Source organism: Callospermophilus lateralis, chromosome 1 (genome assembly GCF_048772815.1).
Source record: "Callospermophilus lateralis isolate mCalLat2 chromosome 1, mCalLat2.hap1, whole genome shotgun sequence".
Classification (NCBI taxonomy): Eukaryota; Metazoa; Chordata; class Mammalia; order Rodentia; family Sciuridae; genus Callospermophilus; species Callospermophilus lateralis.
The window spans coordinates 213603011-213724906 of record NC_135305.1 but is presented as its reverse complement, the minus strand read 5'-3'; the positions used below and the strand labels follow the sequence as shown (position 1 = coordinate 213724906).

Genomic DNA, 121896 nt, shown 5'->3' with positions numbered 1-121896 from the left:
GTGTACAGAATGTTGTAGCTAATTCACTATAGTATGTATATATGGGGGGGGGACAAAGAGAAAGCAAATTTGGCAAAATATTAACTCTTGCTGGAACCAGGAGGGTGGTCTGTGGGTATTCATTTTCTTATTCTGTTTTAAAAAATATTTTTAATCCTAGATGGACCCAATACCTTTATTTTATTGGTTTATTTTTACATGGCACTGAGGATTGAACCCAGTGCCTCACACGTGCAAAGCAAGTGCTCTACCACTGAGCCACACCCACAGCCCCATTTTATTTTATTTTTTAAGTTTGTGACAGGTTTGAAAAATTGCAAAATAACATGGGGGTGGGAAATACCCATATTTCTCTCCCATCCCAGAGGGGACCCTCTGGGGGTTTGGTGTGTATCTTTCCAGTTGTGTGTTTCCTTGAAAATGTGCATTGTTTCAATGGTTGTTCTGTTATAATATCTGAATTATTTTTTCCTCACTCAGCACTTCTTGCTGTGCATTTTAGCATTGCGCCTTGATAATCCACCTATATTGCTAATTTCTGCAGTTCCATTTTTTTTTCTTTTTTGCAGTGCTGGGGATGGGACCCAGGGTCTCATGCATGCTAAACCTGTGCTATCTATAAGCTTCACCTCCAGCCCTCTACTTTCAAAATACTTCTTAAATCCAGCTACTCTGGAGGCTGTGGCAGGAGGATTGCAAATTAGAGGCCAGCCTTGGCAACTTGGTGAGACCTTGTGTCAAAACAAAACAAAACAAAAATTAAATGAAAGGACTGGAGATGTAGCTCAGTGGTAAAGCATCCCTGGCTTCAGTCCTCAGTATCAAAGACAAACAACAAAACAAAACAAAACACCTCTTTAATCCTGCCCTGCGCTCCCCTCACAGCCCTCCTGGGTTCAATTCCATCACCTCCCGCCTGGACCCTGGGCTCCTCCGCAGCCTGTTCCACCCTCAGCAGCCAGGGGGCGCCTGTGAGCACCCGAATCAGATCAGGACCCTCCTCTGCGGAGGGTCCCCCAGCAGGCCGCCTGCCATCCAAGAACAGAAAGGCTCTGTGAGCAGAAGGGTTTCTCCTGGAGTCAAGCTTCGCCCCACAGATGCCCGGCATCGCTTTCCCGGGGAAATTTGGGTCACAAACCGCCCAGGTCCCATCTCACCTCCCAGGGAAAAGCCACCCCAGCCGTGTCCCTTCTGACTCAGACTCTCACAACCGGCTGCTCTTGGTCCTCAGGCAGGGCCTGCCTCAGCAGCTCCCTGACCAGGCCTCTGTCATCTCTGGGCACACCCTGCCCTGCGCACTCTGTTCAAGCCTCCCCAGGGCTGAGGTGGGGGAGGGGAGGGATCCTCATTGGGCCTGGCCGGTTCCACACCCCCATCTGCTTAGGAGGCCCATCCTTGACCCCTGACAAAGCCCTGTGACTCTCCCGTGGGCGCAGGGTCCATCAGGCTCATGGAAGTGCCTTGGTGGGCATAGTGGGCTGAATGCTGCCCTCTTCCCCACCAAAAGGTACGTCCACATCCCAGGACCTGTGGATGCCACATTCTTTGGAATAAGGCTGTTGGCAGGTGCCATTTATTTATTTGTTTGTTTTTACAGCGCTGGGGATAGAACCCAGAGCCTCACCAGGCTGAGCGTATGTTCTGCCACTGAGCTGCAGCCCGGCCTGTGAAGATGCAGTTTAGTGAAGAATCTTGAGACCGTCCAGGATTAGGCTGGGCCTGAAACCCAATGAAAGAAGCCTTTGTAGGAAACAGAGGGAGGAGCACAGAGACACACTGAGGGGAGGGCCATGTGAAGATGTTGGCAGAGAGATGTCTGCAGAAGCCACCAGGCATGCCATGCATGCCCCTTTAGAGTTCCCAGGAGGGTAAGTTTCCTGACACTTTGATTTTGTACTTCTGGACTCCAGAACACGAGGCAATAGATTTCTGTTTTTTAAACCCCTCGGTTTGTGGTTATTTGTGACGGGAGCCACGGGAATCTGGGATCTCCGGGTCCGTGTTTCCCTGGAGACTGTGAGCTTTCTGAGGCGGCTCCAAGATTGCCATTTGTTACCTAAAGGGTCTCCCAGGTCTGGCCTGAGCTGTTTCTCAAGAACTGTGCCCAGTGACTCATCCATGAATCAGGAAGTAGGAGCAGGGTCCCCAGGAAAGAGGGGCTCTCCTTGAGCCAGAAAAAATAACTGGGAATGTGGGACATGGGGGACTCCCGCAGCCCCCGGGGCTGGTCGACTTTCTTCTGCACATTCCTTGACATGAATGATCAGGGGACAAATGTTGTGAGTGCTCTTGTCAGAGTCACTTTGTCACTTAATTACTTAGTGAACCAATGCTCTGAGAGTCAGTTATGGACCAGTCACTCTGGGCATTGGCTATGCAAGCTCATTAGGACATGGTTAGTGACCTCAGGGAAACTCTGGAAGGGGCCCTTCTGAGTGGTGCCCTGAGGTTGTCGCTCCTTCCCTCATGTCAGGGAGATGTGCGTTTGAATAATCAGAGTTTGAGCAGCAGACTTTCGGCCTCTCGGGGATGGAATTAGCCAACCATGAAAGCATTTTTAAGATCTGGGGGAGAAAAAATGAGTACAGGAACTTGAAAGCCTAGATCTAAATAGAAAAGAATCTAGATGTTTATTGTCCGCATTGTGCTGTTTTGAGATGGAATTTTGGTGCAGTGAGTTCTCAAGACATCGATGACCTATCTCAGGGATTTGAAGTCATCGTGTAAAAGGATACACACCCACACTCCTCCTTCAGCCCCTGCTATATGCAAAGGAAAACAAAAGAAACTCAAAATGCTGGCAGACTCTGAACACACTCAGAGTGAAAACCACAGTTTGCTTGGCAGCCCAACAGGCTCTGCATCATCTGCCTGATCACCTCCCTGCCCTCTCCTCCTCCAACTCTCACACCATTCCCTGTGCTCCAACCTCACTGGGCCCTTGACTGGCTCCTTCAACAACTCAAGCATGTCCCAGCCTCAGGGCCTTTGCACAGGCTATTCCCTGTTCTTGGATGTCCTTCCCTCAGTATCCACACAGCTGCTCCCGACTTCCTTTGTCTACTCAAATGTCACTTTTTTGGCAGGCCATTTGCTGTGCTATTTTAAAATGTACCCAACAGTTTCCACCCACTAGTTTTCTATTTCTCCATTATCTAGCACATTGGACATTTTATTTATTTATGCTTATTTTCTTTTTACCCTTACTTACCATCAGCTCCACAGGGATAGGGATTTTATTTTGTGTGTGCTGGGGTGGAACCCAGGGCCTGGCACACACCAAGCTAGCACTCTACCACTGAGCTGCACCTCAGCCCAAGGACAGGAATTTTTAACTTCTGTGTTCCCAGAATCAAGACCTGGCTAACACACAAGAGGTGCTCAATAAAAGCTTATTAAATGGATGAGTACTAAGTGACTGGCATTATCATTAGCAATGAGAACAACAAATATTTAAGATAGGTTTTCTGAAAGGTACTTTAGAAATATTTGCTATTTTTTTCCCACCGCGGGGTGGGGGGCATCCCAGGGTCTTGTGCAGGCTAAGTGCCTGCTGTGCTGCTGGGCTACCCCTCACCCGGGAGCTGTGTTGTCACTGTGCTTCCCTCATGCATCCCCTTGCTAGTTGTTACAGCATCCTTAAAAGACCTGCACCTTCGTTTCTCCCATTTTTGAAAGGAGGCCACTGAGAATCAGATGGTCACTTGCCCAAGGACACACAGCAGCAGAGTGATAGAGCCGGGATCCAAAGCCAGGTCGCTGAGCTCTGGAGCCCAGTGCTCTTCTAATGAGTGGGTTGTCAGGAGAGGCCTCGGGAGGGAGCCTAAGTTTAGGGGCTTCCTCAGGCTGGCTGAGGGTCTCAGCGGCTCACCTGGGATTTGGCTCCTGGAGCTCAGCAGAGCACTGACCCAAATGACTCCAGACTCACCTTCTTTGGGGTTACAAGCTGTGGGTCAAGAACCCTTCACATACCCGAGGAATGATGACAAGAGCTGGGACACAGGGCTCGCTCTAGCCAGTGCCTCCCTGGTGTGCCCATGCCTGTCTGTAGACATGACATTCTACAGACCCAGGAGAGAGGTACTATCTCATGCCCATTTTATAGCTGAAGAAATGAAGGCCAGAGAGGGTAGGTCACTTGCACAAGGTCACCTAGCTAGAAAGTCATCAAGCTGAGGCTCAAACCTGGAAGCAGGAATAATGGCTGCAGAACAATCAGGGGCCACCAAAATGATGGACTGAAACTTCACAGGATATAGGTAGAGTTGACAAGATGGCTCCGTTACCGTGTCGTATCACGTGGGGGGCGGGAGGGGGTGTAGGGTACATAGCATTTGAGTTAAAACAAAAAAACTGCATTCCCTGTGGCACCTCAGGAAAGGTACTTGAGAAAGTGGGAACATTGGGGGTGGAGGTGAACGCCGCGGATGAGGGAGGATTTTACGCCCTGAACCTTTTGCAGTTTTTATTCCTGTTCAGCCACAAAAATCAAACTCAAAAATGAGCAGTTATGCTCGTGCTTATGTAAGCACACCCTTGGATCCACACCAAAAAAGTGTCGCACCACTGCCTGCCTGTCCTGGTGAAGTGGGAAAGGGAGGGTCAGAGCTCAGCTCCACCGATGGACATTTCGAGGGTTATACCATTTGTTTTTGAGGTGCCGGGGTGGAACCCGGAGCCCTGTAGGTGCCCTGCAAGCGCTCTGCTGCTGAGCCACACACCCACCCCTTATTACAAGGAGTTTCCCATCTCCTACCCTCCTCTCCAGGTCACTCAGGCAGCTCAGCCACAGTTTGTGGAAGTTCCTAGACCTTCAGGAACATTGTGGTCACCTGCAGCACTTCAATATGAAATCCACAGGGACCTGTTTCAGAAAGACAACTCTGACCCCCCCCCCCCCCAACTGAGGCCTGGGTCAGTTCTGTAGCAATGTGGCCCAGGGGCCTGGGCTGGTGAACAGCTTTCAATACTTCCTTTTGGCTCCAGTCTCAGGCTCACTTTCTGTCTGGGGGAGCCTCTCCTGGCTCCACGAAGCTGTATTATACTTGGTAAAAAAACCTCTAGACCTGCACCATCCAACAGATGCCACTAGCCACAAACACATGGTGGCTGAACCCTTCATTTGTGATTGGAGCAACTGCAACTATCTTAACCTTCATGCTGTTCCCACTATTGGAGAGTTGCCTTGGGCAGTGCTGTCTAAGACTGTGTCCAGCAATCATTTCAATGGGAAGGGGAAGCTGTTCTTAGCTCCAAGCAGTGTGATTTTTTTTTTTTTTTTTTTTTTAACTTTAAAACACTAAATAGCATCTCCCATCTTGCTCAGTGAGGCAGCAGGGATTAGCATGCAAGAGGCCCTGGTTTTATCCTCCACTATTGCCAAAAACAAAGTACCACTTTGTAGCTAAATAGCATTACATTTTTGTAAGCCTGTATAATTACTTACCTTATAATAAAACCAGTTCCTTAAAAAGTTACAAAGTAAAAGCCTCAGTAGCCAACAAATAAGAGGCAGGAAATGGATCTTCCCAGGGCGGGGTCAGCTCCTGGGAGGCCGGAATTCTAGTTCTGGTTTGGCAGAGCCCGCCAGAAAGCCTGCCCTGGCAGAAAGCCTGACAGGGCATTAGAAATGCAGATCACACCTCTCCTTGGCCCCGGTGACCAGGTCACCAGGCAAAGCCAGAGTCCTCCCTGGAAGACAGGCAAGAACATCTAGGAGCCAGCCCCTACCCCAGCTTTGGCCCTAACCTTCACCAAATGAGCAGCATCCACTGTACTCCAGCCTTGCTGTTTGGATGGGTTAGCGTTCCCTAACCCAGCAAGGCAGACTTATCTTTGCCCTGCAGAGGATTCCCCTCCTGCCTCCTGCCCACCCCGCCCTCTCCCTGACTGTCTTTGGAGGGATGCCCAGGCCCCCACCCCATCCCCAGAACCAGCAGAACCCTCAAACAGAGTCGCAGGACCGCTCCCCTGAGGTTTAGCATCAGTCTTTAATGCTGTCACGCTGCATAATGACAAGTCACACACTTTGGTCTCGTGTCGGCAGTGGCAACTTACAATAAGTCTAAAGGTCTGAGCACCAGACTGGTCTCCAGAAAACAGACATTTTTTTGTTCCAACTCTCCCACTCCCAAGGTTTCTTCCGATTCTTGGCTCTGTACAGAGAGCAGCAGCTGCCGTGGACTATTTTCATTTGAGTGCACACCAACTTTACATGGAATTATAAAAACATATTTACAGACGTTCCACAGTGCTCCTGTAATCAGAAGCAAAGACCCTTTTATCAAAAGGGATTATATCTAGGGCTGTGCAAAATTCAAAGGGATCAGATCCCTTTGAGAAGAGTCCAGAGTCCATTAAACAAAAAAATCACCTGGGCCACTGGTTAAGCCTCAGGTGTGCCAAAGGATTGCTTTATGGACAAAGGAAAAGAGTGTGACCCATAAATCAGCACTTTCAGTGTCACCAGAGCCAGAGGTCAGGAGGACCCCCTGCTCCAGCCAGGCCACCAGGACCTGGGGGGAGAGGTGGGTGCGAGACTCACTCCCTGGAGGCTGGCTCCCTTGGTCCTGCTGGAACGAGGTATTGCTGTGGTGCCAGCCAGGCAGTTCTGCAGAACTGATTTAGGTTCTCAATTTGAGATGGTCAAAGAGAAGAGAGGATTCTTCAGGGGACAAGCAAGGTGTGGGAGACAAATACAGAATAAAACACGAACCGATCATACAACACAAACTGAGGAGTGCACAGGGTCTGGTGACCAAGATGGCAGGTTGACACCATCTAACAGCAGGAAGCAAAGGGACTACAGAGGGATCAAGTCCAGCTGTGGGCCTGTCTCTCGCCCTGGGCAGGGACTGGAGGAGCAGAAGGTGGGCCCATCCCAGGAGGGCTGCAGGAACCAGTAGGGCAGACTGTAATGCCCTTCTCTGCTGTGCCCACCACCTGCCGCTCTATCGCTCGAAAAACCACTTAAGTCTAGTGCACGACTTTGAAAGATTGTAATATATTCTCTGGAAAACATTCAGCAGTACGAAAGCCCTCCCTGGGCCCTCCCGCCTCTCTCTGTCCACAACTGGTGAACGGTCCGGAAATCCTTGAGCTGTGGAAAGGTCCCTGGTTAGTCCTTGGGGAATGCAGGTGACTATATTGGAAGAACCTGCTCAAGTACGGTTCTTGACGTCTGGGGAATCCTTTCTGGGAAGATCACTTCAAACTCGATAACGAGGTCCCCGCGTTTCTCGGGCGTTTTGGGGAGGGGGAGGCCTTCTCCAGGAACTTTTCGCCGCATGCCAGGCCTGATGACATCTTTGAATACGACGGGTATGGTCCTGCCGTCCAGAGTGGGGACGTTTACTGTACAGCCACACAAAGCCTTGGAAAACAAATGGACAGCATTAGATAAAGATAGCTTAGGAAGTTCAACTCTTGCCTACAGGTTTTTTGGTGCAGGGTCAGATCCATTAGGCCTCTGCAGCTAAGACCCTGCCCCAAATCTGCCCATATCACCAGCAGGGAAGCTCAAGCTCTGGTCAGTCTTGCTCTGTGCCCCCCAAGTCCGGCATAAACCACATGCTCAGAAACACTTATAGAACAAAAACTGAATGGCTTTAAAAAGCAGCTGCCTCCCTGCACAGGGCCCCACCTAGTCCCTTACCTCTCGAAGGGTAATCCTGGCAGGATAAATGACGTCAGAACCATCTCTCTTAAAGATATTGTGTGGCTTGTCCTTTAAAACAAAGACAATGTCAGCTGGAATGTTGTTGGAGGTCTGGTCTCCTTCCTTGGGGAAGGTGATTTTGGTCCCTTCTTTCCACCCCCTCTTCACTTCAATGGTCAAAATTTTGTCTTCGTTTCGAATGCTCTTTCCATCGGGGTTCAGCCGCTTGTGTGAGATTTTCATCTTCTTGGTACAGCCGCTGTAAATTTCTTCAAGGGAGACCCTCAGGTCGTGGGTGACAGGGGGATCTTGCTTCTTCCGGGTGGGCTCTTGGGGAGGGCGGGAGCGACCAAAGTTCATGTTGGTGAAGCCACCCATGCCCATGGGAAAACTGGAGAATGGGTCATCGATGTCCATGCCTTCCTCTCCGTTCCGCTGCCCAAAAAAGGTATCAAAGGGATTTCTGCCACCAAAGAATTCAGCAAACATGGCATGAGGGTCTCCATGGAATGTGTAGCTGAAAGAGGTACCGTTAGCACCACCGCTGCTACCGCCACTGGGGCCACCGCCCTTCAGGCCTGAAAAGCAAAATCAGAATCTGTCAGTTGGTTGACCAGGTGCTTCTCTCTAGCTTTCCTTAAGGGAGAAAACAAAAACAAAAACAAAAACAAAAACTTGGGAACCCTGGACCAAGAATTCTTTAAAGACTGTCAAGGAAGAATCCTAAGCTTTACCACTTTCAGCATCAGCAGCAGCAATAAAAAGACCACCCACTCTATTTCACTGTGACAGGTCAGTGGCAAAGGGCTTAAGCTCTGAGTTGGCCACCTCCAGGTGCCACTCAGGTCCTTCCACTTATTGACTGACCCATCCTCCCAGCTGTTACAAGGTTTTACAAAAAAACTCACTAAAAGAAGGGTAAAAAAAAGGCACGATTCAGAGGAGCATTCAGAGGGGCCTACTCTAAACGCCCGAGGGCTGGAGATGTGCAGAGAGTAGGAATCAATGAAGGTTAGCACACCGACAGTTTTCAAGTTCTCTCTGGTATCAATCGCCATCACCCCGAAACACAAAGTCAGTTTATTTCTTAGGCTCAAGCCCAGAGGTCAGTCTGAGTCATCGGCGGCCAGCGGACGACAGGGTCGCGGATCGGCCGCAGGCGCGCCGCCGGCTCCCGCACCTGGACAGCCGCCTCGCGCCCCGCCCCGTACGTGCCTGGCGCGGAGCTGGGTCAGCGTCTCGCAGGGATTACCTCACCCGGCCGCAGGGCCCCGCCGCGCCGCCAGCACCCTCCCCGGCTCCCGCGCCCCGGGCCGCTCGGGGACGTGGGCGGCACCCCGAGAGGGGCGGCCCCAAACCTACTAGAAGCTTCTGAGCGAGCGGCGCGTCCAGGACTCCTCCTCCCACCCGGAGGCCGCCAATCCGAGGGCGGAGGCCGCGCGGCCAGAGGGCGGGGGCCACCCGCCCCGGGCCCGCGAAGTCCCCCCGGGGGCCGGAGAGCATTCGGCGTGCCTCGGTTTCCCCGCCTGTCAAACGGCGGGGGCGCACCCGCACCGCGCGCGCGCACACACACGCACCTTCCTCCCCGTAGCGGTCGAAGATCTCGCGCTTGCGCGGGTCGCTGAGCACGTCGTAGGCCTCGGCGATCTCCTTGAACTTCTCCTCGGCGCCGGGCTCCTTGTTCTTGTCCGGGTGGTAGCGCAGTGCCTGGCGGCGGTAGGCCCGCTTGATCTCCTCGTCCGACGCGCCGCGGGCCAGGCCCAGCGTCTGATAGTAGTCCTTGCCCATGGCCCCCACCTGCGGCCCGCCGCCCAGCTGTCGCCGTCCCCCGGCTCCGCCGCCGCCCCGTCCTGGACTCTATATACCCGTCCGGCGGAAGCTTCCAGAGCCCGCCAGCCCCCTCCAGAACCTTCCGCCCCGCCCCTCGCGCCGCGACGGCCAATCGCCGGTGCTCAGTCCGTGACGCGCGACATCCGGGGCGGGGTCAAGCCGCCAACGGCCGACCGCGCGGGGATACGCCCCTTCCCACTGTGCTTTGGGCAACGCCTCCCAGTGGCGCGCGCACTGGCCGACGGAGTCCTGCCCACCCTCCAGAGAGAGCCAATCGCGATCTTCTTTCCGTATCTCCGCTAACAGGGCCCGTCTTGCGCCCAGTCCCTACCAATAGGTTACGAGGCGTTCCTGAACCTCGGCCGAACGCGCCGATCCGAGAAGGGGCGGGGCCTGAGGCGACCCCACTCCTCGAGGCTGCCCCGCCTCTTCGGAAGGTGACAGTCTGCTGCGCTCTCTCACTGCTGGCAGTGGCTCTGGGCACACTACCCGACCTCTCTGCCCAGGTTCTCCTGCTGTAACACGGGCTAAAAGTACCCTCTCGCCCTCCTCTCCTGGCTGTAGGGATGCAACCGAGAGCCCCAAGACTGTGCCTTGTCCCCGTCAAGCGAGGTGAAGACCCGGGACCAAAGCTCACCTCTCTGAGGAGACCTTCGCAGTCCTGCCCTTCAGGCCTTTCACTTACAGTCTTCTAAAGAGCTAAATCTGAAATTAGCTTGTTCTTGGCTTTCATGCTAAATGTCACCTTTCTCCAGTCTGGGATTGCCACGAGGCAGGCACTGGCCCCCGTGTTGGGTCTCCAGTACCTGCAGTAGGGTCTGGCACAGTTGCAGTGCACACTTCATAAATACACCTAGTGGTTTTTACACACGTGCTTCTTTTCTCTTCCCACTACCTTTATGATCTGGGGATCATCTGTAGGTTACGTGGTGATCTTGTTTGGTTCTGAATATCTGGGGTGCCCCTGGTCAAGGACACCACACTGATGATGAGGGAAAAGAGGCTTAGAAGGGGGCATCACTTGAGAAGGACCTGCAAGGAGTGGTGTAAGCAGTGGTGGTTCCCAAAGGGGAGATGCTCCTGAACGAGAGGGCTGGAAGGTCAAGGCCTCTCTGGAACCAGACAATCCCCTGCTTCCAGCATTCCCTAGCTGCGTGATCTTGGGCTGGTTACTTAGCTGCCACCCTGGGCTCAGCTTCCTCCTCTGTACAGTGGGGATGGAAACTGTACCCACCTCAAGAAGCCTTTGAAGTTTACATGAGTCAATATTTGTAAAGTGCTCAAAACAGGCCTCACACAAAGGAAGCCTTGTCTAAGGGGTGACTGTCTTGTTAGTGGTGGGCTGCTGAGCCACACCCTTCCTGGCAGCTCCACAGTAGAAAGATTCTGGTGACCACTGTTCTTAGCAGGATGGGACTACTGAGAAAGAGGATCATGGCCTTTTCCTGCTGTCCAGCTGGGGAATTCTGGCTCTCCCTACCCACCGAGGAAACAGAATCAGTCAGGACTCTGAACTAGGATGGATGCACACAGGCCCACCGGGACCATGGGGCCAGCTGGGGCTGGGTGCCCAGTAGCCCAGCATAGTAGAAAGGGTCCTGGACCAATCTCAAGGGACAGAGGATGATATTTAAAGTTACATTAATAAAAAGCAAGAGAGTCATCATCATGGGGGAAAACCCAGAGCCTGTGGACTTCCTCATCTGATTACTCCAGTATTTCATAGCACAGCTTTAATTTAGAATTACAGAAAGGGCTCTAGATGGGCCTATCTGGTTGTAGTAAAATTTCCTGTAACACTGGAGGGCAACATCTTACTAAAAGGGATATCCTCATATTTGGGGGCAAACTTAGGGCTGGTACTCCCTTCTCCTTGAGTAAGTCTGGATCATATTTGGGAAATTTCAACTGTTAATTCCCAAGCCTGTGGAAATGTATTCAGTGGGTGAGTATGTATTTATTAGCATGTGCAAGGCCCTGGGTTTGATCCCCAGCACCAAACTACTACCACCACCACTGCCACCACCACTACCAAAACACCAAGCCAACTCAATGACTTTGTTTATGTTTTTTTTTTTTTTAATACCAGGGATTGAGCCCAGGGGAACTTAACCACTGAGCCATACCAAAGCCCTTTTTATTTAATTCTTAAAACTTGAGACAGGGTCCAAGTTGCTGAAAGCCTTGCTAAGTTGCTGAGGCTGGCTTTGAACTTGCAATCCTCCTGCCTCAGGCACCCAAGCCACTGGGATTACAGGCATGTGCCAATGCACTGGCCCTTATGGTGCTTTGACCTGGTAAGAACTGGGCACTTCAGACTGGAAAAATGGCCTTTTCAGAAACTTCAACAAATATGGACTGTCAACTCTGAGAAGTTACGATAGTGCATCAGCCTGGTTAGGCTCTAGAATCTATTCCATTAAACATGAATCTAGTGTTGCTGTGAAGGTAGTTTTGTAGATGTGGTTAGGTTAACACCTATGATCAGTTGACTGTAAGTACAGGAGATGACCCCTGATGATGTGATTGGGCCGTACTCAGTCAAGAGGCCTTAAAAGCAAACATCAGGGGTCCCCACAGAAGAAGCCAACAGCTTCTTTTCAAGAGTTCCCAGCCTGCTGGCTTGCAGATTTCAAACTTGTTTAGTCAGTCTCTACAATCATGCAAGCTAATTCACTGAAATCAATTTCCTTTCTTTTTTTGCAGTGCTGGGGATGGAACCCAGGGCCTTGTTCATGCTAGGGAAGCACTGAGCTACATCTCTAGCTCCTGAAATAAATCTCCTCTCTGCCCTCCCATGACATTTACTCTGTTTCTTTGGTAAAATTCTGATGATATTGGAACTAAGCAGGTGAGTGTGGTGTGACTTGCCTCAGTTCAAACCCTATACCCACTATTTACTTATTCACTGTGTGATATTGCGCAATTGCTTGATCCCTGGTAGGTCTATACTCTAAGAGTAGACTTTAATTGGACATGGTGTCACATACCTGTAATCCCAGAAATTTGTGAGGCTGAGGCAGGAGAATCCCTAGTTCAAAGCCAGCCTTATGGTGAGGTGCTAAGCAACTCAGTGAGACCCTGTCTCTAAATAAAATACAAAATAGGGCTGGGGATGTGGTTCAGTAGTCAAGTGACCCTGAGTTCAATCCCTGGTACGCCCGCCCCCCCCAAAAAAAAGAATAGCTAACACTGGACTGTGATTGTGGCTTAGTGTTAGAGTGCTTGCCTGGCACAATTGAGGCACTGGGTTGGATCCATAGCACCACATAAAAATAAATAATATAGGTATTATATCTCTATACAATTTAAAAATATTTTTAAAAATAGCTAACATTGACATGGCAAAGCTTATTCTAAGTGCTCAACATATATTAACTCTTTTTAATTTTCTTTTTCCGTGGTGCTGGGAATGGCACCCAGGCCTTGTGTATCCTAGGCAAGTGCTCTACCACCGAGCTACACCCCCAGTTCCTAATCTTTCTCTCTCTCTCTCTCTTTTTTTTTTTGGTACCTGGGATTGAACTGAGGCCGGCTCGACCATTGAGCCACAACCCTAGCCCTATTTTGTATTTTATTTGGACACAGAGTCTCACTGAGTTACTTAGCACCTCAATTTTGCTGAGGTTGGTTTTGAACCCATGATCTTCCTATCTTAGCTTTCTGCGCTGCTGGAATCACAGGCCTGCGCCACTGTGCCTGGCTACCCCCAGCTCCTATTAACTCATTTAATCATCACAACAACCCAAAGAGGTTGGACTGTCATTACACATATGTTACAGTCAGGGAAACTGAGGCTCTAAGAAGTCATGTGACTTGCTCAGGGTCACCCAATGAGTAAAATGCTGAAGTGTTTAGCACACTGAGTGTTTATGGTAAACACTCAGCCTGTTCATAACATGACATAAATGATTATGAAGCCTTAATTTAAAAAATACCCTTCTTCAACTCTACCAGAAAAATTACCAAAAAAATCTTCCAAAGCATGATGGCCACCTGAGCCAGCAATTCCACTCCTAGTGGGATACCCTTATGCAATGAAAAGAACTGCCCAGGAAACAAATAGGGCTACATGAGAAATTCCCGACAAACTTAAATGTCCTTCCATGGGTGAATGGATGAACAAACTGTGATCCATCTATACAATGGAATATTATTCAGACATAAAAAGGAGTGAACTATGGACACAGCAAACAATACAGATGCACTTCAAATGCATTATGTTAGTGAAAGAAGCCAGACTCAAAAGGCTGTGTGATTCCATTTTCTGTGACCTTCTGGAAAAGACTAAAGTATTGGAACAGAAAGCAGATTAGTTGTTGCCAGGAGTTGGCAAATGGAGCAGGAGAATTTTTTATGATGGAAATTTTCTATATCTTGATTGTGGGGGACGTTACATAACTGTATATGTTCAGAACTGTACACTAAAAGGGAGGATTTTACTGTGTGTAAATTATAGCTCAATAAAATACAACAAAAAAAAAGAAAGAAAAGAAAAATTAAAAACCCCAAACATGCCAGGTAAGATAGGATAGAGCTTGGGAACCTCATCTGGGGTTCCTGACACAGCGAAAAGTTGCTAACCAGTCCTGGCCTGCCCTGGCTGGCCTCGCCTTCCTTCACAGGCTCAGAACCAGCAGGGGCACACACCCCAAAACAAGCCAAGTCAGGTTCTGGGAAAATCCACATCCTACCTTACCTGCATGCAGGAAACACAGAAAGAGCTTGTGAAACAGACATCACCAAACACATTAGATCCTGGCCATCCGAATGACCCTGGGTTCCCCAAACCTGAGGCTCTGATCAGCCTTCCATGCTAGAGCTTAAGACCTCTCTGTAGTTTCTCTCTTGAAAATCTTTAAGTAGGAATCTTGCTACAACTGGCTAAGCCAACACTAAGCAGGTTCACCAGTTACCATTAGGAATGCATCAGCCACTGTGCTAGGGATGTGAAGACACAATTAGAATCTAACTGTCCCTATGGTCAGGGCCACACAACAGTGTCATCAGGGGTTTGAACAAAGTGGCCAGTCCTCTTTTCTGAGGATGGATTGGATTTCTGCTGACAGACTGGTTACTGGAATCTAGATGAGGCAAACAAGGGGTTCCTCACGCTTGCAACACTCATCAAAAACAGGGGAAGCGTGGCATGGTGGGGGTGCTGAAGCCTCAGCTACTAAGCGGCCGAGCAGGAGGATCACTTGAGCATGGGAGTTCCAGGGGCAGCCTGAGCAACATCTCAAAACCCAAAACAGAGGGGGCACTGGGGCTGCAGCTCAGAGGGAGACTATGTCTTTATACTGTAGAAGGCCCTGGGTTTGTTGCCCAGTACCACATACAGCCCCCACCCCAACCAAAACCAAATAACAACAACAACAACAACAAAAGAATTCTATTTCTCAAGGCTGCTTCTGCCCTTCTATGATATGAGCTTCTTGGGAGCGATGAGGGGGTGGAAATTATTTGTATGCCTAGCTGGCGCCCAGCATGTAGGTGGCACAACAAAGATTTGTTGCCTGCTGAGTAAGTGTGGGGTTCATAAAAGCTGTCACCAAAGGGAATTTCCAGAACATTCTGAGTTCATGGGAATAGGTGTGAAATTTCCACAAAATGACATCTGTTTGAGCACCATAATGCTTTGCCTAACTGGAACCCGGATATACAGACTAACCTACTCAGATCACATCAGAGAAGCAGGGAATTGGCAGAAAAGGGAAGTGGCAAAATGTGGCTCGATTTTAGGGGTTTTGATCCTGCCTCCTTGGCCTTCCACAGTTAAAGCCTTGACTAAGTCAACTTGGTAGGTTTTATCTGGTAACCTTTGAGTAAATTACCCCTCCCTGTCCCCAGAAGGGCTGAGAGAGGCTTTCAGATTGGGACACAAAGGGCCTCAAAATACTGTGGATCCTACCACTGCCAACAGGGGGGAAAAAAAAAGATCTTTGCTTTTGAAAGCACAATTATAAAACAACTTTGTGTTTTTGAAGCCAGATTTAAAATTAGGTAGTCAGTGTAGTTAGGTAAATCGGGTCTAATATCGAGTGAAATCTAAAATGGAGGCCATGCTGAGAATGATTCTGGGAAACGCAGGACAACTCATGGAGTGTTAATGAAGTCCTGAAAAACCCCTAGGCCCAAAGTCCATCCCAAAGGAATGTTAATGGAGCCCAGGAAACAGCCCCCAACAGATTTGGAGATAGCCCATCCCAAAGAAGTGTTAATGAAGTCCTTCCTGCCCAGATTACTTCTTTGGCCCACCTGTGTCCCACCCCTTGGGCCTTCCAACCCACATTCCATCACTGAAAGAACTATAAAAAGGGGAGACAACCGCAATTCCACGGATTCCACCTCTTGGGTCCCCTTCTTCCTCCGGGAGAAGTCTTTTCTGCTGTCCTTTAATAAACTTCTAATTTCTACTCTGACCTTGCCTCGGCGTGCTTCTCTGGTGTTATTCTTCAACATTGGGGAAGCAAGGATTCGTCACCGATCAACAGCGGTAACATTAACATTTTCACCTGTTTTTGACCAGCTAAGCCCAGTGAAAAAATGATGAGTTTTTGAAGACCACAGCGCTGGTTTCCTTTGCTCTGGAGAAGAGAATCCCCAAAGGCTATAGCTTCACAAGTTTCCAGAATGGAATGTGGATGACTAAATTCCAAGCACTGACTCACCCTGGTCCCAACCCCTTCCCCTGTGAATCAGAGATCTACCTGTAAGGACTCCTTGTTGTTCCCCTGATGCCAGGCCTCCGAGTTCTGAAGGGTTGGTTCAACAGTGGATGAAGGCTCAAGGGTAGGATCTGGAGACAGGAGTAAGGAGTAGAAAAGGTGAAGTGAGACAAGTCCTGTTTGCTCCTCAGCCTGTCCTGAAGGTTTCAGTGTGTGCATGAGTCCCGCTGTGTTGGTACTCAATCTCCCTGGTAGCTCCTAACAGCATGATCAAGGGAACAAAAACATGCCATTGGCCCCAGACTAGCAACGCCAGTAGAAAGACTATGAGAAGACCAAACACTAGCTGGTATTTAAAATGCTTGAATAGGAGGATGGGGGTGTTCAGCGGTAGTGCTTGCCTAGTGTGCTCAAGGCCCTGGATTCAATCCAGCACCACAAGATTAAGGGGAAAAAAAGTTAGAATAGGCACATCATTAAAGTAAAAAGAAGTAAGAAAAAGAATTAAAGAATTGGGTGCAATGGCTTATGCTGTAATTTCAGTGACTAGAGAAGCTGAGGCAGGAGAATTGCAAATTTGAGGATGGGCAGTTTAGCAAGACTCTGGCTCAAAAATAGAAAAATAAAAAGGGCTGGAGATGTAGCTCAGGGGTAATGTGTCTCTGGGTTCAGTTCTCAGTTGGGAAGGGGATGCTAGTTTTAAAAAAGTAAAAAGAAACAAGGGGCCTGGCATGGTGGTGGACACCTGTAATCCCAGCAGTTTGGGAATCTGAGGCAGGAGGATCACAAGTTCAAATCCAGTCTCAGCAACTTATCACAACTTAAGGAGGCCCTAAGTAACTCAGTGAGACCCTGTTTCTAAATAAAATACAAAAAACGGCCAAGGATGTGGGTCAGTGGTTCAGCACCCCTGGATTCATTCCCTAGTACCAAAAAAAAAAAAAAAAAAAAGGAATTTAATTTTAATCCATTAAGTCCCAAGTTTTCAATTTTACATAGGACAATGGGACATCATGGGTTACTCATTTATTTTAATCCAGTACAGCAAAAATAATATTACTTCAACCTGTAATCATCATAAAATGTTATGATTTAGTGATGGAAACATTCATAGTTTATTGCTACAGTGGAAATATTTGCATTTTCTCAATTATTTTATTTATTTAATTAATCATTTTTTAAAAAATATTTATTTTTTAGTTGTACACAATACCTTTATTTTGTTTATTTTTATGTGGTGCTGAGGATCGAACCCAGGGCCTTGCACGTGCTAGGCGAGTGCTCTACCGCTGAGCCCCAGCCCCTCATTTATTTTACAGTTAAATATTTTTTACTTGCCCTTTGCCTTCAGTTTAATTTCTTTCAGGATTTTTTTCAGATGTATTTAAATAATGGTATGGCAGTCATTCCGGATGGAAATAAAACCATCTTTTCATTAAACAAAACAGAACAGCCATTAAGAAAAAATTTCTTTACATTCACCCTTTCATCCTGTTTGAAATCTGTATTCTAACATTAACGGCACAATTTGGGAAGGCCACTTTTCAGGAGCTCAGTAGCCAACGTGACCAGTAGTAACCACACTGGACAACTGCGCAGGTAGGGACAAACGTGGGCTTCCTGCTTACAGGACCGAGCAAGGTGGGACAGGGGCTGTTACTGAAAAGGGCAATGAACACAACCCCGCAATGGGGCTGGGGTTCAAGTTGCAGGTTGGGGGACTCGAGGTAGATTTAAGCCCCTCCATTTCTCCTTTCCTTCCTTCCCACTCAGGACAGATGGAATCCCCTCACCACGGCGGCCGTGCCATCCAGGCTCTCCTGCCCGCGCCCTCACTCCCCCAGGCCTCTCCGGAAGCTCCCCAGTACCCCCGGGCCGCCCACCTTGGAATTCACCTAGCTGCGCCGTCCGCCATGTGGACGCTGCCCTCCCTGTCACTCAACTTCTCCCGCCCCCCGCCTAGCCGCAACCGTCGCTTCGCTCGGTTTCCACAGCTACGCCACCAAGGGGCGGGTCAAGGGCGCGCGCGGCGCCGTCACTCTCTTTTGATTGGTGGGTGGCCAAGCCCCTTCTTTTAGCCACTCCTGCCCTTGCTCCGCCCCGCCTCAGTGGGTCCCGCAAGCTGATTGGCCAGGCCTGTGGTACGAGTGTCTGGTTTTCGCTCCGACTGTGGCTGAGAGGTGGGGGCGACAGTGGGCTCCCTCCTCACTGATTGGTGGACAGGGCGCGCGCGGCAGGGAAGGGCGGGGCGGCTGAGGAGCCGCAGTCCCGCGCCGCGGTCGCGAGCGTGTGAGGGGCTGTGTTCTGTGTTTCGCGGAGATAGACAGCCGCATCCGCAGTAGTAGAAGCAGGAGCCACACTGTGAGGGAACCATGAAGCATTATGAGGTAAGAAACGAGGAAACGTACCGAACTGCCCCGTAGACCTATTCTTTTTTCTGCTTTGCGGGACCACGGTATCCCCGCTTTCTTGCCTGGTGCCTCGGAGAGAGCCGGACGGACGCGCAGGCGCAGTGGGCGAGCGCTGCGACCGAGGCTTCTCGTAAAACCCAGAGCGCATGTGCGGGGATGGTATTTATAAATCTGCAACCCAGGCTGTTTTGGGGGTGCCTTCTCTTGGGGTCTCTATAGGGCGTGGGAAAAGCTTCCTTGAAGCTTCGCCAGCGGGCCGAGTTCTAGAGTTTGTCCAGGGAAGAGCGAAGGTGGCGAACCCTTGCTTTCAATCCCGGAGTCTCGCCCAAACCTTGCACCGTGCTACCGCCTGGGGTTCAGGAAGGGGCTCTGCAATCAGTCCTCTCTTGTATGACCTTGGACCCCATCCTTCACCCGGCAAGTTCCCTAAGAGCCTAGGCAGTGAGGGAGATGCAACTCCATGGCCCGTTCCTGCCGAGCAGCAAAGCAGATCGGACTTTCTGGTGACCTAAGAGATCATTTCTGACAATCCCTGCTTGTCACCAAGGAGAAATCTTATGCCCGCAGCCGCTCTTGAAGCCCAAGTCATCTGACTCTTAATTTTAAGTTTCTTTTTCTCTTAAAATGAATCGTCTGATGTGTTTATCGATCTAGCTGATAATATATTAATAATTTATTGCTGACTTAAGTAATTATAAATAATAAACTACAGTATTATGCATCATAGGAAGAATAATTTTGCAAGTGCTTCTTACTCTTGTGCTAGTGAGATTCTGTTACATTGTTCTCATCCTCACAGTCCTATGAGGTAGAAGATCATTTTCCCCACTTATGTAGAAGAAGAAAGTCTCAGAAGTGACTTGTCCAAAGATCTCCAGCTAGTAAATGCAAACAGAAGAAATCAGGAGTTCAGGGTCATAGATCCTTGCTACAAATTGCCATACAAATTGTTAAATGAAGCTGGGGATATAGCTCAGTTAGTAGAGTGCTTGCCTCACATGCACAAGGCCCTGGGTTCAATCCCCAGTACCACCAAAACAAAGGAAAAAAGATGTTTAGTTACAAATTGTTAAATGAAAAGTATCAAATTGAGAGATTTCTTGTTCTCCCTCCTCCTCATGTTAAAATTGTGATAAAATTTACCCTCAACCTTTTTAAGTATACAGTTCAGTGGTATCAAGTACATTCACATTATTGTGCAGCTGCCCCTGTGAGCTATCTCCCAAACTCTTTTTATTTTCAAGATTGAAACTCTGGCTGGGGATGTGGCTCAAGCCGTAGGGAGCTCGCCTGGCATGCATGCAGCCCGAGTTCGATCTCAGCACCACATACAAACAAAGATGTTGTGTCCACTGAAAACTAAAATAAATAAATAAATAAATATTAAAAAAAAAAAAGATTGAAACTCTGTACCCATTAACAATAAGTCCCTATTCCCTGCTCCCCCAGCCTCTGGCACCCACTATTCTTGTCTCTATGAACCTCGAATAAGAAGAAGAGATCTTTTTTTATTGTTGTTTTCTTTTTGCTACCGGGAATTGAACCACTTGACCACTGAGCCACATCCACAGCCTTCTTTGTTTTTGATTTTGAGACAGGGTCTTGCTGGGTTTCTGAGGCTGACTTTGAACTTTTGATCCCCCTACCTCAGTCTCCTGAGTCTCTGGGATTATAGGCATGCTCTATTACATCTGCCCTTTTTGTTTTTTATACAAATTGGATATCACTACCTCTACCCATTCCCTTTATTATTATTTTTGGTAATTTGCCCAGTATCCTTTGGAACCTTTGATTGAAATCCTCATTTTTGACATGATGTCAAGAACAAAGAGGTAGGAGTGGATAATCTCTTATGCCCTATTCATGTTTAGGATTCCAGAATAAAGTTCTTCTCATGTGGGTTCCCCTCTCAAACCCTCTGTCTAACCCAGGAGAAAAAGCCATGTTCAGTAGGAAAAACGCAGATGGGAATCTGCTAAAGCAGGTCTGTCAGGATGCTTGGGCACTTTTTTTCCAGGAAGCTGGGTGCAGCTTGAGCACATAGATTGAACTTGAAAACATGTTAGACTCTACTTAAACTTTCCTCTGCCAGGAGGACCCTTGTTTTCATTCCCCAGCAAAACAAAAATCAGCGACCTGGTGAGGGGCAGTTGTTCTTGTTATCATTCTCTGTCAACATTGCCCAATGCCTACTGAGGTGATAGCTAGACAGGTTTCTGAGGAGCTGCTGTCTTGCAGCCCAGTGTTTCTTCACAGCAATGAAAATAGAGGAGAGGCTTTCACTCATACTTAACAGTTTGAGAAGAGGTTTCAGTTTTCCACGTGAAAGAATATATTTCTGCCTGGGACTAAGTCTGTCCTTCATCCTCCAGCCCACTGACAGGTTGGCCCCTGGAGAGACCTTGGAGAATGTGAAGTGTAATTTATTTTTTACTGTTTGTGGTACTGGGGATGGAACCCCTCGCCTCGTGTGCTGGGCAAGCACTCTACCATTAAGCTACACCTCCGGAGTGCTGTGTACATGTGATAGAAGTGATGCTCAGCAGAGTGCAGGACTCCTTCACTGTCATATAGCTAGTCTGTGTCAGGTTAGGATTTGATGCATGGCAGTTAGTGACTCAACTGGAGGAGAGATTGGTAGCTGGTTTGCTAAATTTCTTCTTTCTTAACCACTCAGCCACATCCCCAGCCTGTTTTTATTTTGAGACAGGGTCTTGCTAAGTTTCTTAAGGCCTCACTAAGTTGCCGAGGTAGGCTTGGGACTTCCCATCCTCCTGCCTCAGCTTCCTGAGTTGCTGGCATTACAGGTGTGCTCACCATACCTGGCTGTTTTGCTAAATTTCGTATCACTGGCCAATCTCATCTAGGAGGGAAAAAAATGTTCCTTGTGTGGCCTAGTTGAGATGAAGCTCGTGGCACAGGTCACCCTTGGGCCTTAGCTGCAGCCAGCTCCTTGGAAAGGCAGAGCCGACCTTGGGATTATTTGGGGTCAGAGCACGGGTGAGAACTGCTTATCCTAGGCTATGGGAATTTTTTTTTTTATTGCTGTTTTTCACCACTACAGGCAAAGATGATCCCAGTAGCAGCTAGAAAAACAGATGTTGCATCTGACAAATGAGCCTATAAATTCCTGGGAAAATCAATCCATCTTTAGCCTGTGGGAGCTCAGGTCACCATCCATTTCCTGCAGCCCAGGACCTGGAGGCTAGGAAGCCCTTATTTAGAATCTTCCATCTCCTGACAAGGGTAGTGCTTTTGGTACCCATCTTGCAAGTCATCCTAGACCAGTTTAATATCTTACCTCAGGCAAGTTCTTGCTTTAATTTTCTCCATGAGAATAAGTATGAAAGTTCTAGAAGCAGAGTTCTGGTCAAGGGGCAATTGTTTGGAGTCAGAAAATTGGGTAGGAAGGTGACAGTTAAGGAGAAAGTAGACAACTTGTACATAATGGTGTCAAAGGTGTGTGCACTTTGGACAGACCTGGGGCTGAATCCTGGCATTGTGTTAATTAGTTATTTGACTCAGATTAATTAACCTCTCTATGCCTTTCTGTGGTTGAAGCTCACTTGATTGTGAAAGCAGCAGCAGAACATTATGAAATGGCTAGACATATGTAATATGTCTATGTATAAAGGTTATGTGTAAAGGAAGAGGTTCATCCATTTCAACTGCTGTGCACATCCATTTTAAGAAGAAAATCCTGAAAGTACACAATCCTTTAATAAATCCCCAAACATCATGTTTTCATGTTGAATGGGAAAAAAGCAAGTCGCAAAAGATCCTATAAATATAAATGTGTGTGTGTGTATATTTGCTGGGGGTTGAATCTAAGACCTCACACGTGCTAGGCAAGTACTCTACCACTGAGATACACACTCAGCCCAAGATCCTGTAAACTTAAAAAATTTAAAATCCCTCGGGGCATGGTGGTGCCTGCCTGTAATCCCAGTGGCTCAGGAGGCTGAGGCAGGAGGATCTCCAGCTCACAAGTCCTGGAGTCCTGGAGTTGAGAGCAGCATTGGGCCTGGAGAGCTGTGATCTGGTGAGCTTTGAACACCCCTCCGATGCTAGCATGCCTCCTACCAGGATCACAGTTTGTTGGGGGGGGGGGTGTCTCAGGCTTTTTAGCTTCTTGTACTGAGCAGATGGTAACTCAGTTGGCAGATTCTCCTGGTTGAGACCTTTCTCTTATTTTTTATTTTTTTGTGGGAAAAAAAAAAAGCGAGGTGCTAAGCAACTCAGTGAGACCCTGTCTCTAAATACAAAATAGGACAGGGGATGTGGCTCAGTGGCCAGGTGCCCTTGAATTCATCCATACCCTCCCCCCAAAATTAAAATCCTACCAAATGAGATTTCTATTCTTTATGGTCATATATAAAAAAAGCATAAATTGTAATAATTTATAAATTCACGGTCATAGCATAGCAGTTAGAGGGGCTGTTGCTTATTTGGGCAGAAAGTAGTGGGGGAGCTTTAACTCATTTGTTTTTTTTAAGGAATCTGAAGTAAAATGTAAATATCTGTTGAGCCCCCCCCCCCCCCCACTACCGGACTGTCCTTTTGTTTTGTTGTTGGCAAATAATATCAAGGACAGATCCCATTGAGTGTGTCTTCTGAGGACCCTGAGATTTAAGTACGCTTTGTTCATAAGGAACCTAAGGCCCAGAAAGGCGAGGAACTTCCCCAAGGTCTCCTCGTGGGATCCGACCAGGTCTGTGTGCCCGGCGGGTAGAAGAGCCTGGGCCACAGAGGGGGAAGAGGTTGCTGTGGTGGCAGCTTGCCGTCCGTGAGCCTGTGAGCACCTGATGAGGTGGAAACCTGCGCTGCTTCTGCTTTACAGATTGCTCCAGGTCACAGTGTCAGGAAGCTGTGGAGCTGAGCCTCCTCTTTGGCTTATCTGGCTCCAGTTTTGTTCCTGTCACTGTCTTCTCTGTGGAGGCTGCACTGAGGTGGCTGGTGGCTGTGCTGCTCCCAAGCTCAGAGCTTCTCTTTTCAGAGGGTGGGGAGTTGTGGGTTGTGGTGGCCTCAATTGGAAGGACTGCCCTGAGTCCTGGAGGTGAGAGCCGTGATCTGGTGAGCTTGAACCCTGGCCCATGCCAGCATGCCTTAGGCCAGGGCCATGTTTGTGGGGAGGGGGTGTCAGGCTTTTCAGCTTCTTGTAATGAGCAGATGGTAACAGTTGGCAGATTCTTTTGGTTAAGACCCTTCTCTTATTTTTTATTTTTATTTTTTGCAGCACTAGGGACTGAATCCAGGGCCTCACACATAGTAGGCCTCACCTCCAGCTGTTTGTATTTTTTATTTTGAGCAGGGTCTCCCTAAGTTCTCAGCTTGGCCTCCCTGAGTAGCTGGAGTTACAGTCCTGTGTGGCTGTGCCAGGTGCACGAGCAGGTCCTTTAACCTCTGGAGCCAGTTTCCTCCTCCCTAAGATGACACACAGGTGTGAGCTGGAGCTGGTGGCTAGCATCAGCACCATGCCAGGAACCACAGAGCAGACCTTTAACAAATACTGCAGACCTGTTCGCTGGCGGGAGGCAGCCAGGCCTCTGGAAGAGGCAGGGCCGAGGTGGAGAAGGAGGGCAGGAGGGGCTGTAAGTGGTGTTTTATTTACTTTTCTCCAGTAGGATTGAGTTCAGGGGCACTCTGCCACTGAGCTATGTCCTCAGCTCTTCAGCCCTTTTTTATTTTGAGACAGGGTGTCACTAAGTTGCTGAGGCTGGCCTCAAACTTGTGATCCTCTTAGGAGTTGCTGGGATTACAGGCATGTGCCACCAAGCTTGGCTGAGAGGTAGGTTTTGGGCATCAGTTGGGTATCATTTCAGCCTAACTGATGAGGAATAGAGACCCTCTGAGCCCAGCAGAGCCTCTTGACTCACTGGCTCCTGAGGAGAAAGAAAGGAAGCTCTGAGCCTGCTTGGAAGGATCTTGGCTCTGATAAAGTTGTTGGGTTTCACCAGCAGGCTTGGCTGGGTAAGAAAGGCCAGAGACCTTGGGCTTGATCAAGGTCAGGCTAGTTCTTTTCTTTTTTTTTGGAACTAGCAATTGAACCCAGGGCCACCTAACCACTGAGCCACATCCCCAGTCCTTTTTTTTACATTTTATTTAGAGACAGGATCTTGCTAAGTTGCTTAAGGCCTTGCTAAGTTGCTGTGGCTGGCTTTGAACTTGCGGTCCTCCTGCCTCAGCCTCCTGAGTTGCTGGGATGATAGGTGTATACCTCATGACCCACCAGACTGGTTGTTTTTTTTTTTTTTTTGTGGTGCTGGGGATTGAACCCAGGGCCTTGTGCATGTGAAGCAAGCACTCTACCAACTGAGCTATGTTCCCTGCCCCAGGCTGTTTCTTAATGCCTTCTTGCTGACATTGACAGTGACAGCTGAGAATGCTTTTATATTTGGGGACATTTTCCCCTGCAGTCAGAGCACAGTAGTAATCATAGTAAAGCTACGGCTAATATAATACTTAATGCTTATCCTAACTGCGTGTGTGTGTGTGTGTGTGTGTGTGTGTGTGTCTGGGTGTGTCTGGCTGTGGGTGGAACCCAGGACTTCATACCTGCTAGGCAAGTCCTCTACCACTGAGCTACACCCCCAGCTCCTTTTTAAGTGCTTTAATCTTTGTAATAAACATATGAAGTAGGTACTGTTCTTATTCCTACTTGACAGGTGGGGAAACTGAGGCAAAGGAAAGTGAAACAACCTGCTCACAGCTAGTAAGTGACAGAGCTGGGATTCTCTCAGCTGCATAGTGGGTTCCCTGTGGGGGGGTCCAGGGGGTCATACACCAAGAAGGAATCAAGGTCGGTGGTGAGGGACTTGGCCTTTGGAGGCCATGTGGCCCATCCTTGGGACAGTTACTAACTTGCTAGAATTTTATCACTTGTGAAACCAGGATAAAGAGACTTTTTTCTGTGGGCCACAAGGTAGTATAAGGTACCCAGCCTGCTTCCTGGAACCCAGTGAAGGTCTGTCATTAGGCAGATAAGGACAGATTGTTATGTGGGTAAGAACAGATCCGCATTCCAGGACACCTGGAATGCTTCGGGAGGACACTCAGTCCCTCTTGAAAGCCTCAAAACTTGTTAGTCCCCAGGGCTCCTTAGCTTCCAAGAGATGGACTCATGCTAGCTAATTAGCCCAGGAGATGGAGGGAGAAGTCCAGATCCATTTTAACGGTTTTGACATACTGTCATTCACCAGGAAGTCACATTTTGGGATGGTCAGCTCTGCTTCCTCATGGGTAGACCCTTGGCAAAGTTGAACCTCACGCGGTGCTGGGGAGGTGGCTCAGTGGCAGAGTTGTGCTTAGCATGCCTGAGGCTCTGGGGTTCATCCCTAGAACTGAAAAAGGGGAAAACAAGCACCCACAATTCACTCAGCTCACTTTTAACTTCTTGTAACAAAGAACCCCCAGGAAGCAGATCCTCGGATTCGACCTGGACCTCGACCTCGATGCCCAGTGCAGCCGCCTCAGCACTGTCCTTGCCCCCCCCAGGCTGTCACCGGCTGCAGCCTAAGGGCCTTTCCCACCAAGTGGGAGGATCTCCGCACTCCCCCACTCAAACCCTCCCTCAGAGGCGTCCTCATCTGTCCCTTGCTGTTCCACTTGACACCACACTGCCATTGTTCAGACACCACAGCGAGGCTCCTGCCCTGGGCACATGCCGTGCTGGGCCTGGATGCTCCGCCCTCAGTTTTCACATGCTGCTCAGCTTCAGTGTCACCCCAGAGGCCTTCCTGACCCTCTGCCTGCAGCATGGACCGCCTTGTCCCAGCAGCTCCCAGTCGTGCCCTCCATGGCCCGTCGTTTGGGGGGTACCTAGTCAGACTGAGCCCGTGAGCACAGGGACCGGGCCTTGTTCTGTGGCTCCCGGTGTTGGCCTGGGACAAGAGCCAGTGCGTTTCCTCCCTGCGTCAGGCTCCCTGGAGCTGCAGGGCAAGTGGGGGCCGCACTAGGGACTGGGTGAGCCCCTGGGTGAGCCCTGTGCCTCGCACCTTGGGCTGTGGCTGCCTGTGGCCAGTCCTTAGCGGTCTTGACAGGGGGCCACATGCTGTGGGCCCACCTTGCCCTGGCTGTGTTGCTCCCTGCTCCTTCCTCTGTGGCCTGCTGACACTGGAGCTGCTGTCACAGCCCTAGGCCACCCCTCACCATACAGGTTTGCTGGCCAGGGTTCTTATCACAGAGCTCTGCCTGTTTGCCAGTCCCATCACTTACCCGTTCCTGGATTCCTTCCACACACTTTTTTTTCTCTACACCAATCATGCAAGGGTTACCAGGACGAGGAACCAGGCCTCTGCCCTCCAGGCTGTTTCATCTAAGCTGAAGGACGAGGTACTTGGGGAAGGGGAGGGAACAGTCTTCTAGGCAGAGGGAACCATGTGGTGTGCACAGAGGTCTGAGAGCCAGGCTTTGTGGGTGTCCCATGTCAAGAGATGAAGCTAGGGGTTGGGGCTGTGGCTCAGCGGTAGAGTGCTTGTCTAGCACGTGTGGGGCCCTGGGTTCCATCCTCAGCACCACATAAAAATAAATAAATAAATAAAGAAAGAAAGAAAGAAAGAAAGAAAGGTATTGTGTCCAACTACAACTGAAAAATAAAAAAAAAAAAAAGATGGGGCTGTGGTTGGGGCTCAGTGGTAGAGCACTTGCCTAGCATGTGTGAGACACTGGGTTTGATTCTCAGCACCACATAAAAATAAATAAAGTCCATTGACAACTAAAAAAAAAAAAAAAATGAAGCTGGCTGGCAGGGCTTTGTAGCTACCCAGAGGACCTAGGTGGGGGGGAAATAAAATCCCTTTTTCTGTTGCTTTGACCTAAAAGTTAAACTATCAGAGGGGGTTGTATTTTTAAATCTGAGAGGAAGGGTACTCGCCTTATAAATTAGTAATAGAAATATAGAGGGCAGTTGTTCCGTATTCTGAGAGGGGCTCTAGATGGTGAGGGGCTCTGTGGGAGGATTGGGACTCCCCTGTCCACAGCTATATGGGCCCTGAGCATTTCCTAGTCCCACTGTGGATAAAGCCCTCAGTAGCTGTGCCAGGCTGGCATACTCCCGTCCCTCCCTGTCTCTGCTCCAACCAGGCCCTTATGTAAGCACAACCCACTGCCATTCAAGACAGCCCTCAAGCCTTCAGGGCTTTGTGCTGGCTCCTGGGGCAGCCTTTTGGGGGGTGCATGGGAATGATGCCTGTCCCCAGGGTGGGCCTGCCAAGTCGAGGGAGGAGGGTGACACAGGTGTTTGGCTTTTGAACACCAGGGAACAGGCTGCAGCTTGGGGGCTCACAGGGCTGGAGCCCCCAGGGCCAGGGGGAGGAGAAACTGCTCACAGGAGGGGAGGAGGAGGTGGGCTGGGTGGGCAGAGCTGCCACATTGGTGCTTCTCGGGAGGAGGGCTGCGGGAACGTGGCCGCTTTTGGGGGCATAAATGTAGTCTAAAAGAGAACTGATGTCCCTTGGTGTCACAGGGGATTGGCTCTAGAACAAGGACACCAAAATCCCTGGCTGCTCAAGGTCTCCCTTCTATAGAGTGACAGCTGTAGTTACAGAGGATCGACATAGTCCTCCCCTAGACTTAGGTCCTCGAGGGCACCATGCAGATGGCTGTCACAGTGTACTGCTGAGGGATCAGTGAAGAGACTGGATGGGTTCAGTACAGATGCGTTTTGTTTTTGTTTTTTTGGTACTGGGGATGGAACTCAAGAGCACTCAACCTCTGAGCCCCATCCCCAGCCCTATTTTGTATTTTATTTAGAGACAGGGTCTCACTGAGCTGCTTAGTGCCTCACCATTGCTGAGGCTGGCTTTGAGCTTGCCATCCTCCTGCCTCAGCCTCCTGAGCCACTCGGATTACAGGTGTGCGCCACCACACCTGGCCAGATATGTGTGTGTGTGTGTTTTAAATATTTTTATTAGTTATTGATGGATCTTTATTTATTTATTTGCTTATATAGGGTGTTGAAAATTGAACCCAGTGCCTCACACATGCAAGGCAAGTGCTTTGCCACTGAGCTACAGCCCCAGCTTCAGATGTGTGTGTATGTTTTTTTTTTTTTTTAAGTTTTCTTTTTAGTTGTAGTTGGACACAATACCTTTATTTTATTTATTTTTATGTGGTGCTGAGGATTGAACACAGTGCCTTGTGTGTGGTAGGCAAGTGCTCTACTGCTGAGCCACAACCCCAGCCTCCTAGATGTGGTTTTCAAAAAGTTTTTTGATCCATGGTTGGTCGACTCTGCAGATGTGGAACCACAGATACAGAGGGCTGCTGTATGTGGTTTGAATACTAATTGTTGCAGAGAATGGAGTTTAACCTGGGTGCCCAGCTGGCAGTGGGCCTGGGTGGGGAGTCCCTGTGCTCAGACACTCTACTGGTGATCTACATCTCCAGACTTTATTTCTCATTTAGAGACAGCAGTTCTCCATATTGCCCAGGCTGGCCTGAGCAATGGTCCTCCGCCTTAGCCTCCCGAGCTCCTGGAATTACTGGTGTGCGCCACCTCACCCTGATTGTCTGGTAATTCTGCCATTAAGTCTCAGCTAGATCTTCACCTTTTCATAAGCTCCCCCTAACCCACGTAAGGCACCCTCTGATGGAGCACTGCAGCCAGGTCCCTGATCAGTCTCAGTGGGTGTTTGTGGAACCGGTGATTGTGTGTCAGTTACAGACCCCTGACTACAGATGAGAACCTGCCAAGCACCGAATGTTCAGGACCTTTGCATATCCCTAAGGAGTCTTGTGCTGGCCCTCATGCCTCAGACATCATTTCCCTTGCACTGCTTTTCCTGACCACCCGCTCTGGGCCATCTACACTTTTTTATGTCTCTTGGAATTTTATTATTATTATTATTATTATTATTATTATTATTATTATTATTATTGGTACTGGGCATTGAACCCAGGGGCATTTAATCACTGAGCCACATCCCCAATCCTTTCTTATATTTTATTTAGAGACAGGGTCTCACTGAGTTGCTTAGGGCCTCACTAATTTGCTGAGGCTGCCTTTGACTTTGTGATCCTCCTGCCTTAGTCTCCCAAGCTGCTGGGATTATAGGTTTGCACCACCGCGCCCGGCTACCTTACTTTCTTCATGGCACTGGGTGTATCCTAGTGGTATGTAATTGGTGCTTTGCCCTTGAGTGTGAGCAAGTTCAGGAGGCAGGGCATGTTGTACTCCCTGTAGTATCCCAGCATCTAAAACACTGCCTGTCATCTTGCAGTCACTCACAGACCTTTTCTGACTGGGGACCAAGTCTTAATTATCGCTGAGCCCAGCACCTAGGACAGATCCAGCACATTGAGGAGCCCAGGGAGTGTTTGCTGAGCACATGAAGAATGAGGACTGCCTAGTTGGTAGAAGAGGCTTTGGCGGTGTGCAGGCACCCTGCACACTGCTGAGTGCTGCGTGGTGTCTGCTGCAGGTGCAGTGCATCTGGGCTCTGTGGAGGAAGCAAGTGGCTTCCTGGGCCCTGAGGGTTTTCCAGCCTTAACCTGCCATCCCCAAGGAGAATTGGAAACTGGGTCATGGCTGGCTGAGCCGCGCAGTGTTGAATACAGTTTGATGGACTTGGTTGGAGCTCCTCTGGGCTACACAGAACCCTGGGGAGGCGATCAGGAGTTGGGACCCAGAAGGGCCACCCTGGCTGGGTAATGCCCACTGTGCTATTTGGCTCTTGGGGACCAGCTAGTGGGTGGTGAGGAAGTGAGCATCCTTTTGCACCTCAGGTGGTGACAAGTCTTAGCTTTCAGAAGAATAGTGGGGGCTGGGGATGTGGCTTAAGCGGTAGCACACTTGCCTGGCATGCGTGCAGCCCGGGTTCGATCCTCAGCACCACAAACGAAGATGTTGTGTCTGCCAAAAACTAAATAATAAATATTAAAAAAAAAAAGAAAAGAAAAAAAAAGAATAATAACAAAATATTTTAAAAAAAATTCTCTTTCTCTCTCTTTAAAAAAAAAAAAAAAAAGAAGAAGAATAGTGGGGGCTGCAGGGCTCATGACCTAGTCAGCTGGAAGATCGGTACAAGCAGAGGAGGTTTGTAGCATTGGATGGTTTTTGCTCTAACAAAACTCATCCTATTTTCCATCTGCTTTTTTATGTGAACACCACTTCTTAGTGTTTATATTAAAAAAGAGAGTAACAGGCTGGGCTGGAGCGGAAGGGAGTGTGCTTACCTCCCATGCGTGGCACCCTGGGGTTGGATCCCAGCACTGCCCGAAGAAACAAACAAATAAATAAAAAATAGAATAATAAAGAAATGGCAGAATAAAAGTGATGCTGAACCCTGTCCCATTCTAGTAATAAGAAATTTTCGTCTCAGGGCTGGGGCTGTAGCTCAGTGGTAGAGTGCTGCCTTGCACGTGTGAGGAACTGGGTTCAATCCTCAGGTAAATAAATTAAGATATTGTGTCCATCTATAACTAAAAAAATATTAAAAAAAAGAAATATTCATTTTAGGGATATTAACTAATGGGGAAAGAAAGGTCCCATTGGGAGAGGTGGTGACTGTAACCTTCTGTTTATGGTTTGATACTCATTAGTATTTGTTATAGATTTATGCTGTTGATTTATGATCTATGCTGATACTGTAGCAATAACTTAAAGGATTTTTCTTTGTACATATAGAGCCCTAGGGCCCTGAAATGTGTTTTAAAAATCAAACTTCAGGGCTGAGGATGGAGCTCAGTGGTAGAGCACTTGCCTAGCATGCAGGAGGCCCTGCGTTCTACCCCCAGCTCCTAAAAAAAAAAAAATTCAATTTTATCAATATGGTAGGAAGACTAGTAACAACTACCTAAGCATGTATTAGGGTTAGATGCTGCGTGGAGGGGGGCAGAATTCAACTTCCAGCAAAAAACGAGCCAGTGTTAGAGTTTGTTCCATGCTCTCCCTCCCTCTCCTGGTCTCTCCCCACCCCTTCTCAGCAGAGTTCCTCTGTTGCCCCTGGCCTTGAACTCCTGGGTTCTAGTGATGCCCCTGCACAGTCTCCTGAGTAGGTGGGACAGGAGACTGTGCCACTGCCTCCAACTGTAGACAGTAGGTCATGCACTTACTGAAGTATTTTAGACTGTAAATAGAGCCCCATAACCTTGATATAAAAGTTTCAGTAATCTACAATAGGTCAGAAATTGCATCATTTAAAACTAACTCTTCATGGGCTGGGGACATGGGGACATAGCTCATTTGGTAGAGTGCTTGCCTCACATGCACAAGGCCTTGGGTTCAATCCCCAGCAGCACCACCAAAAAAAAAAAGCTAACTAATCAAGCTTAGGTAAAAAATATTAGACGCCAGCTTGAAAATGTTGGGGGTCTGGGCTGGGGCTGGGGCTCAGTGGCAGAGCGCTTGCCTTGCACATGTGAAGCACTGGGTTTGATCCTCAGCATGGCATAAAAATAAATAAACAAAAGAACAAACAAAATAAAGATATTGCAACTAAAAAATTAAAAAAGAAGTTGAGGGTCTGCTGTGTTTGGTGGTGAGCTCCTACAGTCTTGTCTACATGGGAGGTTAAGGCAGGAGGATCCCTTGAGCCAGGAGTTTGGAGCCAGCCTGGGCAATAAAGAGACTCTTCGAAAGCCAAAAATAAACAGAACAAGAAATGCTGGGGGAGCTGGGGGAGGGGACCCATGCTTGTAGCCCCGGCTCCTCAGGAGGCTGAAGTAGGAGGATCACTTGAGCCCAGGGGTCCAACACCACCACCACCAAAACCTGCATAACATTTGTGAAATGACAAAGTATGATGCAGAGCATAAGTTGGTCACTTGCAGATGTATCCATGTGATTCAGGTGGAGGGTGGGCCAGGGCCTGACCACTGCGCCTCCTCCCCAGTCTCCCAGACAGCTGGATGGTTAGTGGGCATTTCAGATTTAATATGTCCCAAACTTGACTCCAGACACCCACCTGCATCCAGACACCCATCCTGCCAGCTTAACGGCAGTTCCAGCCCCCCTGTCACCCGTGCCCTAAGCTGTTTAATTGTTTTTTTCTCTTATGTCCCAAAGTCAGCAAATCCCTGGGCTTAGCCTTGAGAACACTTGGAATTGAACCCCTGCTCATCAGCCTCACCCCATCACCAGGCCTAAGCCGGGAAAGGGCCGCCGGTAAGTCTCCAGGCTTTGCAGGTTTTGTGGGCCTGGGACCCGGCAGCTCCTCCTCCACTCTGCCATTGTGGCACAAGACCACCCACGCGCCACCAGGAGCACAGCCACTTTCAATAAGGCTTTGCTTAAGGACACTGACGTGAGATTTCATGTCATTTTCAGGAATCATGAAATGGGATTCCTTGATTTCTTTCCCCACAACCATTTTAACATAGAAAAGCCATGCTTGGGCTGTTTGAAGATAGGAGGAGGACAGAGATGGCCTGGGGCTGGAAGGCATCGACCCCTTTGTCAAAGGTGTCCTTGTCTTTTTGTGCTGGGCGGCTCTACCACTGAGCTCCATCCAGCCCAGGAGCAGTTTTAAGAACATACACATGTATTTGTAAGACTTTAATTGAGATCTAGTCTAAAATCTGTGGGTTTTTTGTTTTTTGAAATGGGGTTCGCGGAGGTCTTGCTGCATTTGCCCAGGCTGTCCTTGAACTTGCAGTTCTCCTGACTCAGCCTCCCAAGTCATGTGTGCCACCATGCCTGCCTCCGTGGGGGATATTTGTGGAGACACACACATACAAAACCAAAACCAAAACAAAACTTAGTACTAGTGCTTCACAACAAAGACAGAATGCCAGCCTTCCAAAGGGGACAAAGGCACCGTGAAAGCCATGGCCACTCTGGGGTTGTTTCCTCAACTTCCAGTTGGGCCCGTTTCCACCCTTATTCCTTTTAGTCCAAGGGAAACCTTTGGGGACTCAAGTCAGGGTGGGAGTGGTGGTGCACACCTGGGATCCCAGGGACTCGCAGGCTCAGGCAGGGGAATCCCAAGTTTGAGGCCATTTGGGCAACTTAATAAGACCCTGTCTCAAAAAAGAAAAAGGTAGGGGGCTGGGGATGTGCCTCAGTGGTAAAGCACCCTGGGTTTAATCCCCAGTCCTGCCAAAAAAAAAAAAAAAAAAAGGAGAAAAAGTCATCAGGCCACATCCTGCGCTGCCCACAGTCTTTCCTGGCTTCCCACCTCACTCAGTGGAAGCTGAAGTCCTCCTCACCTCCCTGTTGGCATCTCCTCCTACCTCCCATTGTGCACTCCCCCCTGCCACATAGGCTGCAGCACACTGACCATGCTATACCTCAGGGCCTTTGCACAGGTTGTTCTCCCTGAGATGCTCTCCCTAGACAACTGACAGGTCTTTCCTTTATTCCTTCAGGCCTTGGCTTCAAGGCCCCTGGGAAGGTCTTTCTTGATTAATTTGTATACAACTGCACCTGTTCTGTGCACCAGCCACTCCCCATCCCCTTTTGTTTTTTTCCCTGTCACATGTCACCTTCTAATATATTGTATAAAAATATTAATTTCATTGTCTAGTCAAATGGCAGCCCCACATATGCAAGAATATGTATATATTTTTAAGTGGTGCTGGGGCCTTGCACATGCTAGGCGAGTGCTCTGCTGCTACGCCACACACCCAGCCCTTGGCAAGGACTTTTGTCTCTCCTTCCACAGCTGAGTCCTCAGAGCCCTTACAGTGCCTGGGTGTTCTTCATCTGCATGAGGCATCAGCAGGTCAGGAGTCAGTGTTAAGGATGGGCCCAGTGGGAGGATAAAGCCTGCTGTGGGGATCCCAGCTGGGGCTAGTGGCACACTGAGCTCGGGGGTGGACTCACCTGCCTGCTGCCCTTGGGCCAGGAGCAGTGGGCACGGCGGGCGTCAGCTGGATGAACTGCTCCTCCGGTCAGCATGTCCGCAGAGCTCAGGGTCTCTGGCCCTCTGCCAGCTTCCTGGCTTAACTGCACCTTCCTGCCCAGAGATGGAGAGAGACCCATGTGTGGTCACCATTGCAACAGGGCAGTAGGGTTCGGGGTGCAGCTCTGGGCTGCCCCCAGGGGCCCGGGGCATGGAAGGAGAGTGACAGGCAGAACGCCGAGGAAGTAGGGGGTGTGCAGACTATAGCTCTCGGGGTGAGCTCTGGCCTGTGCGGTCCTAAGCATTCTGTCCTAAGGAATAAAAGCAGATGGGTTCTGTCCCTTGGAACTTGTAGCCTGTGTGTTCTCGGGCGGGTGACTTGTGTTCCCTGAACCTTGGACTCTTACCTTTAAAGTGGGTTAACAGTGCCAGTCTAATGAGCCTGGTGCCAGTGAGCTGGGTGTCTCACTGGGTGAGAGTGGGCGGAAGGACAGGGAACAAGGATGGCCTGGGGTGGACTGAGGCCCATCAGCAGAGATATGGGCTTTCCCTTCGTCCAAAGGACAGGGACCTCCATCTGTCCCTGGAAACTTTTATTTATTTATTTATTGGTGCTGAGCATGGACGTCCTCAGGCACGCGAAACACACTCTACCCCTGGGCCACACCCCCCATCCTGGGAGCTCTGAAGCCACGCCTCCCACGCCTGCTCCGGGTGTTTGATCTGAGCTCTAGGTCTGGACTGGGTGAGCCTGACAGGCGGCTTAGAGCCATTGACTGGTCACAGCGGTTGTCTCTAATTCCCAAGTATCCCTGAGAGGTAGGAACCCCTGGGGACATTCCCGTTTACCCCAGGGAGGAGCAGAGGCTCAGGCAGGACGCTTGACACTGCCCCCTGCAGCACTGCCTTAGCTGTCTTCGTCTGTGACAGGGAAGCCTGCAGGAAGCATTGTCCCATCCTACCCAGGTCCCTCTGGATGGTGTCAGGAGGTGACAGACCTTCTGCTCTGGGTATGGCCTGATTGTGCCAGGCTGAGTGGGCAGAGGCCGAGGCATGGGGGTTCCTGGTGCCAAGAAGAGAGGCTTAGCCCTCGGGGTCCCCAGCAGTGTCCTCGAACACGTGCAGGTGGTGAGCTGGGGTTGGTGTGTGAGTGGGGTGGGGTTACTTTGAACACATCCAGGGTTTTATTTTGTGTGTGTGTGGTGCTGGGGGTGGACCCCGTGCGTGGTGTGTGCGAGGCAAGCACTCCACCACTCAGAGACACCCGGCCCCTTTTAGATGGGGTCTTCCTGTGATGACCTTGAACCCCTGGGCTCAAGGGATCCTCCTGCCCCAGGCTCCCAAACAGCAGGGTCTGAGGCTGTGCCAGTGAGCCGGCTTCTGGTTGTCTAGGGACTGTCCTTCCCGTGCTCTGCGGGCATTCGGCCCTCTCATCAGGGGAGAGGCAGTGGGCAGCCAGGGGCTGTAGGGGCTGTGGGCCTGTGGGGCGGGCTCAGCGCTGGCACTGCTCACTGCTGGCCTTGGGTTAAGTTGACCTTATTTTCAAGCCCCAGTTTTTCGACCTGCCCAGCGGGTCCCAGTCCTTGACACCAGAGCCGGGGGAGGCGGGGCGAGCCCCACAGGCGCAGCCTTTGCACAGTGCAGGGGCGAAGGTGCTGCCTGGGAGAGTGAGTCTCCGCCGCCGCGCGCCTGGATGAAGCAGCCTGGGCAGAGCTGCCCTGGGTAGGCCAGCACCTCCTGCACCTGGGAATGCCCAGGGGGCTTGTGGCCCAGGGGCCCCCAAGTCCCTGCCATGTCCGTCCAGTGTCTCCCTCCTCTAACATCTCAGTGGTTGCGTCAACCAGCTCAGGAGCTTGTGAGCACTCGGCTGAGCTCCTCTGAGGCAGGTGCTGCCGGCTTGCCAGGTCCTCTGCCAGGTTGGGACAGCAACCCAGTTTCTTCTGGCCCTGGGCCTACTCTGCCTCTGCATCTGGCCCTGGCCCCAGATCTGAGAGCCGCATGGACATGGTCTTTTGGACCCTGGCTCCTCATCTTGCTAGCAGAGGGCAGATGGGAGTGGCTTGGTCAAGGACCAGGTCCACATCTCCACCTTTCCCACCCTGGGTGATGTTCTGTTCCCACATGGCCCCTGGGGGAGGCTGGCACAACCCACTCCCCCACTCCCGCACCATGGAGAAAGGAGGTCACAGCTGAGGCCACTAGGGAAGGAAGTATTTCTGTCCCAGCAGGTGTGGCCTGTTGGCTTCCTGGCCGCTGGGCCCTGGGTCTTTTCAGCCATCCTGGCATCAGGGTTGTGACTTGATATTTCTGGAAAGTAAAAGGGAAGGGAGCCGAAAATGCTGACTGCGTCAGGTGACACCTCCTCTTTGCCTTGGTGATGGGGTGTGTCTGTGCTGCTCAGGCCAGGCCTCCACCCTGGGGCTGGGCAGTGTCCCCAAGGGTGCACCAGCCCTTGTGTCCCATGTGAGGACCTGTTTCCCAGGCTGGTAGGACCTTTTGGACTGTCTGTATACTTGCCTGGGCCCTGGTTGCTCTGAGAGGCTGGCACAGAGCAGGGAGCACACCATCTCGGTCCAGGCAGGTGCTGGCCAGGCTGTCAGGGCCCTAGAGCCTGCTGGAGCTGCCTGTCTGAAGGCTGTGTGTGCTGGGTACTGACCAGCGTCGTGTGGGGCCTCCAGAGGGTAGGCCTGGAGTGTGGGGGCCTTGCACATGAGAATGTCGGGGCTCTGAGGCATTTACTGCCAGGTGACCTGGTTGCGCTCCTCAGCCTTGGACCTTGGCTTCCTTGTCTGTGAAATGGAGCTGATGGCCCCTGTCCTGTTCCCTGGGGCCACCATGGCATGGGTGAGAAGAGTCTGGGAGTCTGCTGTGGTCTGGGCTCAGAGGCAGTCTTGACTGCTGTCCCCACTGCAACCATTGGGTGAGTTTTAGGACACACAGAAGTTCCAGGTTCATGGGCTGGCGGGGGTCCACGACATCACTGGCCCTCAGCCTCTCAGCCTCATGGTGGGGGTCTGGCCTCATGGTGGGGGCTCCTCAGCCAGCAAGGCCACCCCGTCTTGTTTACAGAGGGAGGGGCCTGGGGAGCGCCAGCCCAGCTGTCTGTGAAGAGGACACCCTGGCCCGAGAGGCCTGCCTGCTGGCTGCTGCTGCTGGGGCGGCACATGGTGTCACTCACTCGGCTCTTCAGCCTGGGCCTGGCAGGGCCTGTGCTCCCTGCTGGTGTTGAGTCAGAAACCTCACTCTTTGCACCTCTGTCGCCCTGCCCAGGTGGTTGCTGCCCGCGGTCCTGCGACCCCGCCCTGGCCTCCCAGTGTCTGTCCCACTGCTCCCATTTACTCCTCTGGCAGCAGCCAGCTGTTGACACAAGAGTCAAGCCACCTCTCCTGCTTGAGAACCCTGCCCAGCGCCCCACCCCCCCATGAAGCCAAGGCCCCCTCAAGGCCCATGGCCCTTCTCAGCCTGTTCCCGTCACCTGTCACCTCCCTCCCCTGCGCGCTCTGCTCTGGCTGCTGGCTTCCTTTCACTCCTGATAGGCCCCTTTCCTTTCACTCCCCGGCCCTGCAGCCTCTGCACTGCTGCTCCCTCTGCCTGGACACCCCGGCCCCCAGCTGCACGTGGCGGTTTCCTCCCTTCCCACTGGCCTTTGCTCCGGCACCCTTTCCCAGGGAGGCCTTCCCTGACCACTGTTTAAAATGCCCATCCCCTCGCTCTTGTGCACTCTCTCAGCCTGTTATTCTCCACTATTCTTGGTGACAAAACAAGTCAAGCCACTGTTGTCTGCCTCTGCCCACCTCCCTAACTAGAGTGCAAGCCCCATGAAGGTAGGGAGGGGCTTGGCTTTGTGCACTGCTGTGTCCTAGGACCACGAGCTGTGCCTGAGATATTGGGGACGGAGGGAGGAGCAAATGAGTGCCGGGTGGTGGCTTCCCAAGGTCTCTGGCTGGTCAGTTGCAGAGTCAGGGTTAGAATTCACTCTGTGACATTTTACACTCCAGCCACCTCCTTGATGGCTTTGGGCTGGCTGCAGTGGGTACCTTTCCAGTCATGCCACAAGGGGGCAGTGAAGAGTGCCTCAGCCTCTGCAGGCGGCCACCGCTTAGTCTCTCCCACCCACAGGTGTCCTGTTATTAGGGTTTAGACTGGAGGCCACTAGGTGGGTGGGTCATCATGGTGTAAGCTCTCTGACCTTGGGCCCCCTCACAGCCATGGTCAGGATTTCTGGAGAAAGGGTCTGAGTGCTCAGCCAGGGCCTTGGCTGTTTTTGCAACTGCCACAATTGTTTTGCTAGAACTCATTTATCCATTTATTGTGGCCCTGGGATTGCACCCGGGAGTACTCTACCACCACCCGCTCCCTCAGTCCTTTTCATTTTGAGACAGGGTCTTGCTAAGTGGCTGAGGCTGGCCTGGAACTTATGATCCTCCTGCCTCAGCCTCCCGAGTGGCTGGGAGTACAGGCATGTACTACTGCACCTGACCAATAATATTTATTCTTAATAAGATTTATTCTAGATTGGAAATGTTAACGTAGTTTTTTGGATACTGTTTTCTCTATAATTTTTAAAATAACCCTATGAGATGACATGTAGGGGCAGCAAACTTTGCAGATGAAGGAGGGCCTGGTAGCCAGAGTGCTGGGCCCCACAGGATTGCAGAGCTCAGAAGCCAGCTCCTGTGCCTGGGGCAGGGTGCTGGGCAGTGCCTCTGCAGCATGGGGAAGGAGGAACCGAGGAAGAGCCTGGGCTTGGCGGGCTGAGGGTGGGGTGCAGAGGGGGCAGTTCCACACACTTCAGTGGAGACATTTAGGAAATGTCTGGGGTCAGTCCTGTAAACAGATGGCCAGGCCTAGAGGCTCTCTGAGGTCCTGTGGAGTGGGAGCCTGGGGTCTGGTTCAGAGCTAAGGCAGAGGGACGGCCAGTACAAAGACCCTGCACCTCCCGTGATCTCACTCACTGCTGTGCTTTTCTGCCACTCTGGTTTCCTCATGTGCCAAATGGGGACAGTCCTGCAGCTCTGCTTCTTTGGTGGCTCTAGGCACCGGTGCTAGCTCATAACAAGCGCGTGGAAGATGGGAGCCTCTCTTTACTGCACCTACCTCACCACACAGCTGCAGGGTGGGCTTCAGCCCCCCCAAGCCAGCCCTTGGCCATGCCCTGACCTTGTGGGAGCACGGGATACTGTTGGCTGGCTCCTGGAATCTGGGGCCTCTGGGTGAGAATGCCTCCCAGGCTAGTGGAACTGTCATCACAGAGCTACACTCCTGCATCCCATGCCAGGGCTCCTGCCCTCGTCCTTGCCCTCTGCCTGTCCATTGTGCCTGCCACCACAGGGCCACACCCCCTGCCTGCCATCAGAGTGGGGATCTTGTCAGTGACCCCCCTCGCAACCTCCCTGTGTCCCTGTCTATCCGTGGAATGTCTCCCTCCTCTCCCTGCTGCCCCCCAGGGCTGGGTCTGAGCCTGGAGCCTCTCTGTGCTCAGGATCCTCTGCCTGGGGCCCTGCTCAGCAGACACCTGTGCCCTGTGCCCCTTAGGGAACCACCACCCCAGGGTGGCCTCAGGCCTGGGCAGGCCATGTGAGTGGGGTGGGGGATGGGAAGAGTGAGGTGAGCTCCCCATATTAGGCCTCATTTCAGGGTAGAGGGTGGGGGCCTCTCATTTTGATGGGTAGGTGTGACCAGTTTGTTACCCTCTGTGGAAAAAATAAATGTTGCAGCTGCCTACGGGTCGGTCAAGTGGAGCTGCTGAGCCTGGCTTCCAGTCTCAGCAACAAAAAAAGTTCTTTGTTGAAGTGAAATTCACATAAAATAAAATGAACCATTTACAAGCGTAGGATCCAAGCTGGGTGCAGTGGGGTGCGTGCCTGTGGTCCCAGCCCTTGGGAGGCTGAGGCGAGACTTTCTCCTGAGTTTGGGGCCAACCTGGACAACAGTGAGACCCAGTCTCAAGAAAAAATGCAGAGTCCAGTAGCATTCAGTGCGTTCTCAGTGCAGTGTAGCCACCACCGCTGCCTGGTTCCACAACCTTTTCATCACCCCAGGAGGGGACCAGGTAGCCCTGGGCAGTCATGCCCACCTACCCCAGCCCCGGCCACCCCAGTCTGCTGTCTGTCTACCCTGAGCATTTCACATGCATATGGAACTCGGTGTCTGGCTGCTTTTACCAGCCCGACCCCCCTCCTGTAAAGAGTGTAGAGGCGGTCGTCCCTGTGTGTGTGTATGTGTGTGTGTCCCCCGCACCCACCAGAACCTCCCATTCTCTTTCTGGGAGAAGATGGCTGCTGGGCGTGGGCGTGCGGGCAGGACATGCAAAGCCACAGCCATCCCTTGAGGTCGGATCGTGCTATGGTGGCTCTGAACTGGGGCAGCTCCCACCCTGGCCAGCACTGGGTGCTGCCCTGTGGCTCTGGCTTACCTCTCTGTGTAGTGTGGCAGCTCCTTTGGGTGCCGAGCACCGGCTTGGGCGCTGCTGCTGTGGCTGCGGTGGCTGTGGCCCCTCTCCCAGCTGCCCCCTCCTGCCACCTGGCTTCCTTTCCCAGCAGCCAGCTGGGGTCCCAACAGCCTGGCTGGTGCCCCCCCTCCGAGGCTGTGGTCTGGTGCCGGGGGTGGGGGTGGGGGGGAGAGGTAGGGTTTCAGCCCTCCCCCGGCAGCTGGCCTGCAGGGAGAGGGGCTGGTTGTATTTTAAGCTGTTGAGTGGTTCAGCAGGAACTCGGAGACCTCCTGTCCTGGTGGACACTGTGCCGCTCTCCTGTGGGCCACACCGGCTTGAAGGCATGTGGGCACTGCCCGCCAGGGGCCCAGGAACTATTAATATACCTGCAGCCACGGGGCCGGCGCTGTGCCCGCTTGCGCCCTGCCATTCCAGCCCTTGCCAGTGCCGTCCTCTCCTCGTGTCTCTGGTGGGCCCCGAGGGGTATGACCAGCTCCCTTTTTTAGGCCTCTCCATATGCCAGCTGCTCTCTCTGGCCATTTTTGTCCCTGTGGGGGTTCAGTAACCTGCCCCCCAAGGCCACAGGACTAAGCAGAGCCCAGAGATGATAGCAGGTGATGTCTCTGATGCGGTTCAACTAGGCAGCACTGGCCAGGACTTCCTGGGCTCTGTCCCCTCCTCCCCTCAGGTCCAGGCCGTGGGGTAGGCATGTTGGGGACGGGTAGGCTGGCCCATGTGCTGCTTGGACCTGCTGGTCAGCCGGAAGCCAGGATATGAACACAGGCTGCTGCCCTTTGTCACCATGCTGCCTTACTAGGCAGGGCTGCCTCCTGGGGGACCTCTCATTCCCGTCCCCAGGACCCATTGTCATGGCTGCTTCCCGTCTGTCAGACATGTTGGTGCTTCCTGTGCCCTGGCCCAGGAAACCCTGCCTGTCCCTGAGCTGAGGCACAGGGATGTGCCATGCCCAGGGCACTTGGGCTGCAGGGCAGGGCTGGATATAGCTCACAGTGTGCACTGTCCCTGCCACTGTGGTCAGGAGTGTGTGAGGTGAGCCCCTTCCTCAGGTGGGCTCTGGGTGGGTGGATGACCCCTCAGAGGCCCTGATGGGCCTGCTATGGGCCTCTGGTCCTGCAGCAGTGTGTCTAGTCCATTTTTCTGAGGCAGCAAGTAACCGGGGGCCTTGGAGCTCTGAGTGGGGAGGGTCCACAGCAGGGGCCGGCAGGGGCCAGCTCAGGGTGACCTCTAGCTCTGATCACCATGACTTTACAGTGGGACCTGCGCCCACCCCCTGGGGCATTTCAGGTCTTTCCTGACCAGTCTGGGCACTGCCCACCCCAGCTCCAGCAGCCTTCTCTGACCTGCTGTCCCTGGTGCTCCCTCCTGTCCAGGGCAGCCCCTCTGCACCAGGCTGTGTGTGAGCTTCCGGCCTGGATGAGGGTGTGCTGGCTGAACCCTGGGAAGACTACCCACCGGTGGCCTTGAGCAAGGCTTGGGGGGAACTGGTGAGGAATGGGTGGAGAGGGAGGCTGGGAGGCAGGGGGTCGGGACCTTGTAACTTGCCTGCAACTTCCTGTTCCGGGTCGTTTCCAGTTAGAGAGAGGCTTTCTGCACCAATAACTGTGGAATCTGTCACCTTCCTGGGAACACAAATGCACAAGGAAAATAATCCGAGTGTCTTTTACAGCTCAGAAGGGGAAATGGATGATCTATCTCACGGATTCTCAAAATAGCTGGGGTTTCTCCAAGCGCAGTGAACTGCTTATGCCTGAGTTGGGTGCTGGGGCCTGGGCCGGCTTCTCACCCTCTTCTGGCCACTGGCCGGAGGCCCCTACTCTGCTCAGGTCAGGGAGGGGCTGACGGGCGTCTGCCTCTAGGATTGCCTTGGCTGCCCTGGTGCTGTTGGGGGACTGTGTACACGGCAAAGCCTCCTTCAGGACAACCTGGTTCCTAGGGGCTGCCCTCAGGACCCCCTTGCCCCTGCCGTAAGGGGACTGTGGCATGACTCCTTGGTGGGCTCAGTCTGGGACAGTTTTATATTTAGCTGTGCTGTGGCTCTGGTGCCACTCGGGTTACATCTGGCACACAAGCCGGCAGAGCCAGGGCAGGCGCGGGCTCTCTTCCAGCATCGCGGCAGAATTTGATCGCGCCAGCCCGGCCCAGAGTTGCTCCTCGTGGGGAGGTCTGTGGTGGGGGCTGACGGCCGGCAGCTGGGGTGGCAACAGCCTGGGTGGGCAGAGCGGAGCAGCCGGGCTGGTGGCGGGCAGTATGGATATCAGCTTGAGCCTGGTGGCCCGGGAGGCCAGCCAGGGACTGAGCCCTGGCCTCAACGGCTTCCCCCGGCCTGCACCTCCCAAGACAACCAAGAAACCTAAAAAGGCTGTTCTCTTTTTTGAGGTGGAGATTCTAGATGCAAAGACAAGAGAGAAGCTGTGTTTCCTGGACAAGGTACGACCGCAGTGCCCGTGACAAGCCACAGGCCCCAGCTCCTTCCAGCCCTTTCCCTCACCCTTCCCTTCAGAGGGCACAGGAGGAATGCTGTGATGTGTGGGACAGAGTGGGCAGTCGGGGCCCCTGGGGTGCCTGGGAGCTGGTCTCCTGGCTCGGGGAGGAAGCAAGGCAACCTCTACACTGAGACCTGTTCCCCTGAGGCCAGTCCCCGGGCAGGGGTTTGGACCTCATCATTCCTGGGCAGAGAGGGGCAGCAGGGGAGCAGGCCCCGCTTGCCTTGTCGGCCTTGCTGGGCTGGGGGCCATCCTGGCTTCCTGGTGGCACTGGAGACCCCTGCTGAGTCCACACTGGCAGGGCCTTTGCTGTACCTGCCTTGACCAGTAGGTGGGGGCCTGGACCCCATTCCTCTCCTGTGCCCGTATCCACGGCCCAGTCCTTTCTCCTGACCCCTCTCCATCCTGGGTCTGGGTTCCCCCGGGGGCTGATGCCTCCTTGCTGGTCTTTCCCCAGGTGGAGCCCCAGGCCACCATTGCAGAGATTAAGAACCTCTTCACCAAGACTCGTGAGTCCAAGGAGTGCCACAACGAGCATGGCCACTCCTTTGGGCAGGGTCCTCTGGGTGGGACCATGTCCTGTGTGTTTCTCCCTCAAGGACCTGTAGAAATGCCTCCATATGGCCCAGGCCTCTCTGGGCTCGACTGCAGCAGCGCCCCCGCGTGGCCATCAGGAGGAGTACTCTTGTTGGCTTTCGGAAGGACAAAATCCCGCTCTGGCAGTGCTATCCTGGCCTGTGTCCTGGAACAACACAGGCTCAGAGGCCTTGCCTGGGAGTTGGGGGGTCCCTGAGCCCCCGGCAACACTGAGAAGCCGGCACAGTGGGTGGGCAGCTTGTAGGCTAGGTCCTGCCAGGCTGAGGGTTGTAACACTATTCTCCCCACAGATCCACAGTGGTACCCCGCCCGCCAGTCCCTCCGCCTGGACCCCAGTGAGTACAGCTGTCTGCTGGGCTCACCTCCTGGCTTCCGGGTGGCAGTGGGAGAAGCTGGGGCAGCCCCTGAGTCCTGGCCCACCTCTCTGCAGAGGGCAAGTCCCTGAAGGATGAGGATGTGCTGCAGAAGTTGCCTGTGGGTACCACAGCCACGCTCTACTTCCGGGATCTGGGGGCCCAGATCAGCTGGGTGACGGTGAGTCCTGGCCCCTCCACCAGCCGCCTTTGCCACCAGACACATCGGGAGACTCACTTTGCTCCCTGGGCCCTCAGGTCTTCCTGACCGAGTATGCTGGGCCCCTTTTCATCTACCTGCTCTTCTACTTCCGGGTGCCCTTCATCTATGGCCACAAATATGACTTCACGTCCAGTCGGCACACAGTGGTGCAGTGAGTGGGGTCAGGTGGGTGGGAGCGGGGAGGACAAAGGACAGGAGGCCTGTTGGACCAGCCCCTGCTTCCCCACCAGCCTCGCCTGCACCTGCCACTCTCTGCACTATGTCAAGCGCCTGCTGGAGACACTGTTCGTGCACCGCTTCTCCCACGGCACCATGCCCCTGCGCAACATCTTCAAGGTGGGCGCCCGCCACTCACCCTCCTGGCCCTGAGTCCGCCTGGGAGACCTGTCTGGCCCTGTGTCCCCGGTTACTCACCCCTCGGCCCATCCCTGCCCGCTTCCTTTCAGAACTGCACCTACTACTGGGGCTTCGCAGCGTGGATGGCCTATTACATCAACCACCCTCTCTACACGCCCCCCAGTAAGTGGCTTCAGCCTGACCCCCACCCTCGAGCGAGCCCTTGGGGCACTAGCCCTGTGTCCTCCCCTCACAGCCTCCCCTCCCTGCTTCCTCCTCAGCCTATGGAGCTCAGCAGGTTAAACTGGCGCTGGCCATCTTTGTGGTAAGGAGTCTGGACAGTGCTGGGGGGTGGGGGGCCTGGGGGCTCTGGGCTGACCCTGCTCCTCCTCGAACAGATCTGCCAGCTTGGTAACTTCTCCATCCACATGGCTCTGCGGGACCTGCGGCCAGCTGGTGAGTGGTCTACTGGGGTTTGAGAGTAGTTGGGTCAGGTGGGAGAATCTCACCTGCTCCTCTTGTCCTGTCCCCCAGGGTCCAAGACCAGGAAGATCCCGTACCCTACCAAGAACCCCTTCACGTGGCTCTTCCTGCTGGTGTCCTGTCCCAACTATACCTACGAGGTGAGGGGCCGACCTCTTCTCTCCACTCCTTCCTGGGTTTAGGGTCCCTTGTGGAGGGGCAGCCTGGTGGGGAAGGTGCCTTCAAGCTTGAGGTCTGGAGATGGAGACTGCTGTTCCTATTCTGGGGCTGGGAGGCGTGTGGCCTGGCCTGTCCTATAGCACTTCCTTTACCTGGGGTCCCTCCACATTGGAGCTTGGTCTGGTCCTCACTGTCTCTGAAGAGGGTTGAGGGGAGGTGGCAGAACAGCCTGTGTGGCCCGCCTGCTTGCCCTCACCTCCACCTGTGCTGCCCACAGGTGGGGTCCTGGATTGGCTTTGCCATCATGACACAGTGTCTCCCAGGTGAGCCCATCACCCCTCCCTTGGTGGTATCCTGCCATCCTGCTGGGCAGCCCCATCTTGACACCCCCTGCTCTGTCCCACAGTGGCCCTCTTTTCCTTGGTGGGCTTCACTCAGATGACTATCTGGGCCAAGGGCAAGCACCGCAGCTACCTAAAGGAGTTCCGCGACTACCCACCCCTGCGCATGCCCATCATCCCCTTCTTGCTCTGAGCCACTTCCCCTCCACCCAGGCTCAGTCAGGCAGGGGTCTCATCCCCACCCCAGTGTCATTCTGGGGTGGCTGTAGCTCTGCATCTGGAATAAAACTTGTCTGCCCCAGCTGGACTTGGACTGTTCCTTTATGGGGCTTGGGGACACCAGACACACTGCGAGGCGTGGCTCAGGGGCCTGGAGGCTTTTATTTCTTGGACTGGTCCAGAGGATGGTGGGTGACCTACAGAGCCGGGTCCACTGCAGATTCCTGGGCTTTGGCCAAACGGGCCTCCCTCTGTTCCCGCCGCTTCTTCCGCTGGAGCAGCCGCCGCTCCCGTTCAAACTCCTTCATGCGCTTCACGTAGCTGAGGGGAGAGAAGGGTCTCAGCTCTGGGCGGGACTCCCCTGTCCCTGGCTCTGATCTCAGGAGGGAGCTCATTCCTCTGTTTGGTGCTGGCCGGTGACACCCCAGGTGGTTCCAGCCACCTGCCCAACCTGGAGCCGCCCCCCAGTCCCCCCTGCTGGCCTGGGCCAGCTGAGGCATGGGCTAGTGGTGCCTGGGGTGGGGTGGGGGGCTCACTCGAGGTGCTCGCAGTAGTCCCAGTCGTGCTGCTCGTGCTTGCAGCCCAGGAAGTTGGGGAAGCTGTCGCGCTTGCACTTGAGCAGCTTGATGAGGTAGTGGGCGCAGTAGTCGCGCTGCTGCAGCGTCAGCTGTGCCTCGTTCATCTCCTGCTGTGTGGCCACCATCACTGAGGGGAGCGGCAGGGCTCAGCACAGGTGGACAGCCCGCCCGTGCCCCTACTCCAGGGACAGTCCCCACTGAGGACATGGTGGCATGCTGATGGAGAAGCATTACAGCCATCCCTTGAAGTGTCTTTTCCCTGTGTGTCCAAAGGTAACCCTGGCACTGAGGCCCGACAGGAGAGGGGTGGCGCGTTCACCCCCACCTCCTCATCAACAGCACTGGGTCCTGCCTCCCCTCCCCAGTGATGTCATAACCCTTCAAACAGCCCCCGCTGCAGACTGGGGCTCAGAAAAGCTTCCCCCAGCGCTCCCCTGGCCCCTTCCCAGTGTGGGGTAGGGCTGCAGAGCGGAATCCCAGCTCTGCACTGGCCATCGGTATGTCCACTGTCACCTTCCTCCTAAACAAAGGATTTACAACCTCCAGCATGGAAGTTCCCTGAGCCAATGACTAGCCATATCACTCAATGACAAGGACAGTTCTCAGACATGCATCATTAGGTGATTTCATCACTGTGTGAACATCAGAATGTACTTATACAAACTAAGACAGCAACAGGTGATGGAGCTTCACACTGTCACATATGGTCTGTGGTTGACTGAAGCTGCTAATAATGAACGGTACTTAGGCTCAGACCTCAAGAAAGCTGGACTATCCTTTGGTCGTGGTATCCCACTCCCTTGGCAAAACTGACCCCAGGGGAAATCAACCTTCAGGAGGCTGATGGGGGCCAAGAGGAATTGTGGCTGTGTACCCTAGCCTGTGCTCACAGTGGCTGGTGACCCTGTGTCCCTGGCCTCCTTGCTGAGTACCCTCCTCACCTCTGCCTGTCTTGGGCTTGGCTCCCTCCACCCACACCACAATGAGGCCACGTATCAAGTTCAGGCTGGCTTCTCCCTCTGCTTCCCAGCCACAATTCTCTCCCCCTCGGCCCTCCTGTCCTGCATTCTGCCTCTTTTGGCTTCTACTCCATCATGCCAGGCGGCTCCCAGCTCAGCTGGCTTCCTCCCTTTCTCTCTGTTCCTCTGCACCTTCCCTGGGTTTCTGCCCATTTCTAGGCGGCCCCAAACCCAAACATTAACTGTTTGTTTCCTGAGAGCCATTCACAGATTAGAGTGGGTCCTTATCCATGGCTTCAACTGCCATCCTTTATGTTAAGGAACCCCATCTGGTCCCCTAACCGCATACATCTTCTAGCCCCAGGCCCAGCTATCTACCTATATCCCCCCGCCGAGACACCTACACTTGGGGCTTAGAGAGCAATCCGACTCCTCCTGTGTTTGGAACTTATAATCAGCCAGCAAGGCCTTATGGGGTACCTGCTGCATGCATGGTGTATTCATGGGTACACAGCAGGGGACATGACAGACAAGTCCCTGTCCTTGGAGGGAGTCAGATAGGACACAGTGTCACAGACTGTCTGGCAACGGTAAGGATGAAGGAGACAAAAAAAGAGGGAGTGTTGGGTACACGGGAGCAGAGTGTTCAGAAAACAGGTGTAAAGAGCTTGTGGTGAGAGGCCAGGTGGCAGGACGCCGTCAACATCAGCAGTGGGCTGTGACGGGGAGTGTAGGCTAAAGCCCCGGAAACAAAACTCAGGAGCCCTGGCATGCAGAAGACACTTGAAGCCAGGACACTGGTGGAGACCCACACTTCATCTCAAGCAGTGGTGGACAAGGCCTGAGCCTTGGGGCACCAAGGGGAGGCCAAGAGGAATTCAGCGTAGAAGCTCCCAGCGAGGTTGAGTCTTGGAGGCCAGGTAAGGAGGGTCTTCCAGGAGGTGTCAGTGGTGAAGGTTAGGTAAGAAGTGGGCACCGACGACGGGGCTTGGTGACAAGAGTCCTCAGGAGGGCTTGACAGAGCCCTTAAGTGAAGTGGCAGGGGGAGAGGGGGAGGTGGGGCCAGGGGGTTGTACAACAATGGGGAACAATGAGGGGAAAACTAGTGTTGGAGAGGGAGGCTGGCTGAAGGAGACTCCTTGAGACTGGGCAGATGGAATGGGGGCCATAAAGGGCTCATCTGTAGTGGGGGCTTAGGTGAGGAGGAGCCTGAGGGCGAATGGGGGCAGCGAGCCCGAGAGAGCCCCTTTTTGGTGGCTTGTTTTCTCAATAAGAGGATATAAAATGGCCTAGGAGGGAGGAAGAGACAGTGACAGTCCCGGGATGTGTCAGGAATGCCAGGCAACATCAACGAGCCACTGGAGGAGCACCCAGGAGGCCGTCAGCAGCCCCCACCCAATCATGTTCTGCGGGCACAGGGGTAGATGCCAAGGAAAGGGGCTGCCGCCCCCACCACGGTTTTGGCCAGCAAGAGAAAGGCACAGGGGGCCCTGGTGTTTGGGAAGTAGGTGCACGGGGAATGCAGGCTCAGATGCGACTTTAGGACCACCTGGAGAAGGGGTCACCCTCCAACATTCTCTCAGACACAGACCTTTCTTTACCCCTAATACTTGGAGGTTCTCTGACCCCAAGTGGACGAACACTCAGCAGTCACAGCAACCTCTAGACAGCAGTCTGTGTCCCTCCTCTGCTCAGTAGCATGGGCTCTGTCCTCTCCGTGACTCTCCCCGGTCACCTCCTACTCATCCCCTTCTCATCTTCTACCCACCGCCTCCTAAGCCTGCTCGGATACCCGCCAACTGTGCCCCCCAAGATCTGCCTGGTCCCGCCGTCTTCCCTCCCGGGCTGGGAGGTCACTGAACACGGCGCCTGCATCTCTAGTCTCCGATGCATCTCCGCGGTGCCCAATTTGGGACTCGGTCCAGAGCTGGCCTCCACACGACTGTGATATTACTACGTATCAAAAGCAGTGCGCGCCGGGCGAGCTCCGCGGCCGACCTGCCCGCCCGCGCCGGGCCCTGCTCGCAGCCCCGGCACCGCAGAACCCCAGCGAGCCGCGCAGAGGTCCCCGTGCCGGCGCGAGCCCGCCCTGCGTCGTCTGTGCAAACCTGAACAGGAGCGACAGCTGCACGGGGGTACAAAGGACGTGTCCCCTCCCTGACAAGCCTTCTCAAGGCTCCCCGCTGCCCCCAGGACAAAGGCCAGCTCTGGCAGCCTCTCTTTTGTTCCCGGGCCTTTGCTCGAGCCGGTCCCCTTCCTGGAATGCCCGACACTCTGCAGGGTCACCGGCGCCTGGGACTTCCTCGCACGGAGGCCAGGTCCGCGCAGAGGATTCTGAGTTGCCTGGGTCCCGCGTCCGCGCCCCACTCCCGCCAGCCGCGCCTGCGCACTGGGCCTTACCGCGCTCCTTGCGCTCCGGGAAGCCGTACTGGGGCGGGAAGGTGGGCATCTTCAGAGGGTCGGGCTCCACGGAGGCATCGCCCAGGTAGCGCCGGGCCAGGTGCGCCCCCATGTCTACTCCGCCGCAGATTGCAGCGCCGGCCGGGGTCACCTCAGTCCTACCCGGAAGCACTGCCTTCTTCCCCACCCAGGACTTCCGGGTCGCCCAGGCCGCAGCGGGGATCCTAGAGAGGAACCCTCGGAGGACTTCCTGACTGGCGAGCGCCACCTGGCGGTCTGAAAGAAGAAGGACAGGGTGGCTCCGGCTCGCTGGACATGGTCGGACCCTGGAGGGGCGGTTGAGCCTGATTCTAGAGCATAAATGAAAATTGCATTTCATATTTTCCAGAAAGAAGCTTTTATTCTAAAACATTAGAATTTCTCTTTGGATTAAGAAGTAACAATCCTGATTATATCATTCATGAATATAAAAAAATATGACTTTTGTTTTTTGTGTTGCTGGAGTTGGAACCTAGGGCCTTCCCAGGCTGGGTACAGTGCTCTGCCACGGAGCTGCACCGCCGCCCAGAATTTTATTTTATTTCATTTTTTTTTTTTTTTTTGGTACCAGGGATTGAATTCAGGGGCACTCGACCATTGTGTTTTATTTAGAGACAGGGTCTCACTGAGTTGCTTAGCGCCTCGCTGTTGCTGAGGCTGCTTGGAATTCGCCATCCTCCTGCCTCAGCCTCCCGAGCTGCTGGGATGACAGGCATATGCCATGGCTCCCGGCAGAATATCAAAAATTTAAATTAAGTTATTTAAAAGAAATTTGTTAATGAAATAAAGTCAAATTAAAATAAGCACAGTCACCCTAGTGCTGGGTTCCATTCAGCACTGCAAACCCAAACCCAGCAGCCTCGAAAGCTCGGGAAGATCTTATTTAGCGAGGTTTTGCGGATTGCATCGTGTCCTCCAAAATCCAGATGAAGTCCTAACCCTGAGGAAGCAGCCCCTGAATGGTGACCTTCTTTGGAAATAGGGTCTTTGCACTGAAGTTAACATGAGGTCATACCCACGCGGAGGTCATCCTGGCCCAGCGGCGGGTCCGTGGCAGAGGACGAAGGTTGGCGGTGACCACCCGGGAAGGACCCGCATCCCGAGGAGGCTGAGGCCGAGCGGGGTGTCCCAGCCAAGGTCACAGGCAGCCGCCAGGGTGGGGAGGCGCAAGGCGGCTCCCCAGAGCCTCCACACAGGGGGCGCCCCCAACACCCCAGAACTGTCACACCGGACACCTGTTGTTTTTTTTTACAGCCACCGGGTTGGGGCGCTTGGTGACACCAGTAAACTAACACCATGGGCATTTGTCCTTTTTCTGACTTCAACTGCGGTGGGTCAGTCCTCTCACCCTCCAAAGCAGCGTCCAGGCTTGGGACTTGGTCCTGGGCAGTGGCACAGCCAGACTGGCGACGTTTGGATGCTAGAGGAGACCACGGGAGGGGGGGGCAGCCCGGAGCCCCCAAGGTGCGCAGCCTGCGCCAGTCACTCCATTCTGAGTGTCAGTGCTGAGGTGGGGTGGCCCCGCGCCCTGTCTGTGCAGGGGACAGCCACCATCTGCCCGGCCCCATCACAGGGCACGAAGGGATAAATGAAATGTCCTAATAAAACGACCACCTGTGACTTAGCCAGTTAATCAGAAGCACACAGATGCCTGGACACCCAGTGAAGCAACCCCTCTCCCGAGACCCATAACAGGAGGCGTACCCCAAGACGGGATGTGGCGGCACCCTGACCTGGTCACCTGGTCACTTGTCAGGAGCCTTGCCCAACAAAGTCACCACAGCGATGCGCCTCCGATTCTCTGTCGTTGGGCTTCAGCAGAGTGCGGTTTCTCCTACTGGTGATGACCACACCGGTCCACTCCAAGCTGGCCCTTCAGGCTGACTCCCTGAGACTGCCACCCATCAGGACCTTGGCCTAGACTAGATTGGGTTCCTGCACTTTTTTTTTTGTTTTGTTTTGTATTCGGAATTGAACCCAAGGGTGCTTAACCACGGAGCCTTTTTATTTAGAGACACTGAGCTGCTTAGGGCCTTGCTGTCGCTGAGGCTGGCTTTGAACTTGCGATCCTCCTGCCTCAGCCTCCCCAGCTTCTGGGATGACAGGCCTGCGCCACCACACCCCACAAGTTCCTGCACTTTGACAGCTCTGCGTAGTTCTTGGGCTGGTTCCTGATCTTTCTAGATCACCTACACTGAGTCTTTGCATGTGTATCTGCTCTGTGCCTTTGCTCTCTGTTCAGTCTCCGGAACCTGTGAGTTTCCTGTATCATGTATATGTGTAATTTTATCTATCTAAGTGGTGTGAAGTGTGCTGTGTGACTTGAGCCTTACAGATATTAGTAGTTCAGACTGGAATAAAAGAACCGGTAATTGCTCCGCTATGACAACAGGGGATCCACAAGTATTTGGTGAATGGCAACTGCTGAAAGAAGTGTACTCGGCGGATTTGTTGTTATTCAATACATCTGACTCTGGAAGGACACAGATGTGTTTGGTCTGTTAATGGCGTAGCTCAGTCACAACAGTGTTGGACAAAGTGTGTTAAGTACTTTCTAACAGTACTGGGCTTGTGACATCAGTTAAGTGCGTTCTTCTTCTTACCCACTGTGTTGGTCAGCTTTGTGTCACTCTGACAAAACGCCTGAGACAATCAGCTTATAAAGATGAAAGGTTTATTTTTCTTCCTGGTTTCAGTCCATGGTCACTCGGCCCCATTGCTTTGGGACAGTGGTGACGTAGTCCGTCATAGCAGGAGCCATCAGCAAATTGGCTGTACTGTTAACGTCTGTGCAGAATGTGACTCTCCCTGTCCTCTCCATGGCCACCAACCCCATCGGAGGCACCACCACCTCTTGCCATCGCGAAACAGAACCCTCCCATGGTTCTGTTTCATGTGGAATAAGAGCTGGACTCGGTCCATCAGGAGGTCAGGGGTGGGCCCCCAGAATCTGTATTTCTAGCGTATTCTCAGGTCATGGTGAGGTTGCTGGTCTGGGGACCACCTCACGAGAATCGCTGGGCTAGATCTTCCTGACCCTGGGGGTGCAGCCTTCCTACCGTGGTCTTTGTGGATGGCGCTCCTGGAGTTGTGCAGTGCACGGGTTGCACAGCTGTCCCAGGCAGCCCTGCCGGGTTCTGGGTGTCCCCCCCTCCCCACTGACTTCTTTTTCTCTGTGCTTTAGTGGATCATCCAGAGATCAAAGCTGGGAGGAAATCCACAAAGGCAAATTAAGGTCCCACTTCCTTCGCCACTGCCAGAAGTGACTTCCTCTCTTAGAAACCCACCTCCTAGTGTTCCGGGACAGCAACCCCCGGCGCCCCCACCCTGTTCATGGTTTGATTTTTCTTCTTAACATTCATCACCGTCTAAACGGAACCCATCTGACTCGTTGATCTTGTGTTATTTTGTCAGTCTCAGGAGCAGATTTTGTCCGTCTTGTTGACTGACTTATTCCTTCCTCACCTAGCATGGGGCAGGCCCACAGACGTAGGCTGGGATTTAAGTGTGTCCCCAAATTTCATCTGTTGGAAACTCAATCCCCAAAGTCGTGGTCATGGTAGTGAAGAGACGGAAGCCTTTAGAGGTGATTTAAAAGAATTTTTTTTTTTTTGGGGGGGAAACCTGGCATTGAACTCAGGGGCTCTCGACCACTGAGCCACCTCCCCAGCCCTTTTCATTTTTTATTTTGAGACAGGGTCTCACCCAGTTGCTCAGGGCCTCATTAAGTTGCTGAGGCTGGCCTTGAACTCGCGATCCTCCTGCCTCAGCCTCCAGAGCTGCTGGGACGACAGGCATATGCCACCCACCCTCAGCTAGAGGTGATTTAGTTTTGGGGAGGAACCCTCGTGAATGGAGGGAATGACTTTGTTTGGAAAAACAAGCTCTCTCTGGTGCGCTGGTTCCTCTCACCATGGGTACCCTCTGCCATGATATGATGGAGCCAAAAAGCCCTCCCCAGTTGTGGATATCATGCCCTTGGACACCCCAGCCTCTGGCCTCTGAAACCATGATCTAAATAAAACTTTCTTCTTTATAAGCTACACAGTCTCAGGTATTCCATCATAGCAACAACAACAAAAAAGGACAAAGTGAAGGGGTTGAATATCTGTTCAAAAAAACCCCAAATGAATAAATGAAGAGGGCATCTGGGGGGATCAGTCAGACGGTCGCATGAAAAGTTCGCACTGCCTGGCACCTAGTAGGTGCCCGATATGTGCTCGCTCTTACTGCCACCCTGTAACTAGAAGGTCACTCTCCAAGTAGACATTGTCTAACTGGAAAGCCAGACAAGGTGCTACGATGAGCAGCCCTCACCATGGAGGCATAAGGGGTCCCAGCCAGGAAGACCCTGGAGGCGGGCCTGGGGCTCCTTGTTCCCGAGGCCCCAGGGCTCAAGAGTTTCAGCCAGCGCGTGCTTACCCAGGGTTGGGGATGAGAAGGTGACGGTGTTATGGCAGGGTGACATAAAGCAGTGTGTGCGCCCGTGGGAAGGGGTGGGGTCTCTGTCACCCACCAGACAGGCTCTTCCTGTTTTTTCCTCTATCAGTCACCCGACAAGGGGAGCTTCCTGTGCCCCATGCTGCTCCCCCAGGTGCCTGGTTTCTTGCCTGGGGCTCCCTGCCCCTCCTTCCTCCTCTGCCGCCGGTCCCTCCCCCTGCGCCCGTCCCCCGGGTCTATTAGTATTCTGTGGCCAAAGCCCAAGAACCTCAGGTGGACCCGGGGGTGGGGATGGAAATTCTGGGTGATGTCTGCACCTCTGCACGGTCTGCTGGGTGGGAGATGGGATGCTCTGGGTTTTCAGGTCTAGGGTAAGCCCCTGGGGGAAAATTGGCTTCTGTCTTCGGGGTGAACACTCGCCTCTAATCCAGGCTCTGAGGATGCCTGGGGATTGCGGTCTCCCGGAGAGTGGCTGGTGACATTTTGATACTGATTTTGTGGTACGGGGGGGGGGGGGGGGGTTGAACCCAGCATCTCATACCAGCTGGACAAGCGCTGTGCCACCGAACTACATCCCGGCCTTCAAAAAATTTCAAGCTGAGACACGGTCTTGCCAAGTTGCTGAGGCTGGTCTTGAATTGCGATCCTCCTGCCTCGGCCTCCTGAGTCATGGGGGTTACAGATGTGCACCCCTGCACCCAGCCTGGCTGGCATTTGAAAGACACGTGAGCCTGAAGGGGTCTGACTTTGGGGGTCATCTTAACCAGGACTTGGCAGGCAGGACGGTCACTCATTCATTCAAGAAACGTGCTCTGAGCACCACATTACCACATGGCAGGCAGTAACACGCAGTGAACAGGACAGACACAGATCCCTGCCTTCGCAGAGCAGAGCTCCTAACGGGGGGTGGGGAGACAGGCAGTGAATAAAATCAGGAAAGCCAGGTGTGGTAGCCACCCCTGTAATCCCAGCAACATGGGAGGCTGAGGCAGGAGGATCTCAAGTTCAAGACCAGCCTCAGCAACTTAGCGGGGCCCTGAGCAACTCAGTGAGACCCTGTCTCTAAATAAAATGTAAAAAGGGCTGGGGACGGGGCTCAGTGGTCAAGCACCCCTGGGATCAATCCCCAGTGAGTCCCCCCATCCCCCCAAAAATAATAAGATTAAGAAGTGACCTAAACGGAATGTCTGATGGCAACAAAATAGTGGTAACTGTTAAGAAGGAAAAATTGGGTTCCGGAATATGAGAAGGGACATCTTGAAATTCCAAGTAAGGCTGTTTTGGAAGGTCTCACTGATGATTCTGGACCCGAGACCAGGGGGTGCTCTCCACGGGGACTGGGCACAGCCTCCAAGCCCCTTCCTCTAGGAGACTCCCCTCCTCTTCTGTTTCTTTAGAGGCCAGCAAGAATTTCCGGACTGTCGGGAGCTGCCCTAAATGCAGCGCCTTTAAGTCCCGATGCGCCAGGTTCTGAGCGACTACCGCCTTCAGCTGTCCCAGATCGCAGTCACCTGGGCGTCACCCCAGCTGGGATGGCAAGGCGTGGCTCCAGGCGCAGGCGTCACCCGCTGGGGCTGAGTGACACTCACCTGTCCCTTTGTAATCCCCCCCTTTGCCCTTTTGGGGATAGAATGTTCCACGGAACCTCCCCTGTGTGTGCCCTAGATAAGAATGAAGAATTCCAGAGGCTCGCTCTCTTTCCACGGGTCCTTAGGGTGGGGGAGCCATCACGGAGTTTGAAAAGGCACCTCTGGGTGCGTGCGCCCTCTCTTCGCTGTTTTTCTTAGGTTGTTGGAATGGTCAGATTTGGGAACCCAGCACAGGGCTCCAGCGAGGACAGGGGCCATAAACGGAGGCCGCGCTGGGATGTTTTAGGGTAGTTGACAAAGTGTGCAGGGTTTCAGGGTCGCCCTCCTCATGAGCACGCTCTTTATGACTTACTGTGAAGCTAATGTGGATGTTGAAATTCCACAAGTGTTCTGCTCCGGAAAAGTAAAGTGTCATTTAAATTTTTTGTTTTCATTATTACTTTCTGAAATTGTTTGGGCGATTTAAACTGAGCTAGTAAACCGGCTGAGCCTCTCTCTGCATCCTAATCAAATAGTCAGATCGGGTGGGCTGTGACTCACCTGCTCTTTGGGGACGAAAGCAAGGCTTTAGACACTATTCCCTATGGGGTCTGTAACTAGACCCCCACCGCCAGCATATTCTGCCCTTTCAAAAACCTAAATTGACGAATGTGGGCTATCCTGGGGCTGGCCAATGCTGGCGTCTGCCACTGGGACCCATTTTGGGTGTTTAAAAATTTTATTTTTATTTTTGAGGTGCCTGCATGCTATGGGAGACGGCAGCCACCCGTAGCTCTGCGCTTCCCCGCCCTTGGGAGACGCGAGCGCTGGCGCGATTGCACCTGACGGCTTTTACAAATGTAAGCATCTCATCTTAGTCCATTCATGCTGCTATAACAAAATGCCTGAGATTGGATCATTTACAACAAAGAAATTTCTTTCCCACGGTTCTGGAGCCTGGAAATCCGAGCAGGAGGCACAGGAGGTTTTACTTGGGTCTGGGGAGGGCATCTTCTCTGCTTCCAGTGAGGGCGCCCTGTCTCCACCCCCCAGAGGGATCAATGCTTTGCACTCCCATGGCCACAGAGGTGGCAGGCCAGGCAGCTCTCCGTACCCTTGTCCATAAGGGCATTAATCCCGTCCATGAGCCCAGAACCCTCACGGCCTGATCACGTCCCCCAAAGCCCCACCTCTTAGTATCACCACAAAGCATGGGACACATGGAGGGACACATACCTTCAGACCACCGCCGTGGCATCCGTCTTCCTGCTGGTGCTGCTTGAGCTGCGAGGTATTTACACAAACACACACGCTGGGGTCACACCCGGGACCCCCCACTGAACCACCACCCAGCCTTGCCGTCCACATGTTTTCACTTCCATTCAATTTCAGTATATCTCGAATTTCACTTCTGAGCTCTCTCTGACCCGTGGGTGTCGTTTAATCTACAGATAGCGGGGGACTTCCCAGATCTCACTGTCGCTGATGTCCAGCTTTTTAAAGATTTTTTATTTGTTCTACTGAGTTGCCCGTGACAGCAGAATGCACTTCGATTCATCGCACACGAGTGGAGCGCAACATTTCAACGCTCTGACTGGACACGGGGTAGACACGCCGAGCGGTCACACCCGCGCCTGGGGAGATGATGTCCGTCCGGATCCACCGTCTTTCCTACCCCATGGCCCCTCCCCGCCCCCCCTTTGCCCCTTCCCAGGCTCTCCCTGATTTCCAGTTATTTTTGTTTATGAAGTTATGCTTGGCATGACTTCGATTCTGTGATTGTTCTTTTTATCGAGACCCCCGTGTACCCCCAATTTCCTTCTCCTGCTTTCTTCTTTCTTCTTCTTCTGTGTATGACTGACGCGACTTTCTGAAGATATTTGGCTCGTTTGTTTATTCGTTTATTTGCAGCGCTGAGGATGAAACACAGCCTTGTGCATGTGAGAAAAATGCTCCCTCACTGAACTACGTAGTAATTTATTTTACTCCCTTTCTTTCCACCGGTGACCGCTCTGACGGTAGGGATTTCGTTGTTGTTTATTGGATGAATCCTTGGTGCCTAGCACCCAGCTTCATACTTAGCAGGTGGTCGATGCATATCTGTTGAAGGGAGGAACGAACAGATTGGACATGTTGGGAGACCGACAACCAGAGATGTTGCTCTACTCCTCGGAGGTCACAGGGCGTGAATCGGGCAGAGCTGGGGTTCTCCAGGGTCCAAAGCCTTATGTTAGACTCAGGGGATGTGCCTGGATTCCACCACCAGTCCCCGAATACCTACTGGGCGCCGGGTCCAGAGGGATGGCATCGGCCGTGCGTCCACCGTCTTGACACAGTAGGACCACTAGCCTTTCTTGGGCTGGCCTTGCTCCAGGCCCAGCTGCCTCAGTGAGCTCCCTTGATGTGCGGAGATGCCATCAGCCCGTCCTCTGACCCGTTTGCCTGACCCCTGGACATGTCCATGTCCATCTGGAGCCTGGTGCTCTGCGGTGCTTAGCAGGTTGGCCGAGCAGATAGGCTCTTCCGTCTCAGACAAGCCTCTCCTCCCCCACCCCACCCATAGAATGGGCACATGCACCCCTGAGGCAGGTGGGGAGGCCTGTGGCATTAGGCCCACCATGGGGGAAAGCCCAGCCCCTGGGGTGCGCTGTCAGTGGAAAGCAGAGCTGATCTGCTGCCCCTCTGGGGCCACCCCGTCCCCACGTGCTGGGGGAGACTTTCCATCAGGAGACCAGGTTGTTTATATCGAGACTCTTAGTGGAACATAAATTCCATTGTGTTTAAGCCACTTTTTTTTGGGGGGGGGAGTACCTAGAGGCAGATCTCCAGTATGTCAGGCTTTCAGGTAAAGGCTGCTCCAGGAGACATCTTTTATTTTTAATTAAAAGTCCTATTTAAAGTTCTATTTATTGGGGCTGAGGCTGCAGCTCAGTGGTAGTGTGTGCTTGCTTAGCATGCACATGGCCCCGCTCCATTCCCAGCACAGGAAAAAAAAAAAAGGGACTAGTTCTAGTTATTGACTATAGAATATATACCATGAATTCATTGGACATTATAGGAAAGTTTTATGGAATGTCACATCATGCCTTTTTCCCAGGGATCCCAACTAAGGCTTTATCTTAGAGGTCCCTTTCAAAGTAGCTGTTCATTTATTTTTAGATTCAAAATTTTTGAAAAAAATTTATTAAGACGTATGAATTGTGTATACGGCGGAGGTTCCGCCTGGTATTTCCGCGCCTGCACCCAGCACCCGCTGAGCACACCCCGCCTCCTTTCCACCCTCCCCTCGCCCCACACCTTCTGCATCTCTAGAAATCCCTGAGCCACTTTCAGGTTGACTTTTTTAGCTTCTGCCTTTGAGAGAGAAGGAGAGGTGTTCCTCCTTCTGTGTCTGGCTTGTTCCTCCTGCTGGGAGACCTCCCAGGTCCACGCATTTTTCTGCAAATGTCTGAAATCCCTTTCTTCTCCACAGCTGAGGGACGCAGCCTTTGGTCTTTTCTTTGTGCGTCCAGCTGCTGGGGAGGGGGCACTCAGCTGATCCCACGGCTCCTGTGACCAGCACCTAATGAACACAGGCATCTGGGCTACGTTTAGACTGCATCCTACAAAAGACGACAAGTCAGAGCCACCCAGCTGAGCTGCGCTGGATCCCCAAGTCACAAAAACTGAGATGGCACATGCGTATGGTTGCCTTAAGTCACTAAGTTTTGGGTGACTTAGGACACAGCTGTAGATCGCTGGTGCAGGGTCCTAGCACTTCGTTATGGAATGTGGGAGCACTTAGCCCCTGTCATTTCCACGTCTGGCTGGAACATCACCACCTCCAGGTCACTATCGAGTGCCGACGCGGTCACTATTGAGAATAAAGTGTAACAAGCCTTTTCTGGCTCATCCCGGTGTCCCCTGACTGGCTTATTGCCCCTCCTGTTTACGTCAGAGGTCCAAGGAGGGGGGAGATTGACCACTTTCCACCTGGCCTTGGAGCTCTGTCTGCGCCCAGCTGTGGGGCCATGGTCACCGTCCTGGGAGATCTGAACTGGGGAGAGAGAGCAGCTTAGGCACGGGGTCGCAGGGGCTCCTCTCAAGACGGATTTGCATGCATTTGACTTTTAAAGAAAGGGGAACTGAGAGGGGCCGAGCAGGCAGCATAGGGGACAGGCGCTGCTGGGCACCGGGCATTCCTCTCTGGGTCCTGGTGTCCTCTGCAGCCATGAGCACCCTGTACACTAACACCGGGCGCCACTACCCACCAGGTAGGGCCCTCGCCAGGCGTGGGCTGGGGGTGGGGACCCCACATCCCCACCCCGGGGCCATCTGGAGCCAGAGACCAGGGCCCGAGGGAGGAGGGGAGGGTGGCTGGACTCTGACTCGCCTTCTCTCTGGGAGGGACCACAGTGGAGGAGTCTGATGGTGACGGTGACGACTACGAAAACATGGCGCCACCCTACAAGGACCTTCCTCCCAAGCCAGGTGAGACGGCTCTTTCAGGAATGAGGGAGCAGGGCCCCAGGGGTCGGTCACTGGACACTGTAGCCACGTGGTCGTTCTCGGGTTGACCCACCCCAGGCCAGGTGACACGATGACAGGCGCACTGGGACTGTGTCCTGGAGCTCTGGGCACCAGCTCGACCAGCAGTGGAGAAATCCCAGGGGACCTGGGGGATCTGCCCCTTGGCGGGGGGGTGGAGTCGACGAGGGCACCTGGGTGTGGAGGGTGACCAGCCCGGAGGGTCTGTTGAGTGGACAGAAACGTGGGAGCTTGGGAGGTGTCCCTGAGTGAAGTCCCTCCCGGGACCTGGAGGCCGTGAGAGGTTTCTGGGGTTGGTAGTGCCACCCTGGTGTCCTTGGGCAGTGGCCGTCCTATGCAAAATGGGCCTCTCTATCCCCCCGTTTCTGAGGTCCAGGGACGTGAGTGGCTCCGTGTGAGGCAGGAGGTGGGCTGGGTTGTACCATGGGACGGTCTGGTCTCTGTCGCCAGCGCTGTGCCCACACGGTCCTCCGCCCCTCCTCCAAGACCAGCGACATTCCCGCCTTCAGGGCCACCCCTCCCTCCAACATGGCCCCTCCTCATCTCCCCACCTCCACTCCCAAATGCAGCATCCCCTCCTCTCCGCCCAACCACAGCGTGACCTTCAACCTGTTCCCAAACCCGGCAAGGACTCTGCGGCACCCTGACGCTGTCCCGAGTGACCACACTGCTCCCACACCCATCGCCACGATCACCCCCAGCTTCGCCCTCGTCCAATCCCAGAGCCGGCCCCAATCCCACCTAACTCCGTCCTCACTTCCGCTCTCCCTGTGACCCCGAGGCCACCAACTGTCCTGGCTCACCAGGACCGAGGGGTTTCCAGGACACGGATTTCTCAGTTTTTATATGAGGAATTCCCGGGCAGTTCGGGGGGGGGGGGGTCGGTCTCTGCACCTTGACCCTGTCCCCTCCCCTTAGCCCGACCTTGACTCTGACCTTCTCTTCTTCAGATTCCATGGCTCCCCCGCGGCCTCCCAGGGCAGGTGAGTGGGGGCTGAGGGTCCAGAGGCACCCTGTGCCTTTGCCCCACCTGGGCCTGAGCGACCTTCCTCCTTCCCCAGGAAAGAAAGCGGAGACCCCTCCTCTCCCTAGCAAGCCCCCGAGGATGACAGGTGAGGCCGCGGGCCGGGGTCTTCCTGCTCCCGGGTGGGGACTCTCCCGGGAATGACCCTTGTCTTTCTGGTCCTTCCAGCCCTGGACCTCCCGCCTGTGCCCCGCAAGTCTCACTCTCTGGGTGAGCGGCGGGGGGGCTGGGGGGTGTCGGCCAGATCATGTGTCCTACCGTGTGCGCCTGCAACACGACAGCAGATCCCGCCATTTGCACAACTGCATGCCCAATAAAAAATGTGGGAGAAAAGGAATCCTGAGGGGGAAGCCGAGGGGGTTTCCTCCCAACCCCTCCATCCTGACTGCGGTTGTTGATCTGGGAAGACAGAATCTTCCGGCAACTTCTGCATAGACCTCTCTCCTCCTTTCTCCCAGGCGTTGATCCCGAGCCTCCTCCTGTCCTGCCGTCCCTAACCAGTGAGTCCCCCTCCCCCGGGCGGCTCCCTTCCTCCTGAGTCAGGTCCAGGGTGAGGCCCTGGGACAGAGAAACCTCTCTGCTCCTCCCAGGGAGTCCAGGCCAGGGCCCCAGGGCCCCAGGGTGTCTGCAGGGGACTCTTCAGCAAGTCCCTTTGGACTTGGAGGAGACTCGGACGTGTTCTATGTCCCAGGGGTCCGCAGGCTGCCTTGAGTGGGAGGGGCGTGGGCAGGAGCTGCTGGAGGCTCATCTCCCCACCCTGTCTGGCTGGCTGTCTCTGGACTGTCCTGTAGACAGGGTGACACACCTGTCCTGTGCCCTGGAGAAAGGCTCAGGGTCCCTTCCTCACACTCTGAAGCACCAGGATGAGACTCTCTGTCCCCCCACCTCCGCCCCACAGCCACTCCAGTGCCCTGGCTCCATCCAAAGTCCAAGAGTCCTGGGTGTCACCAGGAGGAGAGGCTAAAGGTGTACCTGTGTCTGCTGCTGCTGGTGACGTCCCTGATCCTGAGCTGCCTCAGTCTGATTGTGACCCTGATTAAGTGTGAGTAGGTTCAGGATGGACCGTGGGGAGAGGCTGGGGGCGGGGCCCAGGAGGACCTGGGGTCAGGCTGGACTCTTCCTCATAGACCAGGAGGTGGTGGAGAGGCTGGGGATGTTGACCTCTCAGCAGACGGCCTGGCAGGTGAACGGTGAGTGCCTCCATCCTTCCTCACGCTCGGCACGCTGAGCTCCGCACACTGAGCTCCGCACGCTCCCCACACCCAACCCCAACACCAACCCCATCTCCCTTGGCCAGTCGCTGTGCTGGGTGCCGAGGGCAGCATGGTGAGCACATCAGACATGACCCTTGTCACGTGCTTTTCCCTGTGGAGGGCGTGTGCGTGTGTTGTGTGTGTGCGTGTGTGCGCGTGCGTGTGTCCAGACTTCCACTGGACATTATGGCAGCCACAAGCTACAGGTGGCTGTTGAGCACTTAAAATGTGACTGGCCTGAAATGGGGTGTGTGGTGTCACTGTAACTCACACGCTGACTTCAAAGACTTGCTCCCACACAGAATGGAACCTGTCCCACCAAGACTTTGAAAATGCTGGTTGCAGATTGAAATGATAACGTAGTGTGGATACAGAGGGACGAATGAAAACAGTATCCAAGTTAATTTTACCGGTTTCTTTTTGACTTAAAAACGTGGCTTGGGCTGGGGCTGTCGCTCGGTGGCAGAGCGCTCGCCTCACACGCATGAGGCACTGGGTTCGATGCTCAGCACCACATAAAAATAAATAAAATACAGATATTGTGTCCATCTACAACTGAAAAAAAAAAATAAAATAAAGAACCACGTGGCTTGGTTCACATTACTTTCTCTTGGACAGCGCAGGAAGGGGGCTCATGAGTCAGACATGGCCAGTGAATACAGAGTTTTGGACGTCACAGAAGAGTCTAAAGGAAGAGGAACGGCCCCTGCCTGCCTGTTTTCCCTCCTCCCCTGGCAGTTGCCAAATCACCCTCTTCCTGAGCCCCGACTCCATCCCCTATCCCAATCCCATCCTCAGGTCTAACGCGTCTCCAGGAAGCCCCCCTCTCCAGCTTTACCCTCAAGTCCCCAGGGTGGACCCCCCTCTCAGCCACTCTAGAGCCCCTGGACCCCGAGAACGTGGGTTTTGAATTCTGCCATTTCCCAGGAGACCCGGGATGCAGTGAGGAGCAGTCAGTGGGGGGTAGTGGGGGGGCAGGAGGGTGTGGTTCTGGGTTCCCAACCCTTGATCTCTCCTGACAGTGACTGGCATGGCGGGGCTGGCTGGACTGAAGAAGGACATTGACCGTGTCAGAGCAGACACCAACCAGTCCCTGGTGGAACTTCGGGGTTTGTTAGGTGAGTGGGGTTTGGGGAACCACCCGGAGATGAGGGACCTGGCCGGACCAGCAGGTTGCAGGACTTCATGGAAATGATTTTCAGTGAAGTTATGAGAACGGTGCTTACTGGAGTTGAGAAGGGCACAGCCTGAACAACTGTCCGTGGCATACTAGGTACACAGACTCTGGAGCCTTCTGACAGCCTCTCTCTGTCCCCAGACTGTACCAGGATCACCTGCCCTGAAGGCTGGCTCCCCTTTGAGGGCAGGTGTTACTACTTCTCTCCCAGCACCAAGTCATGGGAGGAAGCCAGGAAGTTCTGCCAGGAGAATTACTCTCACTTGGTCATCATCAATTCCTTTGCTGAGCACGTGAGTTGTCCCTGCTGAACCCTTGAGAACCACTCTGCATTGCTTCTAGGAGTCACCCCTCCTTTTCTTACCAGGATAGAGAGAACTTGTAATTCTTTTTTGAGTTATTTAAACTTAATTGCAGGTTCTTGCTGAGACAGTATCATGTGAAAGGGAAGAAGATGTGTTTTATTTGAGTTCAAGTGCTGATGGTGTTTATTCAACCTCTGCAAATCTCAGTTTTATCTCTTCCATGGAAACTGAATGACTCTCTCTAAGACAGTGCCTGTCTTCCAAACACCTTGCGTCTTGCGTGTATTAGCACATGTAGTCTTCACAGCTCTACAGATCCGTGTATCAGCCAGGAGAGGTTAGGTTTTGCTGCAGTAACAGAGAGTCTCCATAGCTCAGCAGTGATCACACAGGAGGCAAATCATCTCCGAGTTTTCACTTAGGCTCACAAAGCGAGTCACGTGAGCACTCCTTCCCTTTGAGGTGATAGGGAAAGAAGGTCTCACCTGTGAGTATCCAGAAGGAAAGTTGGAATATTTGTAAACAACTTTAATGGTATTTTCCCACCCACTCTGAGCCCTGATACTACTACAGTTAGGTAAAATTACGATTTATGCACTTCACAGTTGAAGAAACTGAAGCATAGTACATCTAAGCAACTCACTTGTGGTCACTCAAAACTACTTCCAGAGCTGGGATTTGGGCTCAGGTAGCTGTCTTCAAAGTCCATGACCTTGATCATAAACATCAGAGCATTATGTTTTTGCGTGATACTGGATTGAACCCAGCGGTGCTCTACCACTACATCCCCAGACCTTTTTAAGTTTTGAGACAGGGTCTTGCTAAGTTACTGAGGTTGGCCTCGAATGTGCCATCCTCCTGCCTCGGCTTCCCGAGTCACTCGGATTACAGGTGTGCACCACCACCCCTGGCCTCTGGTTTCTTGAAACCTCCCTGGAGCTTTTACTAGGAAATAGTGTCCAGGTAGCTTTTGCTCTTTAGAGTCCCCCAATTTTTTTGGCCACCTCCCGGGGGTCCTTGGGGATGAGGTGGAGGGCTCCTCTCTCTCCGGACCTTGTCTGCATATTCAAAACTTCTTGCCACTGCCATCCCCACTCCCTGCATATGGAGACTGGGGGTGGGAGTGTGATTTGCATACTGTAAGATGCACATATTTGAAGCCTGTGTTTTGACAAACGTCACTGCCAGTCAAAACAAGACTCATAACGTTCTACCACCCTGAAAAGTCCTCTCATATCCCTTATCTAGTTAACCCTTCCACCATCTGCAACCACGGATACGATTGCCTTCACCATAAATTAGTTTTTCTGGAGAGGAGTTGCTTCTAACCATAGTTCTTCCCAATCTTCTGTCTTCAACATAAACCCTTCCTTTTCTTCCCAAAGCCCAGATATACCAGCGCCAGGAGGCTCCTTCCCCTGCTTCTCTTCCTCCTCCACTTATTTTCTTCATGAACTTCTCTACTTAGATGCAGATTAGGGCTCCGAGTGGGTGGAAAAACACCAGGGGAAAAACCTCCTATCGTTTCCTATGGCTAAAAAACGTTATTCAAATGTTGTAATAGTAAATGCTAAGATGTCGCGGTCGTTGTTAGGTGCCAGTCACTGTGTTAGCACTTTAAGAACATTAACCCATTTTATCTGCATGCAAGTCCTATCCTACGAGGAGGTAGCTCCTGTTATCCCATTTTACAAATGGGGAAAATGAGGCACAAGATGTGCATTAATCCATTTTCAGTTGCTGTAACAAAATACGGGAAGCTGGGTATTTTATAAAGGAAAGAGTTTTATTTGTCTCCAAGTTTTAGAGGTTTGAAAGTCTCGAACATCACGGGGCTGGCTCTGGTAATGGCCCCTCTGACTGCATCACAACTTGTGGAGCATAAGAGGGAGGGATCATACGACAAGATGCCTCCAGAGACCTGAGAGGGGCCAGTCTGGCTCTTTTTACAACAACTCATTCCCTTGGGAACTAAACCATTCCCCAGGACCAGCAGATGCCTCCAATGACTTAGCCATCTCCCGTCAGACCCTCCCCTTAGAGGTTTCCCACCTCCCAACTCCACTATGTGGGGGACCAAGCTCCCGGCACCTGGATCTTAGGGAGAAAACCCACATGCAAACTGTAGCGGAGTGGCCCCCTGCCCGGGGAGCTGTGTGGTCACCCTCACGCCACATGCTGAAGCAGGGGGGTGTTGATCCCCCTCTGCCTGCTGTGGAGACCAGGGGCAGCCTTCTGAAGCCATAGATGTGTGGGAGAGGACGAGGGGGGCTGTCACCCCGAGGCCATTAGGAGGACTCATGGCTGAATGCAGTTTGTATTTGCAGAATTTCGTGGCCAAGGCGCACGGCTCTCCACGGGTGTACTGGTTGGGGCTGAATGACAAGAACCGAGAAGGGGACTGGAGGTGGCTGGATGGGTCCCCTGTCACGTTAAGGCAAGTGTCCGTGGCTCCTGGGGTCTGTCTGTCTCTTCTGTGGGCCCTGAGCATGGGGAGAGGAGAAGGTGGTGAGCATGGTTGAGGGTGTCAGGACCTGGTTCTTTTTTTAAATTAAAAAAAAATGTATGTTTTTATTTTTAATTGTTACAATATATTTAGTTACATTGTTATGTAATCATACATATTTTTGGGGCACAGTGTTATATTTCAACCCCATATATAACGTGTGAGGATCAGATCAGGATAGCTGGCAAATCTGTCACCTCAAATATTCATTGTTTCTTTTTTTTTTTTTTGCACTGGGGATTGAACTCAGGGGCGCTCGACCACTGAGCCCCATCCCCAGCCCTATTTTGTATTTTATTTGGACACAGGGGCTCAGTGAGCTGCTTAGTGCCTCCGTAGGTTGCTGAGGCTGGCTTTGAACTCGCGGTCCTCCTGCCTCAGCCTCCCGAGCCTCTGGGATGACAGGTGTGCACCACTGCGCCCGGCTGTACTAGCTATTTTGAAATATACAATTAATTATTGTCAACCACAGTTTGTCCCTCATGGTAGAAAACATTAGAAATCATTCCTTCTATCTGGCTTCCCCCCTGTACTAGTGACCACCCCTTCTCCGTCCCTCCCTCCCCGTCCCCCTTCCCAGGTCCTGCCCGGCACTTCTCTTAGAATCTACTTTTCAGTTTCCCCATAAGTGACGTGGACGCACTGTACTCTGTCTGTGCCTGGCTTATTCCACTTAGCATGATATCCTCCAGTTCCATCCATGCTGCTACAAACAATAGGACTCTATTATTTTATTTTATATTTTTATGGCTGAAGCCTTTGGCTCTTCCTGGATCCTGATTTTAAATACAGAAAAATTTCTCTTTGGGTTGGTAAATTGTCATTAAGCCCCTGAGGGTCTCCACCTAACTGAAGGTTACTGCCTGGTACAGAGGGACCTGGGGACCCTGACTGGAGGGGTACGTAGGGTCCTGGTCATCTTTTTGGTGCCCCTCTGGGAAGCCCCTCTTCCCTGCGTGGTATTGTCCTTGTGGTCTGGGACCCCAGTTCTCTAGAATTCCGGGCTGGACTACAAGGGTGATTTTTTAATGATGACAGGGCTTCTGGTCCCTGAACTGGGTTAGCTTTTGGTCGCCGTGACAAACGCCTGGGGAGAACTTGGAAGAGACAGGATTTATTTTGGTTCAGTTGCAGAGGGTTAGGTCCTGTCTGCCGGCTCCATTGCTCTGGGTCTGATAGAGGAGGAAAGCGGTCAGCTCACCGTGGCCAGGAAGGAGGGAGGGGGCAGACGGGGCCAGGGACAAGCCAAGTCCTCTCAGGATCTGCTTCAGGGACCTACATCCTCCAGCTAGGTCCAGCCTCTGACTGTGTGAGACTCTGGGGGACATTTCAGACGAATAGTAACATGTCCTTTGAGGTTTCCTCCATTGCAACATCTCAACCTTTTAGCACAACTTTGCAACTATATCAAGCCTCTAGGTTAAAGGATGGAAAAATAAAGAGACTGGCCACAGGTTTGAGAGGAAGATTTGGAGTTGTCAAAATGATGAGCAGGATTTTTTTTAGCTAGAGATTCCTGAAAGGAGGCACGGCTCTCTAAGAGATGATGTGGCGTGGCATGGCACTGTGGGGACAGCTCAGGTCCTGGGTGCCTGCATTCCCCAGCAGGAGGCACTGGCTGCCAACGGCTCACAGTCATGATGTTTCTGGAAATGTGTCCTCAGCCGAATGGGAGGCTGCTCATCTAAGAGGTTACCCCTATTCCCACGGGGGTCAGCCCAGGGCCAAGGACATCCTAAGAGATGGCTTCAGTGGGGTGACCCTAGAGGGCCTTCGGCATCCCGAGCTCCAGGTCAGGAGGAAGCCGTGCGCAGCGGAGCTCACAGCCTGGCTCAGTTCCTCCTTCCCCATCTGCCGCCAGCTCCCGCTCCTTCTGCTTTCTGTAGAACATCCCTTCACGCACCCCATGCACCCGAGTCCCTGGGTCAGACCCTGCTTTAAGAGTGTGACCCCAAATAGCGCAATTCCTGCAAGGTGGGGAGGATCCGACTGGGGTGTGCAGAGGGAGGGGTCCTGGGAAGTGGAGGAGGCAGAGGAGGCTGGTTCAGGAGGCCCAGGGTGGGCGGTGGAGATGGGAGAGGCTGCCCTGACCGTGACCAGGGCTGGGTAGGACAGGTGAGCTGTGGGGGAGGCAAGGAGCGATTCAGATGGAAGGACCCTCGGACCGCGATGGCCTTTCCCCTCCCACCACGTTCCTTTCTTTAACGTCAATAGCTTTTCATGTTCCTCGTCTTTGGGTCCTGGGGATTGAACCCAGGGACATCCTACCATGGAGCTCTACCCCCTCTTTTGATTTATTCATTTTTTTTCTTTTTAAAAAAATATTTATTGGGACGCTTCGATGATTCATCCCAGAGGGCTTCAGAATCGTCACACATGCGTGTCACATGATTCTATCCGTCTCGTCGCCCAGTAGCTTCCCTTTCCTCCCCTCCCCACCTGCTCCTCCACTCCGATGCTACACCTTTTTTTTTTTTTTTTTTTTTTTGAGACAAGGTCTTGCTACATTTCCCAGCCTGGACTTGAACTTGTGCTCCTCCCTGCTCAGCCTCCTGGGTTTCCGGGATCCCAGGCGTGTGTCCCCATGACTGGCCGTCCTGTGGGTGGTGGCCGCTGCCCGGGGGCATGCGTTTGGCACTGCAGAGCCACGCAGCATAGTCTCAGCACCCGCAAATCCCCTGGGGTCCCTTGGCTCATCCCCTCTCTGCCCACTGTTTCTTCCCTCCAGTTTCTGGGCCCCACAGGAGCCCAACAACATCTACGAGGAGGACTGCGCCAGCATGAACAACGGTGGCACCTGGAACGATCTCTCTTGTGCCAAAACTACATATTGGATTTGTGAGCGGAAATGTTCCTGTTGAACCCTCCGGGGCTGAAGCTAGAGGTGCGTGGCCCAGCATGCCTCCCTGCTGGGGGTGAGAATTCCCTGCCGTTCCACAGAAGACTCTGTGTCTCTGGGGGTATGCCGAAGACATGATTGACAGCTGGAGGAGGCCAGCTCCCTGGGGTGCAGGCCAACCCTTCCGGTTCAAGCAGAGGGGTGAGCTGGAGGGACGCTGGGGACTTGGCGGTAGGTGCCCTCCCATTTCTGAGAGGTGGAGGACGTTCATCCATTTCCTGATCTTGAGAAGCGATGCTGAGTCTGACATTGAACCTGGGGGGCTCTGAGCATGACGTTGAGCCCAGGATAAAACACCCTGGCTCCCATGACCCAGGATGAGCTGGCTCCGGGCTCCCTGACCACCTGGCTGATGCAGACCTGCTTCTGGGAAGCCGTGGGGGCACGGTGAGCCCTGACTGTTCACTTTCTCAACGTCTTGGGTGTCATTTTGCACAAGCTACGTGACAGAATCAGATCTCTGGCAAGACCTGGCCCATAGAACTTCTAGAAAGGCAAGACCACCTCCACACAGTATAGCTGGGCCACTCCGGGACCTGGTCAGACCCACAGTACAGTGATGGGCACTGTCTGTCTACCTATGCCCGAGGCTGTTTGTGGGTTGTAAAGGTCCTTGGTGGTGTAGGAGTTCACTCACATCCGGGTGGACTTTCCTGGGCTATTCACTCTGGCAAAGTTAATGCTTCTCAAAACGTGACTTCACTGTGTAGTCCTGGCCCTTGGTGTTGGGTTCCCAGGGCTGCAGTAACCAAATACCAGAGGCTGGGCAGCTTAAAAAACAGAAATTCATTTTCTTACAGTTCTGGAGGCTGAAGGCCAAGATCAAGGGTGTCAGTTAAGTTGGTTTCTCTTCTTGTCTTGAGGATAATGGTCTTCTCCCTGTGTCTTTGGTGGGTCTCCCTTGCATGGGTGTCTATGTCCCAATCTCCTCCTCTTAGAGGAACACCAGTCATGTTGCGTTAAGGACCTCGTTTTACCTCAATTACCTTTTTAGTTACCTGTTTAATCTCCAAATATGATCACATTCTGAGGAACTAGGATTTAGGATTTCAACATATGTGTCTTTTGGGAAAGCAGATCACCCATCAGGTACCCTTTGGTCATTCTGACATCCCAAACACACCACTCTGAGGTCTGGCGCTGTCCCCGTCTGAGCACAAGGAGCTCAACACAGTGGTCCTTTTGGACAACCCATGAATTGTAATCGAATGGATCAAATTCTTGGTCGCCGAGTGCCCTTACCTAGGAGCAAAGTCCTTCCTGTTTGGGTCGAGAGCAGAAAGGTGGCTTTGGGGACAGCAGGGGAGTGGGGGAGGTGGGGGCTCGCTTCACTTCCTGTCCCTCTGTTCTGGTCTCCTCCTACCCCTGCAGCCGTCTCTACCTGTCACCCTCCCACCGGCTCCCCGCACAGTCCACAGCCTGCAGAGTGGGTGGGTGCCTTGTTCTCAGCCCTTTACCCAGGGGACCCTGGGTCCCAGTGACTGTTTATCTGGGGGTCGGGGAAGTTCCCGGATCTCAGAAGAGGAAACTTGAGTTTCCTCCAGAATATTGTGTTAAGAAAAGAAGAAGCAGGGGGCTGTGGTCACATCTCTTGAGTGGCTCGGGGGTGTGGGGGCCCACGGGGGTGCTGGCCCTTCCGCAACTCTCACAACGGTCTAGTTGGAGACAGGCAAATGGAAGAGAGGTTTCCTTTTACCGTTTTGGGTCCAGAGGAGCAAAGATTGGGTGAATTAAAAATAATAATAGTCGTAGTTTATCGAGCATGAATTAGTCATTCGTATTTAAGCCTCACCATGACTGTGAGGTCAGGATAATCAGCGACCCTCCTTGATAGTGGGGAAAACTGAGCCCAGAGGGGTCTTGTGGCTCACCCACTGCCCTTTGGTGGGTAAGTGGCACAGTCAGGATCTACCCAACGGCAGCGTCTGCTGCTTTCAAAGGGATTGTCTGTGAACCTGAATCATCCTGAGGACCCTGACCTTGGAGCTCTGATCTCAGCTGGTTATTTTGGGAAACAACAGCGTGATGTGGTTGGAAACTGACACCCTGGGATGGGAGAGGAGACTAGGGGTTGAATTCTGGGTGAGGTGAAGGTTGTCTTTGTGGCTTTTCTGGGGTTGTTACATTGATGATGAGGACCGGGGAGCCACCTGTGACGGTCTGGAGACTTCTGGATCGATTTTGAAGAGAGAGCCTTTAGGATGTGCTGATGGATTAGATGGGGGGGGGGCGGGGGGGAGGGTGAGAGAAAGAGGAAAGAATGACTCCTCGATTTTCAGTCTGAGCAACAGGAATTATCCACGACGGGGAAGAAAAAACGCTTATGAACTCCACCTACGTTTAGGTAGTCCATGAACTTCTGCTGAAGTTCTTAGAACTTCTCTTATCTGGTAAGTGTGTGTGTGTGTGTGTGTGTGTGTGTGTGTGTGTGTAAACCAGGGTCTCTCACATGCTAGGCAAGTGCTCTACCCCTGAGCTACATCCTCAGCCCAGGAATGGAATCTTTCTTTTTTTTTTTGGTGGTGGTGGGGGGTACCAGGGACTGAACTCAGGGGCACTCGACCATTGAGCCACATCCCCAGCCCTATTTTGTATTTTACTTAGAGACAGGGTCTCACTGGGCTGCTTAGCGCCTCATCATTGCTGAGGCTGGCTTTGAACTCGCCATCCTCCTGCCTCAGCCTCCTGAGCCGCTGGGATTACAGGCCTGCGCTGCTGCCCCCCAGCTCAGGAATGGAGTCGCGTGCATAGTGAATGAAGTCGCGCCCTGTGGATCTCCTTGAGCCTCACTTTTTCAGTGACTTCTAGTAGCCAGCATCTGCCTGGCCATGTGGCCAGGAGGAATTTTCAGGGTGGAAAAATGCTCCCAGGAACAGCTTTCAACCAAAGCCTGGACTTGCTGTATACCTACCCGGGCTCCCCCATCTCCCAGGAGAATCACCTCCAAAGAGTGAGCTCTAGATAGGTCCTGGAGGTCCCTGGAGGGAGTAAGCTCCAGTTGACGGCAGCTATAGTTTGCTCAAAACCACGCCTTTTACCCCGGGTCCTACCAGGCTCCCTGGTTTCCCTGCCCCCTTCTTCCCGCCGCGCCTGTGGCTGTTCCCTGCCAGCACCTCCAAATCAACCGCCACTCGATGGGCGGCGGCTCCACTGTCCAGTGTGTCAACCTCTGCTCCGTGTGAAAGTGACGCACGTTCGGTAGAAGCTGGATTTCGAATTTAGTTGACTAGAACTTGTGGGCACTGGACTGAAGTCTCCTTATAGTCTTTTTACCTTTTCTTAAGATTTTATTGGAGGTACAAAATAATTTAGGGTCCCAGATCTCATATATATTTGGAAACTATTAACTTATTTATTTTAAATTGATGTAAAATTGCATATATTAAATAAAGAAAGTAAAAATGTATGTATTTATCATGTACAACAGATATTTTGAAATATGTATATGTTGTGGGATGGCTGCATGGATCTAACGTACAGGGGCATTACCTCAGATGTTTCTCATTATTATTTTTGTGGTGAGAAGAGGCAAAATCTATTATTCCAGCAAATTTTTAAGTCCATATACAGCTGGGTGCAGGGGCACACACCTGTACTCCCAGCGACCCAGGAGGCTGAGGCAGGAGGATCAAGAGTTCAAGCTGGCCATCTCCCAGACTCTCTCATTTCTCTTTGTTTAACACACAGCCCAAACCTTCCTGTAGCCTGTTTTTTTTTTTCCTCAATGAGCTAGGAGTAGTTTGTCAGTTTCTGAATGGCCTTGTACACCCATCTCTTCACACGCAGCCCTCCATAGCCACCGGTTCTGCATCCATGGATCCGACCAACTGCTGATCAACACCATTCAGAAAAAAAGTGACAACCACACGAACACGGAGACTTTTAAATCTTATCATTATTCCCTAAACAACCCAGCATAAGAACTCCTTCACAGAATTTGTTTTGTATTAGGTGTTATAAATGATCTAGAGATGATTTAAAGTCATGGGTTCTATGCAAACACAATGCCATCTGACACAAGGAATTTGGGCCTCTGCAGATTTTGGCGTCCATGGGGTGTACTGGGGTCACCCCCTGCAGATACCGAGGATGACTGAACACCATAAGCTACGTGTGCACCTACGTGCGAACCTGTGTCCTGGAAAAGCCTAGAATATTGATCTGGCTCTTTACAGAGAAAGCCGACTGACCCCTCTTTAGCATATCTCAACGCCACCAGGCCCCAGGGTGGGGAAGAAGTGAGACTCAGGAGAAGGGGGCTGCAATCATTGGAGGAAGGTCTCCAAAGAGGCAGGAGGGGGCAGGGGAGATCAGAGTGTGGAGGAGGGGCCAGCCTGGAGCGTGAGCATTGATGCAGGAGAGGCGAATGGGGTGGGTGGTAAGGGGTGTCTGGGGTCAGGAAGTTGAGGGACTTCCATCACTCCCTTTATCACCTCTGCAGGATAAAAAAAGAGGTGAAGCCAGGAAGAAGCTGCTTGTTTATGAGACGCTTTGGGAGAAGTTGATAGTTTGAAGGGCTACAGGAGTTTAAAGAGCAAGTTTAGGAGGAGTGAGAGTAAGAACCCGAGGAAAGGCCTTGAGAGGGGTCTCCCCATTTGCCAAAAGTCAAGGAGGTGATGGCGACCACCCTGATTTGGGTACCCAGGGCCAGGCATTGACTGAACACACCGCAACACAGAGAAATAGGATTCAACACACGTTTATTGAAAGCTTAGTATCAAGCAGAGCACACGCTTCAGGAAGTCAAGGTTAAACACTTCCTCTCCCACAGTGATATGCAGAAGGAGTTCCTTCCGGGGCCTCAACTTTATTCCTTTTTATAAAGGTCACATTTCATTCCTCATGATGCCAACGAGATCCATGGGCAGGAACTTCCATGTGGAGCTGAATGTTCTAGTTTTAGTATCATCTCTTCACTTGTTCTGAAAAAAAAAAAACGGTCCCCTACAGAAGATTTTTAGATTAATGGTGGATTAAGGGTTAGCAAATCAAACATGGAGAAAGAGCAGGAGTGAGTGCAAGCCAGCTCCAGCCACTAGGCAGGGATGGAACCATCTAGAATCCTAGGGCAGATGTGTTCTTTAATCTAGGGTGGGTGGACACCTCAAAATGTTTGTCCTTCAGAATGCGTATGTTGGAAACTCAATTCCCAAAGACAAATGCTAATGGTATTTGGAAGTGGACCGTTTGAGAGGTAAAGTGAATGGATCATGAGGACTCTGTTCTCATCAACGGATTAATCTATTTGTGGGTTAATGGATTATTGGATTGTGGGTTATTGAGGGAGTGGCTTTGCTACAAAGTGAGAACTCTTTGGTACACTTATTCTTCTCTCCATGTGATGCCCTGCCCCTCTGTGGGATTCTGTAGAGATTCCCCACCAACAAGAAGACTCTCACCAGAGGTAGCCCCTTGACTTTGGACTTCCCAGCTTCTGCAACTATAAGAAATAACCCTATTTTCTTTATAAATTATCCAGTCTCAGTAATTCTGTTATAGCAACAGAAAACAGACTAAGACAGTATCCCACTCCAGAATTTCAATTCCCTGGAGGCTGGTTTTTGTCTATGGAGAAAAGCTGTACTCTAAGCTCCATGAAGGTAGGGACTGTATTGTTTTGCTCTCTTTTGTATTACCTTTCTATCAAGACCATTTCATCCCTCTAGGAAGGTCCCATTATTCCATGCAACCTCTATAGGTAGGTAGAACATCTGGGTAGTGGCAGTCCCCTCTCCTGGAGCCCTTTCAATGGTCCACCAATTCCCTGGGCTCACATCCATCTCTCTGTGGGACAGTATGTGTTTTGAGGGATACTGATCTGTGCAAGTCAATTTCCCCCTGTGGGATATACTTGAATGGTAGCATTGCTGGTGACATACTTAACCCATATTTCTTTGCACAGATTCCAAAGTCAGCTGAGCACTTAGTGAACAGAGAAGAGTCACTGAAGAACAATTCAGTGGGAATGAGGAACTCCAGCTAGGGTATCAGGAAAGATCATGTTGTGGTCTGGACCTTCAGTGTCCTCCAAAGGCCCACGTGGGGAAGGCTTGGTCCTCAGTCTAGGGCGCTATTGGGAGGTGATGGAATCCTTAGGAGGTGGGGCCTAATGGGAGGCAGTTAGGTCGTTGAGGGCATGCCCTCAAAGGTCTGTTGGGACCTCAGCTCCTTTCTCTCTTTCTCAGCTGCCACAAGGTGAGCTTCATTGCTCCACTATGTATTCCCCACCCTGATGTTTTGCCTTGCCACAGGTCCAGTGTGATGGGGCCAAGTGACTATGGATTAAAACCTCTGAAACCTTCAAATAAAACTCTCCTCCTTGTAAGCTGTTTATCTCAAGTATTTTGTCACAGTCACAGAAAGCTGAGTAGCATAGTGCTCTTCCTCATACTCTTCTTCAAAGGGAACTTGTGCTAAGACAAGGAGAGGAAGTTCAGGGTATCTGGGGTAGCAAAACATTAGAGTTCTCTTACCTCATTCACTGAGTTTTAAATCGGGGCCAAGCCTGCTGGAGAGCGTCTGTATCTCAGACTTAGACTTTGATTTTGTGACATCACTAAACCACTTTCGGTATTGTTTCCGGACCTGACATATCAAAGGAAATACCAGGATGGTTTTTGTTAAGATTATAAAATAGGAGAAAAGCTAGTGAATCAGTAAGAAGATAGAGATTTATTTCACAATATGTGGCATAACCATGTGATGGAATGTTATTCAGCCTTTAGAAGAAAGATATTTGGCCGGGTGCAGTGGGGCACGCCTGTCATCCCAGCGGCTCCAGAGGCTGAGGCAGGAGGATCACAAGTTCAAAGCCGGCCTCAGCAACAGCGAGGCGCTAAGCAACTCAGTGAGACCCTGTCTCTAAATAAAAGACAAAACAGGGCTGGGGATGTGGCTTAGGGGTTGAGTGTCCCCGAGTTCAATCCTTGCTACCAAAAAAAAAAAAAAAGGATATTTGGATGCGCCACTCATGGCTCAACCTTGAAGACCTCCTGCCAAGTGAATAATGCCAGACACAGAGGAACACAGACTGTACGATGCCACTTACATAAGGTACCTTGAATAGTCAGATTATTCTCAAGATGTAAAGTAGACTGGTGGTTGCCAGGACCTTGGCAGGAGGGGATGGGGAGTTACTATCTGATAGGTACAGAGTTCCTGTTTGTCCCGATAAAGAGTACTAGAGACAGTGGCAATGGTTATATGACATTATGAATAAAATGACCATAAGTTGTGCACTTAAAAATTATTCAGATGGAAAAACTACACATGGTGTTGCACACACCTGTAGTCCCAGCTACTCAGGAGGCTGGGGCAGGAGGATCACCTGAGCCCAGGAATTTGAGGCCAGTTTGGGAAACATTTATTTAAGTGGTAATTTTATGTGGTGCATATTTTACTACAATAAATATATTTTCATATTACAGAAACCATCTTTCTTATTTGGGTTACTCCAGGAATTTAGAACTTGGAACAAAAGTTTAAGTATAAGGAGTTTATTTGAGGGGTGGTCCCAAGGATCCAGGAACTTTCCACTGGAGCAGCTGGGGCTCAGCTCCCTTGGGCAGCCCCAGGAGACATGTGACCTACTCCAGAGTCACCGCACCTGAGGGGAGGGAGCTGGGGTGTTTATCCACCAGCTCTGTTCAGTCACTGGCTGAGGGCTGCTCTCAAGCACCGTTGCTCTCTGGCGCTGCCACTTTGTCCCAGGCTTGGGCCACTCACACCTCCTGGGCAGTAAGAAGCCCACAGGCTCCAAGTCATAAATGTTGTAACAGGAAACCTCAGGCGTGTGGTGAGAGGAACAAAGGGCTGTGGGAAGGCCACTGTCAGTGTCTGCCACACAAGGCACCCTGGAGATCTTGAGTTGGATTGTGCTTTCTGGTGGGGACAGTCCTGTGCACTGGAGGGTGTGGACAGCATCCCGGCCTCCACCCACTAGATGCCCATAGCAACCCACTCCTAGTTGTGACAGTGGGACGCGTCTCCAGACATTGCTGACGTTCCCTTTTAATATGCCCTAAACACACAAATGAGTGCACAAAAATAACATAACCAGTGAGTGTTTATATGGTTACATGAACAAAATGGAGCCCTCTGCAGTAATGCTCTGAGATTTGCTTTCTTCACTAAGGTATTTTCAGTGTCCTACAAGTCACCAAACATTCTTGTGCCTGGACAATTAGTAACGTGTGGATGTTCCAACCCAGGGAATGTCTGCTCTCTGGAAAGCTCAGTTTCTTTATCCCTGAGGAGCTATTTTTCCATTCCAAGTTTGATTTTGTGTTCAGCGTGAGGAAGTGGGAGGACGGAGGAAGACAGGGAGGACCTGCCTTTTTTATTTTGTACAAAAGTTTTAAAATCTGGTGTTTGTTTTGCACATACAGCTCATTGTTATTTGAATTAGCATCAAAGGTTAAACTACAGCAATTGGGTTTAAAGATACCAGTTGGCTTTATTTCCAATTCTGAAATCAGATGACACTCAGTTCCGTAAAATAGAATGAGTGCTCCATGTAGAATTCTGTCAGTGTGCCAACATGGAGACTATACCGTGTATTTTTTCTCCAGCGTTCCCACTTGTAATAGTCAGCTAATGCTAAATAACAAACAATTTCAAGAAACCTCAGTGGCTTAAACAAATATTTGCTTTTCTCACTCTCAGGTCTTCAGGTCTTTGGGGTTTGGCTGATCCTGCCTGGATCAGCGTGGCTTGGTTAAATTCGCTGAAGAATTGGTATCAAGTGGTGTGGCAGGTTGCTTTATTTACTCCTAGTTAGAAGCAGTACACCCTGTCTCAGCCTCGGGGTGGGTGAAGCCTTCTTTCCCCGTTAGCTTTGGGCCTGGCCACCTGACGCACTTTGTCCAGTGGCACATCAGCGGGGGTGATGTGAGCAGGGTCACAGGCTTAAAATGGCCCGGCAGGGTACCCCTGGCCTCTTTGTAATTTTTCATTGTTATGAGAAAAACATGCCGAAGAACTGCTCCCAGTTCTGCCTAAGCCTCAGGATGAGTCGAAGGAGCAGATATGAATCTGATTTGCTCCAGGAACCAAGCCAAGCCGAGCCCAGCCGGGGTCACTGAACCCCACCTGCAGGCCTGAGGAGGAGAAAGAAGTTCTCGTGTTCATGCCACTGAGATATTTGACGCAGCCCGTTATGAGCGTGAGCTGACTCTTGTGGTGGGAAAGCTGGAGGAACCTCCTTCCCTGATAGAGCAACCATCTGCTTTCCGAAAGCTACTAGCAAATCAGGGGATCTTATAATCAATAACATCTTGCTTTTGTTAATAGCTTTTCTGAAATAGAATTCGCCTATTACACAACCCATCTAAAGTGTGCAACCCCATGGCTTTAGGATGTTCCTAGAGTTCTGTAGCCTTCACCTTAAACATGTGTAGAGCTTTATCCAAGAACCACTGTTCCTCCTCCACCCCTCCTATCCCTTCCCCCAGTCTCTCCAGCCCACTCAATAACTCACCTACTTTCTATGTCCGCCTTCAAGAGCACTTTAAAGTAGATAAATGACAAGGTGTGTTCACATATTGATGACAGACTCGTGAAAATTTAAAGACATGGAAAGTAAATGCCTCCAATATTTAAAACACAGTTTTAAAACAACAGAGAAAGGGCTCAGCGTTTACCTGTTGGCTGAGCAGACAGTAGACCAGGAAGATGAAAAAGCCCTGCAGGCTGTTGATGATGGTGAAGAGATACGCCAGGACCCGGCCAGCGGGACCCACCTGCAGGACGCCCAGACACCACGTGCAGCCCAGGATGAGGACCTGAGCTGTGGCTTTGAGAGTCAGCATCCTGAGAGGGGTCAGAGATGGTCACGTCAGAAAGCTTGTAATGGAGCTGGGTGCAGTGGCACATGCCTGTCATCCCAGCGGCTCAGGAGCCTGAGGCAGGAGGGTCACGAGTTCAAAGCCAGCCTCAGCAAAAGCGAGGCACTAAGCAACTCAGTGAGACCCTGTCTCTAAATAAAATACAAAATAGGGCTGGGGATGTGGCTCAGTGATTGACTGCCCCTGAGTTCAATCCCTGGCACCCCCACCCTGCAAAAAAAAAAAAAAAAAAAAAAAAAAAAAAGCTTTGTAATGGACACAGACAGCCCTGTAGTGTAGAGTGTAGTTGTTAGTAGTGAGGACTCAAGTAAGACCAGGACTTAAATTCAAGCCAGCACTTGCTAGTTGTGGGAGGTCAGGCAAGTTACCTTATCTTCTTGTAACTCAGTTCCCGTATCTTCATAATAGAGATGCTCCTGACTCACCCTGGGATTGCCTCCCATACACTCACAGAAAGTTGAAAATATCACTAAGTCAAAAATGCTCTTAGTACCTTAACCTACGGAACTCCTGAGGCATCTTGTGTTCTCTGGGGGAAACTGCCAGTTTTTTCTTTCTTTTCTGTTTTTTTTTCTTTTTCCTTTCAGTGTTAGATGACTTCTCCCTTTAAGCTCCCCCTGCCCCTGCACATGGCTGACAATTAGACTACAATTCCCAGGCTTCTTTGGAGTTGGGTAGCATCACGTGACCAAGGTCAGCCAATGGGATGACTTCTATGTCACCTCTTTCCCACGGATGGGATACTGACAAGGACAGCATCCTAGAGGATGACAGAACAGCAAAACAGAAAGTGTGTGAGTCCCTGGTCACTCTGTGGAGGACAGCTTGTCCACCAGCCCTGGATGGCTGAGAGGGACCAACGTCTCCTCCTCTCTTCTTTGGGAAGGTGGAGTGGGAAGCCCCTTCTCAGGGGTCCAGCCTGTACTCCAGCTAATACAATTCCCGTTAATTGTGGCAGCAGATGGTTACAGTGTCCCCGCTAGCCCCCAGCATGGCTGCAGAGTGCCTCTGTGGGTGGATGGGCAGGAGGGACCGGCAGGGCCTGGCTGGGAGAAAGGGTGGCAGGAGGCCCCCCCAACCCCACCCCCGGCCCATCCTACCTCGTGTTCTGGATGGTTGACACCTCACTGTTGAGGGAGGAAAGTTTCTTTCTCAGAAGCCAAAGGACCGAAAGAAAAAACACTAAATTCACCTGCAGGAGAGACACAGACCGGGCACAGAGTACCAGTTAAAATAACGTATGTTTTGTCCACACTAAAGACGCGCAGTTCTACCACTGGGCACGTGGGATTGAATACAGAGGCAGCAGGAGGAAAGTCGAACCATAACTGAGGCAATGCACGGCCCCGTCCTGTCTTGCACCCAGCATTTGTGGTGGCCCCTCTTCAGTCAGGAACACTGGGGGCCCATACTCACGAGGATGATGGCGCAGACGGGGCCGAGGAACCCCCAGATGAATCCCTGGTCCAGGCGGAGCCAGCAGCTGAGACAACGGGAAGACGGACGGAAAGAGAGATCAGAGCAAGCACAGGTCAGAAGGACCTGAGGTGACACCTTCCCTATCAGCGGGCTTTCCCGGCTCTCCCTGAAAGGTACCTGATGGCGATGGTGGCTTTGATTGCTCACTACTGTGTATTAGTGTCCCACTGAGCATTTTAGAAGCACCGTCCTGTGGAGGTTTCACGGGACTGTGAGGTTGGGACAATGGTTACCATTGTTGCATGGAAGGGCTAAATCCTGAGGACACAAGGTCCCAGATTATGAGACGGATAAAGTTGAGAGTGAACCACAAAACTCCCTCCTTCCAGAACCTTCTGTACTCTTGCCACCATCTTCAACTGTCTCTCTGGAAGGTAGGCGGAAGCTATTATTAAGAATGTGGAACACAGTTGGATTCCCACTTTCTGATCGTGGCCCTTTGACACTGTCCCTGAAAGGCGATCCCGGGACACTGTGTGGGACACGGGGTGAGGGTGCCGCTCACCGAGCAGGTGTCCCATAAAGGTGAGGCCTGGATGCTGCTGAGATGGCCACGATCACTGCAGGAACCCCGTAGCCGACCGGGAACCGGAGCCACTTCATGAGCTTGTTCACGCTGGAGTAGTTGACCACGGTCAGGTTCCGCGCCGTGAGGAAGAGGAAGAGCCCCTCCAGCAGCATCCAGGTGAAGGCAGCCAGGTAGAGGTAGTGCAGGGCGCCCGCGATGACCGCGCACAGCACCTGGGGAGGAGAGGCCCAGGAGGGGTGCCAGCTGGAGTGCGGCCCGGGGCCTCTTCCATGCTGGCTTTGGATTCAGAACACCTGATGTCAGACCAAGGGCATTAAAGTAAGAGCGATGATGGCCAAGGCCAGCACTGGGCACCTGGACAATAGCCCCTGCAGCCCGACCCAGGACCAGAATATGCTGCCCCGAAATAAGGTACTTGGCAGTAAATTCTATAACTTATTCCCCCGTCTAGCTGATACCCCTTGGCCAAGGCCTCTGAAACCACCACTCTCTGCTGTACTTCTACTGCTCAGAAGTTACAAACTGATCATTCTTTTCTTTTTTTTTTGGGTTTTGACTGTAGTCACCATGCTGTACGACAGGTCTCCTGAACTTATTCCTCTGATCTAACTCAAAATTTGTAACATTTGACCAAAGTCACTATAGTTAATAATAATGTCTTTTCTCTCTCTTCCCTCCCTCCCTTCCTGTCACTGGAGGTTGAGCCCAGGGCTTTGCACACGCCAAGCACGCTTCTCTACCGCTGAGCTACACCCCAGAACCCTGCTAAAAGAGAGTGGATTTTTAATAAGAGATAAATATGTTGATTAGCCTGGATTATCATTGCACAATGTAGACATGTACTGAAACCTCACATTGTACCCCCAAGTAGCTTCAGTTATCATTTGTCAAATAAAAATAAAATTTGGAAAAAAATTGCCATTTTGGCATAAGAATTATTTTGAGCCAAAGGCAACTGAAAGAAGCAAACATAAAACAAACAAATAAATAAATAAATAAAAATACAAAAACCAACCAAATAAACAACAAAAAAGGAGCTCTCAGTTTTCCCATTATCTGCTGAAAAAAAAGACATAAATCTATATACTTATCATTCTTTTTGTGATAAGAACACTTAAATAATCTATTCTTCAATATATATATATATATATATATATATATATATATATATATATATATATATATATATATATAATCCCTCCTACTTTTTTGATAACAGGGATTGAACCCAGGGACCCATAACCACTGAACTATAGCCCTAGCTCCCACCCTTAAAATTTTTTTTTAGTTGTAGATGAACACTTTACTTTATTATTTATTTGTTATTTTTTATGTGGTGCTGAGGATTGAACCCAGGGCCTCATGTGTGGGAGGCAAACACTCTACCACTGAGCTACAACCCCAGCCCATCCCCAGCCCATTGATATTTTGTTTTGAGACAAGGTCTCACTAAATTGTTGAGGCTGGCTTTAAACTTGGGATCCTCCTGCCTCAGCCTCCTGAGTTGCTGAGATTATGGGCATGGGCTATACCCCTGGCATTCAGTGATTTTTCAGAGAACACGATACAGTGTTACTAACCCTAGTGACCATGTTGCTCAATAGGTCTCTTGAACTTACTCCTCTTGTCTAAATGAAATTTTGTATCCTTTGACCACCATCTCTCCAGCGCCCCTCCCCTCCTCTGGCCTCTGGTGACCTCCGATGTGCTCTACATACACGAGGTCACAGAGCGATCGTCTCTCTGGGCCTGGCTTGTTTCATACCATAACATCTTCCAGGTTCACCATGTTGCCACAAATGACAGGATTCCTTCCTTCCTTCCTTTTAAATAATATATGCAGACACACATGTACGGGGGGTCCTCCTCTCCTCTCTACCAGGAAGGACAACAGTTGACCACTGAGGACAACTCAGATCCTCCTTAGCCTGGAGCAGGACACACTCTAACCACCATGCATTTCCTGCCTATTTGCCTTCCCACACGTGGCGCCCCCCCCCACCCCCCCGCCGCCCCCGGCACCCTAAACTTCTCTTCCTTTACCTGTCCTTCTCCCAAACCTGACTGTCTTGTTGAGGATGCCGTCTAACCCGAGTCCTAAGCCACCTCTTGGAGAGTTCCTCATTGCCTTCCTCTCTCCCTCGGTACGTGAAATCCAGCTGGTGACAAACTCGGGCTGCTTTCTCTTGCTCATAGTCTTTGTTACAGGACGCCCAGCTAAGACCTCAGGAGGGTAGAGGGAAACTGTTTTTCTCTCTTACAGACCTAAGGCTGTTTGATTAGAGCCCCGTGCGGTTCAGCACCCTCTGGGACGCCTGGGTACCTTGGGCTGGGTTCTGTCGATGGCCGTGAGGAAGAGCAGGTGGGCCAGCAGGAGGCAGAGCGAGAGCTGCAGGTGCAGGGAGGTGCTGGTGTTCTGGATGGCTCTGCACAGGAGGAAGGTGAGGGCCGCCAGGACCAGGCACAGCAGCGACACGCCCAGCCCCACGCAGGTGATGAAGTCCAGCACCGGGTCGTCGTCCTGGGGCAGAGGGAGGAGCCTTCACAGCCTCGTGCCCTGCTCTGGGGTTCCGGCCTCCCCTCATCGCTGGACTAGGGCGTCCCCCACACAGGCATGATGCCTGATGACAGGTGGGAAGCGTCTACCAGATGACTTTTTTTCTGTTTTCAGCTTTATTGAGGCATATTTAGTAAACAGAATGGACCTGTTTAATGTAGACATTTGGACATATGCATGCAAATATGGGTGGCTGGATGGGCCACCCCAAACATGTCACTTTGGCAAGAAGAATTATTTGGAAGTAAAAGCACTACCTTCCCTCATCCTGTCAAAAAAACCAACAAAACCCCCAAAACCAGAAGGTGCAAGAAAAAGCACTTTAACTTCCTCTTTTTCTTCAAAAGAAGGAGACGAAACCTCCATATGGAAGATGATCTCCCTATACCAGGGTGAGAAAGTAACATTCTTCTCACTGGAGAAGTCGAAGCTGAGAGAATTCTGCACAACAGGCCTGCTTGGCTTCTCCCTGGTCACTTCTCCATCCAGCCGACCGCCCTAGCTCGAGCTCCGTGGCTTCGTCACACATTTACAACTTACTACTGTTTGTCCTATTCAATATGCAGAGTCCAACTTATGATGGTTTGACTTATAGTTTCTTGATTTTTTGATGGTGCCAAAGTGCTGTGCATTCAGTAGAAAGTGTGTGTTGGGTTTTGTAATTTTCTTGGGCTACTGATATAATATTCTCTTGTGATGCCGGGCAGCAGCAGGAGTGCAGCTTTCAGGCAGCCCCTGTGACCATGAGAGGAAAGAGCCAACACTCTACTCTGCTGGCCTTCCCTCTGTCTTCATGATACCTGATCCCATTTCCCCCAGAGTGACAGACAGGGTCAAGGGACCACAGACTGAAACCTCTGAAGCCATGAGCTGAAATAAATCTTTTCTCCTCTAAGTTGATTTTCTCAGGTATTTTGTCACAGCCACAGGGATCTGACTAACACAGCAAGGAATCGAGCAATCTTGAACTGAAAACATTCAGAAAAAAATTGGATCTGTACTAAATGTGTACAGTTTTTTTTTTGTTTGGACATTATTCTCTCAACAATACAGTATAACAACTATGAACAGAATTTACATTGTATGAAGTATTGTCAGTTATTTAGATGTGATTTAAAATATACGGGAGGATGTGGGTTGGTTCTATGCAAATGCTATGTCATCTGAAGTAAGGGACTTGGGCTTCCATTGATTTTGGTGTCTTCATGGGGTTCTGGTCCATGGACACTGATGGATGACTGTCCTATGAGGAAGAGTTAAACGCTCACATCGTACCTGGCTGGTGAAGGCCACGAGGACAGCAAAACTGGACAGGTGCGTGGAATTGCAGACGGTGTGACTTTGGTTCACTTGTGTGAGGAAACAGCCGTCCCTGGACCAGTGGCCACCCGCCTCTGTGACCTTCCAGTAGACGCAGAAGGCCTTTCGGCTGCTGGGTTTCATCTGGAAACAGAATGAGCTCATGGTCTTCCTCCTCGGGAGGGGTGACTCCCAGGGCTGTCCATGCCAGGGTGCCCATGTGAAGGCTCATGGGTTAGGAGCCACTCAGGGGACCTCTGTTTAAAATCACCTTTAATTGATACCTGATAATTATGCATGTTTATAGCCGGTAATTGCACACATTTATGGGGTATATACTGGGCTCTTTTTGTGGTATTGGTATTGAACCCAGGTGCTCTATCTTTGACCTATGTTCCCAGCGTTTAAAAAAATTTTATTTTGAGGCAGGATCTTGTTTAATTGCCCAGGTTGGCCTTGAGTTTGCAGTCCTCCTGCTTCAGCCTCCTGAGTAGCTGGGATTCCATGCATGGGCCATCACACTTGACTATGCTGTACTTTTGGGTATATGCATGTATGTATATTATATATACACATACATTCGAGGATATATATATACATATGTACTTGAGCAGATATGTATGTATATATCCTCAAGTATGTGTCACTTTTTAAAAATATATTTTTAGATGTTGATGGATCTTTATTTCATTTATTTATTTATATGCAGTGCTGAGGATTGAACCCAGTGCCTCAAACATGCTAGGCAAGTACTCTACCACGGAGCCCTAGCCCCAGCCCCTATATCACTTTTTTTTTTTTTTTTTTTGGTGAGTATATTAAAAATCTTGGCTTTTAACTATTTTGAAACATAGAATTTAGTATTGTTATTATTATTACCTAAAGTCATTCTATTATATAATAAAATGGCAGAACTTATTTCCTTATGCAATTGCAACTTTGTCCCATGGACTAACCTCCCGCACCCCTGTCTGTCTGTCCTCCCCATGGTCTCTGGTGGCCACTATTGGACTCACAGTTTCTAGGAGGCCAAGTTCCTTAGATTCCATGCCAGTGAGACCAGGCCGGGCTTGTCTCTGTGTCCTGGCTTATTTCACTTAGCACAGTGTCTCCCAAGTTAAGCCATATTCCAAGTGGCTGCCAGGACACCTGCTGTGTAGCCTTAGCTCTATTTACATAAGGTAAAATAAAGCCAGGGCTGTTGGGGGCCAGACTTTTATGATATTTTCTTGGCTTCAGACCTCGCCCCTCCCTGTGGGAGTCCAGTGAAAACAGAGACTGAGACCTGGTTTCCTTCCACACTGGCTCGGAGCCCAGTCCCTTTACACCAATTCCGTCCCTGACTTCTTATCAACACAGGCATCGATCCTGCAGTGAGAAGGACGGTGTATGACTGCGATACCACAAGGAGAGAGAATGAAAATATTCTTAGCTCTTTCCCTCATCTCAAGGACTTGCACGGTGTCACTTCACGGGCCCAGGAGGTGGGCTGGCTGGGGGTGGCCTGTGGGGTGGGGGGGTGGGGAAACGGCATGCAAATGGGTTTAGGCTCACAAAATCTGACCAGGGCCAGCACGACTTCCACCCACCTTCAAGTTCTGGAAGGTCAGAGTGACAGAATGGGAGAGAGACGAGTTCCTTCTGGGTGCCACCGCGGCACTCACCACCTGGGAGTTCAGGTAGAGCGGGTCCTTCTCCTCGGCCTTTTCAAAAAAAGTCGCATTGAGGATGTTTCCCAGAGAAGCATAGGAGATGAAGGCAACCGCACTGGGACCTGAGGAAACGGAAGGGAGCCTTTAGCGGGGTGTGGGGGGCCGTGCGGCCTGGGGCTGGGGCTCGGTGGCCGAGCGCTCACTTAGAGTGCAGGGCCCTGGTTCAGTCCGCGCTACCTCATCCCCATCGGCCTTTCCCCATTCCTCGACTCTCCCTGTCGTTGCCTTTGTACGCTGTACCTGCTGCCTCCAAGACTCTCCCCCACACAGCTGCCTGGGGGGTTCCTGGCCTTCCACAGGTTTCTGCTCCAACATCACCTAATCAAGGCTTCATGGATGGTGTACAAAACAGTTCCTTCCCAATGTCTCTCTTATCCTTCTTCATCATTCCTAAGCACCCGACACATCATGCCCCTTTATTTAACTAGTAGACCGTCTCCCCTAACCCACCAGCTGGGGAAACTCAAGTGGTAGAGATGGTCTGTAAACATTTGTCTAATTCAGTGAACACCTACTGTCAGTGTGTGGTTACAACAGAGTACGAGAGACTGGGTAATTAATAAAGAAAAGAAACTTATTTGGCTTGCGGTTCCGGAGGCTGGGAGGTCCCAGGGCATGATGTTAATATCTGCACAGCATCTGATGAGGGCCTTCTTGCTGCATCATCCCATGGTGGAAGATGGAAGGGCAAGAGGGTGCCTTCAAAAGGCGGAGCATGCAAACTTGGGTCCCTCTTCCTCTTCTTAGAAAGCTGCTAATCCCATGACGATGGGGATCTCACCCTTCCGACCTCCTCCCATCCTAGTCACTTCCCAAAGGCCTACCTCCAAACACCATCAACATGTGAATTTGGAGACTTACTTTCCAATACATGAATTTTAGGGAATGCCTTCAAATCATAGGACCCATAGGACCCACAGCACCCATAGCTTCCCTTTGATCAGAGATATGGGGTGGATCAGGATGGCCTGAATTAGTTACAGATATTAAGCCTTTGATGGTTCCTGTTAGGTCTGAGCGTGTTCCCCAAAATTTGTGTGCTGGAAATTTAATCCCCCATGCAGCCGTGTTGGGAGGTAGGGCCTTTTGGGAGGTGTTTGGGTCACAAGGGCTCTGCCTGCATGAACATGTGAATGGCACTCTAGAAGTTGTTAGCCCCTCCTCTCTCCACGATGGAATGATGCAGCAAGAGCCCGTGCACTGATCTTAGACTCCCAGCCTCCAGAACAGCGGGAAACAAACTTCTGTTCTTTGTAAATTACCCAGGCTCAGGGATTCTGTTAACAGCAACCCAAATGGACAAAGCCAGACCCCATTTATTATGCTGTTAGCTATCATGTTTCCATTGCAAGTATAGGAAAAATATTGCCAAACTTAAAATTTGGAAGTTTTCCTTATGCAACCCCATTTTTGGTTTGTCTTGAAAAATCAGAAAGTCTGCTGATCCCGGGACAGTGGGTAACAACCCATTGCTTTCTGTATGAGCCGTAGAGGCTGCTGTAAGGCCCCCAACCTACAGGTGGATTCTATGACAAGCAGCATGACCCTCTGAGTGACGGTATTTGGCTGCCCACAGGGTGGCTGGAGAGGCCTGTTACCACCCACAAACAGACCAGAGCAGGTGGTCAGCTCCTCAGCCCCTACCCTAAGTGGAATAGCCAAGTGGGAGGGTGCCCCTTGGATCACATGGAAGGACACCTTGGAGCCCCCTGGGCCCCAGCAGTAACCTGATTGCTCAGGTATCCTGACAGGTTGCCTTTGCTTTGGTCTCACTTCTCTTTACCTAGATAATAATGTGTCACTTGGCTAGGCCACGGGACCTAGATATTTGGTACGACATCAGTCTGAAGGTTGCTGTGAAGGCTTTTTAAAATTTTTTAAAAAAAATTTTATATGAGATTCACATTGAAGCAAATAGATTTTGAGTAAAAGCAGATTTCCCTCCTTAAAATGTGGGTGGATCTCATCTTATCAGTTGAAGGCCTTGAGAGAAAACAGACTGAGAACTTCCAAAGAAGAGGAACTTCTGCCTCCTGAGTATCTCTGGATTCAAGCTGCGACATTAGCTCTTCCCGGGGTCTCCAACTGGCCTGCCCAGACCAGCCTCTGTCATCCTGGGAGCACACACCTAGGCCCTCACCCTGTCGGTGGGGTTTCACTGGAGACCCCCGACCCATACACGCACTGGTGTTTTCTGGTGTCATTTTCCAAACAGACTCCGTACATTTGTTCACCCAGGGTCTGCTTTGGGTGAACGCAAAACCAAGACCCGGGAAGATTAACCCCCGACCCCCAAATTTCATAGAAGTCTTTTCCATGCGGCAGATCAGAAAGGCTCCCCTTGGGGAAGATGTCATTGCGTATTTTTGAAAGGAAAAAACTCCAATGGCAAAGCCCAAGGGCAACAAGCCATTGGGGAGGAGGCTTCAGGGCACATTTCCCAGGGACTTGCCCGAGGCCCTGCTCTGAGGGCTCTGGGTGCCGCTTGCCCCTACCTTGTGCGCGTCCCTGGATGACATCGATGCAGTGGATGTCCACCGAGTTCATCTGGGTGTGTAAGTGGAATGCCTCTCTTTCTTCAGAGCAGTTGTCTGAGACCACTCGAGTTTCGACAGCTGGTGAGGAAAGCAAGGGTCCAGTTTACTGATGTTATAAGAACCTTTGAAAGTTGCCTAGTGGGCTGGGGGTGTGGTCAGTGGTGGAGTGTTTACCTAGCACCACAAGACCCCAGCACCTCCCCAAATTACTTTTAAGTCAAAATTATAGGCTCAGCACCCAAAATTAAATTCCTTTTAAGTCAAAATAATAGACCCAGGATTGGAGACCATTGTCTATTCTCGCTAACTTGCTAAGGCAGGCCTTGAATTTGCAGTCCTTGTGCCTCAGCCTCCCGATAGCTGGGATTACAGGATTGAACCCAGGGGCGCTTAACCACGGAGCCAGCCTTTTTTATATTTTACTTAGACACAGGCTCTCACTAAGTTGCTTAGGGCCTCGCTAAGTAGCTGAGGCTGGCTTTGAACTTGCGAACCTCCTGCCTAAGCCTCCCAAACCACTGGGATTTCAATATCTTTGCAAAGCAGCTTCATGGAGGTGTAATCGAGGTCCAAGAGACCGCACACATCAAAGTGTTCAAGTCGTTGAGTTTACGCCATGAAGCCACCACCCGATTGTGCTAGTAGGACATTTCCACCACCCCGTCAGGCTCCCCAGAGGTTCTGCCTCCTGCCTGTTGTCCCTCTCAGCCTTCCTCCTCACACAGCAGTCTGTTTCCTAGCAGTGACATAAACGGGCTCATGCAGTGTGTTTGTTAATTACTTCACCCAGGCCCTGCTGGTCTGGGTCGCAGCCTGGTTCATTCCTTCTCTATCGTCTTCTTACCCACAGTACTGTTTTGGACCTTCTGGATTTTTTGTCCTGGGGCCCTCAAGGCGGTTTCTAGAACTTTGGATTCCACATTCTGGAGGACAGACGAAGCTGTTGAGGCGACTTCTTGCTTGCTTCCTGCTCCCCAGAAAGTCTGATTGGTGAGAAGTGACTCAAAGTTGTTGACAACCTGTTGGAGCTTTGAAGACATAAGGAATTTTTAGAAACCAAATCTGGTAGCTCCCATAACCAAAGGGAGAGTGGGAAGGAGGTTCTGGAGCCAGAGGACCCAGGTTCAAATCTTGACTCCACCATTCATTCCTGCTGTGTGACCTTAGGCAAGTCACTCAATCCTTCTGTACCTAAGACAGACACAGGACCTTATAGAGTTTTTTTGTGTTTGTTTTGTTTTTTTAAGTTGAATGAGTTATGAGACGCTGTGCTTTCAGAACAGCCTTTTTGCCTGATAAACACCATGTAAAGGCTAGTTATTACCATAGTGGTAAGTCTGAAACAGGCCAGTGATTCTCAACTGGGGGGAAAATCTGCACCTTCTTCAACCCTGGAGACCTTTACCAGTGGTGAAAGAAATCTTTGGTGTTATAGCAAGGGGGAGGTTGCTCTTGGCATCTTGCTGTTCAATGTCCTATGAAATTAGGACAGCTGCCCACTACCAAGCATGACCCGGTCTCCAGTGCTAGTAGGCAAAGCCAAGAAACCCCTGAATCCGAGTTCCAGCTCAGAGCACTCTGACTGGCCTTTGCAAACCAAGGGACGTGACCCCGATGGTGCTGAGCTTGGATACAGTTTGAATGCGCACCCTGAGGGTTCTGTGGCAGAGGCTTGGTTCTCTGTGGCAATGTGGGGAGATGCTGTGGACCTTTAAGAGGCGGGGTCTAATGGGAGGCCCTTAGGTCATTGAGGGCGGTGCCCTTGGAAGGCGATTATAGTCGTTCTTGGGAGAGTGAACTCTGATAGGAGAAAACCTGACCTCTGAATTGCTCTCTAGCTTCCTGTTTGGGATTGTGAGCCTCCCCGCATTACTACTGCCTCCCACATTATTGTGACACCAGCCATCATGAGGTCTTCTCTAGAGCCAAGCTGATGCCAACTTCATTGACCTCTAGAACTAAATAAACCTCTTTTCTTTATAAAGATAGCCTGTCTCAGGTGTTTTATTATAGTAATGAAAACAGATTAATAGAGATGACTAGCCAAGAGAGGTGCTGGGGAAGAAGGAAGGGCCAAGGTGATTTGAAAGAAATTTTTTAATGCTGAATGTCTCTCCCCACATCCTTGTAGTCAAAATATGGTCCTTGGAGGAGCAGCATTACCCAGAAGCCTGTTAGGAATGCAAAATCTCAAACCCCAGCCCAGGTATGCTGAAGCCAGACCTGTACTTTACGACTCTCTAGGGGGTTCATGAGGGCATCAAGCCCCAGATGGCGAGTTTCATCAGCGCGGGGACCTTTCTTGTTTGCAGGTCTTTCTCAGTAGGTGGAATAGAGATTGGCAAAGATGCTCAGTAAATGCTCCTGGGGTGAGTGGATGCTCTTTAGAGGGAAATGGGATCACACCCAAATGTCGTGAGCAGAGCAACGTTTAAATAAGCCACTAAGGACAAACACGGCTCGATCTCACTGTGAATCTCATGGAAGAGTTCCAGCTCAGAGCACTTTGATCTCATGGAAGTTGAGGATAGAATTGGCTACTAGAGGCAGGGAAGGAAGTGGGAGGGGATGGAGAAAGGTTGGTCAGTGGTTCAATGCCACAGATCGACAGGAGGACGGAGTTGTGGTGCTTCGTGGAGCAGGAGAGCCGTTAATCATAACACACCGAAGAGAGACTTTAAGTAGACTCTCTATAAGTCCATGGTGGGGTTATGGTGTGAATCTGCTAATTACCCTGCATTGATAACTACTCATGTACGCGAGTGAGAGCATCGCACTGAATCTCATAGATACGTACACATCTGTGTCACTCAAAAAATGAAATAAAGAGAGGGTTGGAGGAACTCTCAGAATTGAGATTCAAATAAATCTTTTTAACATTTTTCTCTTTTAGTTCAACAAGTTTTCATGAAGATTTGGAGCTTTGTTTGTTTGTTTGTTGACAGGGTCTCACTAAGTTGCCAAGGCTGGCTTTGAACTTGCCATCCTCCTGCCTCAGCCTCCCAAGTGCCTGGAATTAGAGGTGTGCCCAGCTCTGAGCTGAGCTTTCTAGTTTGGGAGTAGCCTCCCATTCTCCTGTCTGATACATAAAGTCTATTCCTCTCCTCTAAACAGTGTTGAAAGTCCTGTTGGCTTAAATTCACTTGCACAGAGTAGATGCTGAAGTCTTTGCCCTTCAGAATTGCTACAGTAATTCTAACCCAGAAAGAGGACATTTTTTTTTGAAATGCATTTTTAGGTGACATTTGCATAACCTAAAATTGATCATTTTAAGGTGAACATGTCAGTGGCATGCACACACTCACCATGAACAGCCAATATCCCTCTGTAGTTCCAAAATATTTTCGTCACTCCCAAATGACTCTCCATACCCAGTAGCCCCTACTTTCCCCTCCTCCAATCCTGGGCAACCACCAGTCCTCTTTCTATTCCTGTGGATTTTCTTGTTCTGGACATTTCTAACTTTTCTTTATTTATTTTTGAGATGAGTTCTCACTATGTTGCCCAGGCTGGACCCGGACTCCTGGGCTCGAGTGGTCCTCCCACCTCGGTCCAGGGAAGCTGGGACTACAGGCACCCACCACAGCACATGGCTGGACATTTCACGTGAATGGAGTCATCCAATACGTGACCTTGTGCATCTGGCTCCTTCTTGCTTTGGTCATGGAGAAGCGCTCTGTCATGGAGCTACACCCCTTGCCCTGGATCTGGCCTCTTTACTGAGCACAGTGTTTAGAGTTTCTTCCACCTTGCAAGGCACGTGTCAGGACTTGGTTCTCCATGATACCCCACTGTCTGGATAGCTCACGTTTTGTTTATCCATTTCCTTACTGATGGACCTTTAGCTTGTTCCCACGTTTTGGCTTTTGTGGGCAGAGCTGCTATGAATAGAATTTGAGTCCCAGTTCTCTTGGGTGTATGCCTAGGGGTGGACTTGCCAAATGACATGGTGAGTCTACCTTTAATTTTTCTGAGGAACTCAAAGATGCAATTTTGTAACACAGTGTTCCTGTGATTGCCTGACGACTTGTGTGCTCCTGACTTCGGTGGGCACTCTTTGAACTCCTATTGTAAGTGTGGTATTATTTCTGCCCACAGTCTGGGGGTGATTATGTGATGTGATTCCACGTCATGTAAACGTTGCCGTCTACTAGAGACAGCAATGGAGTGAATGTGTAACATGCTGTCTGGGTCAGCACTGCACCAAGTACTTCACAGACGTTGTTTCTTTTAATCTTCCCAAACATTGAGGGGGGTGGGTTCCATGATCACCTCATTTTACAGGTGAGTTAATCAATTACTGAGAGCATGATGGTTGACTTTGTGTGTCAACTTGACTGGGCCCGGGGGTGCCCAGGTATGTGGTCAAGCATTCTTCTGGATGTTTTTGTGAGTGTGTTTCTGGATGACATTAACATGTGAGTTTCTAGATGGAGCAAACAGATGGCCCTTTCTGAATCTTCTATGTAAAAATTTAGATTCCTGTATGACCAAGAAATTCCACTCTTAGGTATAGACCTAAGAGAACTGAAATCAGGGATGCCTACAAGTGCTTATTCATAAGAGCACAACTCACAATAGTCAAAATGTGAGAACGACCTAAATATTCATCAGGGAATGAATGGATAAGCAAATGTGGGGGGGGCGCTCATCCAATCAGTGGGGGGCCTGAATGGAGCCAAAAAATTATAGAAGAGAATTATAGAAGAGAATTACCTCCTGCCTCCTACTGGGATATCGTTCCACCCCGCATGGACTCAAGTGAGAAACACTGGCTCTTCTTATGACTCAAGTCTTCCAACCCTGAAGTAGAGCAATACCCATCTGCTTCCCTTGTGTCCAGCTACAGAGCTCCTGATGGGCTAGCCCACTACAGACAGACTCCAATAATCATGTGAGCAGGTTCCTTATAATGAATTGTTAGCTATCTATGTATCTACTACTTACCATTTATCTTGCTGTCTAATATAATAGTATCATAAACTAATACTATGTCATATAATTGTATGTAATATAATATATAATTAATACTATCTTATAATGTATAATTAACTCATATAATTAGTAATATATAACAATACTATTATAAAAATGTAATATAATTATACTATATAATAAAATTAAACAATACGTATAGTACTGGGTAATGTAGGAATATTATCAAATACATAATAACACATGATACAGTACATTATTATATAATTCACCATTATGAGTAGCTAATATTACACGTTCATAATAATACAAGTCTCCTGCCCTAAACCCCCTCCACATGCTGACTTTGGGCTTTGTGAATATCAGTTACCTGATTTTCATAACCTGGCTAGGTTCCAGGGTTGGCCTTCACTCACCTCTGTGTGGCCATTGGGTGTCTTTGAGGAGGTGATATCTGCAGAGGACATGGAGAGGTGTTACTGGTGGGAGGAAGAGGGGGGCTCGCCGCTCGGCCCTGAAGGGCTGGGTCCCCCCTTACGTTCACTGACAGGGTTGCTTGCTTGTTTGGGGCTCACAGCCTGAGGGATTTTTAGTGGGGTGATTTTGTGCCCCAGGAGACATTTGGTGAAGTCTGACCTGGGTGGATACCCCTGGACTCTAGTGGGGGGGGGCCAGGATGCTGCTCAACCTCCTACAGCAGCAAAGCAGCCCCCTCCAGGAAGAATGATCGGGGACAGCGCATGGCGGGCAAACCCCTCCACAGAGGAGGCAGAAGTGTGGGTGTCCCTTCTTCAATTCAGTTTTGCCTGGACACTATAACTGAAATGGCCAAGGAAATGGAAAGTTAGAAGCCTCAGGTTTTTTTAAAGTTAGCCTGAGAATCATAATCATGTTACAGGAAAGTTCTTTGCCCTCTTTAGCCCAGTGACTCAGCTGAAAGCCAAGCTACAGGTCGACTCAGATTCAGAGCATCCAGTTTTGGCTCTCAGTTACCGAGGAAGACCTTTGATTGCTGCCTGCACCTTGATCACTTCTGTCCTAGAAAGCCGGGGAAAGGCCAGCAATGTTACCTCCCTGTGACCATCAGGCCGAGGTGAAGCCTGTGGTTTTCAGCTGAGTCTATTTGCTAACAAGGGCACAGAGCTTTCCTGTAATATTGATGGCTTTGTCTTCAGACTCCAGGAACACTGACCTGCCACCTGAGGTGTGATTGTTATAGGACACCATGTTCATGGTAGAAACATGTCATTTTGACGGAAGGCTGAATAAACTTTGTCATGGCGGGAAGTAGCTTGGACCTTCCAACTGTGGTTAAAAATCAACTCCAAATGGGGTCAATCTCTTTAAAAGCATTGTGCAGAACTCTTGAAATCAGGAAAATAACCAAAGGAATTTTCTTCTCTTCTAAAATAAGGTGAGTCTAAGTAGGTGAAGCCCAGGGGGAGCCTCGGTCAGTTCGTGTCTGGTGGGCAGAGGTGCCCGCTGCCTGGGAAGAGGCCCGGGTAGTTGGAGTTCACTCTTCCACTTGCTCACTTTACAACCACTGATTGAAAGTGTGAGCTCGGGGCAACGAACATGAAAGGAAGGAGGAAGGGGTGGGAATCCTACCCTGGGCTCCCCCAGTGTTAATTCATTCAGTATTTATTGAGCATCTATAATATGATTTTAGCATGAACTACCTACAATACAACATTACAATGTAGATTGGGTGAACTTGGTCTTTCAAGCATATAAGTGTATAAATGAAAATTGTCTGTAAGGTTATTAGGGTGTCCCATATTATCACAATGCAGATACGACTTTTTACAAAGCAAAAAGTTCATCATTTCTAATTTGGAAATGAATAGCACCACAGTCAAAGTGGTTTAACAAAACAATCTATAGAAAAATGAACAGAACAAATCTGCAGAACTTAATGTATAAAATGAGGAAGTTTCTTTTCTTTTGCCATGTTGGGGATCAAATGCAGGGCCTCTTGCATGCTAGGTACAAGTTTTATTTCTCAAAGAGAGCTGGGGAAGAAGGTTTTCTGACATCTCAGCAAGTCCTTTACCAGTACCAAGTCCTGAAATGAAATTCCTCTTGTTCAAAGCATCTGATGTGGTTTCTGTTTTCAGGCTAGATTCTGACTGATCAAGAGGGATAATTATTATTTTCCTACTAGAAAAAGAGTCTTGAATCAAATGTATGAAAGATGATATGTCATGAGCTTTGTAATGTTTTGAACAACCAATAAAAAAAAATTAAAACAAAAGAGTCTTCATGTCCCTCGTGGGCTGCCATGAGACCCAGGTGAGAATACAGGAAGTGAATCGTGACTGAGTCCTCAAGTCAGGCTGACCTAAATTCAAAACCTGTTTATGGATGACCGACCTCACTATCAGCAGACTTTCTAGTTTCTGGTTGTCTCAGTGTCTTTCATCTGCAATGCTTACTTCACAGGATTACTGCAGATGACATAAAGCATGGGCAGCATTTAGTGGAGACCTAGCATGTGGCACAAGGGAAATAAGGAATAATGACAAGAAGAATAGCTATTAGCATCATTATTTTCTTATCAAAGTAGCTTCCTCGAATTTAATTTTGTCTCTCTTCTATGAGGCCAACTGTGGCCAATAGCTCGGGGCTGGTAAATCTCTCTGTGAAATAAAACAGGACATGAAAAAGAGTGGGTGAAAATCTGAGGGCAAGTTGGCACTTGACGGTGACTATCCTTTCCCAAGAATGCAAAGTCACGAGCTTACAAGACCTGTTGATTTGTGCATATAGACTTCCCCCATAGGTGATTTCCATGGGAATGGTTAAGTTTATAGAACATGGAACTTTTGGTGAGCACAGACCCAAGGGTGGGCACACGACTTAAACTGGAACATTTTGCCCATTTCCAAAGAATTTGCAAGTAGGTTTAAGAGAGGGTTCATTAATCTCTCCTCGGTTGGAGCCATAGACAGGGTAAGATGTGGAGCTGAGGGTGGTCATTTTCTGTGCTGTGATCTAGGAAGCAGAGCCAGCCTTCAGGGAACGAGAAGAAAGGAACAGACACAAGAGGGTAACCAAGGTAGAGGGAGCATGCTGATGGTGTGGGGTCACCTGTTCCGGCTAATTCCAAATCCCAGCTGCATTCTTGGCCTGGAATTCAAGCTCATCCATGCATTCATAGGAACACACAAGTTAGCCTGAGTTAGTTTCTTCCTTGGGGTTCAAAGGATTCTGTCTCAATCACCACCTTCTACTCCCTCCATCTCCAGACTACACTTGCCCTCCTTACCCCACTGTTCCCCTGAACTTGAACTTCCTCCTTCTCTTTGTTCTCTTCTTTCCAGGAAATAGAAACATAATCTGGTCCCATAATAAGAAAATCTGTTTCTTTGCCCCCCCCACCCCCCTGTGTTAGACTCAATGAAAAAATGAGGGAGGGAGACGAGAGGACAAGAATTGCCTTACTCTGACAAGTGTTCTCATTGGAATTGTTGAATTGCACCTCTCCAGAGAGGAGCTCATATCCAGGCACGCAGCGACAGTGAAAACTTCCTTCCACATTCTTACACTCAGCATTTAATCCACAGTATACACTGATGGGCGGTTTACACTCATTGATATCTGAAAGACAAAAGGAAAATTTGGCCAGTCATCCAATGGACATTTATTGAGCATCTACTCTGTGCCAGATGCTGTGCCCTTTCCCCCAGGGTCTGTCCTGGGTATTGGAGATAAATTCGTTTAGGTAGTGGTTGTCTTTGTTCTTTCTTGGTTGATTTTGCTTGGGTTTTTTTGAAGAAGGAGACATCGAAGCAAGGATTCAAGTGCAAGCACTTTATTTGGGAGTTGATTCCAGAAAACACCTGGAGGAAAGTGGTAAAATGAGAAAGGGAAGGGAAGGCAGATGATGAAAGGGATGTTATTTAGCAAATTTCCGTAGTGGGCAACTGGGGTGCAGTTCCTCTGAGAACCTCTGGGAGGCAATGTAGAGCACACATGTCAGCATTATCTCTCCGGAAGGGAGAAGACCGGGTTTAGCCACCAACAGGCTGTCGCTGATGCTCCCAGGAAGCAGCCAGCTTTTCTGCCTCTCACGAGCTGGGGCTGAGTGGTCTCCAGTATCCAGAAAAGACCTCATATTTGGTATGCAGAGGAATGGGGGGAATGTCAAGGTTATATATGCTGCATACTGACCTATGCCTGCTAGTGTAGACTGAAGTCCCAACCTTGAACCTGTGAGTTTCACTTTGCTTGGAAATAGGGTCTTTTCAGAGGTAGGTTGTGGCAGGCACGGTGGCACACACCTGTGATCCCAGAGGCTCGGGAGGCTGAGGCAGGAGGATGGTGAGTTCAAAGCCAGCCTCAGCAATTTAGTGAGGCACTAAGCAACTCAGTGAGACCCTGTCTCTAATAAAATATTAAAAAGGGCTGGGGATGTGGCTCAGTGGTTGAGTGTCCCTGGTTTAATTCCCAGTACCAAAAAAAAAAAAAAAATAGATGAGGTTCAGGTGACTGATGTTCCTCTATGAAGAAGAAAATGCCATGTGAAGACAGAGCCACAGGGAGAAGGCTGTGGGTGACGGAAGCAGGATTGGGGTGCAGCAGCTACAACCCGACTGACTCCCCTGAGACCATCAGGCCCAGTGAGAACATTCTGGAGGGAGAGAGAGAGGAAAAAAAAGAGATGGATGAAAGGATAGAGGGAATAAAAGAGGGAGAGAGGCTTGACCGAATGTGTCAGAGAATAAGCTGTCTTGGAGGTGGCGCCTCCTGTCTCAGTGGACATCGGTGGAATGGAGTTGAGACCCCTGGCCATGTCCTTCCAGAGCTCCTGACTCACAGAATTTTTTTGGGGGGGTTTCTTTTTTTATTATTATTTGTTCAAAACATTACAAAGCTCTTGACATATCATATTTCATACATTTGATTCAAGTGGGTTATGAACTCCCATTTCCCCCCCCATATACAGGTTGCAGAATCACATCGGTTACACATCCACGTTTTTACATTCTGCCATACTAGTGTCTGTTGTATTCTGCTGCCTTTCCTATCCCCTACTATCCCTCCTCCCCTCCCCTCCCCTCCCATCTTCTCTCTCTACCCCATCTACTGTACTTCATTTCTCTCCCTTGATTTTTTTCCCTTTCCCCTCACAACCTCTTATATGTAATTTTGTATAACGATGAGGGTCTCCTTCCATTTCCATGCAATTTCCCTTCTCTCTCCCTTTCCCTCCCACCTCTCGTCCCTGTTTAATGTTAATCTTCTTCTCATGCTCTTCCTCCCTGCTCTGTTCTTAGTTGCTCTCCTTATATCAAAGATGACATTTGGCATTTGTTTTTTAGGGATTGGCTAGCTGACTCACAGAATTATGAGAAAAACAGAATGATGGTTTGAAGAGTCTTAGTTTGGGGGTATTTTTTTAAAAATGCCCCAATAGGTAGCAAGAACAATCATGTTTTCATGAGTGGCAACCCCAGGTCTTGGTCAAAGGATGAAGGCTGCGAACTTTCATTTTATTCCTTCTGAAGGTGTTTCTCAGCATTGTGATCACCTTGGCAGGCCGAGACAGTGAAACAGAGGGGGACGGTGTCTGGTTTCTGGAATCCATGTGAAATATTCCCAGCCTGGGGCTGGGGCTCAGCGGTAGCGCATTTGCCTGGCATGTGTGAGGCACTGGGTTCGATTCTCAGCACCGCAGATAACCAATAAAATAAAGGTCTATCAACAACTAAAAAAAAAAAAATATTCCCAGCCTGAGCTGGGGACATTTCCTGGCCCCTAAGGCATGCTGGGCTCCATGCATTACCAAAATCTCTTAGAAGCAGATGAAGGGTTCTAGCATTTTTGGATGGGGTTTTTCTTTTCTCCCTTCATGTACGGCCACCTCTCTGGTTCTCCTAGGTGTGTGATTGCTGGGTCTGAATGGAAGGGAGCCCAGGGGCCTCCCGGAGAACAGACTTCACACTAACTCCAGGGTGGGCTGGGTGGACATTTGGAAATGCCTTATAGGAAACCCAAGGCAGGAAACTGAAAGGAGAGGGTCCCGCTTTGAATTTTATCAGAGGCAGATGAGTTACGGGTTGGGAGTGGGCAAGTAAGAGAGGAAGGGTTTATCTGGAGAGAGCAGATGCCAAATAGTGAGCTCCCCTTCTCAGCTGAGGAGAGAGGGAGGGGGCTAAGGAGTGCTCCAGGCTTGTTACTTCTTGCATTTTGTGGGGATCGAACTGATCGAACTGGTGCCTACTTTCCTCAGAAAAGTCTAAAGAGTGAGCCACTGGCTGGCGACAGGGCCAGGGAGGTGCACCTGTGCACATGCCCCTTCCGCATCCTTGAGCTAAAGGTAGGAGCATGTCTCCCCAGGACTGGAGGTGAGTGGAGAGTGGAGGTTGCTGGAGCCGGGTGGCCACTTGGCACGGGGAGTGGAGGGTACCTGGAGGCTGGAGGGTTCACAGTTGAGGAAGGTGCAGGGAGGGACTTGCTGTCATCAAGAGAATTGCAGGAGAGTGGTGGGGGGATGGGGGCCTGCTCCCCAAAGATCTGGCAAAGTTTACCCTCAAAGTATCTGCTGTGTCTCAGGAACACAGAAGCTAAACCATGACCGGAGTCTGAGCTGGGTGAAGACTCCTTGCTCTTCCTCTCCCTCCAGGGTTTCTTTTCTACCAAGATTCTGGGAGGAAGGGCCAAGTGGGGGAAAGAGAAGGGAAGCCAGAGACACTGCCAGTTCCTGACTGCAGGCTTACCCCCTCCCCTCCACGAGGGAGCTTGAACTAGGGAAGGGGAACAACCCCCTACCAATTCCCACCGGGAGTGCTTTTTATCCCACGGGAGGGTACGTTTCCATCATTGAATGGAGACTGCAGTTGGCATGTTGAGTGACCACAGAACTTTATATGAGAAATGTTTCAGCAGAAGCTTTTATTTCCTCCTGCTTCAATACTTATTCTCTTTCCTTATTTATTTATTTTTTTTTTAATGACACTATGCTTTTCAAGAAGCATTGTCACATTCACGATCCTCTTCAGTCCCCCCACCACTTGTGAAGTCAGCATTGTCAGCCCAGAGGGATAAAGGAGGAAATGGAGACCCAGGTGGATTCTGGAAGAACCCGCCTTTCTTTTTCGGGTACCTGGGGATTGAACTCAGGGTCCCTCGACCCCTGAGCCACCTCCTGTTGGGAGTCACCCTGGCTCCAAAGACTAACTTCCCCATCCCCAGAGAAGAGCCGGCCAATGGTGAGCCCTGCTGGCTCACATGATCCTCACCCACCAATCAGACTAGCTCTGCTGGCTCACATGATCCTTACCCACCAATCAGACTAGCTCTGCTGGCTCACATGATCCTTACCCACCAATCATAAAGCACCCCATGCCAACTGTCAAACTGTTCAACCATTAAACTGTCATAACTGTCAAACCACCCCCGGCTCTATAAATATGCAGAGCTCTTCCTCAATAAACAGGCATTTTCTCCGACGACGAGACTTGTTCGTTCTTTCACCTCCCCAGCCTTAATTTTTATTTTATTTAGAGACAGGATCTCACTGAGTTGCTTAGCACCTCACTAAATTGCTGAGGCTGGCTTTGAACTCAAGATCCTCCTGCCTCAGCCTCCCAGGGCTGGGATGACAGGCCTGTGCCACCGCGCCCAGCTGAGAGCACAGCTGTTTCCGACTTCTTCAAGGTGTCTCTTTCTCGGCGCAGGCCGAGTGGCAGTTTTCAGCAGGGCCGATTCCCCAGAATTCTCTCTCCTGCATCGCTCACGATGCCTCCATCGACCCTCATGCAAAACGCCCCTTACCTTTACATATCTCCAGGGGGTATGTGAAAAATCGCTTCCCAGATCCAGAAATAAATCCAGGGTTGCAGGTGCAGTGAGAGCTGTTGACGCAGGATCCGTGCAACGGGCACCGGTTGCAAGGGCCTGCCGGGAGAAGAGAGGCAGGTCAAACCTCACGTGGCCCTCCCGATCACGGGTCAGCAGAATGAATATTGTTACAACGGCCATTTTGCCAGAGTGATCCCCAGGTTCCATGCAGTCCCTGTCAAGATAGCAGACATTGTTCATGGAACTAGAAGAAAAAAATCCTAAAATTCACAGTGTGGGGTCAAACACTAATCGGTGTCTGAGAAAGCTCTCAGTGAGGGAAGGTCTCTAAAGATAGGGGTAACAAAGGAAATGGGGAGGGGGAGCTGGCCACTTCCCTCATCCCCAGTCCTCAGGAGAGGATCCAAACAGAGCGACCCTGGTTGGGAAGTAGAGGAATGTACCCATAAGACGTCTGAAGAGACCCTCCTGGGCAGTGGCCAGCAACCTGCCCTAGGTAGTGTCCATTCTGTAGGCACCGTGCAGTCCTCCTTGTATTCCAACCCCCTGCTGCCGAGGAGGAAGGGGTCAAATGTTCCAGACCTCTCCCTTGGGCTCTCCAAGTTATTTCTTTGGGATGAGTAGAAAGCATGCTTGGGGCATCTGCAGCCCTGGGGTTGAACACACAGGGAAAAACCAAAGACCCAGAACAGCCAAAGCAATTCCTCAGCAAAAAGAGCAATCCATGCTGGAGGCATTCCATATCCAGGTGTTAGAGAAGCTTCTATTTTGTATCTTGTTGATTTCTCATTTCTTTCCATTTTTATCTCCTGGAAGGCAAGGTATTATCTCTAACCAGAAGAAAGAGGGAAAAACTCAAGTTATTAAAATTCATGAATGAAAAAAGAAGCGTCACCACAGGCGCTACTCTGAAATGCAGAGGTTCATCAGAAACAATTTTGAAAATTTATACTCCAATAAATTAGAAAAATCTTGAAGTCATTGACAAATTTCTCGAGACGTATGGCCTACGGAACTAAACGAGGAGAACAGAGAAAATTTAAACCTCAGTTTCAAGTAATGAAACCGAAGACACCATCAAAAGCCCAGGATCAGTCGGATTCTCAGCCAAATTCTGCAAGACCTTTAAAGAAGAAAGAACACCAATCCTCCTCAAATTATGCCATGAAATAGAAAGGGAGGGGGCCCTTCCAAACTTGTTCTATGAAACCATCACCCTGATACCAAAACCAGACAAAGACACATCAAGGAAAGAAATTCAGACCAATCTCCTTGATGAACCTAGCTGCAAGAATTCTTAATAAAATTCTGGGAAATCACATAAAAAACATATAAAAAAGATAGTGCATCATGATCAAGTGGGGTTCATCCCAGGAATGCAAGGTTGGCTCAACATACCAAAATCAATAAATGTAATTCATCACATCAATAGATTTAAAGACAAGAATCACATGATTATCTCAATAGCTGCAGACAAAGCATTTAACAAAATACAGACTACTTCACATACAAAACACTAGAAAAACTAGGGATAGTAGGAACATATTTCAACATTATAAAAACTTTATGCATCAAACCCAAGGCCAACCCTATTCTGCATAAAGGAAAGCTGAAAGCATTCCCTCTAAAAACTGGAACAAGACAGGGGTGGCCTCTTTCACAGCTTCTATTCAACGTAATCCTTGAATCTCTAGCCAGAGCAATTAAATAAAAGAAAGAAATTAAAGGGATATGAAAGTCTATTTGCCAATAACATGATTCTATATTTAGAAGACCCCAAAACACTCCACCAGAAAACTTCTAGAACTCATAAATAAATTCAGAAAAGTAGCAGGACATAAAATTAATACCCACAAGTCAGTTGCATTCCTATACACCAATGATGAATCCGCTGAAAGAGAAATTAGGAAAACAGTAGCTTTGAAAAAATAAAATACTTGGGAATCAGTCTAACCAAAGAAGTGAAAGACCTCTACAATGGAAACCACAGCACACTGAAGGAAGAGATTGAAGAAGACTTTATAAGATGGAAAGACCTCCCGTGTTTGAGGACAAGGGTGCCCCAGGTCCACCCCTGATTCACAGCCACCTGTCAGGCTCTGGACACTCACCTTTGACAATCCGAGCCTCAGCTCCAGACAAGCTCAGCAGAAAGCAGAGTCCTGGAACAGAAGGGAGAGTCATGAGAAAACTGAGGAAAGATTCCAGTAACTCCTCCAAGGCCTATGTATCAGTTAGCAGAGAGGACATGTGGCAGCTGGTGGCTGTGAAGTGAGGAGGTGGGAATTATAATTTTTTTGAGTAAAATGCAACATGCCCCGTAATGCAATCTCCCCTTCATCTGGCTTGTGAACGATCCAGTAAAATCTATCTTGATCACTGCTTCAGTTTGTTGTATGTTGCTATTACACAGTACCAGAGAGTGGGTATTTATAATGAGCAGAAATTTGACTCATGGTTCTAGAGGTTAGGAAGTCCAAGTGAGGTGCCCGTTATATTTTTGTGGTTAGAGGTGCCTTGCTGCATCAAAACATGCCAGAAAGCAGAACTGGAAGAGAGAGGGAGAGGGGGTGGGGAGAGGAAGCTTCTCCTGTGATAATGAACCAACTCCCAGGGTCATGACATGAAATCCATTCTTAAAGATCCCACCTCTCAAAGCTGTTGCCCTGGGGATTAAGTTCCAGCACATGAACTTTGGGGGAACACATCCAAATCACAACACTCACTAATGTCTCCCCCCATTATTTTATTTTGGTAACCTACACATGACATAAAATTATCCTAATCATTCCTAAGTGGAGTTCGGTACAGCAGCCACCCCCACCCATCTCCATAACTCTTTTCACCTGGAAGAACTGAAGCTCTCAACTCATGAATCACCCTCTATCAGTCATTAATATCTTGGGATGGAGTTGGGCAAAGCCCAGTCCTATCTCCATAATACCTGGGCCAGTTAATCTTAGTTACATTGTCTTGGTTGGGTAAAAAGATACCTGGAGAACTGGCCGGGTTTATACCTGGGTGAGGGTGTGAGGTGCTTCTGGAGATTGGCCTGAGTTGGTGGACTGAGTCAAGAGGACCTCCCCCTCCCTTATGGAGGGCAGGAACCATACAACCGGCTGAGGGCTGGGCAAAGGGAAGGTGAGCTTCCTCTGTCTCCTGGGGCTGGGGAACCTGTCTTCTACTGCCCTGGGATGCCAGACAGGACTTCAAGTTCTCTGACATTTGGATTCTGGGACTTTTGCCAGCATTACCCTTTCCCAACCCCTGGGTTCTTGGGTCTTTAGCTTTGAACTGAGAGTTAGACCATCAACCTCCCTGGTGCTGAGGCTTCTGGACTTGGACTGAGCCACACTGACATCCCTGGGTCTCAGCTTGCAGATGGCCAATTGTAGAACTTCTCAGTCTCCATAATCATGTAAGAAAATTCCCCTAACAAATCCCTTCTCAAATCTATCTATCCATCCATCCATCCATCCATCCACCCACTCATCCATCCATCCATCCATCCATCCTGGTTCCTTTTGAAAGTTCTAGAGAAGAAACCACATCCTTCCAGCTTCTAGAAGCTACCTTCCTTCTTTGGCTCATGACCTCTTTACCCATCATGAGATCCAGATCTGAGTCTCAAAGTCCAGTAAACTTATTTGGTAATTTTGGGTCAATCCAGACAAATGGCAGGATTTGGGAGAAAAGGCCTATGGTCTGGCAGTGATCCTTCAAGAATTGGAGAAAGAGTGATATGAAACCCGTCGGGGCCTCCAAGCGTCTCTGATGGCTGCTATGACAAATGATCATGAACTTAGTGGCTTAACTCAGCTTAAACATATTCTATTACAGTTGTGGAGGTTGGACATCTGGAATCAGTATCTCCAGGCTAAATTTTTGGCTTTGCTTTTTCTAGCCTGTAAAAGAGGCCCATGTTCCTTGACTTACTCCATCTTTAGATTCGCAACTGTGATCTCTTCTTTCTGGTTCCTGCCTTCCCCTTGCGATGACATTAGGCCCATGTGGATAATTCAGGATGCTCTTCCTGCTGTATTTTGGATCTTGAGTGTCCCAAGGCCAACTATCTGTAAAGGCTGAGTTGCCAGCCTATGGTGTAATTGGGAAGTGGAGAAACCTTTAAGAGGTGGAGCCTAATGGGAGGAAGTTAGGTCATTGGGGGCATGCCTTTGAAGGGAACCATGGGACCTGAGCCCCTTCCTCTCTCTCTCTCTCTTTTTACCTGGCCACCATGAGATGAGCAACTTTGCTCTACTATGCTTTCCCTTGGTGGTGTCCTGCCTCATTATAAATTCAAAAAAATGAGGCCCAGCAAGCCTGGACTGAAATCTCTGATTTCTCTGTGAGCCCAAATAAGTCTTTCATCCTTTTTAAGTTATTTATATCAGATATTTTGTTATAGCCATGGAAAACTGACTAAGATAGCTATGAACTGCTTCACGGCCTGACCCTTCCATGTTTCCTTAAAAATTCCCTTCCTTTTATTTTTGTGCAACAATTAATGTTGCAGCAGACACTTAAGCTTCACACCTTCCCAAATATAACTAGTTCACAGAACCAGATGGTAAAATATATGTCTGAATAGAGTAGCTCCTTGTCTGGGCACCATCATGTTTAAGATGAGTCTTTGTACATGCTACTAACCCCAAACTTGCTAATATGGGTGAATATGTCTTAAATTAGAGTTTCCAAAGGGTCATTCAGCAGAGCGGAAGCCCAGAATTCTAAGAAATTAGAAGTCACTCCTTGACTCATTTTGTGGATGAGGAAAGAGGTCCTCAGGAGTTAGGTTGCTAGGACTCTCGTTGTGCAAGGTTGGTAAGGCTGTTTAACTTCTCTGTTTCCTTATATGGTCCAGCAGAGCCTACTTTATGAGATTGTGGTGAGGAGCTAAATTGGGGAACATGTGGAACGTGTTACATGCACCCCATCATTGCTACTTCAATTATCATTTGGATTAGAATCTATTTTAATTCTTGACTTGATGCCCATTCCACCACACAAGCTGCTTCTGTCCAATGATGTGGGCAGGGAGTCCATGGATAACTGAAATTCACAAACAATCCATCTTAGAAATATCCAGGACTCTTCTTCCAGTTGCAAAAAAAAAAAAAAAAAAAAAAAAAAAAAAAGCAACCACAAACAACATCAAAACAAAAACAAACCAACCAAAAAACAAAACCAGGAAAAATCTTGCTTGGAGCTTGTCACCTTGGATTCCACAGATATATACCGAACACCTTTTATATGTGAGAGTCTCTGCTGGAGGCTGCAAGGGTGAGGACATTTACCTCCAAGTAGGTGATGTATTTTGATAGTTTCAGAAGCAGGCAATAGACTTTAATATCTAAGTGGCAGTGAAACTTCTAGCAATCCACATAACTTCTCCACGATGCCATTTCTCATCTATAATGTGAGGACCCTGTGTTATAATGAGTGGAAAGCAATTTTAGCCTGAAGTCAGGCTTCTTTAGGTGCTTTTTTAAAATTATTTTTTTAATTAATTTTTTTTGTAGATGGACAGAATGCCTTTATTTTATTCATTTATTTCTACATGGTGCTGAGGATCGAACCCAGCGCCTCACTGATGCTAGGCAAGGGCTCTGCCCCTGAGCTACCGCCCCAGCCCTCTACAGGTGCTTAATGAAATGAAGCTTTGTTTGATATTGTGGCTGCTGATATTATTTGATCTAGAGCTGGAAGGATGGATGGGGTTTCAAAAATGGGGTTTCAAAGAGGTGGTCACTAAAGCCATAGAATCACAAGAGATAGGGAGTGGAAAGACTGAGGTCTCCAGGCAGAATTCTGTGGGAGGAGCAGTATAGTAAAGATCTCAGGCCAGAAGCCTTGGGTAAGAATCCTGTCTCTGTTATTTGAATAGTTCTCAGCTGTTTGACCTCAGACAAATAACAACCTCTCTGTGTCCATATCTTGTCATCTGTGAAATGGGGATAATAGTGCCCACCTCCCTGGTCTACTGTGAGGATTAAATGGGATTACATGGATGCCCTTCAGTTCAGCGTAAGGTTACATTCTGATAAACCCAGCACAGTTGAATATCACAAGTTGATACACATAACTTAGTGATCAGCACAGCTTAGCAGAGCCCAACTTCAATGAGCTCAGAACACTTACCTCGGCCTTCAGTTGGGCAAAACCATCTCGCAGAAAACCTATTTATAATCCGGTGTTGGGTATCTCATGCACTATTCCAGTACTGCCCTCAAAAGTGAAGAACAGAACAGTTGTCTAGGTACACTTCATTGCCAGGTTGGAAAATTGCAAGCGGAACCCTCATAATTTGGGGACTATCTGTACATGTTAGATGCATGATGAGTACTCAAAAGTGTTGGTCATTATAATTAATATTCTCGGTACAGGAAAAAGAAAAAGGAGGAGAAAAGAACAGCATGATAGGAAGGAAAATGAATCGGGGTGGCGCTGGTGCACAGGGTATTCAAGGCAGGGAGGGTGGCAATTAGGAGAAAAAAAAAAAAAAAACCAGAAGAAGAGGGAGATGAAACTCTCACTGGACTGGACCTTGTGGAAAATGTCAGGGAGAGTCAACAGCCTAGTGAGATTCGGGTGGAAGCCAGAAATGAAGGGAAGATGGAGAGAATATTCAAAGCAGAAGGAAAACCTAGATAATGATTGAACCAAGTAACCCTTGATGGGGAGGGTCACAGCAGTGACCGCCACACTCACGTACCTGCCAGAAGTGACCCCTGCATTCTGTGGTGCAGGCCACGCGGCCAGCTCTGCAGGCCTCCTCCTGTGCCCTCAGCCAGCCACCTCTGCAGTCCCAGGGAATCTCATGAGACTGGACAAAGGGATCGCAGTTCGACCGAGGCAATTGCTGGTCTAACAGTGACTTCTCTTCCTCTTTCATCATCAGACCCAAGTTTCTGTGGTTTTCTTTTGTGTGTGTTTACTTCTGACACCTTTTGTGTGCTCGTTTTCTTAGGGTTTCTGGCGGTGGGTTTTCCTGGTTTTGTTGATTGCCTTTGGGATGACAGGATCTGCTGCCTCCAGTCCAGAAAGGCTCTCGGGTTACATTGTGTGGCCCCAAGACCAGAAAGTGCCTTTGGATTCAAAACAGATTTTAAATGATCTGTGGTTTCTGAGTGGGATAAGCCAGAATTTAGGGTGTTTGGGTTGACAATTAAAGTTCCTAGAGGATTCGTTTTCCCAATTCTTGGAAATCTGTGTCCCCCCAAGCAAATGACACTTTCCAGTTCTGACCGGCGTCTCAAAATATGGCAGAGGGCGATACATTTTTTGATTATTTGGGGGCAATCCAAAATGTTGAAAGGCTTTGGGAGGAAAGGTCTCTCAACCTTTCCCACCTTTAATCAATATCTACCAGCCTGATGGGGTGGCCAGTTACTGGCCTGGAGTCCCAGCTACTTGAATGACTGAGACAGAGGGATTGCTTGAGTCCCGGAGTTCAAGGCCAGCTGGGGACCGTAGTGAGACCTGGAGTCAAAGAGAAAATTTACTAAGAAAATGTTGTTCAATGACCTGTGGTGCCATCTAGGAGTAGAGCAGAGAATAAAATAGACACCTTATTTTTAAACTTAAAAATTTAACATATATTGATTGTACATCTATTCCCACACACGCATGGTGTCTGCTCTGATCAAATCCACTCCTCTGCACCCTTCCTAATGGCTAGTACTCAGTACTCTACCTTCGGAGTGGCTTTTATTTAGTTTCCAGCTCTGAGGGAGAACACGTGGTACTTGTCTTCCTGCAGACATAGGCTTTCCTACGTACAGCCAGGAGTTGGCGGGCAAGCCAGACCCCTAAAGAGGCGTGATCCACACAGGGATGGGGCCCCTTCACGCTCCAGTGTACACCAGGGGATGTTTCTGTGAACATTCAACCATCCAAGATCCAAGAAGGAAACACACAACAAGCCAAAAAAAATGTACCACTCAAGAAATACACAAAAAGCCATTATTCAAGTATCAAAACAAAGAATTTTATTCATAACATGTACAGAAAAAAGGCTTAACGTCATTTTTTCTTCTTTTTTTCCCAGGCATGAAGCTGCTTCCTAAAGTCTTTTTTAAAAAATATGTATTTATTTTTTAGTTGTAGTTGGACACAAGACCTTTGCTTATTTGTTTTTATGTGGTGCTGAGGATCCAACCCAGGGCCTCACCTGTGTAGGCAAGTGCTCTACTGCTGAGCCCCAGCCCCAGCCCAAGTCTTTTTTTTTTCTCTTTGAGTTGTGTTGGAGAAGAGTTTGGGGAACATTTGAATCACTGGATTTTTTTTTTTTTTTTGGGTGCTGGAGATCAAACTCAGAGCTTTGGGCATGCAAGACAACTGTTCCCCCACAGAGCTGTTGGATATTTTAAAGCAGGTGTGATATCTTCATATATTTTCTGCTGCTATAACAGAGTACTCGAGACTGGGTGGTTTATAAAGAATAAAGCCGGGTGCAGTGGCACACACCTCAAATCCCAAAGGCTCTGGAGGCTGAGGCAGGAGGATCGTGAGTTCAAAGCCAGCCTCAGCAATGGTGAGGCACTAAGCAACTCAGTGAGACCCTGCTCTGAATAAAATACAAAAGGGTTGGGGATGTGGCTCAGGGGTTGAGTGCCTCTGAGTTCAATCCTTGGTACAAAAAGAAAAAAAAAATCAAGATTTATTCAGCATGTGGTTCTGGAGGCTGGGAGGTCCATGGGGGTTGAGTGGAAAAGGTTTTCTTGTTGGGGACTTTACAGAATCCGTGATTTTCTGGGGATAGGCAGGAGTTGAGATGCATTTGATCTGTTAGGGGAGGGACAGAAGCTGAGATGCCCAAGAGTTTTGGAGGAATAGGGATGAGGACGCAGGTGACTTTTGCAGGGTAAGGGTTGGAAAGCACATGATTTGTTGGGGGAATGGAAGTTGGATGTACATAGTTTTTTGGGGGTGGGTGGGGTGTTAAGGTGAGATTGCAATAAATCACTTGAGTTGTTCTTAAAGCAGGAGATGGAAACTTTCTTCACCAGCCAATGGTCTGGATCCACCAGCTGGCGCACCAAGGAGTAGGCTTCACCTCATAGGTAAGTACACCTATTATAGTCCAAAACCATATTAATCATAAGTGGCTGTTGCTATGATTCAAAACCATAAACAAACGTCATGAGATCTAAAATCATAAGCGGAAAAGGGAGTGGGCCAAAATGACCCTAGTGGAGTACAAGTTCAAGAATGGTCACTAATATCTAGACAATCAATCTCTGACAGGGTGCATTGTCCAAGAAAATTAGGCACCAAAGAGAGAACAATTTTACATTGTATAAAATTTCCATTTTGAATTGCCAAACATGCTCTGCCAAGCAACTACTGATGGGTACAGAGGCAGAGCTTTCCCATGGGAGAAGCATTTCTTACATGTGGAGTCTCGGGGCAAAATGTTCGGCCATTGCCCATATAGCCTGGCCCATAAGGGGGGCACCTAACTTGCTGGGGGTGAGATTTTGGACACACATGATGTTTGGGGGATAGAGTTTGGGATGCACATGATTTTGGCAGGTCAGTGCGGGTTGGATACATGGTTTGTCGGGGTAGTCTCAGAAGAGGGGTACTGAGGAAGCAGCGTAGGGCAGGAAGAGGAGCTAAGCAAGCATGTCTTCCCAGCAGAGGTCAGCCTCAGCCTAATCCCATGGGGGTACTGGACTGCACACCCACATGTGGATCCATCCTGCGGCTCGGGTTCATACAGGCCTGCATCAGTCCTCGGCTGTGGGCTGCCACAGGGTGGGGTTCAGACACAACCTGAGACATGCGGGGCAGAGCCCCAGGAGCAGGCACTGTCTGCTCAAACCTCTATCAGGCTTTCCTCTTGTCTCAGGCATTGCCACATGGGTTGTGTGAAGGTCACTTCCTCTTCATTTTAGAGTGTTCACAATAACAATCATTTCCTATGAGCCACGTCATGTTATGAAAAAGATGGGGTGGAAGACATGGTGAACAGTTTCTGCATGATTTTTTATTTTTATATTTTTTATCTTTTTAAAATTTTGAGACAGGATCTCCCTAAGTTATCAGGCTGGCCTTGAACTTGCAACCCTCCTGCCTCCACCTCCTGAGTAACTGGCATGCACCATTGCATTGGCGAATTTTTTACTTTTTTTTTTTTTTTTGCAGAGATGGAGATCAACTGTGCATGTTAGGCAAGCCCTTTATCATTGCGCTATATCCCCAGCCCAATCTTTTATTTATTTATTTATTTATTTTTTAATGTTTATTTTTTTAGTTGTAGTTGGACACAATATCTTTATTTCACTTATTTATTTTAATATGGTGCTGAGGATCAACCCCAGGGTCTTGCACATGCGAGGTGAGTGCTCTACCACTGAGCCACAACCCCAGCCCCCTAATCTTTTACTTTAAATTGACAAATAATAATTGCATATATTTCTGGGGTGCAATGTGATGTTTTGATAGATGTACACATTGTGGAGTAAAATCAAGCTTATTAACATTCATTACCTCCCATACTTATTTTTTTATAGAGAGAACATTACAGAGAGCAGGGAGGAAGAGCAGGAGGAAAATATTAGCATTAAACAGAGACATGAGGTGGGAGGGAAAGGGAGAGAAAAGAGAAATTGCATGGAAATGGAAGGAGACCCTCATTGTTATACAAAATTACATATAAGAGGTTGTGAGGGGAATGGGAAAAAAACAAGGAGAGAAATGAATTACAGTAGATGGGGTAGAGAGAGAAGATGGGAGGGGAGGGGAGGGGGGATAGTAGAGGATAGGAAAGGTAGCAGAATACAACAGTTACTAATAGGGCATTATGTAAAAATGTGGATGTGTAACTGATGTGATTCTGCAATCTGTATTTGGGGTAAAAATGGGAGTTCATAACACACTTGAATATAATGTATGAAATATGATATGTCAAGAGCTTTGTAATGTTTTGAACAACCAATAAAAAAAAAAAAATTTTTAAAAAAAGAAAACATCTGAGGAAAGCAAGAGGGTCACCTTGAAAAGAGTCATGTTACCCCTCCCAGAATAAAGTCAGATTTGTAAAGGTTGACAACAGGGACCTTTCCCCCTGGGGAAATACCTCTGCTGCCACCTCTCTGTAATAAAAAAAATTTAAATTATACAATATTATTAACTATGGTCACTTTGCTGCTCGGTAGGTCTTGAACACTTATTCCTACAACTTGTTCATCTTTCAAAATAAGTGAAAAGGAGTCTGAAGTCTCTGAACACTGAAATGATAAATGTTGGAGGGATGCAAATTCCAATTACTCTAAATGAATCATTACACATCCTCAGCATGCATCAAATTATCATATTGTAATCTAGAAATATATACAATTATTATAGGTCAATAGGAATAAGAAAGTACACAGTAGTCAAATTACGGAACCAGGCTAGGTGTTCATCAATGGACAAATGAATAAAGAAAATATTATACACACACATACATACATATATATGATGGAGTTTATTCAGTCATAAAGGAAAAGGAAATCATGTAATTTTCAGTAAGATGGATGGAACTTGAGACCATTATGTCAAACGAAATAAGCCAAACTCAGTCAAGGGTATAATGTTTTCTCTCATATGTGGAAGCTGGAGAGGAAGAAGGAAAAGTGGGTAGAATCTCATAAAACCAAAGGGAGATGGATAGAGTGAGGAAAGGGACCAGGGGGAGGGAGGAGGGAAGAGAAAGGGGAAATACTGGGCAATGATATTGATCAAATTATATTGTTATACTGTGTGCATGTATGAATATGTAACAATGAATCCTACCATTTTGTACATACTGTTATGCACCAAGTTAAAATGTGGGGTAAAAAGCAAAAAGAATAAAAAAGTAAAAGCACGTTCACCAACAGCAACTAACAACCCCCACAAACCTCATTCCTCCCGTGTAGTGTTTGGTCTTTACCCCACACTGCCACCTACTGGTGAAACTAAGGAGCGGTACTTGAAGTTGCTTTGAGAGCTGTTAGGACTCGAGACAGGTCTAAACCTTCAGGATACTAAGAGTTGAGGCAAACCCAAAAGAGATGTCAGCTAGTTAGCTTTTTTTTTGTGTGTGTGCCAGGGATTGAAGTCAGGGGCACTCAACTACTGGGCCACATTTCCAGCCCCATTTTGTATTTTTTAAAATTTAGAGACAAGGTCTCACTGAGTTGCATAGTGTCTTGCTGTTGCTGAGGCTTTGAACTCCTGATCCCCTTGCCTCAGCCTCCAGAGCCACTGGGATTATAGGCGTGCATTCCCGCACCTGGCAGCTAGTTACTTCTAATGTCTGTGGAGAGTGGTGACTTGAGCCATGGCTTCTGATTCCCTCCTGGCTGCATCTGCCTGGGAACTGCCTGAACTCAGGTGAAGGTCAGGATGGCCCAGTTGCTATGGTAACACCGATCCAGAGAAGGATGCACATGAAGGCGCGCAGCTGTATCACTGGGAACCTTGAGCTCAGGCACCAAGCCCTGTGGGTAGAGAATCCTGGGCATAACAAGAGGACCTTGACGTCTCACAAGCTTTGCCGCATCCTTCAAATTGCCTGCTTTCCTGAAACTTTCCCACAAATAACCTTCTGGTGACAAAACCTGTATAATAAAAGTGCTGAGCTAGCTCTGGGGTCAGTGACGTATCATCAAGTCTTGGCTGTCCCACCTGGCCCCAGCTTTTCCTCCATATGAGACTGTTTGTCTTTTCTTCATCCCCTATCGCCCCTCCAGATTCAGAATTAATGGCGGGTGCTGATTGTGGCAAATGTCATCTTAAATCTATTATTATATTCTTATTACACTTGAAAATTCCGGCCCAAAGATACTCAAGTTAATAAATTAAATTTAGTGACCAGTGCATGGAAATGGGAGTACTTTCCACATGAAACAGTCTTCACAGGTACCCATGCATTCATGCACCCGACCTCCATCCATCCATCCATCAACGTATTTAAGATAAGCTGCCTCAGTGCTCAGCGATTTCCTGTCAGCTTGATTCATTTTACTCAATATTTACTTTCTCACATTTAAAATGGGGTGGATCTTGCCTCCAGATACTCTTTCTTTTCACTGCCAGTTTATTGAAGTTTAGTTGAAGAAAATAAAACGTGTATATATTTAATGTGTACAATTTGATATTTTGAAATAACCCTGAAAATCAAGCTAATTAACATATTCATCATCTCACATAATTTTTTTTTGTGTGTAATGAAGACACTTAAGTTCTGCCTTCTTAGCGAATTTCAAGCACACAATGCACTGTGGTTAACTGCTGTGTGTGATCACCTCAGAACTCACACATCTCACCCAGCTGAACCTTCATACCCTTGAGCACCAGCTCCCTTTCTCCCCTCCATCTGGCCACTGGCAACAACCCTCTCTACTCTACTATTTATTTATTTATTTTGGTACTGGGGATTGACCCCAGGGACACTCAGCTACTGAGCCACATCCCCAGCCCTTTCTATATCTTATTTAGAGACAGGATCTACTCAGTTGCTTGGGGGCTTGCTAAGTTGCTCTTGAATGCAAGGCAAGCACCCTACCCCTGCGCTACATCCCCAGGCCCATCCAGTTTTAACCTATAACAAATAAGGCCACAGTGAACATCCTCCTGTGCTAACACACTCAGGACAGACAGACACTGTGGAGTTCCAGGGCATGTAAGGTTCCTGTGTCTCCCGTCTCTCTGCCATAGCAGGCCTCCTGCTGCTGCCATGCTCCCGAGGACACACCTGTGGTGAGCAAGGGGCCCCCAGATAGGGGGTCTTGGATCACTGTAGAGAATCGGATGTGACTGCATGCGTGCTTGCAGACGAGATGCTTTGCAGTCCTTGGTGGAGCTTGCCTGCAAACAGGATGTTCTACCAAGTGGGATAGGAGGACTCTGAGAAAAGAACATTACTTGCAAACAAGAATGTTTATCTGTTCTTAAAAAAAAAACGGAACTCAGAATGCTCCAGCCCAAGAGTAGATTAAGACATGATCAGCAAGTTACTTCTGATTAGTAAGTTACTTCTGCACACAATGTTTTGCAAGCTTATAGACCTGAGTCATTGCTGTTGGAATGCTGCCTTCTTTGTTGACAATACTATAAAAAGACTACTGTATTCAATAAAGGAGCTTCTTCTCTTCTTCTTCCTTGATCATGCTGACCTGTGTTTGAGTTATTTGCAACAGATGACTATCTGGAGAGATATAGGGGACAGTACATGTGGCCGTAGCTGTAGCTCACCAATTAGTCTACTGAGGGGCCATGACATTTCTTAGGCAGAAGACATGTGGAGCCACTGTTGGTGTCATTGGTGGGTGTTGGCATTGAGCCCTAGGAACACTGAGTGCTTCATGTACTTTGTGTGTATGTGGGGCACACCAAGAACCTCCTCATCCTCCTCTATTTCACACACACATAATCAACTTACTTTTAATTCACATGTCTTATGAGTCTCATTGATACCATTTGTTTTAATTAGGAAAGAGAGGATTACTAAAGAATGATTGATATAAGGTTACTTTATCAAAAATATAATGATAGCAGCCAATATTTACCGAGCACTGTAAGTGCTTCACACACAGGTGCTATACCACCCAATCCTTAGTGAAATTCCATTATTGTCCCAATTCCACTATATTTTTTAAAGGAAATAAGAAAATTTATTTTGAGCCAAGTATGAGTGACCATGGACCTGACACAGATTCAAGTTACCTTGAATAACAGGTTCCACTGTAGAAAAAAATTAGATGAACTTTTATAGTCCCAGTACAAAATAAAGTAATAATCAATGCATTTACCAATTACATGGGTGGGAGCCTCACCTGGGTGGGCTACAGCAAGGTGAGACTCTCTTGTACAGGTTCTAGGTGTTATGACATTCTCAGCTTTACCACTCACACCATGATCATTCCCGTTTAACAGTTTTAGACTAAACATGGAGAGAAGTTAGGTAGATTGTAAGTTGGTTAATAAGAACCAAACTCCAGGACTCCTAACCATTATACCATCATATCCTTGAAAAATATAAAGCAAAATCTGTCAGAAATACATCTGCATTTTCTTTTAATACTTATTTTAATCAGCTTTCCCACTGCTGTGACTGAAAGACCTGAATAGAACTATTGTAGAGTAGGAAAAGTTTATTTTTGGGGCTCAGAGGTTTCAGAGGTCTTAGTCCATAGGAGCCCAGCCTGGCTCCACTCCTCAGGCCTCCAGGTGAGGCAGAACATCATGGCAGAAAAGTGTGGCAGAGGGAAGCAGCTCACATGATGATCAGAAAGCAGAGAGAGATCTCCATTCACCAAATACAATATACATACTCCAAAGCCACACCCCCAATGCTCCACCTCCTTCAGCCACACCCTACTAGCCTTCAGTTACCACTCAGTTAATCCCTATCAGGAGATTAATTCGTTGATTGGGTTATGGCTGTCACAACCCAATAACTTATCTTCTGAACCTTCTTGCATTGTCTCACACGTGAACTTCTGGAGGACAACTCACATCTAAACCATAATATTCTAAAGTTCTTTTTTAATCATTCTGGAATTTATTTTTTTGAATGATGTGAAATAGGAAACTAATTTGGTTTAATCCTTTAGCCAACTGACCCAATGGCTTCCTTGCTCCAGTGATTTTGATATTTCCTCTAAGATGTGCTGGATACCCACATATGCCCAGTCTGCTTTGGACCTCTGTCTATTCTAACCTCTGTCTATTCTTATGATAAGAACACACTTATGCCCCTAATCTCTTGCCATGGCTCATTATTCAAGTGTCCTCGGATTGGATATTTTCCCCATGCCTGTTTTAAACTATACTACACCTCCAACTCACAAGGGTCCTCATCCTCCCCACTGGGCATTCCCTAAATCTTAATAGTCACTCTTAAGGACCCACTTTCAATCAACTTTTTTATGCCAGATTTCTTCATATTTCTCTTCACTTCTTACCATTTTTTCAAAAAAAGAATCATTCTGCTAATGTAGCATAATGATTTATTTTTATGGAACTGAGCAACCTCATTTCCCTCTCTGTAACTCCCCTCCACTCCTCATTTTGGAGCACGGTTGTACAAAGCAACATCTCACCTTTGTAACCCTGGCACCCAGCATAAAGCAATGAACTGATGCTCTAGAGGTTATTTATTGAAAGAACACACACATAAACTTCATATATAAAAAATATTAGGGAACTGGTTTTCATATATAAAAAATATTAGGGAACTGGTTTTCCGAGGAGGAAAACTTAGGAATGGAGTTAGACACCCTATTGAAACTTTTCCTTCATAGCTACAAAACAAACATATTACCTTTTGTTATATATATATTTACATAACAAATATGTAATTTTTAAAAACAAGAGCCAGATCTCCCATGTATTGTCTTAGATCACATCTTTTACTAGTGAGAAAAGCAAGATGTAGAAGCAATTAAACATATACTCCTGCTTTTAATACAAATTAGAAAATTTTTGTTAGAAACAAAAACTTAGGTACGGGTATGTTTTTGTGGGGCGCCTGATTTAGCCAAAGGAGCAAAGCATTAGGTTAGGAGATAGAAACTTAACTACTAAACATTCCTGACTTGTCAGCGAGCCCCGCCCCTATCCCCGCCCACCAACCAAGCCCCGCCTCTACGCCGCTCCTCAAGAGCAGACCCCGCCCTATCCCGGGCAGCCGGACCTAAGCCCCGCCCAAGCCCCATCCCTCGGATGTAGGCCCGCCCCCAGCCCCACCCTCCCGGCCGTGACGGACCCTACTCTAGAGTTCTAACGTAACTCCCGTGGAAGGGAGTTGGAATTTCTCCTCCTCTGAGGAGACTGAGGAAGGCCTCAGCCTTTCCGCGGCCTCCTAAAGCGCCTCCGATTTCGAGAGCCGAAGTCCTGAGCACTTCCGTTCCCGGCTGCCCCGAGACCGGAAGCGGAACTGCGCGGCGGCGGCGGGCGGCTGCGGCCGTGCGGGACTGCGCGGCGCGCGGCGGTGGGAGTGTCTCCGGCCGGTCTGCAGGTGCGGCCCGGCCCCTCGGGAGGGCGGGGCGGGAGGGGGCTGTTTGACTGACGCTGGGAGGGGCCGGAGGGCCAAGGACAGCCCAGACCTGGCTGGAGGCGCTTTGCTTTGCGAGGGCCCGGGTGAGGCCTGCACTGCTCGGGCCTCGCCGCCCCTCGCCCCGTAGCTCGCCCCGTAGCTCGCCCTGGTCTGCTCACGGTCTGGGCAGACAGGGTTGTCATTCTGTCCAAAAGAAATCCCATAGTGCAGTCCAGGTCTGGCAGCTCAGGAATGTGGTGACATCGGCCCTCTGCCTCTCCTGCCCTCCCTGATTTATAGGAAAAGTGCATTAAGAGGACCCTTCTCTGCCTCCCTTATGCAAGATAACTGTATATTGGTAATTCAGGTTTTATCTTATAAGACATTTAATCTGTCTAGCTTTGCAACTGCAATGTTAGGTCTGGTGTACGTGTGCAAATTGGTTTGAGCGACTTTATTTAAAAATTGAAGAGATGAACTAGATGACAAGGGATTTATTTTGGTGACTGTCAATTTGTGGTCCCTTAGCTTAATATGTGTTAGCTTCACTTCTCTTGTTTCTTCTTTTCTGTTATTTTCAAGTGGGCTACAGTCCTTAGCCCAAACTTGTGAACTACAAATCTTCCAAACATATTGGATTCTGGAAACAAGATAACTTCTGTTAGTACCAGAAACTAAAACTGAGTTGGGATGTCTTTCTTGATAATGGAATTAAAACTAACTTCTACTGAGAAATGAGGAAAAATTAACTCTAGAGGAAAATTAAAGATTAGATTTCAGTTTTATCAATGAAGTATTTGCCAAGGAAATAAATGCCTCTCCTTACCTTTTTAGAAAGGATCATTGTTTCTTAAAGATACTTGAGATTTAGTGTTGTGATTTATTTTGTATTTTAAACAGGCATTTAAAGTCATTCTCCTGTTTGGTTTTTAATATCTTGTTTTATGGGACTGCATATGTGTTTGCGAGCATATGTGGGCATAAGGCTTCTCAGACTTACTGTACTGAATCATTCTTGACTAGTGTTGACTTTTGGAGCACATTTTCATTGGGATTCCCTCAATGAATTGCCCTGTAAAGAGGAAACAATGTTTCGGTAATACATATAGCACTTGTTCCCCTGAAGGTTTTATCCTAGAGAGGCAGTTCCCTGAAGATAATAGTAAATTTTGCACTGTGTTATAAGTCATAGGGAAGCCCCTGAATTCAATTTTTTTTTTTTTCTTTCTTTCTTTCTTTTTTTTTTTTTTTTTTTACCAGGGATTGAACCCGGGCCACTTAACCACTGAGCCACATCACCAGCCCTTTTTGTATTTTATTTAGAGATAGGGTCTTGTTGAATTGCGAAGTGCCTCGCTAATCTCCTGAGGCTGGCTTTGAACTAGCAATCTTCCTGCCTTAGTCTCCTGAGCCACTGGGATTACAAGCCTGCTCCACCTTGCCTGGCTGAATCCAAGTTTTAAGGAGGGGAGTGACATAATTATGTTTGTGATTTAAGCAAAACATTGGCTCCTGGATTGAGTATGGAGTTTGAGATGAACAAGAATAAATACAGTTTATCTAGGAGCCTCAGTAATTTCAGAAGTTACAGGATGATAGAAAGGAGTTGATGACTGTAAAATCAGAAGGGTTGAGATACGTGTAGAAAGTGGGATTGAGAGAATTTGATAGATGATGTGTTTTTTTTTTGTGTGTGTCACATGATCAGCAATCTATGGCCCATACATAGGTCAAATATGGTCCACTGCTGGCTTATACAAATAAAGTTTTATTGGAACCCATTTGTTGATGTGTTTCCATGGCTCTTTTTGTGCTACAAGCATATAGTAAGTAGATATGACAGAGATTATATAGCTCATAATTCCTAAGACAGTTGGTGCGTAGTCCTTTGCAAAAAGTTTGCAAACCCATAAACAGTACTTGGTACACATCATGCTCTGTGCTGGTGGCTGGGTGTGGAGTTTTGAAAAGAGTGGGCACAAGTCTATCTAGGCTTTTTAGGTTTACATCACAGTTGGAGAGAGACAGGCAAAATCACCTAAAGAAATAAATTTGAAACCACAACTTGAAAAGAGCAGTGAAGGAAAAGAAGAGGCTGTTAGAGGTAACTAGAAGCCTGTAGGAGGAAATGTGATTCCTTCATGAGATGAGAGGGCCAGGAGGAATCACCAGGGACTGTTGTCTGGAAGGTGATCTAGGGCCCTACTCTTGCTTATGGCGATAAATTCCCTGTAATGATTCTCAGCTTGGCTGCCTTGCTGGAGGCAAGTGGGATCCCCTGGCTCAAGCCCTGCTTGGTGTTCTGCCTCTGCCACCCTCACACCCCACTTTTTTTCACCTTAGTATCTTTTTTATTGCAGGGAGGACATCTACTGAGATCTTGAACCCCGTTGCTGATGTCATGGTGAGGAGATTGGGGGAATCTGGATGCTTGAGGTGGGGCTGATAACCATGTACTCTGGGCTCTATTTTCTCCCCATCCCAACTGAGGGAGAAAGGGGAGAGGGAGTGTGGA

At 49.8% G+C, this 121896-nt stretch overlaps 6 protein-coding genes and 1 non-coding gene across 13 annotated transcripts in view; 4 read left to right on the top strand and 3 right to left on the bottom strand.

The window, feature by feature from the left end:
- Positions 1 to 5971: 5971 nt before the first annotated feature.
- On the bottom strand, positions 5972 to 41040 carry Dnajb1 (DnaJ heat shock protein family (Hsp40) member B1). 3 transcript variants are annotated; one of them, XM_076847889.2, is made up of 6 exons: positions 40764 to 41040; positions 34330 to 34462; positions 19322 to 19444; positions 9235 to 16286; positions 7655 to 8235; positions 5972 to 7372 (listed from the first exon to the last, which is right to left on the bottom strand). In XM_076847889.2, the coding sequence occupies exons 4-6, from the start codon at positions 9443 to 9445 to the stop codon at positions 7142 to 7144; spliced, it is 1023 nt and encodes a 340-aa protein (XP_076704004.1). In that variant the 5' UTR covers positions 9446 to 16286; positions 19322 to 19444; positions 34330 to 34462; positions 40764 to 41040; the 3' UTR covers positions 5972 to 7141. The 3 variants fall into 3 exon arrangements, with proteins under 3 accessions (XP_076704004.1, XP_076704005.1, XP_076704006.1); XM_076847890.2 differs by lacking the exon at positions 19322 to 19444; XM_076847891.2 differs by lacking the exons at positions 19322 to 19444; positions 34330 to 34462; positions 40764 to 41040 and adding an exon at positions 18564 to 18626.
- Positions 18383 to 46075, top strand: Tecr (trans-2,3-enoyl-CoA reductase). Of its 3 annotated transcripts, none has more exons than XM_076847867.1 (13): positions 18383 to 18542; positions 43176 to 43226; positions 43740 to 43791; positions 44170 to 44214; positions 44310 to 44413; positions 44491 to 44606; positions 44686 to 44791; positions 44902 to 44974; positions 45073 to 45116; positions 45190 to 45247; positions 45326 to 45414; positions 45711 to 45756; positions 45840 to 46075. In XM_076847867.1, the coding sequence occupies exons 1-13, from the start codon at positions 18528 to 18530 to the stop codon at positions 45965 to 45967; spliced, it is 927 nt and encodes a 308-aa protein (XP_076703982.1). In that variant the 5' UTR covers positions 18383 to 18527; the 3' UTR covers positions 45968 to 46075. The 3 variants fall into 3 exon arrangements, with proteins under 3 accessions (XP_076703982.1, XP_076703981.1, XP_076703980.1); XM_076847866.1 differs by lacking the exon at positions 18383 to 18542 and adding an exon at positions 41727 to 41828; XM_076847865.1 differs by lacking the exon at positions 18383 to 18542 and having other exon boundaries at positions 42958 to 43226.
- Trnav-cac (transfer RNA valine (anticodon CAC)) lies at positions 19529 to 19601 on the top strand. Its single transcript has one exon. It is a non-coding gene; the product is annotated as a tRNA-Val (tRNA).
- A 61-nt stretch (positions 46076 to 46136) lies between the features above and the next one.
- Positions 46137 to 50117, bottom strand: Ndufb7 (NADH:ubiquinone oxidoreductase subunit B7). The gene is made up of 3 exons (XM_076848010.2): positions 49931 to 50117; positions 46530 to 46698; positions 46137 to 46314 (listed from the first exon to the last, which is right to left on the bottom strand). The coding sequence occupies exons 1-3, from the start codon at positions 50040 to 50042 to the stop codon at positions 46191 to 46193; spliced, it is 405 nt and encodes a 134-aa protein (XP_076704125.1). The 5' UTR covers positions 50043 to 50117; the 3' UTR covers positions 46137 to 46190.
- A 10047-nt stretch (positions 50118 to 60164) lies between these two features.
- On the top strand, positions 60165 to 69797 carry Clec17a (C-type lectin domain containing 17A). Its single transcript, XM_076847895.2, has 11 exons — positions 60165 to 60230; positions 60364 to 60447; positions 61455 to 61487; positions 61566 to 61616; positions 61987 to 62028; positions 62427 to 62570; positions 62656 to 62718; positions 63804 to 63899; positions 64100 to 64251; positions 66591 to 66700; positions 69498 to 69797. The coding sequence occupies exons 1-11, from the start codon at positions 60188 to 60190 to the stop codon at positions 69628 to 69630; spliced, it is 951 nt and encodes a 316-aa protein (XP_076704010.2). The 5' UTR covers positions 60165 to 60187; the 3' UTR covers positions 69631 to 69797.
- A 6345-nt stretch (positions 69798 to 76142) lies between these two features.
- On the bottom strand, positions 76143 to 104551 carry Adgre3 (adhesion G protein-coupled receptor E3). Its single transcript, XM_076857632.2, has 14 exons — positions 104479 to 104551; positions 102341 to 102463; positions 98006 to 98161; positions 94978 to 95015; positions 90471 to 90654; positions 89585 to 89704; positions 86967 to 87151; positions 85354 to 85521; positions 83845 to 84042; positions 81498 to 81733; positions 80930 to 80996; positions 80614 to 80705; positions 79310 to 79478; positions 76143 to 76253 (listed from the first exon to the last, which is right to left on the bottom strand). Exons 1-14 carry the CDS (start codon positions 104549 to 104551, stop codon positions 76143 to 76145), a joined length of 1920 nt encoding a protein of 639 aa, XP_076713747.2.
- Positions 104552 to 119281: 14730 nt separating this feature from the next.
- Positions 119282 to 121896, top strand: part of Znf333 (zinc finger protein 333) — an 18315-nt gene continuing 15700 nt past the window's right edge. For 2 of the 3 annotated variants that reach the window (XM_076847734.2, XM_076847712.2), the window contains exons 1-2: positions 119282 to 119363; positions 121742 to 121785. In XM_076847734.2, coding sequence (XP_076703849.1) covers positions 121783 to 121785 — 3 coding nt within the window. In that variant the 5' untranslated portion in view covers positions 119282 to 119363; positions 121742 to 121782. Of the gene's footprint in view, positions 119364 to 119678; positions 119740 to 121741; positions 121786 to 121896 lie in introns of those variants that run through there. The other variant, XM_076847724.2, reaches the window with a different exon arrangement.

Excerpts from the sequence above, each read along its gene's own strand:
- Dnajb1 (XM_076847889.2), bottom strand. The coding sequence starts at position 9,445 with ATGGGCAAGGACTACTATCAGACGCTGGGCCTGGCCCGCGGCGCGTCG. Across the intron at positions 8,236-9,234 it reads CGACCGCTACGGGGAGGAAG|GCCTGAAGGGCGGTGGCCCC; the intron begins GTGCGTGTGTGT and ends TTTGCTTTTCAG. Across the intron at positions 7,373-7,654 it reads CCAGGATTACCCTTCGAGAG|GCTTTGTGTGGCTGTACAGT; the intron begins GTAAGGGACTAG and ends TTGTTTTCCAAG.
- Tecr (XM_076847865.1), top strand. The coding sequence starts at position 43,047 with ATGGATATCAGCTTGAGCCTGGTGGCCCGGGAGGCCAGCCAGGGACTG. Across the intron at positions 44,792-44,901 it reads CCCTGCGCAACATCTTCAAG|AACTGCACCTACTACTGGGG; the intron begins GTGGGCGCCCGC and ends GCTTCCTTTCAG. Across the intron at positions 45,415-45,710 it reads GTCCCAACTATACCTACGAG|GTGGGGTCCTGGATTGGCTT; the intron begins GTGAGGGGCCGA and ends TGCTGCCCACAG.
- Ndufb7 (XM_076848010.2), bottom strand. The coding sequence starts at position 50,042 with ATGGGGGCGCACCTGGCCCGGCGCTACCTGGGCGATGCCTCCGTGGAG. Across the intron at positions 46,699-49,930 it reads CCCGGAGCGCAAGGAGCGCG|TGATGGTGGCCACACAGCAG; the intron begins GTAAGGCCCAGT and ends CGCTCCCCTCAG. Across the intron at positions 46,315-46,529 it reads GACTACTGCGAGCACCTCGA|CTACGTGAAGCGCATGAAGG; the intron begins GTGAGCCCCCCA and ends CTCTCCCCTCAG.
- Clec17a (XM_076847895.2), top strand. The coding sequence starts at position 60,188 with ATGAGCACCCTGTACACTAACACCGGGCGCCACTACCCACCAG. Across the intron at positions 61,488-61,565 it reads CCCGCGGCCTCCCAGGGCAG|GAAAGAAAGCGGAGACCCCT; the intron begins GTGAGTGGGGGC and ends CTCCTTCCCCAG. Across the intron at positions 61,617-61,986 it reads CAAGCCCCCGAGGATGACAG|GCGTTGATCCCGAGCCTCCT; the intron begins GTGAGGCCGCGG and ends CCTTTCTCCCAG.
- Adgre3 (XM_076857632.2), bottom strand. The coding sequence starts at position 104,551 with ATGACTCTCCCTTCTGTTCCAGGACTCTGCTTTCTGCTGAGCTTGTCT. Across the intron at positions 89,705-90,470 it reads GGTCCAAAACAGTACTGTGG|CTGTCGAAACTCGAGTGGTC; the intron begins GTAAGAAGACGA and ends TTTCCTCACCAG. Across the intron at positions 81,734-83,844 it reads TCGACAGAACCCAGCCCAAG|GTGCTGTGCGCGGTCATCGC; the intron begins GTACCCAGGCGT and ends TCTCCTCCCCAG.